This window comes from Anastrepha ludens, chromosome 4 (genome assembly GCF_028408465.1).
Source record: "Anastrepha ludens isolate Willacy chromosome 4, idAnaLude1.1, whole genome shotgun sequence".
NCBI lineage: Eukaryota > Metazoa > Arthropoda > Insecta > Diptera > Tephritidae > Anastrepha > Anastrepha ludens.
The window spans coordinates 59849641-59993819 of NC_071500.1; the positions used below are offsets into that span (position 1 = coordinate 59849641).

The 144179-nt window shown below is 36.1% G+C and overlaps 6 protein-coding genes and 1 non-coding gene across 12 annotated transcripts in view; 2 read left to right on the forward strand and 5 right to left on the reverse strand.

Annotated features, from left to right (window-relative positions):
• The first annotated feature begins 9100 nt into the window (after nt 1-9100).
• On the forward strand, nt 9101-23716 carry LOC128861536 (uncharacterized). The gene is made up of 3 exons (XM_054099736.1): nt 9101-9303; nt 18913-19035; nt 22442-23716. Exons 1-3 carry the CDS (start codon nt 9292-9294, stop codon nt 23531-23533), a joined length of 1227 nt encoding a protein of 408 aa, XP_053955711.1. The 5' UTR covers nt 9101-9291; the 3' UTR covers nt 23534-23716.
• Nucleotides 23717-43504: 19788 nt separating this feature from the next.
• LOC128862559 (mucin-17) lies at nt 43505-56298 on the forward strand. Of its 3 annotated transcripts, none has more exons than XR_008454495.1 (5): nt 43505-43740; nt 47617-52603; nt 55211-55605; nt 55676-56081; nt 56146-56298. XR_008454495.1 is itself a non-coding variant. In XM_054101259.1 (5 exons), the coding sequence occupies exons 1-5, from the start codon at nt 43735-43737 to the stop codon at nt 55916-55918; spliced, it is 5535 nt and encodes a 1844-aa protein (XP_053957234.1). In that variant the 5' UTR covers nt 43505-43734; the 3' UTR covers nt 55919-56298. The 3 variants fall into 3 exon arrangements, 2 of the variants coding, with proteins under 2 accessions (XP_053957234.1, XP_053957233.1); XM_054101259.1 differs by having other exon boundaries at nt 47617-47929; nt 48026-52603; nt 55676-56298; XM_054101258.1 differs by having other exon boundaries at nt 55676-56298.
• Nucleotides 56299-67879: 11581 nt separating this feature from the next.
• On the reverse strand, nt 67880-69497 carry LOC128862560 (40S ribosomal protein S4). Its single transcript, XM_054101260.1, has 5 exons — nt 69418-69497; nt 68872-69130; nt 68712-68809; nt 68269-68440; nt 67880-68210 (listed from the first exon to the last, which is right to left on the reverse strand). The coding sequence occupies exons 1-5, from the start codon at nt 69418-69420 to the stop codon at nt 67957-67959; spliced, it is 786 nt and encodes a 261-aa protein (XP_053957235.1). The 5' UTR covers nt 69421-69497; the 3' UTR covers nt 67880-67956.
• Nucleotides 68525-68666, reverse strand: LOC128862605 (small nucleolar RNA psi28S-3327). The gene has a single exon (XR_008454506.1). It is a non-coding gene; the product is annotated as a small nucleolar RNA psi28S-3327 (small nucleolar RNA).
• A 6126-nt stretch (nt 69498-75623) lies between the features above and the next one.
• LOC128862561 (serine/arginine repetitive matrix protein 1) lies at nt 75624-83336 on the reverse strand. The gene is made up of 5 exons (XM_054101261.1): nt 82845-83336; nt 79599-80980; nt 78465-78938; nt 77449-78101; nt 75624-77388 (listed from the first exon to the last, which is right to left on the reverse strand). Exons 1-5 carry the CDS (start codon nt 82854-82856, stop codon nt 76157-76159), a joined length of 3753 nt encoding a protein of 1250 aa, XP_053957236.1. The 5' UTR covers nt 82857-83336; the 3' UTR covers nt 75624-76156.
• A 9692-nt stretch (nt 83337-93028) lies between these two features.
• LOC128862562 (uncharacterized) lies at nt 93029-120697 on the reverse strand. The gene is made up of 5 exons (XM_054101263.1): nt 120310-120697; nt 98578-98759; nt 96964-97121; nt 96726-96903; nt 93029-95359 (listed from the first exon to the last, which is right to left on the reverse strand). The coding sequence occupies exons 1-5, from the start codon at nt 120343-120345 to the stop codon at nt 95176-95178; spliced, it is 738 nt and encodes a 245-aa protein (XP_053957238.1). The 5' UTR covers nt 120346-120697; the 3' UTR covers nt 93029-95175.
• A 15991-nt stretch (nt 120698-136688) lies between these two features.
• LOC128862563 (arginine kinase 1) overlaps nt 136689-144179 on the reverse strand; it is an 86923-nt gene continuing 79432 nt past the window's right edge. For 3 of the 4 annotated variants that reach the window (XM_054101264.1, XM_054101265.1, XM_054101266.1), the window contains one exon: nt 143337-144179. This exon is cut by the window's right edge and continues 573 nt beyond it. In XM_054101264.1, the coding sequence (XP_053957239.1) occupies nt 143669-144179 (511 nt within the window). In that variant the 3' untranslated portion in view covers nt 143337-143668. Of the gene's footprint in view, nt 137346-138202; nt 139280-139341; nt 139421-143336 lie in introns of those variants that run through there. The other variant, XM_054101267.1, reaches the window with a different exon arrangement.

Below are 144179 nucleotides of genomic sequence, written 5' to 3' on the forward strand. Positions count from 1 at the left end.
GGCAGTGTCATCCGCAAATGTTGCAGTTACTTGGTGATATGCCGACGGTAGGACGTGGGTACATATGGGATAAAGCAGGGGACCCAAAATACTTCTCTGTCGAACGCCTGCCTTTATATTTTTTAGAGACATATATGCATTCCCCTGTTTGACGCAAAAATATCTATCATTAAAATAGGACAAGCGCACCTGGCGGTATTTTGTTGGCGGCATGGACTTGAACTTTTGGAGGAGCCCTTAATGACATACTTTGGCAAAAGCTTGCAATACATCAAGAAAAACGGCTGAACACAATTTTTTCTTTCCCATAGCGCTTTCTATAGTGCTTAAGACTCTATTTGATGGAGCGTTGAATGAAGTGTTTTTGGTGAATGAGAATCATACGCATATTTTCAATGAGTGACTGAAGACGTTTTAAAAGTATTTTTTCAAAAAGCTTCGGCATAACTGCTAACAAATATTGACCTGTAAGAGAATACTTGGTTGAGTGATTTACCAGGCTTAGGTATCATGGTAACTTCGGCGAATTTCCAATACATAGATACGTACCTAAAGCACGTGTACAAGAGGCATTTGTTAAATAAACTAGTCAAATAGGTAATGCAATTTTTTGTCAGATTACGAAGGACTTGAGCTAAAATCAAGTCCAGGGGACTTTTTACGCTTCATTTTGTTTATTTCCTTACCAACTTCTTCTGGTGTAACTGCAATAATATATTCATCGTATTCAAAGCAGTTTCCAATAGATTCTACTTCAGTAAAGCCTTCATTAGGGCTACAGGTTTTTTCCAAATGCTCAGCAAATAAATTCGCTTTATACTCGCTTGTCTTAGCTCAGTTTCTCTCGAAAAATTTTAACAGGTCTATTGAACAAGTAAGTTAGTAACAGAAGTAAGTATACACCGGACACGGTTTTCAATTTTCCCCAAACGATTCCTTCAAACAACCTAAGTTATAACAAAATTGTGTTTTATTCACATGAATGAAATACAAAAATCATATTTAATCCAAATAATGACAAAATTTTAAAAAGCAACAAAATTATAGCTTTTTATATTAAACTTTATAAAAATGGATGTCTCAAAAGTAAGTATACAGTTCATCATATTATTAATTTGTGAAATCAAAAACATAATTAAAATCAAATCCTAGTATTTGATAGGTTAACTATTAGACTTTACAATCGCTTTAAGTCGTGATGGCATTGAATTCACCAAGCTTTCAGTTACAGCTGGTGGTATTTTATTCCATTCCTCTTGAAGGACGTTTTTCATTTGTTCCTTATTTCTAATCGGATGTTTACATATTTGCCGCTTTAAATATTCCTATAAATGTTCGATTGGGTTGGTATCCGGAGACTGCGGCGGTGTTTTCAGCTGTTTTCGCACATTGTATAACAGCCACTCTCGTACAACGTTGGATGTGTGCTTGCGGTCATATTATCCTGCTGGAAGATAAACGTTGCTCCGAGGCCCAATTTCGTAGCGCTTTCTTTTAAAATATTTAAGTAACCATATCGGTCCATAATATTTTCGATAAAGACCAAGTTTTCAACCTCGTTCGCAGCCATACATCTCCAAACCATCACAGAGTCCCCTCCATGCTTCACAGTGCCGGTCATATTGTTTGGATCCAATTCCGCGTTAACTTTTCTCCAAACTTTTTCACGGCCATCACATCCACATATACTGAACTTACACTCATCAGAAAATATGACTTGGTTCCAAAACGTTCGGCCATATTTTTTATGATCTTTTGCGAATGAAATCCGTTTACTCCGATTGACACTACTCACGAAGGGCTTTTTCCTAACACTGCGCCCATGATAACCAGCACTATGTAAAACCCGGCGAATAGTTTGGGTGCTAAATTGTTTTCCAGTCTCATTTTCAACTTCAGATTTCAATTTGGGGGCACTTATTTTGGGGTTTGCCCTGATTTTCCTTACGACTAAGCTTTTTTCTCTGGGACTTAAGAGCGGCGCACGCCCACAACTCTCTTTATTAGTGGTGCTTCCCGCACTTTTATATTCATTCACAATCTTTTGAACTGTAGCAAAACTCCTATCTATCAAACGACCGACTTCTCGCAATGATTAATGTTCCTTTTGATATATTATAATCATTTTTTTTAAATCATCAGAAAGCTCTTTTCCTTTTGGTGCCATTACTAAAAATGTCGCAAAACTTAATACAAAACGTACTTCCCTAAATTTTTATACTCACTTTAATTATTTTCTGTTATTAGCTTTGACTTTTTTAATCAATACGTAAAAATATGTATGTAAATGTTATGCTAACTGAACAATCGTTTGCTGTACCTATACTAACTTTCGTGACATAAATTTCGCTGGCCTCAAAAGCAATGCAAAGCGTGGATAACGGTACCTAAAATTTACAGCTAAATTAAGGCGCATATGAAAGCTTATCCCAGCACTCAATTACCATGTGAAAAATATTTTGATTACATATTAAGGAAAGCGTTAGCGTCAAACAATTCCATAAATCAGGCCCCTCTATTTTATTTATGTTACTAACTGTATCTGTTTATTTTTAGGCTCAATTTCGTTTTATTCTCTATGGATCTGGTGCGCTGTCAGCGTTTCCCTCTGAGTCTCCGTCTTTCTGCTACTAAGATAATGATAATGGGTGGATAAATTTTCTCATCCTGTTTCGGAGACAATTGGTACCTAACAATGGGCTCTTTGATCTTTTAGTAAACAAAAACGTCAATTAAATCCGGGATTTTCTTTGATGGCAAGTAAGCCAGTTGAAATTAAATTACAGCCTGAACGCTGCATAACGGTGGCTTATGGAATGTTTCTTATTTTTCGTTCAAGAACACCCCATAAATTCTCAATAACATTGTGAACGAGCGATTGCGCTGGCTTTCAAACCACATGGGGGCAGTTCCAGGTAAGCCATAATTGATGTTAAGCCAATATATGGGGTCATTGTTTTGATAGAGTCGAAATATATACCCTAATACCCTCAGCAATTTTAAATAAGTTGTTTTATTCATAATTCCCCTACTGTTGACAACCTCAAGCCGTAATATGACCTCCACCGTGTTCGCAGTTTCTCGCAGGTTTTTGAGCTGCACCTCAAAATTAGATTTGCGCAAGACAAACGATTTTCCATCGCAACCAAAAAAAAATTAAATTTGCTTTCATCAGCAAAAATTACGTCACTCCAAAAGATGTCGTCCCCATTAGCTTGGCTTTAACAAGCTGCACTTTGGACTGTATATTTCACGCACTAATAAATGGTATGTTTTGAGTTGTTCTTCCATGAAATCGCCATTACGGAGAGCTGAACTTCTTTTATCAATGCTGATGCACTTATAATTGGAACATTCTTAATTATCTTTAATATCCATCTTTCTGTGGAAATGCTTAAAATCACATTTTCAGTCAATTTTTTTGCGCATTACTAGTTTTAAAGAACTCAATTATGTTACTAATGCGCGTGTGTCTACAGACGTACGGCGTCCGCGTCCGTAATCATATAGATAAAGAAAAAAATTCCCTAAAACTTAGTAAAGGAAGGAAATAATATCGCGGAAAGGACTGCAGCTAAAATAAAAAAAATATTAAAAAATTAGTGAAGGTTATATGTTAACCCATACGTTTTATAAAATCACAACACTTTCCAGTTCTGCTAAAACTAATTACCGCACTAGTTGCAAAATGTAATCGCCTTAATTAATTTCAGGTTTCTACGCATTGTAAATAGAAAATCCTTAAGAAAAAGTTGCTATAACTACAGCTCCGATCACTTTGATCGCACCCAATTTACCGAAACACGTTTTCTTAGCTTGGTAATGAGGTTGATTGTACGTTTGTGGCACAACTAACATTCATCGCCAAAGTTGCTATTTTCATGATCACATCAGAAGAATCGAATGCAATAACCGCAGTGCTCCATTCCACAGGCAAGTTGGTACATACATTACATATGTGCATATGTATGTGTACATGCAGTTTTTCATTAAAAAAGTGCACGAGTACATTGGAATTCATTGTTACAGCAATCTCTTTTGTAATGACCTTTTCACAAGCATTGGCATTGCACTTCTTCTTCTTCTTTGTGTCCTTGGTTTTATTACATGCCCATAGGTCATCAACAATTTCTTAGCAACATCCTATTAAAAGGTTGGAAATTGAGTTAAAAGTGATTATCCGCTTATATTTGTTGCAATTTGCCACTCGTCAAATTTATTGAGTTTGGAAGCAGTCAAATAATCATAAGTGTCTCTAATAATTTGTTTAGGTATTTTGTATCATTCATATAATACAATATTTATAGACAAAAGATTTTTCTTGTATTAGCCACCATGGAGAAAATCTGTATGTATCTTTACCTATAAACTTATAGGTATATAGTACATATATATGTAGACCAGGGCGGGCAAACTTTTCTTCAATATTATACCCAGCGGATTCGGGTTCTACATATGATAAGAAAAGTAGGGCACTGGAATATATCTCTAAACTCGTTTTGGAGTGGACCAATTATTAACACATATTTATACTTGCGTGTTTTTTGGTACGAATAATTTATTTTTGATTTCCATTTTTATGCGACAAAAAGCAATCACAAACCTCTGAGTGTAGTTCTGCCATGAAAAAGCTCCTCCACTTGTGGGTTTTGAAACTCTAAGTCTCCAGTGCAAAAATGTAAAATATTCCGACAGTGTGATTAATTTGCAGACACTTTTGTCCACCCAAGAGAGGTATCCGCTCTAGGGGAGGGTGGCTGATTTCAGAACTTTTTAATTTTTAATTAATTTAATACTATTTCTTATTTGAATAAAAGATATTGATAATATATCATTCGAACAAAAATTTGTATGTATTTTTTTAAATGTGCATATTTCATTTATGTGCATAAGTGCAAATACCTGTAATATAAAGTACTAACGAAAATAAAAATAAATATTTTATAACATTTCAGTCAATAAACTACATAAAACTAGATTATTAGATTCATTATACATATAAAATCTTAGAAATTGTCGATTGACGTAAGTTTTTTTTTCAAAAGGAAAGTGGTAGAATTCCCACACATTCATTTTGACCGAATAATTTCTTTATTTGAGACGATGAGCTCAGTCAGTGTTTTTCCAATTTTTAATCTAATGAGGAAAATCGGATTTGTTTCTTTTAAAATTTCAGAGAGAAACTCGGGGGTGAAATTATACTAAATTTACTAAATTATTTATATTATATCTGGAAAAACTTGTTATGAAAACAAACAATAATGTCCTTTAATAAAAGGTTTGCATGCGCTCAAAGCTGAAATACATAAGCAACCCTTGGATAAATATTACCAAAAAATTTAAAATTTTCTGCCCTGTCCTACACGCATATTTTACGGTGCTCAGATATGGGGTGTTGATAGATATGAGCCATTAGAGCAAATACTTTCTAAAAAAGTTAAACTTTCTACCTCTAAACGCGCCAAACTATATGCTTCACCCAGAAACAAGATTGTTACAACAACTATGCTCTCTGTACCCATATGGCTTTTATTGTACGTTGCCTTAGTCTACCGGCAAAAAGACTCCCTCGCATCTTGGCTCAAGAAGCAGTAAGGCATTGGGTTAAGAAGTGGGCTACAATGTACAATAGAGTAGATATGGATCCCCCTAAATTTTAGCCCATAGTCTATTAAGATTATCTTGCCCTTATTAATAGATAAATTGATTTTGAAGGAACTGCTAGCTTTTGCTGAAACCCAAAAGACTTAACACATGGTCTTTATCAACATCTGGCTCCGCTAAGATCAATTTATTTTAATGATGAACTTTCGGCGTATGCTACAAGCTTGATTTTTAGAGGTAGAGGCGGCTTACTAAAGCTTAATGCTGCAGCCTTTACTAATGCTACATCGTCAACTTGTACTGTTTTCAATTTAAATGTTGTTAAAAAATCACTCCATTTTATCGATGTGTGTCCTATTTATTCAAATAATCGTGTAAAGTGTTTTTGTGAGAAAGTTTGGATCGACATGAGTAATTGTTTAAAGTATAGAGAATTAATTCTGAATGAATTTACTTAGTTTTAAATTTAAGTGCTATGCAGACATACAATACTAAATATGATATTATAATATTTAATAAAAAAATAATAATATTTCGTTCCAAACAAAAAAGTGAATACCATATTTTTTATTCGTGATTTTAAAGAGGTGCCAATGATACGAATTTCATAATCCCATATATATGGCAGAGGTTTACTTTGAAGGCAATAGATTTTGAAGAAATATTTAATATAATAGACTTATATATATATTATTATATAAATGGGGATACTTGTAAGTGCACCGCCTATCCCAAAAAACCAAACTTTCTATGAAGAAAAGAACTTATGGCACCACCTTTTGTAATTTTTTTGAATACTATTTACTAATCCAGTCTTGCCGTACTGTGAAATGAATAAGTCATTTGGATGTAAATAACTTTAGTTATTACGTCATTTTTGTTAATCTATTTTATATGCAGTAGTGTGGTCGGTAAATGAGTTTCAAACAAAGAGCTGTCATTGACCTTTGTATTAGAATTACTAAATATAAACACTTAGTGTGTGTGCCTCAAAAAGTGAGGATATGATAATGACTGCTGATGCTTTCCATTTCAATTCAACCGGGCTATTCGGGTCATGTTCTTCGATTTCGATGTAACTTAAATATGTTGCTCTCTGGTCGAAATAATGAGACACGTATTTTTTTGTTCGCCCGAAAAAAACTTTTTTCAAGAGTTATCGGCAATTTTGTTTTTCGCCTCAAACTCGATTTTTTTTAATTATATAAGAAAAAAGTTTTTTTAAATGCCCATAACTTAGTCAAAAATGAACCGATTTTAATAATTTTGGGTTCAAAATGATCGTAATTACTTACACAAGCGACTTCATGTAGAAACAATTGCAAAAAAGTAGTTGAAAATTTTTTATTTAGCAAAAAAGAAAAAAAATTTAAATTTTTTCAAAATTCAATATTTCAAAAAGTGTATTTTTTTTTTTTTTATAACTTTTTCCAAATCAAGAAAACACCTCAAACTTTAATTGAGCTGCATGCCTAGTAGCTAAAATGAGTTGTTTTTGAGTAATGAATTTTTGAGTAAACACCCTGTTTCGCACTTTTTGTTTTTTGCAAAATAAAAAATGTTCAACTACTTTTTTGCAACTATTTCTACATTAAATCACTCGTGTAAGTAATTACGATCATTTTGAACCCAAAATTATTAAAATCGGTTCATTTTTGACTAAGTTATGGGCATTTAAAAAAACTTTTTTCTTATATAATTAAAAAAAATCGAGTTTGAGGCGAAAAACAAAATTGCCGATAACTCTTGAAAAAAGTTTTTTTCGGGCGAACAAAAAAATACGTGTCTCATTATTTCGACCAGAGAGCAACATATTTAAGTTACATCGAAATCGAAGAACATGACCCGAATAGCCCGGTTGAATTGAAATGGAAAGCATCTGCTTACTTATTATATGAGACAAGTGGATGATTGCCAGCGGAGCTGAGATGATCATCAGAAAACATAAGGAAGAGTGCTACTTCATTAAAAATTATAACAAATCGGCTATAAAAATCATTGAAGGAAATTGAGGACAAGGCGGGCAACTGTGTACCGCGTTTTACCAAGTCCTTAGGTATTCGCTCAATTCAAGAGTCGTACCACACAAGCTAACAGATTACCGAAAAATCAATAATACGATGGGAGTTGTGAGTGAATTTCATTGCATTTAATTTAAGTCTATGATTACAAGAACTTTATAGACTAAATACATATTTACTTGTGATATTCCCGACAAAACGGCGAGTTATCTCGTTGCACCATTCACCGTATTCATCTCATTTGGCATCCTTGAAGTATTATCTACTCCCGATGAAAAGATAAGTGCATGTGATCACCATCTTCAACACAATGCTTAACAACGTTATATGTAGACATCATCTTTGAAAAAAGCATGCGAACTTGTGGTTAGAAGAGCAAGGCGAATATATTGATTAATGAAAATTATAATAATGAAAATTATAAGTGAAAATTAGTCAAAAAATGTACACTGGCTGTTAGGTTAGCTTAGGGTAAGTGGCTACTCATGTAAGAGCCTACTTGGACAAAGAATCAAATTCGACACCATAGAGAGGAAATATAGGGAGAAAAAAAAATGATGAAATGATTCCACCTTATCCTCCAAACAGCTTCTGCAGAAAGGACTTGAAGCAACCACAAGCCTCACTTCATGGAAACCTTACGGAAAATGCCCGGTAAGGATACCCACCAAATTCGAAAGCTGCCGTTTTGTTAGGCTTAGAAGTTCTCTCGAGCGCCTCTAATCTACACGTGGCTATTTGTAAAAATTTGGGTTCTTTAGAATAGAAATCGTATTTTAAGACATCGCACCTTTAAGCCTATTTTAATTAGGCTAGCAATTATTCTGCATTTTTAAGACTAAGATAAGTTAGTTTGTAGCGGTTGTACGAGTACACTACGGGCTCAGTCAGATACATAGACGATTGTAATGCTGCATGTGGAAACTTTTTCTGACCTGGAGACGAAACGTCGGACTAATGAGATAAGGGAATTGTAAAGTATTTTAACTATGAATAATTAAAAAAATGCCTATATCCACACATACATATAATACATGCATACATATTTGTATTATACTATGTTTTTATTAACAACAAAAAATATTATTAGTTTATCTTAAGAGTATCAATATTATACAGGCATCTAAAATCATTGTGCCATAAAACATACAAATAAATTAAACTTTTCATCAAGAAAATCAGTAAATTGATCCAGTGTGTGCTATGCACGAGAAATTCCGGAAAATCCAGTGAAAATTAGTAGCAAAACAAACCGTACGAAAGTTGTTGAGCCGGCTGGAAAGATGAAACTGATGCGTTAGAAAACCTGCCCACACAACGACGTCATCATAGCGGTTACATACATACATATGTATATATTTATAGATGTATGGCATGCATGTGCAGATGCGCCTAATATATACAGTTACATGTAGGTATGTGCATATAAATAGCGATTGCATCGCAGACAGCAACTTTATTGCAAGTCTGTCCTTGACTTACGCACATGTTGCACAAAATACTCGCAATACAATTGGATTAATAAACTACATATTATATAAATATACGTGACTACATACATATATTGGGGATTTAGAAAAGCGCTAAATAAACACACTAAGTTAATGGTGATAATCCAATCGAAAATTAAAGTGTTTCACCAGAATTTGCCCATTGAATAACCGCTATGAAATTTGCTGTGAGTGCTTTTGCTTGTATTGGTGTCTTATATCAAATAAATTTTATAATAGAAAGTGAAATTTAGTTGTCAAAGCAAAAACTTTCTCCACTGAAAGTGAAAGTTCAAACGAGTTATTTAAGTTATTTAAGAAAAGTCGAAGGCAATCGCTTGATATCCTTTTGTATGACATATGAAGAGATGTGTAATGTAAAAAGTACTGGTTACGCAAAAATGTTGCATTAAATTGAAAATACATTTTGTGATATATTGTAATCGTGAAATTGATCTTAGCTGACTGCTTGATAGCTGAGTGTATTTGTGTTACTAAATCCAAATGTCGTGGATTCGATCACAAACTCGGAGGCAAGGAATAATATTAACATCACAGATAAATTTCGTATCGGCGAACTCAATTCTCCTGAAAAAGGGGAATTAGTTCTAAGTGGCAGTGTTATTTTTAAAACTGCTGATTGCCCGCCGACTGGGTACTGAACGCGTTCCAGTGCGTGAAAATATTAATAGAAGCATGGGCAACTCTTACATTCTTAGTAACCTCAGCGTGACCTTGCTTGGTAAAGTGGCTTGGCTGGGCTTAATAGTGTCAGAGCAAGGCAAGAGCCAAGAAAACTCAACAAAGTCCAAGATGATAGTTATTCTTTTTCAAACACTACCCATCACTGCTGTAACCAATATCGTACAACCGGGACTATTTCGAACGTATTCGAATATAACTCGAAAAGTTATGGAATATTACAATGGAACTTTCAGGGATTTCTGAGCTTAGGATCAGCTATGAATGACAAAAATTAGAAAAAAATCTGAAGAGACTGTTTTTTGAAAATTAAAAAAAAATGTAAACCCTATTACAAAATTTTCATCGTTGAATAAATTACAAAATAATTAAATTTTTTCAGTTTACTTCTTATTGTACTCAAGCTTACGAATAAACCAATTAAAAAAAAAAAATATCACTATATCAATAATATTGTTTTATAACAGCGTAAAAAATGTACTATAAAAAATTTATATTTGTCCTGGCGGAAATTTTTTAATGACTATATATGTATCTTCTTTGGTTTGATATCTCTATTATATCCATGCCTCAGCTGGTGCCACTTCTACCAGTTACGAGTACCATACGTAATTTAAGCTCACTCGTGATCTGTCACTCAGTATGTTGACAGCAGCTGTTATTGGTTATCATTACACCTGAGTACTTTACGATTTTGGCAATGGGAAAATTAGTTGAACAAAGAGTTTGTCTTAGATTTGTGTTTCAAATGAAATTTCGTGTGACACAAAATTCAATTTCAAAGAGAGCGAAAAGCCGAATAGTTTATTTGCCTCATTCTTTTCGCTCTTCGACGTCTACGAACGAAGAAATCATCAATAAAATCAAAAGGCTAGTTCTCGAAAATCGTCGTATGAGTCTGAGAGAATTGTCTTAATAGGTCAGCATACCTCTTAAGTCCATTCATAACAATATGACAGGTATTTTGGTCTTAAGGAGCGTCGGCGCACGGCTAGTTCAAAAAGTACTTAATTGTGTCTAAAAATGGCATCTAAAGTAAGTGGCGGAGACGTAATTTCCCGAGCCTTTTCTAAATTCCGCTTTCTGAATTGAATACAACCAGCGACGCTGGTGGCATACGCTTACGAGTATGACATGCCAAAAACCAGCAGCTTCGAAATGGTGTCCCGAAAATGAGCTGAAACCCAAACAAAGAAAATTCACAGACGGAAGTGAAGGTCATAGCTCAATTAGCGTAGCACTGTATGGAGGCTTGGAACAAGCTCTGCTATACTCATAGGTGGACACTACTGTGAGGGCGAAAAAAAAATTTGGTGTATAAATTAATCCTTTATGTTTTACTTAATAATTCCATGTACTTTTTACGCAGATGTAAAATCTATTGATTCACGTGCGTATACAAATTTTTCTTTTCTGTGAATTATTGCAGCAAACGTAAAAATAAATAACACATAATTCAATAGAGGACTATAATTTAAAAGAATCATTTTTGTAAGTAAGGAAATAAGATTTAATTTTTTAATAGCGGAGATAGGGTTAAGACATACAGCAATGCGTTAAGCAAGAAAAAGTTTACATACACAACTAGAGAAGGCCATTAAGGATTCCATTATAAAGGGTGATTTTTTAAGAGCTATAGGAAAGTTTTTCAAAAAAACATACGTAAAATTCAGAAAAATGCATTAAATTTTTATTTAAATCGATAGGACAGTCCATATAATTTAATGTTTGAAGATTATTTCATGCAAATTTTGACCGCGACTGCGCTTCAAATGGTCCATCCGCTTAGTCCAATTTTGGCATACTCTTTCCTTTCTTGGCAATGTTTCGGCCGGTATCTCACATATAAATGCTTTAATGTTGTCTTCCAATGCGTTAATTGAAGTAGCTTGTCTGAATAGACATGAGCTTTAACATAGCCCCACAAAAAATAATCTAAATGCGTTATATCGCACGATCTGGGTGGCCAATTGACAGGTCCCGAACGTGAAATAAAATGTTCACCGAACTCGCCTCTCAACAAGTCGATTGTTACGCGTGCTGTGTGGCATGTGGCACCGTTTTGCTGAAACCACATGTCATGCAAGTCAAGCTCTTGCATTTAGGGCAAAAAAAAGTTGGATATCATTTCACGGTAGCGCTCACCATTCACAGTTACCGCACCAAACTGTGACCTTTTCTGGATACATTGGTAGCTCTTGCAATTCTTCTGGCTGATCTTCACTCCAAAATCGACAACTCTGCTTATTTACGTACCCATTGATCCAAAAATGAGCTTCGTCGCTAAACACAATTTTTCGATAAAAAAGTGGATCTTCTGCCAACTTTCCAAGAGCCCATTCACCAAAAATTCTGCGTTGCGGTAGGTCGTTCGACTTCAATTCTTGCACCAGCTGTATTTTAAAGGACTTCACACCTAAATCCTTTCGCAAAATATTCCACGTTGTTGAGTAACAGAGGCCCAATTGCTGGGAACGGTGACGAATCGATAATTGATGGTCATCATTAAACTGGCCGATACAGCTGCGATATTTTCTTCAGGTCGCACTCTACGTAAGCATGTTGGTGGTTTGATGTCCAATAATGTAAATTTGGCTCTAAATTTAGTCACAATAGCTAGAATAGCCGCTTCAGTGGGTCGATTGAACTGACCATAAAATGGAAGAAGCGCGCGATAAACTTTCTTAACAGAACACGCGTTTTTATAATAAAATTCAATGATTTGGAAGCGTTGTGCGTTTGTAAGACGGTTCGTGGTTAAATTATAGACCAAACTGAAGATGTTTGACAGTAAAACAAAACACGAAACGTGCGTCAGCTGTTTAAACCAACTGTTTAAAAAGATAATAGCTAAAAAATCACACGTGAGTTTTTTAGTGTTATTTGACTTTGTTGGACAAAATTCAAAAACTGTTTAAAAATTCTATAATACAGTCCGGCTTTCGGTAAAACAAATCTATTTTTCCTACTAACAAATTTTTCATTCATTCGGTTTCTAAACATGCGGTTTCTAAACAAATGTGTGTTTGATATAACTGGTTTGAGGTAATTTATTTTGTGAAGCAATAACTTAAAAAATTGGCGAGAGGCGAAGATAGGTTGCATAAAAATTTCGGCAAGAGCTGTAAACTGGAATGTACCATATTTTTTAATGTCGTATGATGAAAAATCTATTTGGAATGAAACCCTAGTTATTCTTACTCTAAAAACATTCACATTTTTCAAATTCCTGACAGTTTCGTTCAATGTTTGCAAACTGGGAAGGGCGTTTACCTCGAATGTTAGAACATACAATATTTATGCATCAAATACTCAAATGTTTCCCTGATTTTCATTAAAATTATTTAAAGTGAAGAAGTCAATATATTTTTTTTTCAAAATTGGCATACAGTTTATTTGTACATTAAAATAGTACAATGCACTCGCGATAATATGAACTAATTAAAACCAGGCCTGCTCTGCTTTGAGAGATTGTTCATATTTATGAAAGGAAACTAAATTGAAAGACATTCTTTTTAGTTATTTTTCAGAGATTTTTGTTTTATTTAAAAATGCAAAAGAAACGTTGTTTATTAATTTTCCCCCATTTAACAAATAAAAAATTAGTTACGGTCAAAAAGCTGTTCATACTTAAATTCATGCTTTGTTTAATTTTTAAAAAAATTGAGTTCATGTCGGAAAAAATCAGTAATCCGCTTTTGTTGTTTCTTTTGTTCAAGCATCTTAACAACTGTCTTTTCCCTCCGCTTCTTCAACACATTTAAATCCCATTTATCAACCATTTCCATCTCAGCCCTTTCCAAAGTTTTAGTAAGCATGTCAATAGCTTCCTTTGATGTAATCGAGTTTTCCGGCTTCACAGAACAGTCATCACATCGAATTTCTTGTATTTCATTGTCGTTGCATTCAATAGCATCATCGTTCCATTCTCTAACGTTGAGAGCAATGAATTCAACCTAAAGTGAAATTTAAAAAAATATTGTAAAAACAAACTTCTTTGACGAACGGTTCTAAAACTCCAACCTCAGGTCTCAATTCATTCATAATTAAGTTGCTTCGAAGAACACTCAAAGGAACGTCATCTTCACCTCTTGATTTTCTACTATACTAAAGACATTGCTCCAGCATTTGAATGGCACAACAGCATCTACGTTACTCCATGCAGATTCTAAGGTAACAATCGCTTCCTTAAGCGTAAATTGCTTTAGAGCCTCAAGCAAATCAAACCCCTTTGCAGCAACAGAAGCCAAAAGACTGTTTCTATAGTAAAGTTTCTTAATCCTGATGGCATTTTGATCCATAAATTTTAAAGGGTGGTTACATTTTAGGGGCCGATGTTGAATATGAACCACACCAAAACTTCAAGTTTTTTTCTACATTTTATTTGACATTTTTCAATTTCAGATTAATTCAATTTGAACCATGGAAAAATACATAATGGAGCAATGCGTTAAAGTTATTCAGGCTTATTATGAAAACGGGCGTTCAAATCAAAATGCATATCGCGCACTTCGTGATTTTTTCGCTCAATTTAATCGTCCAAATGTGCGTACAATCGGAAAAATTGTGCAAAAGTTTGAGCAAACCGGGTCTGTAGGAGATGTGGAAACACCAGTGCACGCTCGTACAGCTCGTACTGCAGAAAATGTTGCTGCTGTTCGCGATAGTGTGGTTAAACAGCCATCCACCTCAACTCGTCGACGTGCCCAACAATTGCACCTCTCACGCTCGTCGTTGATGAACATTATGCATAAAGACTTGGACTTACACGCTTACAAGGTGCAATTGACTCAAGAACTAAAGCCTCTTGACCATTTCAAGCGATGTCAATGGTCAGAATTGTGGCAGGAAATGGCAACAGTGAATAAGCAATTTTCGAAGAAAATCATCTTCAGTGATGAGGCACATTTTCACCTCAGTGGATTCGTCAATAAGCAAAATTGCCACATTTGGGCGAATGATAATCCAAGAGTGATTGCCGAAAAACCTATGCACCCACAAAGAGTGACTGTTTGGTGCGGTTTATGGGCCGGCGGCATCATTGGGCCGTATTTTTTCCAAAATGAGTCCGGTCAGGCAGTTACTGTGAATAGTGTTCGCTATCGTGAGATGATAACGAACTTTTTATGGCCCGAATTGGAAGATATGGATGTGGACGGTATGTGGTTTCAACAGGACGGTGCCACTTGTCACACAGCTAACGAAACAATGGCTATTTTGCGCGAAAAATGATGACCGAATAATCTCACGTCGCGGCGATGTCAATTGGCCGCCAAGAACATGTGATTTGACACCGTTGGACTTCTTTCTTTGGGGTTATTTGAAAGAAAAGGTGTACGTCGATAAGCCAGCAACAATTCAAGAGCTAAAGGATGAGATAATTCGGCACATTAACGGCATAGAACCTCAAGTATGCCTCAGCGTCATCGAAAATTTGGACCATCGGATGGAGGTGTGCCGCCGAGGTCGCGGCGGCCATTTGGCCGACATTTTGTTCCATACGTAATTGAGCCATACCAATATTATCATAATAAAGAGAAATGAGAATAATTTCCTAAAAAATAATTTCCCTTGAAACTTAACCACCCTTTATAAGAGGGGTGACATTTGGTGGCATAAACATTGTTAATATGCAGCCGTCTTCAGTTATAAGTTCATCCTCGGGTGGATGCGATGGAGCGTTATCAATTAAAAGGAGAGCTTTTATTGGTAATCCCCTAAAATATGAAAGCTTACCCCAGGTATGAATGAACGGTGGAACCAATCTTTAAGCTTTTTAGCCTTTCTGACTACAAGAAGCTTGAGTTGATGAGATCCTGACGCATTTGAACAGCACAAGAAAGTTACTCTTTGCTTTTCCATCTTTGCACCTGGGGCAGTTTTTTCTAACGATGACACATACTGTGGCAAAAGTTTCCAGTATAAACCGGATTCATCGGCGTTGTAGAGTTGCTCACGACTTAATCCGAGCTCCTCCATTTTCATCTTTAACTCAGTTTTGAAAGGGTCAACTAACTGGGGATGTGAAGATAGTTTTTCTCCAGAAACTTGGAGCAACCGAACGCCATATCTCTTTTTTAAATTTTGAAGCCATCCATCAGTGGCATTGAATTCAAGGCAATTTTCTTTAATTTTAAAATGAAGGTATTTTGCTTTTTTTTCGAAATAAGCCCGCTAACCGGGAGCTTTTTGTCTCTCATATTCAGAAACCAGCGATACAGAGATTTTTCCATCTTTGGGTACTCTGAATGACGTAAAGAATTCCCCTTTCCAGAAGCCATAAAAGTATTGTTGACCCATTTAGAGATAGCATTTTTATTTTTATTAATTCCGCATATTGTAGACTTTGTCACTCCATATTTACGCTATAAATTAGTAACACTTTGGCCCTTTCGTAAATACTCTACAATATTTGATTTTTCTCTTAAGGTCAAAAACTTATGCTTTTTAGTGTGAATTTTTTAAACTGATTAATATTAAACTTTTTTGCAAGAAAATAAAGTACCAATTATGCTCGCATGAAATGACCAACTTACGTGGGGTGTTCATATATATTAGGGTGTTAATATTATCGCGAGTGCAGTATATAAATTTTTTTTTTATTTTAATCACTTAAAATAGCGGATGTACACTCAATTCTTCCAAGAAAGTCGCAGCGGGGCTTTTCAATCGGGGGGCATTGTAGCATCGGCGTCAGTGACCTGAATACAAAAAACCAACAATTTTTTGGAGTATTAATGTCATAATTTCTATATTTCTATGAATTAAACAAAAATGGAAAAAAAAATTCGCGTAATATTCTTAAACAAAATTCATTTTGGGGCGGTTTTCCTAATATACTATTTTCGCTTCGAAAAATTTTCGAAAACTTAAAACATATAGAGAGTAATATCATAAAAAAGATGTGCGCAAAATTTCAGGGAGATCGGTCAATAACCATTCGAGTTATCGTGTACGCCAATTCGAAAAATATAGTTTTGGGAAAAACGCGTCTAAAGTTTGAATACATGAAAATTCAACCTCTCCCAGCGCTCGAACGCAAGGAATAGAGTCGTCAAGGTTGACGATCTATAATATAAGAAATACTTAAAATTACATTCTTAAAAATTTTTTTTACATACTCTTAAAGGATTATATTAAGATTTTATGAAAACAAAAAAAAAAAAATTCGAAATTTTACAGGTATCTGCGCCCTTAAGAAAGTTTTTAACCGGTTTTTTTGTTGTTGCTTTTTTGTTTCATTTTCATATTTTGTTTTTTTATTTATTTTTATTTTTTTTCTTCACATTTTTTTAATATTATAAATGTTTATTTTTTGTTTTTGTAATTCTTTGGTTAACGATACATTTAGTAGCACATTTAAATATGCACGGCTTTGCTGAATATAATATTTTTAAATATGCTGAGATGAATAAAGCACTACAAATTTCTTTTAGTGGCTGGTAAAAGTTGGTTCAACGATTTCATGTATTTCAAACATATCCCATTATCCCATGACAGTAATGGCTGACTCTATTATGGTTTATCATTATCATTAGACATTTTATAAAAACTCTTCAATCCAATTAATGTAACAAAACAAAAAGGGCAAGGATAAGCTCTCCATGAGTCAGCTGATTGCTTCAAAATTACTGAAAGTAGGTTAACGGTCTAATGTAAGTCACACCTCTGCTTTCTTAACCTCTTGGGCATACACGAATGGTCTTTTCTAAATTTCTTCTTCCTCGAATACATAGATACTTTCTTTAAAAATTTGTAACAACTGAGTTTCATCCTGCAGAACTGCGAATGATATAATTTTTAAGTGCTACAGTTATAGCTAAGAAGTTGTCTAAACTTTGAGCAGAAAGGATAATTATATTTTTCTTATTAAAAGGTATGCATGTCTTAGAAACCGTTGCATTAAACAAAATTTTATTTCTTTACTGCTCGAAATTTTTCTTCTCAAGAGGTTAGTTACTATTGGTTCTGTTGCTTCCCACGTAATTATTTCGCTATATTAAACACATTATCACGTGCTTTAGGGGAAGAGCAGCCTCTGCAAGATTGTGGAATGTCTTTGCCAATTTCTTGAAAACAGCTGCTACAGACTTAAAAAGAAGTTCAAGTTATTTTTGGTGGAGAATGTTCGAACATGACCACCACCTCGTGTGTTTTCGAATGCTTAATAAATAGCGCTGTTAGACAAACATAACAGTTGCAAATCCTAGTTCTTGTATCTTTTGCCAAATTAAAATCTCCGATACCCGAGATTAGGCATAGTTGGCATTGGGCACAGTAAGTCAACAGGAGCTGCATATATTTTTTAGAAACTTCTTATTAGGAATATCGAAATCGTTAATATGATATTGCATTAATTTAATATTTTTTGAAGTCTATATTTTCGTCCGATTTGTTTCATAATCGCATCTGTGTTTTGTATGTGAAAAGGGGATAATGGCAGAAAAACACTTTATATTTTATTTGTTTAATGCCAAACTTTTCCAAAGATGAAATGCAAAAAAAAAAATATACCGTTAAGGAACACTGTTTCGGGCCTAAGTTTATTTAAGTTTGGGTGAGTTTATTTCATTCACAAACGCTGTGCGACTTACTCTTACCTTTGGTAAAAAGTTACTGTAGCACTGGTTAGCGGAAAGCGTTTTTGAAACTACCAATAGTTTTACACATCGATCTGATTTGTTGTGTGAATCTTTTCCAAAGAGCAGACGATTATCCTTCTTCGAACCTAGCAAGAATATGTACAATATGAATATCATTGAGGCAGTAGCAGCTGAGATTTTATTAGAAACGAATATTTTATCTTGATGCATCAACGAAGATGATTTATTTACAGTTTTTCCACATTTTTATGCAACCTATTGCCGACTTCTGACCACCGGAAAGCGTAAAAACATATTTAAATGCAGTCGTAGCTCATTTCATTTACTCCATAAAGAGAGTGGCTACTCAAGGTCAAAACGGCAACAGTCAGAACATATTGTTTTATAAAAATTTATTAGTTCTAGTGATTAAATTTAATTCACTACAATTAATAATTATGTGATTAAAATATTCCTTTCAACAACTTTTATATAAAAATATTTCTTTTTTAGGTAAAAATATTATGTATAACTCTGATACAGTTAAGTTGTTTATCCACAATTAAGGCTGATTCTGCTACTGACGCCGAGAATAATAACACAGACGATGGGATGATGAAATATGCGCCAGAATACGTAAGTTGGAATAAAACTAATTTTTATAACAAATAAAATATAATAAGACTACGTTAAAAATAAATACTCATAATAATATGGCATTTTCCTTATTTTTCTGCTCTTACTTTTTTCTCTTTACTTGCATAAGATCACCTACACTGCGTTAAATAACCACAGTTAACAAGTTTTAACAATTTATTTGTTTCTTAGTTAATTTTAATATTTTTTGTATAAAAATATAGTTCATTTTTTTACAAAATCCATATAAATCCAAGTTTCCAACTTTGTGCAAGTTAAAAGAATTCAACGAGTTTTCATCAAAATTGAGCACTTTTTAATTAGACTTTTTAGAAAAATTTCGAGTATGCAGTTTTATAGCTAATTGAATTTTGGTATATTATAGTGTAAGTTTAAAAATTTTTTACCACGGTGTTGGGTATTTTCTTCCATATTTTACATCGGCTATTTAAAAAAACATCTTCTACAAAGTATTTGGTGGCAACCATATTCAAATATATTTCTTAAATCAAGCAATGCCTTTCATTTGACACCCCACATTTGCAACACTTCAATTTATATATTTTAAAATAAGTGGTAACCGTATGCAAACATTCACAGAAGCAAAGTCTATCTAGGCAAAGCCACTTTATAGCTGCTACAGATAGATATTTTAATAATTAAAAAAACCTTCGTTTATCCAACTAGTCTCAGAAATAAGGCCTCTGTATACAGATAAACTTAGAAAATCGTTTCATTTTGATATATACGTATGTATGAATAATATAGAGTAGAATCGCTCGTTTAAGTTAATAATATTATAATACAGTAGAAGCCCGATAAGTGCAAAACCGATAACTGCAATTTCGCGGAAAGTACAATTCGATTTTGAGTCCATAGAAAACTCGAAAAGAGCAATAAAAAATTGCAATTTTCGGGCACAAAAGAATTCTTGTTCGAAGAAATTTTTTACTTAATACGGCAATGTATTTGCGTCCATCACGCGCGAAGACACAGCTTTATAGCTATGCACAGTTATGGTTCTCGGAATTATTGCGACCGAAAACACTGTTCTCACGCTTTGTGATTTTTGATTTTACAAGATACTACTCAAGAAGAAACAACCGAAAAAGTCCAGCATGAATCGATTTTTGGCTGTGTCAATACAATTTTGAAATGGGGTGAACAGAACGATGTACTGTCACTCAATCAGATCGCTTGTTTGCATGATATCCGATCAAAAGCTCTTGAAAAGTGTTACGAGAAAACGCAATCGAAAATAACAAAGTTTTTCCAAAAAAAATAATTGAATTTTGGAGCACACACTCATATGTCCTTCCGCATTGATCTCTTTGTAATAATTTCAATAAATATGTGTTCATTTTTCTTGAATATCGACCTTTTGAGCTCATTAATTGCATTGAATAGAGTTAAAATATTTTTCCCTAGGTATTTTCAACAGTCAGCCATCATAAATTATGCGCATATGCAAACACTTGTAAAATGCTCCAATTCATATCGTTGCTTGTCATAAGCGAGTTACCTACAAAATGGGTGTAGGAAAGCTGTCAGAAATCTGTGACAATAACTCTGGGATGTCAATCTTTTATGAAAAAGAAATAATTTTATTTCATATTTTTAAATGATTTATGACTTTAAATGTCAGCTAAATCATGTAAAGCTTGGCGACAGCTGACAACTTCCCATGTAATAACAAAACTAATTGATAGAAAATATGGCAGCATGATTGCTTATATACTCGTACTAATAAATATATAAGGAAAGATGTAAGATTCTACTACTAAATGGCTAATTTTGGCAACATATGTATGTACTCGTACATGTATTATATTTTTTTTCCACTATTTAGGATTGGTAGCGGCAGGTTAATCACCTACCCTGCCAGAAAGCATAACAGATTAACAAAACCAGCGCAAGATTGAGTCTTGTCGAGGTCCTATGCTCCCAAGTGGAGTGAACAAGGAAAAAAAATGTACATGTATTTAATTTTTTATACTAACAACAGAGCAGCTTTAGCAAATTATAAATGTATCCAAATTGAATTGCTTGCTCAAAATGCAGTTAGTTTATATGATAAATATAAATTTCAAGAAGAAGTATCGAAAAATTTTAAAGAACTACTTTTTTTGATCTACGATATCACGATACTAATTCTGAAGAGAGTAAATGGTTAAAACAGCTATCAGAATTACTAATTGTTTCCGACCCCAAATTGAGATAATAAGGTACATATTATTCCCCATACAAAGGAGTGACCCAAAAGTGACGTGTGAATCAATAAAACAAATAGGAGAAGAAACTCGACCAATCACCCAATAAAGAATGTACCCGACAATTATATAAATGAATGAATAAAAATGAGGTTTGCACTTCGGCCTCACAGTCTTTTGTACCCTCTTTTGTTCAGCTCAATAAACCTTCGATGAAGCTGGATTGGTCTGAGTATATATCCCTTTTTTCGCATCCGGCCGATATATCTAATATTTTTTGTCGCTATAGCATTACATTCGAGAAAAGGTGTGTTGGAGTTTCTGGGTATTGCTCGCAAAAACGGGGGGAGTCAGTAGACCAGTCTGTGCAGATGACTGCGCAATCTGCAGTGGCCTGTGAGAATGCCCATGCCCATTCTCAGTTAGTCCTTAGGGAGGGTTATGAGCTGTCTGAGCTTATTTTGGTGACTGGTAGACCGATGACATAGACACACAGATACACAGACATATAGACAGATGGCATACACTTCCGCCTGGAAGAAGCATGAGACAAAACCCCATGTTACAGGCCGCTTTTTTTTTTTGGCCATGTAATCCAGCGCCTATGCCCTCCGGGGTCTTGGAGTAGGGTGCACTCTTGGAGTTGCGTTATCATCCAGTTCAATCATAAATTTTTTTTCAAATTTAATAACCTTAGCGAAATCATCCCTTGATAGGATGAGATCACTTTTTTTACCAAAATCTTCTCTAGTCATATTAAACAGGGTGCGCTCGGCTGATTGCTTACGTAACTACGTGAGTCGGTGTGAACTCGTGCTTCACCTACCATCACTAGAGCGGCTATAGGGCAGACGCATGCTAAGCGCTGAAACTTAGTCAGTGCTGCCCGTAACTTGGAAAAGGCGGTCTTCGATACCCACGCGACCGCTCCATATTTTATCATTAGTCTAATTATCAGGATGTACATCCATGTCATGATTATTGAACTACAAATCCAAGATTTTCCTGCTAAATGTTTGCATGGTATGAGAGCCTTAGTTGCTTTGGATGAGGCGAAAGTACTTAACTTCTCCGACTATTCCAATAGCAACCCCGTGCATATTTATTTGCCTTATTCCTAAAACGTATACAACTTTACTAATATTATAATAATATTATAAACTTCGTGTGTATATTTTTTTATTTTCATTTTTCAGGAACATCCAGAATATGCTTTTAGTTATGGTGTTAAGGATCTTCACACAGGCGACGTAAAATCACAGTGGGAATCACGTGACGGCGATTCGATTAAAGGTCACTATAGTATTCTCGAGCCAGACGGTTCAATACGTACAGTCCATTACACTGCAGATGCAAAACATGGATTCAATGCCGTGGTAAAAACCGTTGGTGCAAACTCCCACCCAGTCACCGAATCGCCACACAGTGACAATGGCATCAATGATAACACTTCCCAATCCAAAATTAATCACTATAGCAAAGATCAAGAACACATAGTGCTAAGTTCAGATATTAAACCCTTAAAACAGCCAATCGAAGACCTCACACATTCACACCCGAAAATACCCAGCCTAATTGAATTCAAGCCACATGCACGCATCAAGCAAGTACCGATGGAACTGGAGCCGGGGATGCGTGAAAGATTACAAATAGCAAGAGACGAGTATTATCAAAAACAAAATTCACTGAAAACACCTCATCCTGCACCAGATTCATACAGTAATCAGGAGAGTGAGTGGAAAGCTCTCGTACTAGATCAAAATTCCGAGTATCAACCGATATATAGTGCCAACAAAAATGGTTATCAAAGCGCAGAGAATTACATTTCAACAAAACAATCAAACATAGCGAATATAGAACAAAACGCCCTGAACGCCAATGGTGGTGGACAGCGTACTGATTTTATTGCATCAGTGCCATTGCATCAACGCCATCATGCTTCTTATGTCGATAACATACCGCCAGGTAAAAAATTCGCCTTCACAACCCCTAATTACAAACATTACTCGGCACCAGCACAATACAAATATCAGACGAACTTCAAAGCGCCTTCACCACAAAATCGTCCCGACTATATCAACTACTTTCAGCGGAAAACAAAGAAATTCAATCATAAGGACTCAGCAGGTCCTGTAGTTTTTCCTAATCATGGCGGTGATGAGCAAAATGCTGCTTCAGCGCAAATGGTACAGTCGATGGTGAAGCTCGATCGAAAGCACATAATGCCCATGTACGCCAAACACTATAGCGCAGACAGCTATCGCCATCAACGCTATCGCACTACCTAAACAATATTTTCACTACATTGATCAGATAGTTGATCATTTAACGCGGATATGCGAACAAATATTTATATGTATGTATAAGGACTAAAATTGCATTATAAGTAAAATTCTGATATTATTTAATATGGCCCCATACTTGTATATTTATTTTAGCAAATAGTTTGAAAACTAATATGATTGTTTATTTAGTTGCATATTTAAAAGTTTTTTTTCGAAATGAATAAAAAAATAAAAATTCAAAGAATAGATCTGTTCATTTCTAATTATTTTTAGCTTTACTTTTTTCTATAATAGTTAGAAAAAAATCATGATCATAGGTCACTAGTCGGCGCGCTCCTGCCGTGAAGCAAGTAATTGTGGAAATGTTCTTTGAAATAAAATTTCATAACGTAGTTTGTAATAAAAGCTGATTTTGGCGGCCACTCCTTAACGAAAAAAAGTCAAAAATTTACAATTTTAGCCGCTTCCTATTCATTACTGAGTTATTTGCAGTAGACAATATTTTTTGTTTTTTCGTCCACACCCAGTGATACCGTCGGTGCGAAGCGGTTTATAGGATCTGAAACTATTAATCGCCTATCGAATCTTGGTTTGTACTCTTCGTTATGATGTAATGCTGCGGTGGCAAATCCAGTAAGGACGCCTGAACAGGAACACGAGTATCAAATAAGATATCCAGAGAGTCCCTAATAGACATGGTCCACGAACCGTTCGGCCTTTTACAAAGCCTGGGGGCATAGATGTCGATAATTTCTTAAGATTAGAAATTTCCATACACGCATCAACTCAGGTACAAAAATTCCAGCGCGAACTAGGTTTTTCTCTATTCAGAGCATTTTTGTATATTCTGAGACTTTCCTTATGACGTTCCCAATCGTCTACCTGAGCAGTTGCTTTATTCCAATTAAACAATCTGTTTTAGTCTTCGGCATGGATTGCAACTACGCCGATAGCTCAAAAATGGGAAGAGTTCTTTTCTTGGGAATCTGCAAGCTTTACAGTCAAACCATTTACAAAGTATCTGCGAAATCTTTCACGCTGGAATCTTTAATTTAGAGAAGACGTCTAGTGTTCAACAAAGTAACCACGAGTTTAAAATATGAATATCCTTTTTGATAGTCAGGCTACACCGAAGCCTAAATAATATTATAGATACAAAGTATTAAAACAAAAAATGGCAAAGAAGTAGTAAAAGCACTCAATACCCTGAAACGTTTAGGAACATGCTGCTGAAATTAAAAATAGGCCTTGCCTGAATATAAATCTGGGCTGTCCTGGCAGCGTATACCGGACTGCTGTTAAGGTCGTTGTGTTATAAAAGCATAAAATGCTTAAACATTTCATACAGACCATAAAAGTCTGCTGTGTTCCCAAACATAACGCTTTGAAGATAATGAAGTTGCAGATGAGTTCCCCAGGCATGTCACGAAATTGCAAACTGCTACTCAAGCACCCTTTTGTGGAGAAAAAATTACCCGTGTATAAGCCAAACTTAGTTTCCGCAGATAAATAAACTTACAGACTGCCCGATAACTGGCCATGGTTTAAAATGCAAATACTCTAGATTCTACTGGTGTAATTTTACTTCGCAATGTTTTCTTAAATACTTTCGATGCTGAAACAGATTAAAATAATTTTAATAATTTGTAACATTTTATTTCGATTACCACAACAACAACATTTGATCTTTTGCATTTACACTTAGCAGCAACAGTCGAGGCTTTTTACTTCAAACTAAGTGGTACAATTTTTTGCACTACTTTTGTGTATTAAAAATATATATATATAAAAACACGAAAGCCTCTATTTTACCGACAACATTCCGGTCTTCGTTCACATGCACCTACATACATACATATGTATGTGTGCACATGCGTGCATACAAGTGAGTGGAACCAAGCCAAAATCAGTTTATAACACGTAAATATCCACATCTGTACGTGTATGCAAGTCTGCGGAGTGAAATAACAATTACGTATAGATAAATGAAATGCATTAGTTTTGTGCGTTGTTTTTAAATTTCAAGGTCACTTTAATAGATCACCAACCCCTGGCTAATTGCACGCGGCGCAATCGTTGCTGTGTAATTTTTTAAAATAATAATACAAAAATTCTCAAATCGGCTTTTGTCAAACGTCGAAGTGGTGTGGGAAAAAGTCTTTATAAATATAATATTACAAAAATATGAAAAGCCATAAGATTTGCTAATTGCTTTTCAATGGTGCAAAAAAAATTACCTACTGCATTAGCTATATTTTAAATTTTTTTTTAATTGCAAATTCTATAACTATACTGAGGAATATACTTGTACACTCTTACTCTTTCGATAGCAAAATACAAGTTTTCCTAATTAAAATATGTACAAAATCACAAAAACACATATTGGACACAACATTACTTACTTGCATACATATTTATATGTATGTATATTGACTATTTAGTATATATATTAAGGTATGTTATTACGTGTACATGCGTGTATACATACACATACACATTCATTTAAACTGATTTTATCTAATTAACTTCAATCATTCATGGTACTGTCTTTTGCTACTTGTTTGATTCGACCAACTATTTATCAATCATGAAATTGTGCAAATGTACAAACAAGCATACACATATCAGCAGCTAATTTAGGTAAGCCGCTCAACTCCTTTTAAAATAAATGCAAATAAGTTTCGCAAATGAACAAATAGGCACACAATCTTACATATTTTCGTGCATATACAAACGTATGTGAGTGTCATATATCAGTTTGCGTGAATGTGCACTCCATTCTAGCCAAGAAATTGGCAACCAGATATGCAACTTTTGAAGCGTGAATTGCAGCAAATTATCGCATATATTCATGCATGCAGCAATCGCACTTCGACATGAAAAAAAAAATGAAATAAATATTTGTGTTTTAGGTGGCACATTATACGCACATACTCCTTTTTTTTATTTATTGAAGCCCACAAGCTGTGTAATGTGCTCCCACGTTCAATAATGCGGGCAAAGAGAAAAAAAAACAGAGTTCTAAGCCTAGATATTCAAAAGCTGTCATACACTCCTTTTCATATATATTCATAGTTATATTTGTACATATGTATGTATGCATGTTTATATATTTTTTTTTGTTTTTGCAATACTATATAAATAAATATAACGCACGCACAACCAAACGAAGCCTCAACCGAAAGCAACCAAATAAAATCTATTAAATGATTTGCACTGAGTCTGAGCGTTGATGAAAATTTTTGTTATTGTATTTGCAGACTGGTCGTATGGGTTTCACGCTGTGCACAGTATTTCAATGTAGTCAAATTACTTTTTAAACTTGTTCATGAACGCTAAAATAGCTCTAATTGATTTGTTAACAAATGTGTTGCAAATAATTATATAGTTTCATGTAAATGTTGCTCATACGACGTGTTGCTAGTTTCGGACTTCCTTTAAGGTAGTATGCATAATTGACCGTATCACAAATTGTAAAAGCTGTCAAAATGTTCCAATCAATTTTGAACACTTATTATGAGAGTATTTCGACCACCACAGCCGAATGGGTTGCTACGTGGCTCGGGGGTACACAGATTCGAAATTTCGGGTACGAAACACTAATTGATAGAAAAAGTTGTTTCTAAAGCGGTCGTCCCTCGGCAGGCAATCGCAAACCCCCGAGTATATTTATAGTATGTCATGAAAGAGTTCATCATAAAAACCATCTACCATTCCGAGTCGGCTTAAATCTGTAGGCCCCTCCATTTGTGGAACAACATCGAGACGCACGCTACAAAGAGGAGGAGGGGTTCGGCCAAACACCAAACAAGGATGTCAGCGCCAATTATAATACAATATAATAAATAAAATGGTAAGAAAATTGCTCAAAACAGCTCCACTGTAAGGCAGTTAGAAATAACTACTTATAAATTTAGCATTAAACCAATAAAAGTAAATATAAGCCAGTAAAATGAAATAGTTTCACTTGATTGCTGGTTACCATTGAATGAAATGGCTAAATACGCCTAAAATTTCAGGTCCGGTTCTAAAAGCTTACGATATTCAGATGTTTTGAAGGATTCCGAATTGATTATATATACAAATAATTATATTTAATAGGTCTATTTATAAGTTCGTGCGGTTTTACAACAGATGGCGTAACTTGATTATTATTCCATCGATCCACATTTCCAAACATTCATTGGAGAGCTACTGTCGTAAGGCACAAACGTCAGTATAAGTTTTTTATTTGAAGCGTAAACAACAATATTTTTACCACACTTGAAAATGTCGAATTTCGTGCCAAATAATGTGTTTTTGCGGGGAATTCTTCTTCATTATTTTAATATGAAGAAAAAAGCAACCGAAAGTCATCGTATCTTGGTGGAAGTTTATGGTAAGCATGCTCTATCTGAGCGAACGTGCCAGAAGTGGTTTGCACGCTTTAAAAGTGGTGATTTTGGCTTGGAAGACGAAGAACGCGAGGGTGCGCCGCCAAAGTTCATGGATACCGAATTGGAGGAATTGCTCGATCAAGATCCGGCTCAAACGCAAGAAGAGGTTGCAAAAACTTTGGGAGTTGATCAATCAACCATTTCCAAACGTTTAAAAGCCATGGGAATGATCCGAAAGGTAGGCCATTGGGTGCCGTATGAATTGAAGCCAAGAGACGTTGAACGCCGTTTTATGGCATGCGAACAACTGCTTCAACGGCACAAAAGAAAGGGTTTTTTGCATCGAATTGTGACTGGCGATGAAAAGTGGGTCCATTACGACAATCCAAAACGTCGGGCAACGTATGGATACCCTGGCCATGCTTCAACATCGACGTCGGCGCAGAATATTCATGGCCTGAAGGTTATGCTGTGTATCTGGTGGGACCAGCTGGGTGTTGTGTATTATGAGCTACTGAAACCGAATGAAACGATTACGGGGGATGTCTACCGACGACAATTGATGCGTTTGAGCCGAGCACTGCGAGAAAAACGGCCGCAATACGCCGATAGACACGACAAAGTTATTTTGCAACATGACAATGCTCGGCCACATGTTGCACAAGTGGTCAAAACATACTTAGAAACGCTCAAATGGGATGTCCTACCCCACCCGCTGTATAGTCCAGACCTTGCGCCATCCGATTACTATCTCTTCCGATCGATGCAACATGGCCGGGCTGACCAGCACTTCCGTAATTACGATGAAGTCAAAAAATGGATCGATTCGTGGATTGCGGCAAAACCGACCGAATTTTTCACAAAGGGAATCCGTGAATTGCCAGAAAGATGGGAAAAAGTAGTAGTAAGCGATGGACAATATTTTGAATATTAAATTTGTAACCATTTTACGTCAATAAAGTTTCAAATTTCGAAAAAAAACCGCACGAACTTATTCATAGTCCTATTAGATATAGTCAAATGGATGTGTATGCACTGATTTACTTACATATTTAGTTATTAGCTGACAAATTAAAAAATTAATCACAGATGAAGTTCTAAATGTTTGAATATATTTTTTCGCTATTAATTTTATTTGAGTGCGCAAACAGCATAAGCGATTTTCTTATTATTTCTATTTCATAGAGAAGAACCAAAGTCATATATTGTGTAGTATAATATTTTTTGAAATTTCATATAGTTTCTGATACATTTTTGTCAAATATACCTATGTATATAAGCACAAGTGTGCTTACATATAGCCGTACACATACATACATTATATGTGTGTATAAGTACATAAATGTGTTCGTAGACACCAATATCTGTGGCTAAAAATGCATATTGTCTATTTTAATGAGCGTGGGCGGAACATCTATATACAATATTTTCGAAAACCATATTTTCATATTCATCATATTTTTCACGAGCTTTTCTCTCAGTCAGCCATATCGACAACTTAAGCTGTTATTTGTTGAGATGTGTAATGAATCAGAATGATTCTAAAAGAAAAAAAATTGCCATAGACTATGTATGTATCCGCAGCTAAATTTTAGCAAAAATGTAAACGTGAAATTGCCGCTCAATATAAATCAGCCAATGTAATCACTAATCACAATAATCTCTAATTAAGCCAAAAACGTATGCAAGTACATATATGCAAGTACGTACATACATACAAGTGCATTCGTCAAATCAATGGAACAGATACGAACATTCGTGCACATGACAATCGAGTCGTCGTTGTCGGAACTATCCGGATTCATATCAGACTGCTCATTGGAAAGGAGGGCACACTTAGACAATTGGACACAGAAATCGCCTCTTGTGATACCGTTAATAAAAATGCCAATTTAGAAAAGAAAAGAAGGATAACGTATGACGGACGGTGACTAGTTGAAAATTTCAGAGAGGAAAACGCTAGTTATAAACTGAGAGTCAAAGGGCCTAAATCTTCACTTGGCGAAAGCTCGAATTCCCGTTGAAATCATGAATTCCCGTTGGCCATCATTCGATTAAGACTCCCACATCTAGGATAAGTTGAAGGAAATAAAGACTTTGCATACCTGCAAGCCAATGTTTTCGAAATCCACCTGCCCCCGAGTAAGCCGCAGGTAATCAGAGATACAATGAAATGTAACCTGTCTTCTAACCATTCTGTCATCAGTCATGCCAATACATTTTGGCCTAATACTCATACAATTTTTATAGCGAAATATTCAGAAACGAGCTATGAGCTTAAAGGCCTGCCTACATAGAACTTTCGCGCTGTTTTCGCTTTCACTTCGCTTTGATGCAAACGTGATAAACTCGCTTTGTTTTGACGTTGGCATCTTCATATAAATGCAGGAATGTTAGAATACAAGAGGGCGCCTTCTCCAAGTACCGTGATATCAGTACAGAAAATATACAAACAAAAATAAGAGGAAAAGGTAGCGGAAGTGAAAGTGAGTTGGACGCCAATAATATAAAATAAATTGATCTCACATACTATACATCTGCACGTGGCTACATTTGCACACAAAGATATGTTGTCAAATTCGCCAAAAATACTCGTATATTGTAGTAAAAGTTTTCGGAAGCCGCTACCTTTTATATTCTTTACATCGAGAATTGTTTGTATTCTTAATCAGTTGTCAAAGCGAAGCGGACGCCAAAGGGGTTAAAAGTTGTATCAAACGGACCGCAAGGCTTTAATTGCCGATTGGCGGTGAGAATAAATGTCACTTTGTACTTTATAATGTTGCAACAACAACCAAAACTTATGTGGACCAATAAGTATAAGAAAAGAATTTTTGCAAATATACGAGTATGTTTAGCCGCGGTGAATTGCATTAGGTTCTCTGTATGTTTGAATATGTATTGGATCAAAACCTCTGTACGTCGCAATCGTCCAGAAATATGGGCAAACGATTCTTGGATTTTGCATGATGATAACGCGTTTCGGTAAAAACTCGCACTGATCGTACTGATGGCGCAAAACACGGCTACCTCAGAAGCAATGTCTTTTATATTTTCCGCCCTATTTAAGAAAAGACAATAAAGTATTAATGGAAAGAATATTGGAAATGGTTTTTCATAATATTCTTCTTGGAAATCAATCCACTTCACCATTCGCTTGAACCAATTTTCAATGCACTTTTGCCACTCAGAAGTGGATATCTCTAAAACCAGTTGCGTAAAGCCTTCAACAGCTTCTCCAACAGTTTTTTATGTTCATAACGAGAACAAAATTAAACAATTAGGTAACAAATCATACTTGTAAGGCGAATTTACTATTAATTCGATCTTTTGAGTGCCCAAAAACTTTCTTGTGAGAGCTCGCATTGTATTGGGAAGGATGATTCGTCTTCGGCGGCTGGTTTTTCTTAATTCTCCAAAAACTTTCAGCAAAGAAATGGTTGTGTACCACTCAGAATTGCACCTTCTAAGTTTTCTAGTGATACAGTTGCGTCATGACCAGAGTTATCGAAAAAGCAGGAGACCATTTCCTTTGAGGTGATTTTTCCGCGAACAACTTCTGTTATTGCTGTTTTGTTTTCGGGTCACATGTATGGAACCAAGATTCCTCACCTGTTATGATGTCTTAGAGGTGCTTTAAACCACCGCGGTGGAATTTCTGCAACATTTCTTTACTCTAATGGACACAAATCCTTTTTTGGGCAACTGTTAAATTATGCGGTATCCAACGAGAACAAATCTTCCTGACGACCAAATGTTCATGTCCTAATAGTGCTTTTCTTTACATTTGTGTTTTGTCTGTAAGGTAATTTGTACTGTAGATTAATAAAATAATAGGACTATGAATAAGTTCGTGCGGTTTTACAACAGATGGCGTAACTTGATTATTATTCCATCGATCCACATTTCCAAACATTCATTGGAGAGCTACTGTCGTAAGGCACAAACGTCAGTATAAGTTTTTTATTTGAAGCGTAAACAACAATATTTTTACCACACTTGAAAATGTCGAATTTCGTGCCAAATAATGTGTTTTTGCGGGGAATTCTTCTTCATTATTTTAATATGAAGAAAAAAGCAGCCGAAAGTCATCGTATCTTGGTGGAAGTTTATGGTGAGCATGCTCTATCTGAGCGAACGTGCCAGAAGTGGTTTGCACGCTTTAAAAGTGGTGATTTTGGCTTGGAAGACGAAGAACGCGAGGGTGCGCCGCCAAAGTTCATGGATACCGAATTGGAGGAATTGCTCGATCAAGATCCGGCTCAAACGCAAGAAGAGGTTGCAAAAACTTTGGGAGTTGATCAATCAACCATTTCCAAACGTTTAAAAGCCATGGGAATGATCCGAAAGGTAGGCCATTGGGTGCCGTATGAATTGAAGCCAAGAGACGTTGAACGCCGTTTTATGGCATGCGAACAACTGCTTCAACGGCACAAAAGAAAGGGTTTTTTGCATCGAATTGTGACTGGCGATGAAAAGTGGGTCCATTACGACAATCCAAAACGTCGGGCAACGTATGGATACCCTGGCCATGCTTCAACATCGACGTCGGCGCAGAATATTCATGGCCTGAAGGTTATGCTGTGTATCTGGTGGGACCAGCTGGGTGTTGTGTATTATGAGCTACTGAAACCGAATGAAACGATTACGGGGGATGTCTACCGACGACAATTGATGCGTTTGAGCCGAGCACTGCGAGAAAAACGGCCGCAATACGCCGATAGACACGACAAAGTTATTTTGCAACATGACAATGCTCGGCCACATGTTGCACAAGTGGTCAAAACATACTTAGAAACGCTCAAATGGGATGTCCTACCCCACCCGCCGTATAGTCCAGACCTTGCGCCATCCGATTACTATCTCTTCCGATCGATGCAACATGGCCTGGCTGACCAGCACTTCCGTAATTACGATGAAGTCAAAAAATGGATCGATTCGTGGATTGCGGCAAAACCGACCGAATTTTTCACAAAGGGAATCCGTGAATTGCCAGAAAGATGGGAAAAAGTAGTAGTAAGCGATGGACAATATTTTGAATATTAAATTTGTAACCATTTTACGTCAATAAAGTTTCAAATTTCGAAAAAAACCGCACGAACTTATTCATAGTCCTATTAAATAAATAAATGTTCAATGTAAGCTGGTCCCACTAATGTCCAAAGATGCTTCTATCTCACGATTATTTACATCGATTATTTCTAGTACACCAGCCGTGTGTTTGGACGGCCTTCAAGAAATTGAGCTTTCAAGGATCGACGGCGAAGCTGGCATTCTACCACCACTTCATGGTGGCTAAGTGTGGTGCTTCAGACTCCTGACTCGATAATCCACGTCGAAAATCGTAATAAGTCACCGCACCAAAATTTTTTTATATAATTTTGAGGAAAATTACTGGACAAGTAAAACATTATAAATCAACAACATTGAAGACATCGTATACTACCCAGAGGCATTTTTAAATACCCTTTAGGAAATTTAGGCCCATCTGTATGTACATCCTTTGCGCGTTCAACCTTTATTAGATGTTTGGTCGTGCTCCTCCTCCACAAATGGAAGAATATACAGTTTTATGCCGACTCCGTACGGCAGATGGGTTTTTATGAGAAGCTTCTTAATGCAAGAAATGCGGAGGTTTGCCATTGCCTGCCGAGTGACAACAGCTTTTAGAGAAAACCATTTCTATTGGTGATTCATGCCCATGGGGGATTTCAAACCAGAGCTCTACAGAATGGTAGTCATACAAACCCCATTTAGATACAGCAACTTTTTTATATTTTTGTTTTATTTCCAGTAAAATTTCAGAAACTCGCAGTTAAAATTAGCCTAGTACTTCCGCACATTGGCTTAGCAAGTATACGAAGAATTGGCACTTTAATTCTGTGTTCTAGAGGAATGATTTGAAGCGATACTTTATATAAAATGCACTTTTCTTAGCTTTGAAGTATTATATTTCTAGAGAAACAACGACAAAAGTAGTAAAACTTCACTGAGACTTACTTGCGTTTAGGATAAATAACTAACGTAGCCGAAGTTTCTAGGATTCTGTGTTCACTCGGCGCACAGAAACCTATCTAATTAAATACTTTCCTTCGCGTTATATTATAGAAAGAAATTTGCTTTAATGAATTTTGTATTTTGTGAACGGTGTAAGTGAATTCACAGTCGACTTCTGGGCTTCACAAACGACAACATCGAATTTGATCTGTCAGAAGTCATTCGGGCCAAGTCAGGACTATACGGCGGGTGACCCATTAATTCGATGCTTTGGGTGCTCAAAAATGCAGTTGTTTGAGCCGATGTGTGAGAGCTCGCATTGTCCTGGTGAGGAGTGATCCGTCTTTGGCGATTGGTTTTCCTAATTTCTTGGAAGACAACTGGCAAACAAATGGTTGTGTACCACTCAGAATTTACTGTTCTGCGTTCTTCTAGTGGTACGGTTGCGACATTTGCTTGGAAGTGCTTCGTGCGCGAACAACTTTTGTTGGATTTGGCTCATCTTGAAACGCCCATACAGTCAACTGCTGCTTACTTTCGGACTCATACGCGTAAAGCCATGATTCATCACCTGTCACGATGTCATAGACGTGTTTCGTACCCCGCGATCGTATTTTTTGAGCATTTCCTTCGACCAATCGACACGAGCCTTTTTTTAAGCGATTGACAAATTGTGTGGGATCCAACGCGAACAAATTTTTTTGGCAGTCAAATGTTTATGCAATATTGAATGTATGCTGGTCCCACTAATGCCTAAGATTGTCTCAATCTCACGATAGGTCACATTACGATCTTGCAATATCATTTCGCGCACAGCATCAATGGTTTTCGGAACAACAACTGATTTTGGACGACCTTCACGAAAATCGACTTGAAGTGAACTACGACCACGATTGAATTCTCCATACCATCGATAAACACTGGTCCTTGATGGAGCTTCATCGCCAAAAAATGAATTAAGTTCATCCATGCAATGTTGCTGAGTTAATCCACGTCGAAAGCTGTAAAAAATAATCGCACGAAAATGTTCACGATTTAATTCCATTTTTGGACCGAGATGAATGAGTGCTTCCACATTGAACTAAGTTTACATTTTTAAAATCGACCAAACTCGCTTAGCTGTTATCGTATCATTTAAGAAGAAGTAGGGGTACATTCATATGCAATAGTCTCTTGCTCGATTACGTTAGGCATTGTTACTATACTCCTATAACCGACCTTGGCATCGTGGCATCGGTTGGTTACTAACTGGCATCATTAGTGGCACATAGAACAAAGAAAAAAACAAAAAACAATTCGAAGTGATGAAAACAACTGCCTCATTCATACTACAGGATTTTCCAATAAGAGGTGTTATTTTGATATGCAAAGATAAATGCTATTTTTGAATATATGTGATCGGATGTTTATTTCATTATAAAGAGGAAGGTATGCCGTTAATAGTGGAAAATAACGTCAGGCAAATGACCAGCACGACCACGCTTACAGGACAATATCTTTTTCAAGAAATTTCCCATAACCGAATTGCAAATTGGCTACCCTATGTTCTCGATAGCCTCACGAATTCCATCTTTGAAGCCTTCAATCGACCCTGGGCTGTTGGCGTAGAACTTCTCATTCACGTGGCCCCAAAGAAAAAAGTCACAAGGTGTTAAATCGCAAGATCTCGGTGGACAATTGTGATCACATCTTCGAGATATAACACGGTCCGGAAACTTTTCCCGTAAAAGATCAATGGTTTCGTTGCTTGTGTGGCACGTAGCGCCGTCTTGTTGAAAATAAACGTTGTCCAGATCAATACCATTCCGGCCATAAAAAATCGTTAATCACCTCTCGATAGCGCAATCCATTCACCAATAACATCTGTTATTGGAAAACCCTTTATTTATAACTTATTAGTAGTCAGCGATGCCACGATACCAAATGTACCGTAATGTAGCATACTCGTGTACTCGCCGCCAGCAGCATCGTCGGTAACTAACATGCTGCGTTTTTAATTACTCGTTCAGGGCTCCAATAGATATATATGTATGTTTGTATGATATGTAGAATAAGTGAAAGGAAAGACAAAATGGAATCTGCGGCACGTCGTGGCCAAGTAAATAAGTTGCCCTAAATGCACATGCAAATGCGTGTTGGTTTGTAGAACATAGCATAAAACAGATAAACGAGCATGCGTACATATGGCATTTACTTAGAGGCAGATCTAGCATTTGAATGCTAGACGGAATGCTGATACACATATTAAGATATTGTCTAAAGAAAAATTAGCTTTTCGTTTGTATTACGAATTGAATATCGATTTCATTTGCTCATTCATTTTAGACGTTAATTGAATATAAACACGTTTTATAATTTACCGCTGCGGCTCCAGTTGACCAATGCGATCAGCTCCTTCAGATTAGAGACGTATACGCTACGTAACGAAACACATGCATCCACATGTGCATACACATCTGCATATTTTTGCTTAAGTACATATATGCATGTGTATGTGTTTAGGTAGCACCTAGCAGCTTGAACTATTCGGCCATGCAGATACACAAGATTCGTCGAACTATTTTTCCCGGCAAACATTTGTGCGTACCTACGTTCAACAAAATGCATGCGTGTACGTTGGCTTGGGAGTGCAGTTCAGTGTCCTGCAACGCGTTGTTTTGCAATTTGATTGAATTTTAATTTCTGCATTCGAAACTAAATAAACTACAATAAGCGTAACCTACTTTTGAACAAGTTTAGTTCAGTTCAGTTCAGTTCATTTCAACTCAATTCGATTTACATGCTATTTGGCTTAGTGCTGACTTTAGCACGCAGCAGTCGAACATGCCTTGGCGTGGTTTATGAAGTTGACACACGCACGCATGCGCGCCTGCGTTTGCGCCTTAGCCTGCAACTGTGATGCGAATGTGAATGCGCCATAGGAGAAAAACTGCATCTCTCATTATGTAAGACTATGAACAGCCTGTCGTACTTTACAACAACACTACCTCACACTCTCGGCATATTCACCAACGTGCAATCATACACACATACACACATATGAATGTCCATAGTTACCTACGAAAACAGACCAACGCCAAATTACATATTCATATCGATTTGCATGACGAAATTTCGGATTAGTTTAAAGTTTTTTTTATTGAAATTTATAGCAGTAAATTCGCAACATAAAGACACATACACACAATCGTGAAAATGTGGCCATAGAATACCAATAAAATGGAACTATGAGATCATAAGTTCATATGTTTGTAACAACATTTAAACTTGCATGCACAAAAATTTTGCTATCCCAAAAAGATAACACCACAAAGTATGATTAAAAACTATGCGCCTATTTGCACTTAAGTGTATATTGGCTAGCTCTGTAAGTTTTTGATTACGAGTACTAAAGAGTGGCAAGCTTATAAGTAATTATATACATACTTATACATACTCGTGCAAATATATGTATATGTGGGTATATGTACTTGTAAAGGCAATTAATTAATGCATTTTTTCAATTGTTAATAATAAGATTTTTATTGCTTAAAGGCCTATAACACCATACGGCATCTTGGTTTGGGAGATAAAAAGACGTATGCCAGCAAATTGGAAGGCGTGCATAGACTGCGCGGGGCTTCATATAACTGAAACACTATGAGCACTAGAGAGGGTATTAAACATGTCCGGTTAGATTTAGTTGCAAAGAACTGAGCAGAGATAGTCAGCCCTTAACTAATGGTGACAGGATTATTATCACAACGGCCAACCGACTGTACTAATGTACGAGACTCAAGGCCTGTTCAAACTATATTTCTTATCAGGGCAATTTCAAGAAAAGATAATGAGTATCTGAGTGATCTATCTGAGCCAATCGAGTCAGTAGCGGGAGTCAAGCAAGGTTGCATATTATCGTCTCTATTATTCTTACTGGTATTCTTAATGGCGACCGCCGTAGCCGAATGGAATGGTATGTGACTACCATTCGAAATTCGGAGAGAACGTAGGTTCGAATCTGCGAGAAACACCAAAATGAAGAAAAAATTGTGCTAATAGTGTCGCCCCTCGGCAGGCAATGGCAAATCTCCGAGTGTATTTCTGCATGAAAACAACATAAAGACGCACGCCGCAAATACGAGGAGGAGCTCGCCCAAACACTCTAAAAAAAAGTGTAAACGCCACCCTCGATACAATCCGATTAATACGGAATACTTGGACTTCGAGCAAAACGAAGTTCAAATCCAATCTAAATCAAAACCTCACAGACAAACACTTTTATGGTATACCGCGAGCAAATCACGGTACTTCTCTTACTGAGAAGTAAGATTGCGCCAGATGGTGGACCATGACTAATATAAGTGCAAAAAGCCAAAACGGCATGTGGCAGCCTAAATAAGAAACAACTGACAAAACGCCGAAGCTAAGAATTTTTGCTTCTTGATGTTGTTCCACAAATGGAGGGACCTACAGTTTCAAGCCGACTCCGAGCGGCAGATATTTTTATGAGGACCTTTTTTCATAGCAGAAATACACTCGGAGGTTTGCCATTGCCTGCCGAAGTGCGACCACTATTAGAAAAATGTTTCTCTTAATTTTGGTGTTTCACTGAGACTCGAACCTACGTTCCCTCTGTTCCAAATAGTATTCACGCACCAACCCAATTCTCTATAGTTGCGAAACTTCTAGCATCTACCACACAAAGCTTGGAATCATTTGTTAACTGATGCGTCAGAACAACCCTCCACTTATTGTGGTCTGACAATTAGATATCGAACGATCAACTCCTTGCAAGAAGTGAACAAAAATCAATTGCTCGTGAAATACAGGATCGTAAGTGGAGATGGGTTGGAACACCAAGCGCAATACAACGAACGAAATAAGTAGAATAGCATTGGCGGCATAGCCTTTTTGACGAATTTCTAGGAGTCAATGAAGACCTAACAGGTCCCAGATCAAGACTAAAGCGAAAAATCAACAACATTGACAATCTTTTGTTTCGGTAACATACGCCTCCGGCGCGACCGAAACAAATAATAATAATTGTAATCAATGGCTTTGGTTGTATCGCCATACCAGTGTTTTCTTCACGGACGGGTCTAAAATTATGGAAGGTTCTGTTCAGAATACCGCAACATTTTCTAAGACGAGATCTCCGCTGCTGAACTGGTAGTCGAACCAACCACTCACATTGATAACCAGGTAGCCATGAATGCAGTAATAGCCACTATCTACTAAGTGGCCAGGAATGGGAACCCTTAGAGGCTCTCAGAAGCGTCACACATAGAAGTAACTCGCGTATAAACAGTAAATTTTTGGCGAAGAAAGCTATGTAGATATGATGTTGATGAGTGGGGCCTCTAGGAAGTATTCACCAGAAACCACTCGGATGCCGCTTTTCCTGGCAAGGATGTATATGAGCAGTGAGAAGCACATGCAATTAAGATGGAGTAAAGAATTTCTACAAAAGGATATATTGCATCATCGAATCAGTGAACTAGGCGAACTACTCCTCTCTCTATCTAATTTCATTTCGCATTTTTGATTATCCTCTACCGAATCAATTGTTGGTGAATAGATTTCTTCTCTAGTATCATATTCGAATTAATTATTTAAGCTCTGATTTAATTTTTCATATTGAACTAAGGTGACCACACAGATAAAATGAAATCTAAACACCGTTTTAGAGGATAAATAAATTCTAGACTGCTATTGTAAAGCGTTTTTCAGTAAGAGCGCTTCAACTTTTTTTTTAATAAAACACAAACAGTTTGACTTTTTTAACTAATTTTTTTTTTATTATCGAGTTTGAACATATACATTTAAGTATGAAATTCGATTTCTTTTGCATGACCACCGCGTGCACGTTTTACGAAGTCCAATCGTTGAACCCAATTTTCGACCACTCTTTTGCATAAATCGGCCGAAATTCCAGCAGTTTCGCGTTCAATATTGGCTCTGAGCTCACAAATCGTCGCCGGCTTGTTACTGTAGACCAATGACTTCACATAACCCCAAAGAAAATAGTCTAGAGGCGTCAAATCACACGAGCGCGGCGGCCATTCGATCGGTCCATTTCTGGAAATAATGCGCTCATCGAACTTACTCTTCAACAAATCAATTGTAGCGTATGCTGTGTGGCTTGTGGCCCCGTCCTGTTGAAACCACATGTCGTCTAAGTCCATACCATTCAATTGCGGCCAAAAATAATCGTTTATCATGTCGCGGTATCGATTTCCATTCACAGTAACGTGGCGATCGTTCTCGTCAACGAAAAAATATGGGCCAATTACGCCGCCGGCATGTAAACCGCACCAAACAGTGATTTTTTCGGGATGCAACGGTGCCTCATGAATCACGTGTGGATTGCTTTCTGCCCAGTAACGCATATTTTGCTTGTTGACAAAGCCATTGAGCCAAAAGCGAGCTTCATCACTGAAGATGATTTTTTGGAACAGAACGATATTTTCATAAAAACAACAGAACGATTATTTTCATAAAAAATTTGTACGATTTGCAATCGTTGCTCAAGTGTGTAGCGTTCCATGATGAAATGTATACTAATGAAGTTTACAAATGACAAGCGAAAAATAAAAAATATTGCGTTGTTCGCCCTCCCTATCGGAAAAAAGTTGAAGCGCACCTATTAAAAAACGCTTTATAAAAAGGTTACACCTTTCGGAGTTTTTTGCAAGGACAGTTTTTTAAATACCTTTTGTTTGATACCCATTCTCTAATATATCAGTCCCTTCCTGTGAAAAGGCATGCACTTTTTCACTAACTATATCTTCAACATTTTTTCCTCTTTATATAATAGTGCAGACAAAAAATATTATTATTCTTAAATTGTGAGATTTTATGAATTATATCTTGTAAAATTTGCTATTGATCGACCGACTGAACGTATCTTTACCCTTGAAAAAATGGCTGAACTTGAGTAGGCCGGAAAAATAATAGTGGTTTCCTATGCATTTAAGGATAACTGTCGATTATAGTTATTACCTACGATTGGGCATAGAAACAAAGAAGTGGGTAGGATGAAGGTTCTCTTTAGTAGCTTACCATCACACTTCAAAGCCTCCTTAATAAAATTGTGAAATCTGAGGCATAAAAAGTGTAATTTCTCAGCTCAGCAAAAGCATTACAAACATAGAAAAACTGATCTGAAAGAGAAACAGACGTACATATATATAAGTATATCTACAATCCATAGCGATGGGGACTATCGAGCAATCCCAACTATCGACAGTTAATAACTGAAAGATTTTGATCACCGAATGAATTTTTACCTTTATGTACTCATTTATTTATTTATTCAAATTTGGGCATCAATATTAAAATAACACTAAAAAATGTAGCACAATAAATGTATTCAATATAATATTATTGTAAAATAAATATTAGAAATATCCTGAAGAAGCTATTAAAGCATTTAAATAGCTAGTTTTGGAGGTATCCACTTCTGAGTGGCAAAGGTGCTTCCAAAATTGGGTCAAGCGAATACAGAAGTGTATTGAATTTTGAGAAACAATGAAGCCATTTGCGTTTGTATGGCGCTCAACTCTGCCATAGTCGGTACTATCACGCATATTCTGGGCTTGTTGGCCTATGCTTTAGTACGTTTCTTCCGCAACAGCTGTCTCAATAGAAGCGTGCATCTCCATTCAGCGCTTACTCAGAAGTTCCAAAAAAATTATATTAAAATGTGAACATAAAATTAGAATTTCGATGTTTATTTCATATTTTATTTAATTTGCAGCCACCGTAGCCGAATGGGCTGGTGCGTGAGAAAACGTAGGTTCGAATCTCGGTGAAAGACCAAAAAGAAGAGAAAGTGTTTTCCAATGGTCGCCCCTCGGCAGGCAATGGCAAATCTCCGAGTGTATTTCTGCTATGAAAAAGCTCCTCATAAAAAAATCTGCCGTTCGAAGTCGATTTGAAACTGTAGGTTCCTCCATTTGTGGAACAATGTCAACAAGACGCACACCACAAATAGAAGAAGCAGCTCTGGCAAATACCCAAAAGGCAACCTTCGTATAAGTAGAAAAATTGGGCGTAGAATGTCCTTTCTATACTCGTAATAAGTATCTAAACCTGGCTGAACAAATAGGCACTCAGCTTCTCTAATGAATGTTGAAAAGACTTTGCTAGATAAATCATACCGCCTAGGGGTTCGAGTTGTATGTTTCAATTTCCGTTTGTCTGTATGCTCGGACTTATCGTCGCCCTAACCGGTGCTTTGCAAAGCACAGTCGATGTTCACGGGCTAAGTAACCAGTAAGCAACCTAGTGCTAGCCCTCCCTAATAATCTAATGTCCTTTCTACAGAACGGATAATCGAACAGATTTAGCAGTTTACGGTTTCACAGCGCTAATGCCCGTTGACAAAATGTGATTTTTCGATTATTTTCTCATTAACTCATTGTCAACCTCATTGTCTTCGATTTCGCATTAGCCTCGTACCCGGAATAACTGTATTTTTTGCTGCCAGAAATTGGGGGATGTAACAGGGCTCCTTAATGAGATTAGATGTAAATAACAGTTAGAGGATAGCCTTAAAAACCGATATATATATATCATACAAATAATTAGCATTTATACCTTTTTTGGGTGTCTGGTCGAGCTCCGATCTTAAAATGAACCTACAAATGCGGCTTTAAGAGCTTTATCGAGATCTGTGCGGCGCAGTTCGAGATTGCTAGCACTTCAATTAGAAGTTAAGGTCATAGTTGATATTTATGTATATGCCCACTGTGACATTTTTTTGCATATATATATGATACGTAAATTGGACACATACACACACTGTTATATATAATCATATAAATTATGCATTCTTTGTTTTATCAATTTTCTAATTAGCTTTTTGCAAGACAACGCTCCTTACAAATATTTAAATATGTACATCTGTGTGGAAATAGTTTCTTATAGATGTCCGTATGTATATGTATATTTATATCTACATACACATATACATACATATGTGCGTTTGCATATTTGTATATATATATATATATATATATATATATATAAGTATTTATTCATATACAAAAAGTGCTTCAGTAGATACATCAGCGTTCGTAAAGGTGGGGCATATGCTCAAACACGAAAACTCAAACATGCCAACACAAACAACAACTTAAAAAGCTACGCAACTAAACGCACCCGTATCGGCGCAGCAGATACGCATGTTCGGTTGCCGAAAAATCGTGCACTCGTTTTTTACATGTAGTTGGCATACGCAGAGAACGCAAGCCAAACTATAGCAAGAGGTAACTCCAATAAACAAACCAAAAGCTGCAAAGTGCACTACGCCGGCGCAACCAATAGTCGTTAGACGCACCAATTGTAGTTGTAGTTCACCAAGCGTTTTGGCGCATGCTTCGCCTTTTTGCGAATTCATAATTTTGATTCATGCCATTATATATATATGTACAATCTAGCACTAGTTGTCACAGCCTTTTTGGATATACTGCCAATTTTTGTTGCCACTGTCGCCACCACCACCGCTGCTGCCACTGTCACTATCGCTGCTACTGCTGATGCTGTGATCGGTTGGGGACCACATTGACCGTATATAAACGACAATAGGGCTTGGCTAGCTGGTAGTGTTTCGCGACGCTCCAGTTCGTTGGAGCGCAAATCAAATCGTTAACGCCCATTGAAAAGGATACGCGCGCGCGACAAACCATCAACAATTACCTTGGATATGTGTATATGTATACAGGATTAAAATTACATAAGTGCTAATAAATGTCCAATGTGATAAGGACCTTAATATGTAGTTGAATCGAAGACTTCGAAATATATTTTATTAACAATTTTTAATTAAGAATTATCAAAAAAGAGAGTATGAAGGTGAGTGTTGCTAAAAACATACTGCATAAGTGCTCATAGTATATATGTATGTATAGTATGTGCATGCGGTGCAAATTAGTGAGAATAAAATTGTGTAAGCTAGTTACAGCCATAAATGGAGGTGTTTATTGTGCATACATCTGTATGTGTGCATGTGCGTAGGTAAAAGTGATGAAAATGTGCCTATAAAATGTCTTTTTAGGGACTGAAAAATTATGACGAAAAATTACAAAATATAGGAATATTGGGCCAAACTGGGATTATTCGAAAAGTGTGAACATAATTGTGTTAAAAAATTATTAGCAGGTGACAAAAAGCCGGGAATTATTTAAATATATATAAAAGGTTCATTGGACTTGAAACTGTGAAATAATCAAAGGTATAAGTTTGTTAAAGTCAACTTGAGAAAGATAGAACTGAATTATTTTAATTTCATTTACCCTCCCATAAATTTGTAAAGGTTATTGGTAAGTACAAGTCAGATCTTTTAAATAACTGTTATTAAATACTTCCAGTGGTTTTTAAATTATGTTCCTTTAAGTACGCATTATTGATTACATACCGTTATTTGTTTTTTTTTTCATGATTAGTAATCGATTATAAATGGAAGTAGTCAAAAAATAATCATTATTATTTACCATTAAAAATAGTTTAAAAAAATCAAAATTAATTAAAATTTTAGCAATCATATTTTTAGTTATTTTACCTTAAACTAGATTTAATCGCTAAATATATATAATATATATATGTACATATTATTGCCCTGGAATGGAATATTATATAAATGCAATGGTCTTTTTAACCTGCTTGTTTTAGGAGCCACCAAATCTCTTGGTGCTCCTTGGCTCGACCAATTCAAATTTAAATATATATATATATTATTGGTGCTTACACCCGTTTTGGATGTTCGGCTAAACTCCTCCTATTTGTGGCGAGCGTCTTGATGTTGTTCCAAAAATGCAGGGACCTACAGTTTTAAGCTGACTCCGAACAGCAGACCGTTTTTATTTTATAAGGAGTTTTTTTCATCGCAGAAATCACTAATTAGGCGGAATTATCTACTAATTTAAAAATTCGTAAATTTGCAAAAACTGCCTAAAAACGATCATATTTAAATTGCATATTTGAACTATTTTTGATTATATTTCGATTTTTCATAAATTTTGTGCGCCAGCATGTTTTCTTTGCCAACAATAACTTCAATAACTCTTGTGACTGTACAAGAACAAGTTAGTTATAATTGTTAGAGCTCTAGAGTAAGCTTAGCGAAGTCAAGCCCTTTTCCATTTGTACTTTGAAATGTGCCCAGCGGTGCCGCAAGGCTAAAATTCCCTATTAATTTGGATTCTATTTAAAAATTAATCGAACGCTTCAAAATCCATTTCTCGGGATATTGTCACCAAGTATCAAAACGATGAGTGTTGCAAAAACCCTATAAGGCTTGCTCTGCCCAATTTCTGACTCAGTTCAAAGCAGTTCGAATATAAAAATTCTAGCAAAAGGTTCTATACCATGGACAGTTATCAATTACCAATTTACCATTTTTTCTACAGCTCGGTTTCTTAAATGGGAATAAATGCCAGGCTAGATTGAGGGCTTCTAAGAAAAAATATTTATCCACTTTCGTATTCACCGACATATTTCAATAACCCAGTGAGGCTAATGCTGCTGTTTGGCCCGATTACCCAAGCAAAGGTTGTATGAAAAATAGAGGCAGATGTAGCAATAATCAAGGACAGTGCAGGTATTATAGAATAAACGGTTATCCAAAAGTTGCCAACCCGTTAAAGCTTCTTTCAAAATCTTTCATTTGAAAAAAACTTTGTAATTTATATCTTAATGCTTAAACTAAAAAAATAATTGAAACTCCATTGAAAAAATTTTCAGCATCAAAGAATTCCTAAGCATCTTTCGTTTGACATTTATATTCTAATATGCATAGAACAAATATGATAATATTATATTAATATTTTTTAACTAGATGGCAACCTTACCCTAAAAAATCGTTTTCAAGTTCTCTTAAAGGGCTTTTGTTGATACCTATATTGTAAAATATTGTTTAATTAGTTCTCATTTTTTACTTTTATGGCAACCCTGATGCTCTCTTAAATATACCCATATTGTGCTATTTTAATTATTTATTATAAGTATATTATTATTGACATGTTCAAGAAATATTATATAAACATATAAATATTTGGGAAATTAGTCCAGTCACAAAGGATTTCCACCTATTTCTCCACGTGCTAAAGCTGTTAGTTCGGTATATGATTTGCTCGTCTCTCTGTTGATTCTTCTTCGCCATGTTGTTTTCGGTCGACCCCTATTTCTTCTTCCTTGCGGATTCCATTCCAAAGCGACATGTGCTACTTCGCTCACAGGTTTGCGTAGAGTGTGGCCGATATTTATTTAACTTAGATATTTAATTTACTTAAAAATTTAATAGATGGCAGTTCTATACGAAAGTTTTTACTGTACTAAAATTGTACCAACATTGTAATACACAGGTTTTTCCAAAAAAGCTGTTATTTTGATATTAAAATAAAAATACTATTTTTTAATATAAATAATCGGATGTTTATTTCATTATAAAGAGGAAGGTATGCCATTAATAGTGGAAAATAACATCAGACAAATGACCACCACGACCACGCTTACAGGGCAATATCCTTTTCATGCAATTTTCCATAACCGAATTGCAAAGTGGCTGCCCTATGTCCTCGATAGCCTCACAAATTGATGGCTGATGGCGTAGACCTCACAAAAAAAGTCACAAGGTTTTAAATCACAAGATCTCGGTGGCCAATTGTGATCACCTCTTCGAGAGATAACACGGTCCGGAAACTTTTCCCGTAAAAGATCAATGGTTTCTCTGCTTGTGTGGCACATAGCGCCGTCTTGTTGGAAATAAATGTTGTCCAGACCAATACCATTCAATTCCGGCCATAAACAAGCGTTAATCATCTCTCGATAGCGCAATCCATTCATTCATAACACCTGTTATTGGAAAACCTTTTATTTTACTACATATTTTGTTGTATGTATGTGTATATATGATGTAAGCTTACTAGGGAACCGCCCACTAAATACTCAATGGCGGTGTGGAAACTGAATATTCCCAATTTTTGTTTGAATTAAACCCAATCCATGTTCCTTCCGGTTTAATATTACTGGCGAATGTTATAAAAAATGCACATGTTGACAACGCTCGCACGAGAAAAAGAGTTTCGCATCTAGCATCTAGGTTAGCTATGGCTTTTTAACGATGACTTAATCGAAGTCCAATAATTTTACCATTTTGTAACAAATTTTGTATAAGTCTTAAAATTATAATGAAATAATTATTTTCGCTCCCAAATTTTCTTCTATAATTTTTACGAACATTTTTAAATGATCAAGTTTTAAACCACATTATTGAGACCTAGTAAGTTTTTGGGGCATCAAAAGGCTGATTCAATGGTAGTTGGAGTAATCTGCCGGACCCATAATTTTGATAATTGAGCAAAGCAGGCCTTGTCTCGAAATTCCCTTTTTCCTAATACCTCGCTGTGGTATTTCTGTATTCTATTGACATTTACAACACGATTTCGATAAGAGCAGTATGCTCGTATCAAACCTACTTTTTAGGGATCTGCAAATCAGCAAACATTAGGCCGTTCATTACGAGTACTAAAATTTCCTACCATTGTCTACATTGAAGGTGAATTGAGCAGGTAGTTAAAGCTTGTTCAGAGCACCATCTCACTAAGTTTCGATGCGAATGAGTTTAGGACAATGAATTCAGAAAAAAATATTAAAATATAAAAAGTAAAAAATTGTAATGCAATGAAAGACTCCATTTAGCATTAATTAATTTATTTCATTTTTTAATTTCAGATTCAATTAGCGCTATTGTGCTTTTGTAGCACAGTGTGGGCGAGTACAAAACCAATCGTTATACCAGACTGCGTACTCGCAGCGTCAGCTGGTTATGCTTACCCTCCGCCAAACGTGCAACTATCAGTGACTCCCGCAAGAGCTAAATATAAAATTCCTTTGTCATTGGGAAGTCAGTCGGATAGTGGATATCTAAATGTTGATACAGTGAAATCATCCGAATCATATTATGAAAGCGAAGTTGGAGTATCTCGGGTTGGACTGGGTGATAAGTTATTGCAAATATCAACCAATGCTGCGCCAAAGAATGGAGGTATTACATATGCAGATCAGCCTCTTAAAACTTCTGGGCTCATCCAGCAAGACATTGAATTAAAAAATTTGCTTACACCTTCCATTTCTAAAACAGTGCTCATACCACCCAAAGTGGAGGGAATATCAAACGCATACCTACCGCCTGTCGCAACCGTCGAATCAAAAGTAACCAAAATTGGAGCTCTTACTTCGCCTGGATTATCAAAGACTTATACTACAATACCGAATCTCAAATTCCAAAGCTTCACATCACCTGCTGGGTCGAAAAGTTCTGAATATGAATCATCGGAATACTCATACTATCAATCTAGCCCAACGATCTCGAAAGCTTCCACATATGTCACACCATTCCAAGCAGGACAACTAAACTCATACGCGCCTGCAATATCCTATAACACTCCATACACTCAAAAGTTAACAAATCCCTTAATATCCACATCTCTCACTAAATTGGATGGAAATCTGCTAACCGAGAAAGCGTTCTCGTCGCTTGGATCTTACTCGTACGCACCGCATATATCAAGCACTTACCTTTCAAGTACACCCGTTTCGCAATATACTCCACTGTCAGTGGGATATTCGTCAGGCTTGAAAGCGGGAGCATATCAATCGCAATACGTAACATCTGGTGTAGATTTATCTAAATATGGTGCTGGTGGACCAACATCAAGCCAATACATTTCGAAACCAATACAACAAATTAGTTATGCCGCTCCAGCTATTCAAAAGATTGCAATAACTAATGTACCTGCGCCAGTCATTACAAAATACTCTGGCCCCGTATCAAATATCGTTAGCTACGCAGCTCCAAGCGCTAAATCTGTTATTTCAAGTGGGGCATATTCCCATCAACAAGTATCAAAACCAGTATCTTCAACAGCATATGTTTCAGGAGTTGTAACTCCAGCAGTTACACCAGCAATTGCTCACTACCCAGTGGCTGCAGCCGAGGAATCTGGTTATAGTAGTGAAAAGTATAGTACGAATGGAGCTATATCTCACCAATTTGTTTCCAAGCCAACACAATCAGTGAGTTTCGTTAGTCCAAGCGTATCTAAAGTGGCTGCCATAACAACACCACTTGTAGCACCAGCGGTTGCTCAGTACTCTTCCGGTCTTACCTTGAATAAAGAGGTAGGTTATGCTGTTCCCTCTCTTTCATCTCTCTCTACCGGATCTCCGTCTCTTAAGTATGCAAGTGGTGGAGCAGTTTCTCATCAGTATGTCTCGAAACCTTTGCAGACTGTGGGCTATGCAACTACACCGGTAGCTAAGGTACCTGCCATTGCTATTCCAGCCGTATCTACAGTAACAGCTGCCGCTGCTCCCACGGTTACGCAATATTCTACAGGTCTTGGAGTTTCTCAACATGGCAGTTATACTGCTCCCTCAGTTACAGTGTATTCTTCAGGCCACGGAATTTCGAGTAGCGGCGTTTCTCTTCAACATATTTCAAAGCCTATACAACCACTTGTCCAAACATATACAGCTCCTGTGATAAGTAAGGTCGCAGCTACGGCTCCAATAATAACGTCCGGCATAACACAATATTCTTCAGGTTCTGGCTTATCGTCTATCCACTCAGGCTCTCAATCTGTTAAATATTCAGGCGGTGGCGCAGTTTCTCATCAGTATGTTTCGAAACCCTTGCAGGCAGTAAGCTATGCCCCTGCACCGGTAGGTAAAGTACCAGTAGCCAGCATTCCAGTAGTTAGCAAAGTTGCAACTTACGCTGTACCGTCAATTACACAATTTTCTTCTGGGCTCGGAGTTTCACAACATGGCCACTACGCCGGTTCAGGTCAAGGAATTTCTGCTGGCGCAGTTTCTCATCAAGAGATCTCCAAACCTATACAGACATTAACTTATTCAGCTCCCACGATATCCAAGGTTTCAGCAATTTCACCAGTTATAAAACCAGCTGTAACAGCTATCCAGTTGGAAACACAATCCGCCAAATATACAAGCAGCGGAGCAGTCTCGCATCAATATGTTTCGAAACCCGTACAGACTTCAAGTTATGCCGCAGTCCCCTTAACTAAAGTTGCTCCCGTCACTTCGCCTACGCTTTCACAATATAATTCTGGTCTCGGAGTATCTAAAATTGTCAACTATGCTGCACCAGCCGTATCGTCTATCACTAGCAGCAACTATGCGTCATACGGCTCCTCGGGAGGAATTTCACATCAGCCTTTGACATATTCGGCCCCTGCAATAACTAAAGTCGCTGCCGCGGTACCTGTAATAAATCCCGTAGTAACACAATACACTTCAGGCTCTGGGTTATCGTCTATTCATTCGGGATCTCAATCTGTCAAGTATGAAGGTGGCGGCGCAATTTCACATCAATACGTTTCGAAACCTATACAACCTTTAGCTTATTCAACTCCAGTGATTGGCAAATCTATACAGACAGTGAGCTATGAAGCTGCACCAGTTGCGAAGATACCAACCGTTGCAGTCCCTGCTATTGCTAAAGTGGGAACTTATGCCGCACCTGCTATTACCCAGTATTCTGCTGGTCTCGGAGTTTCCCAACATGGTGGTGCAGTTTCACATCAATATGTTTCAAAACCTATACAACCTTTGACGTATTCAACTCCAGCAATAGGCAAATCTATACAAACAGTGAGCTATGAAGCTGCACCAGTTGCGAAGATACCAACAGTTGCAGTCCCTGCTATTGCGAAAGTGGGAACTTATGCCGCACCTGCGATTACCCAGTATTCTTCTGGTCTCGGAGTTTCCCAACATGGTGGTGCAGTTTCACATCAATATGTTTCAAAACCTATACAACCTTTGACGTATTCAACTCCAGCAATAGGCAAATCTATACAAACAGTGAGCTATGAAGCTGCACCAGTTGCGAAGATACCAACAGTTGCAGTCCCTGCTATTGCTAAAGTGGGAACTTATGCCGCACCTGCGATTACCCAGTATTCTTCTGGTCTCGGAGTTTCCCAACATGGTGGTGCAGTTTCACATCAATATGTTTCAAAACCTATACAACCTTTGACGTATTCAACTCCAGCAATAGGCAAATCTATACAAACAGTGAGCTATGAAGCTGCACCAGTTGCGAAGATACCAACAGTTGCAGTCCCTGCTATTGCTAAAGTGGGAACTTATGCCGCACCTGCGATTACCCAGTATTCTTCTGGTCTCGGAGTTTCCCAACATGGTGGTGCAGTTTCACATCAATACGTTTCGAAACCTATACAACCTTTGACGTATTCAACTCCAGCGATTGGCAAATCTATACAAACAGTGAGCTATGAGGCTGCACCAATAGCAAAAGTACCAACCGTTGCACTCCCGGCTATTGCGAAAGTGGGAACTTACGCCGCACCTGCAATTACACAGTATTCTTCTGGTCTCGGAGTTTCCCAACATGGTGGTGCAGTTTCACATCAATACGTTTCCAAACCTATACAACCTTTGACGTATTCAACTCCAGCAGTTGGCAAGATCGCTGCTGTATCCCCAGTGTTAACACCAGTTGTAACTCAATACCCTTCGGGCTCTTCATCTATCCATGCGGGTGCTCAATCCGTGAAATACGGAAGTAGTGGAGCGATTTCTCATCAGTATGTTTCGAAGCCTTTACAAACCATTAGCTATGCAGCGTCACCGCTGGTAAAAACCCCTGCCGTTGCTATCCCAGCAGTTGCAAAAGTAGAAGCATATCCCGCACCCACTGTGACAAAATATTCCTCTGGCCTTGGAATTTCACAACATAGCAGTTATGCTACTGCTCCCGCCGTTTCAGCCATACGTACAGGTGTACAACCAGTTATATACTCGGCCCCTGCTATAACCAAAGTCGCTGCACCAGTCGTAGCGCCAATTGTAACGTCTGGTCTCACCCAATACTCTTCAGGCTCTGACTTAACTGCCACACATTTAGGATCTCAATCAGTAAAATATGCAAGTGGTGGTGCAGTTTCCCATCAATACGTTTCCAAACCTTTGCAAACCGTAACCTATGCGACGGCACCAGACGTTTCAGCTTTAAATTATGCCAACCCGTCGATTAAGTCGGTTAATTTGGGAGCGCAGTCTGTAAAATATGCCGGTGGCGGTGCTATATCCCATCAGCTCGTTTCGAAGCCGTCGCAACCACTTCTATTTGCAACTCAAGCAGCTACATTGACAACTTCTGCTAAAGATTACCTTGCGCCAACACTTGATATAACAAAATCGTCATCCTATCCACTACCAGGCGTAATATCCATACATTCCAGCACTGGGTCAGCAAAATACGGTTCCAGTGGATCTGTTTCTCATCAATACATCTCCAAGCAGCCCGCCATTGCAGTAAGCAAAATAAATCCTTACTCAGTGCCAGCCATCACGCCAGTTATATCTACTCCTGCGTTAGCAAAAGTAGCAACATATGCCTCGCCAGCCTTATCAGCAATCCATTCAAGTACAGGTTTAGCTAAGCTGTCAAGCAGTGGTGCTATATCTCAACAATACTCCAGTATATCTACTAAAGCAGGTATCGGTGGATATGCAGTTCAGAGTTCACTTGGCAGTTTAGGTTTGGGTAAAGATCTGACCAATGCAGCGCTCCTACACCAACAGAAAATTCCTATTGTAGCAAACTTGGCGCAACCCGTTTATGGCAAATCTGGCTTGAGTTATTCCGCTTCAACACCGCTAACATCAAGTAATATATGAATTGCTAATTTTAACAAATATACTTATTTAAATTAATAAGCCGGTGACCGTGACCTAGATTTGCTTACACATACCTTACACCACCACTCCTTGTCCTGCATTGCCTTAGACAAACCCATGACTAATCATAACTTTAGGAATATAGTCCTCCCCCTCCCCAATTGAAATAATTATTTTAAAATATAATGATTTAATTTGGGCACCTAAGAAATGAGCTATGAATGAACAAACAAAACAACACCTATGGTAGTCATACCGAGGGTCCATAGAGGTCAAAGGTGAAATGAGTTAAATATGCAAATATGAACAGATACGTTTATGGAATTTTCGACTACTTTTACTATTGCATAAAAAGAAATTAGTCAAACTGTTATACACTGCATGGCATATATAATGCATACTCGTAAAATGTATATGTTTTTATCGACATTTAAAAAATTTTTTAAACCATATAGAAGTATGATATTTCAAACTTTGATTGGCTTGGAAATCGCCTTAACCTTAAACGCTGGTAATGTTGGATGGCGAATTTGGATGCCACAACCAAATTACGGTAGCCGCTCCCTAGCTATGGTATGGTCATCAAGATCTTACTGAAATTCTATCGGGTTTTGAAACTAGGGGCATCAGATTTATATTAGGCAACTTTTAGATCCTTTTCGTGTTCCGCTAACAACTGATACCTGCATTTGGGATCGAACTCCCAATTTTTACAAGAAGAAACCTTTCGAAACATCGCGTTGAAATTTCTAGAAACGTGCTTAATATATCGGTCAGTTCATAAGTTCGTGCGTTTTTTAAAGATGGTTTTAAAATTAATAAAAAAGATGTTTAAAGTATTTATTAATCAATAATATATTTTCCTTCATTATTTACATTGTTTTCTTAACGGAAAATTCTTAACTCCCTGCTCAAAAACTTGTTTGTCCTTGGAACCAAAATACGCTTCGATATCCCTTTTTATAGCTTCTTTTGAGGAGTAGTTCTTGTTACTCATATGGGATTGAAGTCCAAGGAAAAAGTGATAATCACAAGGTGCAATATCCGTAGAGTATGGTGGATGCGGCATTAGCTCCCATCCGAGCTCGTTCAACTTGCCTAATGTTTACCTTGCGGTATGAGGTCTTGCGTTTTCGTGGTGAAACAAAACTTTGCGTCTATTCACTAAAGACGGTCGATTTTTTAAGTGCCTCATTCAGGTTTGCTAGCTGATGGGAATAATAAGCAGCAGTTATCGTCTGGTTTGGTTTCAGAAGTTCATAATAAAGAATACCGGCCATATCCCACCAAATAGACAGGAGAATCTTCTTGGGGTGAACGCCATCTCTAGGGGTCGGTTCTGGTGTTTCATCTTTATCTAACCATTGGCGTTTGCGAACAGGATTATTGTAAAGGACCCATTTTTCATCACCAGTAACGATACGGTTCAAAAACTTTCATTTTCAAGCCGTTGCAGCAGCTGAGAACACACATTCACTCTCTGCTGTAGGTTGGCGACGGAAAGTCTATGCGGAACCCATTTTCCCAGCTTTGAAACCTTTCCCAACTGAACCAGGTGCCTGTGAACTGTTCCGTGCGATAAATTTTGAAAACTACTTTTGCGCACTCCTTACACTCAGGGTATCCTATCCGTGAACAGTGTTTATTTCTACAGCAACAGTTGTTGCATTTTTACCACTTTTATAAAAAAAATACAAAATATGCTTCTTATACGCGTTCGAAGATTCCATTTTTTTTTTTACCAACACGTGCTTCTATCCGCGATTAAAATCACTTGTTGTATGCACAATATATCAAAGAAAATATAAATAGTTCCGTTATATTCCGCAACTAATTTTTTTTTTGCAAAAATCGTACAAAAGTGAAGTTATGGGTAAAATACGCACGAACTTATGGACTGACGAACGTTTCTCTTTCTTTTCTATCATTTGGTATTTGGATTTCATATCCGGACCCGGAGCCACTATGATTCTATGAGTCTTCACACATGTTTCTTGGTGGCTGGTTACTTAAGCTCTTGGCTCTCTCTTTCCGGCTTTCTTTCCTGATAAGAGACCTACACAGCTCGCAGGTTTCGTATGGTTTTGCTGCAAACCAATTGTTTTTTAAATGCACTGAAGACTGGAAATGCAATCCTATTGCTCTCAAACTTGGAGTCCATTTTCAAATTTACTTCAGTTGGTATTCCAGCATGCTGTGTTGCGCCATACAGTACACATGCCCCGTTTTTCTGTAATCTCTAAGCCGGTTAGATATCCTAGACTGCACTCGATTAGTAGACGAAGGACCTACCTTGTTACATGCTTTTATTGCAACAGGAATTAGTTACGTTGAAAATCTAAAGCTCACTTCCTGGACAAAGACGCTCAAAAAATGTCCCCTCGCATAAAAAAAAACGGTTTTCTAAAAAAACGGTAAAAAAATCTATCGAATTATTATAAATATAATGTGCTATTTTAGAACTAACACTTCAGTAAATATCGCAAAGCCTGAAAATCCTATATTTGCGAATTTTAAAATCCTTACAATGTGTGTGCGGTATTAGAGGAAATTCCTTTTTCAAATAACGTAAATATGGAATGTATTCATTTTATAGCTGGGTATTCAACAATACCTTCGGCGCACGGCGGTCCATATTATGGAGCAATAGCATTGGGACACACCGGGTTGTCACCGATCTTGAAACTTGGTGGAACTGGGCCATCATCTCTACACGGAGTCGGCGGCAGTTTAAGTTTATCGCCATTAAAATACAGTACAGTCCAAGGGAGTTTGCCTATTTTAAAGGACCAGAGGGATCTACTTAGTGGCTATGCGCACGGAGTTGGAGGTATTGGTCCGCTTGGCGCTGGACTCTATCGATATGCACCATCAATCTCACCTTTACTAGCGCATAGTACTAGCCCCGCAACTTATCTGAAGACACAACCTGCACTCAAAATACAACCAGCTGTTATCAAAACGATTCCAGAAAAACACTATGAACATTATGTGAGTATTTTATCAATACTTCTAAATTTCTCCTATAAAATATTTTGATTTTTGTTTTTAATTATTTCAGAGTGACCATGCTAGATATGCCTTCGAGTATGGCGTAAATGACCCATATACAGGAGATATAAAGCATCAGAAGGAAGAACGGGATGGAGATGTTGTAAAAGGCGAATACTCTCTGGTGGAGCCCGATGGTAATGTTCGCACCGTTAAATACTATGCCGATTGGGAGACAGGATTCCATGCTGAAGTCATTAATAGTCGAGATTCCGGCAAATTAGTCACAAAACGGAGTTCAAAAAAATCGTGAATATTGTTAAGATTATGAAAGAAATTTTAGTTAAATACACTCATCATCATTTTGTATCATCTCTTACGTATTTGTAGTTAGTTTAAAAAATGTCATCAATGTACAGAGAAATGTACATTTGTGAAAAACCATTACAGCGCAATGTTATTCCATACACTCGTATGTATGTACATATGTAAACCTAGACCTTCGGATAAATATGTATATTATTTCTTCTTGTTTTGTAGCGGCTCCGTTAAAGCATTTTTCAAAAAAATCGAGTCTAGATCACAATAAGTATGTGTACAACAATATTTTCCCAAGCATGTCTTCTTCATGATTTTCCAGTTTTCAACCGATAAAGGCCATTGTAAATAAAAAATAAATAAAATACGCGCATAAGTGTCTAAACTAAAACATTTGTTTTGTATTGCTTTCATCGAAATAGTCATTTCATTGCAAACAGGCATTTTAAATAATTTTTGTTTGAAAATATGTTTATTTGATTAATAAGAATACATTTTACGAGAGGAAAAGAGAGAAGAAAGCCTTTCATTACCATGGCAAGAGACATTGTTTCCCAAAAAATTCCAGCAGTTCATGGCTTCAGTTGTGTTTCTATGAAGTAACCTCTAGGCAGGAACGGAACGCCCGCTTATGATGCCGCTTATATGAGAAAGTAAGCTCAAAACAAATTTGACTTAAGGATTGACCAAGGTTCATCCTTCAGGAAGTGAAGCTGCAAGCGAGTAAACGACTACTATAAAAATATTTATATTATATATATATATATACATGGACATGTGTATACAATTAGCTCGTATGTACATTCTTTACTGGGTGTTTAGTCGAGCACCTCCTTCCGGTATGCCTCCCACAAATGAAGGGACCTACAGTAAACGTCTCCGGAAAGCAAATACACCATACCGAAAACTTTTCAGCCCAATTAACATTAGCCCTGTCTAACGCGTTATGTACTCATACAAATGATTCTTTTTAAAGGAAAGAAATATGGGCATTTTGAAATCAAACTAGGAACATTTTAAGTAAAAAGCTTATGCATATGTAACTAAAAACAGTTAATTCCAAATAAATTACATAATTCCAAAATGAATTTTATTACTTGTTTTATTTTTAAAACAGAATGTTCAAAGATTTCACCATTTGAAATTTACGTTATTTTCTTTTTTTCTTTTTTTTTCAAGAGCATATCTTCTGGTTCGTCTGTTATAATTAAATGTTCACTATTTAATAATTCTTCGTATTCTATTATATGTTTTTTTTCTGCATTTTTACTTATGGTGCCAGGCAGTGCTGAATTTTTATTTTAAATTCAGTAGATCGTACCGCATAAGAATCACAATTCCAAGATTTAGCGGGCGCCGTAGCCGAATAGGTTGGTGCGTGACTAACATTTGGAATTCGGAGAGAACGTAGGTTCGAATCTCCATGAAACACCAAAATTGAGAAAAAATTGTTTCTAATAGCTGTCGCCCCTCGGCAGGCAATGCCAAATCTCCGAGTGTATTTCTGCCATGGAAAAGCTCCTCATCAGCTTAAAACTGTAGGTCCCTCCAACGTCAAGACGCACGCCACAAATAGGAGGAGCAGCTCGGCCAAACACCCAACAAGGGTGTAAGCGCCAATTATATACATATATATATTAAGATTTTCTATATGTAAATTTTCGTCTACTTCGTCAATATCAGGTCAGGTGTATCAGCTAATTGTAAAAGCTCTTCCTCATCAAAATCTTCAGCGTCATTTATTAATTCATAAATATCTCCTTCATCCATGTCATTAAATCCTTCTCTACCTACTGATCTAGCAATATTTACTATAGGTTCGATATTTATATTTGTAGAACCTGAAATATTTTCGTGCAAAACGATTTCAGGCCAATTATTTTTCGAACAGACCTTTAATGTCTAGCACTTTAACTCCTCAACAGAGCCCTTTAATTCCTCAACAGATAAAAAATATAATATTAACTACACACATTTTAAAATTGAGAAATATATCCACATCTCTGGTGATTTCATATGTGGATTGCATTCAAATTTTTCCAATATACATATTCCAATTCCAATGTACATAAGTTCAAGTGTTGGAATAAAATTCAAGTGGTTTTATAATACACTAGTTAAACAGTTGGAGTATTGATGTAGACATGGTCTGAAAAGTTACGGGCCTAACATATAGATGGCACTAGTTTTATTGCATTCACATCTTTTCCAGTTAGTACTAACATTAAAAAGACAGATGTTAAAATTTCATGGTATTCTATTCATTAGTTCGTGAGTAATTGTGCTAAGAGTAACTTTCCTTTCGTTATTTTCAAAATAAAGGCTAAAAAAAAATTTCATATTTTAATTTTACACTGCATTTTGATGAGAAGGAATCCGTTCAAGTGAAACAATGGCTTGAAAAGTGTTATGAAGACACCGTTCCATCAGGAACAACAATAAACCGATGCTTTGCTGAATTCAAACGTGGTCTTAGAGACACCGATAATGTACAACGCAGTGGTCGTCCAAAACACCAGGAAACATAAAAAATTCACAAAATCGTTTTGAATGATCGAAAAGCTAAGTTGCGTGAGTTGCTGACATCGTAATGATAGAAAAGGAATGTGTTGGCTTTACATTGCATGGGCATTTGACTCTGTCCGTGTCACAAGTCAACAAAAACAATGGCAAAACTACATGAATTGAACTTCGAATTGCTCCCACATCTACCGTATTCGCCAGATTTGGCTTCCAGCGAAAAAAATGCTCACCGGTAAGAAATTTCGCTCAAATGAAGAGGTTATCGCTGAAACTGAGGCCTATTTTAAGGCAAAAGATAAATCGTTCTACAAAAGTGGTATTAAAATGTTAGAGCGGCGCTGAAATGATTACGTATTTCTTGATGGAAATTACGATGATTAATAAAGCTACTTTTGAGCAAAAAAAACGTGTTTTCTTTGTTAGGCTCGGAACTTTTCAGCCTATGTATTATTGAAAAGTAAAAAAAGAGGTTGTCTGTAAAGTCGGTTTACTGACGATAGTTTAACGTGACAACGTCATAAGAAAATATTGATGGAATGGTTGCAATTTTCAAAACAAAATTTTAATTTTATTTGTTTGATAGATATTTTGTATGAATATAGAGGAGCAGTTAAATAGAATCGCATTGGAATAGGTCAAGTTACATTTACACAAACGTGAAAAATGACGAAACATTTATCAAATTCATGAAAGATATCTTCAATTTCGATTGTGCATCAGACGTTAATAAGTCAACAACACTAAGAGGCACCATCATCGATTTGCCTTTTTCAAGACACTTTACACTCGAAACACTCCCTTTCATTTCCTACTTTTTCTATCATCGTCCTATTCTCAACAGAGAAATGGTTAATTACCATGCACACAGGAAGAAGGCATATGCAAATACAAGTATGTGAATTTATATACCTACATATGCGCATATACATACATATATATGCTCACTCAAGTAGGACAGAGCAAGATGTCGAACGTTGCCGAACGCGGGGGCCGATTGTGCTCTTTGTCGTTCGTTCCGCGCTCTCGCTTGCAGTTCAAGCACATTAGCTTACATTTGCTTGCGTACGGAATAGATTCGTATATTTGATATGTCCATATGATTTGTATGCATCTTTACATATAGATTTATTCTTTTTGAAAATTGCGCGAAATTGTGTATGTATATGCATGTTTATATACATATATTAGAATACAACATATCTTATAAGGTATATGGAAAATATTACCATACATTTTTTCCTTCATATACAATAAAAAGGCATATGCAAATACAAATACGTGAATTTATATATGTACATATGCGCATGTACATACATATATACGCTCACTTAAGTAGGAGAGAGCAAGATGTCGAACGTTGCCGTTCGTTTGCTTTGTTTGCTTTGTCGTTCGTTCCGCGCTTTCGCTTGCAGTTCATTCAATGCAATGAGCAAGGTAACGACAAATGAGAAAGGTAACGGCAATGAGCAAGGTAACGACAAATGAGAAAGGTAACGGCAATGAGCAAGGTAACGACATATGAGCAAGGTAACACTAATGAGCAAGGTAACACTAATGAGCAAGGTAACGACACATTTTTTCGTGCGTGCAGCCTGTTAAATCGAATTATAAGACGTTATCACGTCAAAAAAAGTAATTTTACGTTTAGATGAACTAAGTAAAAAATAAAAATACACGTGTATCGGCGATTTTCATGTACACGTCACATCACAGGGTTACCACCTGTTCGAAATTAAAAAAAAAATGGCATGAGATATGCCGATGTGGTATCAAAAGAAAGGTATTTCACTCCGCATTACAGTAGAGATATAAAACCCCGAATTTTTTTATTAATTTTATTATATTAAAATTGAAAATTATTACATTAAAAATGTGAATGCTTTTAAAGAAACTTAGGCCTTTTTTTTTGCGTTTGTAAGCTTTTGTGTCAGTATCGCGACAAATAGACCAACAGTATTCGCCAAGCATATGCGTAATGTCTTGTCCTTTAAAGCGCTTTTCAATAGCCGCAATGTCCTGATGGAACCTTTCACCATGTTCATCGCTACAAGCTCCTAAATCACCAGGGAAGCAATCTAAATGATTGTGAAGGAAATGGATCTTTAGCGACATTAATATGCCCATTTCGCCATATGTCGAAATCATTTCTGCAACAATATTTTTATAATTGTTGCGGCGAAAGTATTGGTACCCTTTAGTTTGAGTAAAAGTTACGCAAAAGTAGCACAGTTCACTGCAGTGCTCCGTACGTGGTAGCCAAATTGTTGGTACAGAGTACTTTATTGTTGACCTTCCATCAGTAAACTTGCATAAATGACTATAGCAATAGTCGCACACGACTTCCGGAATATACCACAAGTAAGGAACATAAGCAGTCTTGAATATTTTCTGAAACGAATTAACCACTGTTTTCGTAATATTTTTCAAATTTTTACTTGGTGCGAATAAGCCACAAACGTAACAAAAGTTATTTCGAGGCGGGCACTGCATTTTTCGTAAGATGAAATATACAGAAAGTTGTTTAAAATTTTGGAGTCCCTTCAAGTTATGCCGAAAATTTAGAAAAAAAAACTTTTTTTTAGAAAAAAAAAATTCAAGAAAATCTGAGAATTGAAAATTTTTTTTATTTAATTTTACATAATAAAAACATTTCCAGAAATTCAGCGCGATTGGATCACGGAAAAAGGGTTAAAAATTGATCCAAAGTTTTTCACACAGGCGGACTACGAGCTCTATATTTTATACATAAAAAAAATTCTGACGTGTACATGAAAATCGCCGATACACGTGTATTTTTATTTTTTCTCCCCTTTAGGAAAAAGTATATTTGGTTCATAGGACAGAAAAAAAGTTCGTTTTTGTAACGCAGTGTAATTGGCGCAGACACCCTTTCTGGGGGTTTGGCCGAGCTCTTCCTCCTATTTGTGGTGTGCGTCTTGATGTTGTTCCACAAATGGTGGGACCTACAATTTCAAGCCGACTCCGAACGGCAGATATTTTTTATGAGGAGCTTTTTCATGGCAGAAATACACTCGGGGGTTTGCCATTGCCTGCCGAGGGGTGACCGCTGTTAGAAAAAACTTTTTCTTCATTTTGATGTTTCACCGAGATTCGAACCTAAGCTCTCTCTGAACTCCGAATGGTAGGCTTTTTTAATTGCTCTCCAGCAAGTATAAATTTTGTCAGCTGTATGTATATCCACCTTAATCAGTTATATTTAGAAGTTCCTTAAATTTCCGAGCACTTTCATAATCAACTGGAGCGCGCTCTCCTTAAATTTGGAATTGTGTAAGGAAAACCTTTTTCGAAACCTTTTAAATCAGCCATTTCTACTGACAAATTTTGATTTTGGCTTGTCGAATGAAACAGTTTACAATTTCTTTAAATGAGTATACATTTTTTGGACTTTTGCTTTTATTAAACAATGTTTTATAGGAACATTGCAATCTTCTGTCCAAACCATCACATATTTTTCTGTTTTTGGTATTAACGAATCTTTTACACGTGAAGATTTACTTAAGGTCTGCAACGATCTAAGCATTACAGCACTTCTAATTTTACTTCAGTTTTGTTTAATTAATCGTATAGTTTTTGAATTGAGGGTATATACTCACAGGTAGACAGCACCACTCTAATTTCCCAAAAAATTAAAACAATTGATTACACTTCAATATGGTTATAAATCGGGACCAAATAAACAAAATCGCTAAAGCAAATATATCAAATAAATTCAAATTACATCTAGGAAGATTCATGAGTTATACATAATTTGTAAAGTAACAAAAATTACTTTAAGGGGTTAGGTAGTCAGAATTTTCAAAAAAATGGGTTTTTTTGCATTTTCTTAAAGTATAATATCTTAAAAATAAAATACTTTTCGAGTTATTCAACTATTCACAAAGAGCGCTCGAGAGCTCCGGAGCTCGATAGCAAAACTTTAAATGCGTTTTCCTCAAAACCATGTTTTTTGAACTAATGATCACTGTAACTTAAAAACCGCTTGATAGATTTCAAAAAATGTATACTGCTTTTGAAAACCCTAAAAAGCTCGCGACTGATTGAAGGATTTTTTTTTTAATTTTGATTTTTTTTAACAATTAATTGTCGGTTTTTTCTCGAAAATTTAAAAAATGTTTCCTGAGGCTGCCAAATTGTTAATTTTGCAAAAAAAAGTTTCGATCAGGCACAAAATTATCGATTAATGAAACTAACTTCTCTTGTCTGATTGATTTTAGATGAATGGAATGGGCTTCTAGCGTAAGTGCATTAGCCTTCCAGAGGTTGTGGGTTCGAGTCCTACGTAACGCACGGTCCTTGCACTATTCCAAATGTACCTACTTTCCCTGTTTTTAAAAACAAAAACCAAAAAATCCTCTAATTTCATTTCTCAACCCCAACAATTTATCCTTTCCATCCTTACTCCTGCACAATATGTAGTATCCGCATTATTTGCACTGCGGCTGCTAAAACAAGCAAAAAACAAAAGAAAAACACACATACAACATCAGTGGCGCCACCAAAAGGAAGCGGGCGACTGCGGTAATAGCGTAGGCACACGAAATTTAGCGAAGTCCTCAACTATCTGTGCGATCCTTCTGCCAGAAAAATGTGAAACAGAGATGGCGCTCCAAACAGTAAGAAAGCGTTGTTCCTAAGCAACGGCAGGTGGGCATTCCCACCACTTAGGACTGCTAGCGGCAGGCTAATCACCTACCCTGTTAGAAATCAAAACAGATTAACGAAACCAACGCAAGACACTGGCCCCTACAGTGCTACATATTCGTTTAAACGCATTGCATTTTTTTCGTTTACTTTAGAACTGTTTTAAGATTACAACAATAACAACAACAAATATTCTTCCAAACTATTCGTTTAGGTAACAGTAAACCATCGTTGCATTTGTTTCTTATCTATTGCTTTTTGTTGTAACATAACGGGTCTCTATTTAAAATTATGCTTAAAAATGCTACATATTCGTATAAACGCATAGTTTGTTAAAGACTGCAGTAGTGAAGTTAAAAGTGATTAACTTGTGAATATTGTTTGTAACTGAATATTTTGGTAAATTCTTACAATGTTTTTACACATTCATTCAAATTTCTTAGTTAAATTAAATTTTTTAACCTAATTTTTTCAGATTTTCTAAAATGCCTAAGGCAAAATACTTAAATGATGAGGAACGGGTATTGGTCAGTGTTTACCACGAGGAGGGCTATTCCAATCGTGAAATTGGACGAAAAATTGGAAGATCGGAAGGAGTTGTGCGTGCTTTCTTAAAGAATTGCTCCTTAAGCCAATTTCGAGACTCTCTTGGCACATGGATGGAAGCGTTGTCTTGCTGAAAAATGCTGTCTTCGTCCATTTTTTCATCTAAAAATGTGATGAGGGCATCTTCTAACATATCGGTGTACGTTTTTGAGTTCATTTTTGACGGCACAAAGCACAGTTGAGCCTTGCCAGCTGACGAAAATGCTGCCCACACCACAACACTGCCACCACCAAAGTCACACTTCGACATGCGTACATTATTTTTTTGTAGATCATACCAATAACATGAGTGTGAGTCAGGGCCATCTAAATTGAACTTCTTCTCGTCCGAAAACACAACTTTCATCCATTCCGTAGTCCAATGAATGTGTTTACGGGCAAATTCCAAACGAGCTTTTTTTGATGTTCCTTTAACATTGGCTTAGACTTTGGTTTTTTCCATTTTATATTTTCATCACTTCGTAAAATGTGTAAAGTGTGTTTTGCCGTTACAGGAAGACCCAATTTATTTATTATTTGTGTGCAATTCAAAAAATTTTTCGTAGCCTCATACTTTATTTTGTTTTTGTCACGCTGTGACAATTTTGTGTTGCCTCTTGTTGCTTTCTTTATTCCATAATTGCCTGCTTTCTTTAAGAAAGCACGCACAACTCCTTCCGATCTTCCAATTTTTCGTCCAATTTCACGATTGGAATAGCCCTCCTCATGGTAAACACTGACCAATACCCGTTCCTCATCATTTAAGTATTTTGCCTTAGGCATTTTAGAAAATCTGAAAAAATTAGGTTAAAAAATTTAATTTAACTAAGAAATTTGAATGAATGTGTAAAAACATTGTAAGAATTTACCAAAATATTCAGTTACAAACAATATTCACAAGTTAATCACTTTTAACTTCACTACTGCAGTCTTTAACAAACTATGCGTTTATACGAATATGTAGCATTTTTAAGCATAATTTTAAATAGAGACCCGTTATGTTACAACAAAAAGCAATAGATAAGAAACAAATGCAACGATGGTTTACTGTTACCTAAACGAATAGTTTGGAAGAATATTTGTTGTTGTTATTGTTGTAATCTTAAAACAGTTCTAAAGTAAACGAAAAAAATGCAATGCGTTTAAACGAATATGTAGCACTGTATTATGAGTTGCATTCGATCTTCGATATTCGTTGGTTGTCGAAGATCGAAAATCGAATGTCAATTTGGTATTATGAGCGGTGCAACGCTGTCGAAATTTTCGTTGTATACCGAATTTAGAGTCGAATGCAATTTTGCTTTCGATTGTGTAGCGTATTGTGGGAAAACTTGTTAAAATGTAAGTTGTTTGCGATTATTTATTGTTTTATAGTAACCAAATAATAAATATATACTAATTTTGTTAATATTATGCAGGAATATGTTAATATATGTTAATATTTTGCGAGGAATTTACAACGGAGCTGAATTGCTTGGGACCACCAGTTAGAGCGGCAGCAAAATGGATTAAGGTTAATAATGTTTTTTTTTTGTGATGTTTATAGAAATACATTTTTATTTTTTTATTATTTTCCCTTGGCAGGTATGGGCTGAAATACGTAGAGGAACTGAAATACATATTTTTTTCGAATGACGAATAATTGAATAAAGAAAATTTATAACAAAAATAAAACAGAAACTGTGGCGTAAAGGTTTCTATTTAATACTTTTTAGATTTTTCTATAATATTCTAAGAATTTCATTTCTTATGTTTTCTGCTTCTCCGTTATTTGGCTCCACTTCAATATCTTCAGCATCATCGTTGAGGGTCTCATCGGATAACTCTTCATCCGGAAGTCGAACATTATAAAACAAGCAAATGTTGTGCAAAGCTGCACACACATTAATAATTTGTGTTGCTTTTTTTGGAGAATAGTGAAGAGCTCTTGGCTCGGGTGCACTGCTGCAACTGGTTTTTTGTACTGGACAGTAGGTTCATAAACGGCTCTTTAGATAATCTAAAGTTCTTTAAAAAACTGTAAGGAAATTTCTGTAATATTATGTACGTCAACACATTTTGAAAATACTAAACTTACTCAGTGGAAGCCATTTCAAGGGGGTTGGATGCGCCCCTCAGCTGTTTTCTACATCTAGCTAGTTCCACTAATCTTTCATCGAGCGTTGAATCGTCGAACCACAACTCCGTTGTACTCATTTTCACAAAAAATACTTTTTTTTTACTTTTAAAATTGTTGTTAGCAAAGAATTTCAACACAATCGGTTTTTCTTTTATTTTGATTTGCTGTATCAGCTGAGAAAAATTATCTATTGTAAATGCGTCGAGCGATCGAAATTCACAATAGTCCTATTCTTCAACGAATGAGCACCATAATACCAAATGAAAATTCGTTCGATCAGCACTTTCGACTATAGTCGAAGAGCGAATGTTGCTCATAATAAGGGCCACTGAGTCTTGTCGAGGCCCGAGAGGAGTGAACAAGAAAAAAAATTTGACTGTCAAAAAGTTTCAACGTTGGTTTTTCACCAGATTTTCTATCAACTTTAACTTTTCTATCTGATCTGAAATTATTAGAATTTAAATTTTTAAACTCAAAGATTTTAGCTAACTTTTTTCTAAATTAATTGAATCAACCTGAACCCCGAGGGCATGTGGGTTACTGCAGTATCAGGATTATAGGTGATGGTGATGAACGACAGTGTGAAAATTAACAACATAGTTATATAAGTTTATTATTATTTTAAATTATTTTATTAAAGAAATTTAGTTTTCATAAAATTTTATAAAAAAGATTAAGAAATGAAAAAGGAAAATTAATTCATTCAGAACACTAGAAATTTTACATTTAGTTACAGTTGATCCTTTATTTTCTTTCACTTGGATAACCAGTAGTTTGACGTTTCGTTTTAGTTCATACAAGGTGAGAGCAGTGGGCAAAACCCAAGTTTGTATGTTTTTGCAGGTATTTTGTTTTTGTAATTTGTTGGTTTGGGCATCAAAATTCCAATTGAATTGTAAACAAAGGAGCGAAGGGACAACAAAATGCAGATCACTTTGACATTGAAATCACCAAATAGGAAGAAAACAAAAAACATCTGCTATTCCACTGCTATCACCTGTTTTGGATGTGCCTCAATTTTATGTGTGTATCCATCAATTTGACGTTTAGCTCGAATTTGCAGGAGCGGCACCTCTTCGACCGGTAATCCAGAAACCTTAAATCACTTGCAACTCTGCTTTGCTTTCTGAAATTGATAAGCCTCGTTGTAACCACTCTTTCTTAAGTTCCGTAACCTTAAGTTCAGTCACTGACTTTATTCAACAATCCTACTTCTGACACCAATTGTTACGTTTTTCTCAAATAAATCTGCTCTCTATAATTCCTACGATTTGGTACATTTCAATTCTCTATATCCGTGTTATAAGAATTGTTGGTCGTTTTTCGCAAAAGAAGAAAACAATAGTTGTGTTCATCATCAGCCATAAAACCAAATCAAGAACGTCAGCAGAAATTCTGCCAAAGAATTTCCAAAGAGAAAAATAAGCAAAAAAAACGAACGGAAAATTTGGCATTACTTGCAAAAACCGGTAGACATATCAAACGAGTTTGTGTTGTTCAAAAAAAATTACCAAAAATATACTGTAATATATTTACCGACCTTTTTTTGAAAATGATTTCCCAAACAAATTTCAAGCCGTCGCAAGAGCGAAAGTGTACATAACTCCAGATTTCACAAAAAATTAATTTGTTTGTTTACAAAAAGTTCAATCATGCGCTTTAAGATAATGTTTTCATATTGGGTCATTTTTTTAGCTAAAATTTCTCTAGCACAAAAATTGCATCCCTCTAACATCACTTTGCTCTCTCCATTTTTGGAAAATGTATCATTTTTTAATGTTGACGAACGCCTACTTGCCTTTTTTGGCATAGAACTTTGGTACACATAGCTTCCTTAAATTTAACATAAGAATCTGTCAATAAGAAAGTTTTTCCCCGCCTTTAAAATTAATAACATTAAATTCATATGTAAACTTGCAATTTGGAGACACCAGTATACTTCTTTTTGCTTCCCCCTACCAGAATTCGTTATCCTATCGTATGGATTTCTATGCCGATCTAAGATGTGAACGTGCAGGCACAAAATTTGGCAGATAAAGATGTTATACAGTAATATAACAATTGTCGTTGGTTATTCTAGTGATTTCTCTTTATTGTGAACGATCCATTCTTCGCAAAAATAGAAACCGGTCTTAAATAACTATTTAATGAGTTTTGGCCGCCAAGCGCTTGTCGCGTTCCTCAGCAATGCTCAGTTTGACGCCCTTGCCCTTAGGTAGAGAAATGTAGGGTTTGTTACCCTTGCCAATAATAAAAACGTTTGTCAATCTGGTTGCAAACACATGTCCTTGTGAGTCCTTTACGTGGACGATATCGAAGGAACCAGGATGTCTTTCACGGTTAACAACGGTACCAACACGACCCAAATTTCTACCTCCAGTGATCATACACAAGTTTCCTAGATTTACAAACGTCTTTATAAAAAATGTATAATAATTGTAAATCACAATTTTTACCTGAATCGAATTTGATATAATCCGTAATCTTTCCGCTGGCAATATCTACTTGAACGGTATCGTTGGCCTTGATAAGTGGGTCGGGATAACGAATGGTACGGCCGTCGTGAGTGACAACGAAGGGTACTCCCTTAACACCGAGTTGTGTTTTCCTGACCTTGCACAGTTTGTACTATAGAATATAAAAAATACAATTATTCACGATATTATAAAAAACCTATACGTAAAACAGAACGTAAACATTTAAAATTTGAACATTTGTAATTGCACGTATGTGTTACCAAAGAGTCGAAATCAAGACCTTCAGTGACCGTCGTAACAAAAATTGCTTTGGGCTTACTTTTGAACCACACATATGTTTCGAATCATAATTATGTGGTCTTCGATCAAGCCCGGTACGTATTAGCAAATTAGTAATTTTAAATGGATTGTATCACACATACCTTAGCCTCTTCGGCGGAAATGCGGTGAATGGTGAAACGGCCCTTAACGTCGTACACCAAACGGAAGAATTCACCAGTTTTCTCAATGGTAATAACATCTGAAATAAAAAGCATTGAATAACAACGAATATATCTTTCATTATAATTTCCATATAATTACCCATGAATCCAGCGGGATAAGTGGGGTCGGTGCGTACTTTTCCATCAACCTTGATCAGACGCTGCATAACAATCTTGGTCACTTCAGCACCGTTCAATGCGTACTTTAGGCGGTTTCTCAAGAAAATCATCAGGGGCAATGACTCCCGCAATTTGTGGGGGCCACTGGAGGGACGAGGAGCGAATACTCCTCCCAATTTGTCCAACATCCATGCCTTGGGGGCTGCTAAACGCTTCAAATGCTTTTTGGGACCTCGCGCCTGCAATCAAAACACTGATACATTGTCATGTCTCACTATTATTTATCCTTGAATAATTGTTAGCCGTAAATTTCACCACCAAACACGAATTCATTTGCAGTAGTCATAACTGAACCGCGTAGCAATACCGACAACAAACTTTATCTAAACTACAATTTAGCTCGAAAATAACGACATAGACATCAACGTAAAATATTTAAGAATACTTTTCAAACAACTTAAAAGAATTCGCACACCAAAAATAAACGATGGTAGTGAATTTATTCAGCAACTTTAACACCACCTACCATCTTGGTAAAATACGTAAAAAGGAAAGGAAGACGGGACCGCAGCCGGATGCTAATCGACTTTTTGACAGTTCGCTTTGTTCTGTTGTGCTTAATTACAATTCAGTGGAATGTAGAGTTTTTTCTCCATACAGAACGCCACCTGGCTGTCAATTCGAAAAAATTCTTAGCGCAGCGGTAAATATGAGGGGTATTCACGACAAGTTGGTTGCTTTGTTGTTAATAATACGTTCACATATGCATTAATCACCTACTAATCCACAAAATTAATCTACTCATCCACATATGGCAGATTACCTGCAAAATTTACAATCAGCTGTCAGTACTGGTTTGAGAGGTTTTTCTGCATAGAAATTGTTTTGGAGGAATATTTCGGTGTTTTTGGTTTCTTTAATTATTACTAACGATATAAAGCAAATACAAGGAGAAGGAATAGCTAATTTAATTGCGCAATTCGCTACTAGTAATAAACAGTTTGCGGAAATCCGTAAACGACGTTTACTGAGCTTTCAAAAACTTATGGAAGCAATGCATTCGAAATTCGATATTACATTTTGTGATTCGATATTACAAAGCCTTTATGGACATAGACTTTTTTCTGTTACATGAATGCATAGTTAATAATACCTAACAAACACTTTATTAAATTTATGTCTACGAACCTGTTTTCTTTGCCTTCATGCATTTTATTAAGCTTTTAAAATAATAATTTTTACACAGAAAACACATGGTTCTATGTAAAAAAGTATGGTAATAATCTAGGTTTATTTTATAATGTCAGATTTCGGGAGAGAAATCTTGTACCGCTCTTTAATTAGGGATTAGGAGTTAAGCACGAAAAAGTAGATAATCTACTTATATGTGAACGTATACGGGTTTTTAATAAGAGGTGTTATTTTGATATTCAAAGAAAAATGCAATTTTTTAATATAAATGATCGGATGTTCATTTCATTATAAAGAGGATGGTATGCCGTTATTAGTGGAAAATAAGATCAGGCAAATGACCGCCACGACCACGCTTACAGGACAATATCCTTTCATGCAATTTTCCATAACTGTATTGCAAAGTGGCTGCCCTATGCCCTCGATAGCGTCACGAATTCCATCTTGAGGTCTTAGATCGACCCTGGGCTGTTGGCGTAGACCTTCTCTTTCAGGTGGCCCCAGAGAAAAACGTCTCAAGGTGTTAAATCACAAGATCTCGGTGGCCAATTGTGATCACCTCTTCGAGAGATAACAGTCCGGAAACTTTTCCCGTAAAAGATCAGTGGCTTCGTTGCTTATGTGGCACGTAGCGTCGTCTTGTTGAAAATAAACGTTGTCCAGATCAATAAGATCCAATTCCGGCCATAAAAAATCGTTAATCATCTCTCGATAGCGCAATCCATTCAGCTGTAACTCCTGCTATTGGAAAACCTTTTATTATTAGCTCACATATCTTCACGGTTTTTAATTTTGCTTGATATCAAAGTGCGTCCAGTCTGTTGATATTTCGTTTAATATTTCCGGTCGATAAAGCAGATTGCAAAAACCGATAAATATGCCTTTATATAAATTTTAAGTGCAGACACATATGCACGAAAAAAACACAGCTATTATATCTATTTTCCTCTCATAAGAATTGCATCTAAGTTAATTCCATTGATCTACAAAGACAAAGCAACTAACAACTTGCATGCTTACGATGCAATGACTGCTGCAAACACTGCAGTGTCTTGTAGGCTATATTTTCTAAATGCTCTAGAGTCGCAGCGAATGGTAAAGGGTATTTCGAAACACCCGCCTAGACGTTGTTTTCAAATAAAACATGTAAAAATTTAGATTATTTTAGGTTACATTACTTTTTTCAAGACACAGCTCTTCACAATAATATGTGATGAAATGGACGTCCCAATTCTTGAGAAACGTCGAGATATCGACGCTAAAGGTTGTTCAGCAACACTTTGCGCTACAGCAGCAACATTTTCAACAGAACGTCCAGTTTTTGGCCCCTTTTTATCCTCGACGGAATCAGTTTCTAGAATTTTTTTCACCAATCATTGAATTATCGATTCGTTGAAATGCTGTTCTTAAATATCTACCAAATTTCAATAATTTTAACGCGCTATTCTATGGTGTAAAATTGTTTATCTGTCAAAGATTACACAAAAAAGGTACCGTCTAGAAATTGTTCACTACTAACTTCTAGGCGTAACTTTTATATTGTAATACCCTATAGTTGTTTTAGCTGCTATTTGGAGGAAAAGTGCCAAATGGTTTTGGAATGGAAATGGAAATTTTGAGGATAAGTGGCTAGTAACGGTTGGCAGGGCATGTATGCTGATATAACGTAGAATGTGATATAGCGCCAAATTCCAAATACATACATATGCAAATAAATAAAGTAAAGTAAAGTCGGTTTACTCACGATAGTTTAACGTGACAACGTCATAAGAAAATACTGATGTAATGGTTGCAATTTTCAAAACAAAATTTTTATTTTATTTGTTTGATAGATATTTTGTATGGATATAGAGAAGGAGTTAAATAGAATCGCAATGGAATAGGTCAAGTTACATTTACACAAACGTGAAAAATGACGAAACATTTATCAAATTCATGAACGATATGTTCAATTTCGATTGGGCATCAGACGTTAATAAGTCAACAACACTAAGAGGCAACATCATCGATTTGCCTTTTTCAAGACACATTACACTCGGGTGTTTCGACAGACAATTTTAGCATCTAAGAGAAATACTCCAATGCCATCTCACATTTGCATACGCACATGTGTTTTTTGGTCAGATAAAACTAGTTTTAGAACAGCAAATGTTAAACTTTATACGCATGGACAGACATGTTTAAATCGACTACTCTCATCAGTCTGAACATTTCAGTATATAGAGGCTTATATGTCTATATTTATTTCTTTACTCTGTAAAATACAACCGTTATGTGAACTAAATCATGACACCCTTAATAACTCGTCGTTATTAATTCTTTGAAAAATCTGCGAAATGGGTCTACAAATGAAATCAGATGTGCCTTGAAACGTGATGTGTGTTTACGAACTCAGTGAGAGCCTACTAAAGTCGTACTACAATGGATTCAGTGATAGAAGCGAATATCTAACCCAAACCCAATTTTCCCATTAAATTATTAAGGTTGTACTACAATGGATTCAGTGAGAGGGCTGAATATCTAAGCCAACCCCAGTGTCCTCAATACACTTAGGATGGAGCGTATCCCATCTAAACCAGTGTGGCTTATACATACCTAGCACTAAGAATAGTATCCCTTATGAATTTGAAAACCTTCCATTATGTAGTAAAGGCCAAATGGAGAAGCATAAGGGATAAGTTCATATATGTGTGAGATGTGGAGAGAGCTCCATTATATAAGTTTCTAGTATTTAACATACTATAGCCCTCTCACTCGAACACCTTATATAGTCCCTCATATAATTGCTCAGACTATTCCTCATATATATAGCTAAGGGATATATGAGGAGTAGTCTGAGCGATTATATGAGGGACTATATAAGTAAGTATGTAAAGGTAATTATCTAATTTACAAACACTCAAAATATATACTTAAGCAAATTTGATAGGATAAACCGTGATATTTTTATTTATTATTAAATATATTGAACAAAATGTTAATGACATTTTTGTCTAACTTTTATTTATTAACTTGTATTTACATTTTTACAAAAATAATTTATTCACCAACATACACCATATAAATTCTCAAATATTTGTTTTTGTTTTGTGTATTTCTTTAATTAAATCTAGACTACTGAAGTTATTCATCCAATTTGGCCCGATTGGAAACAATAATATTGATTTTTCAAAATTCCTTGCAGAAAGGATGTTGAATCTAAAAAATATAATGCAAGTAAATCCACAATGGTTGTTGTTGTTGTTGTAGCCGCATAAACATTCCCCATACTTACATACGGGGAATCCTGCAGGAGTGGCAATCCTTGGCCGGATATAAATCCGGGTCGTTTCGGTAAAAAAACCATAATAGTCGGTAACTTTACTTACAATTGCACCACCAAAATACACGTTTGGATATAATAGTGTGCATAAGACCAATACCTGAGGGAGAGTTGCAGCACAGTTTCGCCAATTTTGATGTAGTTGGGCCACTGTTTAAGCGACCGCTGACTGGTAGAAGGTCTGGATTGCTGCAAACTTTTTCGTAATTTCAAGTGCTGCTATAATTTATAAAAAAATCAGTATTAAAGATACTAATAAAAAATCAGTAAAACAAAGATAAACCCTTGTTTGTCTGTGGTACAGTGGGTACTTTTTGGGCCTCAGATATTCCAGCCATCAGCTCGGTACTGCTATAAAATACATTCTCCATTGTCTTCGAAACAACAAATATTTTTAAATTAGTGTGATTTCTTAATATTTATATACAAAATATATGCTTAAAAAATGCTTTAATGGGGAAAAGTCATGAATGTGTGCGTCTGAATTCCATAATATAAAAATTCTCGGTTCCGAATGGACTGCACTCCAACTTTTCCTTTTTCTCTTTTTCTTTATATAATAAATCCAAATGCAACTCTTCATTACTCAAAGCATTCCTAAAATGTTTATTAATATGGTACTTGCAGTTTTATTGTTTAAATTGCGTTTTGTAACTTTTCTTTATTATTATTATTATTTCTTTATTAGTTATATATAACTTTTTACATTTATAATTCATTTTACATTATTATTTTACATGATATAAAATTCCAAATTCATTTAATTTATATTTAATTTTATAAAATCCACTACAAGTTGTCTAAAGTGAATTTATTACATATTTTACTTCTGACCGGCACAAGGCCCTTTTACTTTTTGACAAATAATTCCGACGTACTTGGTTTGTACACTTTTTAAAAGGAAAAATCAGTACTATGTCAACCAACATTAGAAGCCATCTCGCTTTTACATTCATAAGCAAATAGCAATCTTATTGCATTTGTATACGTAAATTCGCTACTTTTTGCTTATGAGTTTGTGAGTCCTTTAGTACGGTCTTGCTGGGATGTCTCTATCCCATGGCCGTACTAGACCTAGATGTTTACTCCTTCTTGCTATGGCATCGCATTCGAGAAGAAAGTATTTTTAAGGGATTAGGTATAGTCAGAATATTCAAAAAATTGTTTTTTTTTTGTTTTTTTTAAGTATAATACCTTAAAAATATTGTGTGAAACTTTGAAGTGAATCCGACAAACACTTTTAGAGTTTTTCACCTGTTCGCTGGCGCTCCGGAGGTTTCGAGAGCAATTAGCTAGCAGCAGCAAAACTTTAAATGCGTTTTTCTCAAAACTATGTTTTTTGAACTGGTGATTACTGTAACTAATTTCTCTTGTCCGATTGACTTTAGATGAATCTCCAAGGGCTTGTGATGATCACCGCAAGGGACTTCTGGAGAAACGGGCTCCACACAAACAGCGATAACTTTTATAATTATAAATTATTTTTTGGAAATTTTGCTAAAGTCAAGACGGAACATGATGTATTAATGCTGTTTTAATTTTTTTTTGAAAAATAAGCAATTGTAGCAAAAAAATTAACGAAAATCATCATTTTTTCGGGCCTCTGACTACCCCTAACCCCTTAAATAAAAACTGACCCTTCTTCTTCCATTTCAACTCCGCACTGAAAACTTTTTATATTGGGATTGATTAGCTAATGATGAGCACAAGATTATAACATTTTACTAACAGAATGCGTGACGCTGATTGCTGCCTAACGTGTTCCCATAAAAAATAACGCTGCCGCAATTATTACAGTCGAATACATTTTAGGTAGAAAAACGACAGGAGTATTGGACCATATCCGTAATCTGTGCAGATATGGTAGCTAAGCAGTATATATACAGTATAGTACATTGAGCTGTTACAATGTTCGTCCTTAGCAATGTTATTACTACATAAAACTGACTATAGTGGAAACTAAAGGGTCTGTTCGCTTTATGTGTCGCATTTCCCCGTAAATAGTGTTTGCCAAGCGAGCAGAAAAGTATCGAATCGAAAAGTGCAGGCAATTGCTTTAGTTTCACCGCAATCCTTAACATTTGGTGGCAGCAGTTTCCTTTAGGTCGTCGTAAGCAAATTTAAATGCCCTTAGTGGTTTGGTTTCGCGCATATCCTATACACCCGGGAATATTTATTATTCGTTGCATGTTGCAGTTGTTAAATATAACATAAGAACGAGTTTTTCGTAGTAATCTTTATTTGTTTGTTTCTTTAAGTTGACAAACATGAATGCATTACATAATATCTACTTAAATAATAGAACCTAAACTTCAAATCAAGAAAATGTCGATAACTCTCAACAGAAAGGGATTTTAATTAATTATATCAATCAATATTATATTGTTATGTATGTATTTATATGCATCTGCTCACAATCGACTTTCAAATCGTGTTGGAATTGCTCCTTGTTGCTTCAGTAAAAGTAGGTAATGTATGCATTGTATGTATGTTACAAATTTCTTAGCATGCGATGATAAATATATTTTATGGACAGCTTCTAGGCCGTATCATTTGGATGGCGATTGATTTCAAATGTAGACCAATATATTAAAGGTTTTCGCCAATACTATTAATCACTCTCAGTATTAATAAATGTATGGGTGTTAAACTAAAGTATTATCGAGTACATAAAAAATTAATCATGCAAACTAATGAAGTGTGGAGCTTCATACTTCCAGTGCTTGCTGCACACGTATGTGACCGTGATTTTTCATTCATTCTTTTTCATGGATTTTAAAGCCCTTTCACGCAATTGTTTCTCTAAATCTTCATTAACTCCTCCAAGTAACAAACCTGCTGATGTTGTTGATTTGCCTGTACGTTCACGAATTCTATCATCATCATTGTCGCTACTCGAGGAGCTGTCAGCCTTTTTATTCTTCTTCTTATGTTTTTTGTGTTTCTTACTCTTCTTTCCATGTTTTTTATGCTTCTTATGCTTTTTCTTTTTTGACGAAGCCTCAGCTTCAGAATCCGAAGAACTATCTTCTTCAGAATTTTTCTTTGATGATTTTTTTGCCTTTTTGCGTTTCTTTTTTAGAACATGCTCATCATCATCAGAGTCAGAAGAAGCTGCGCGCTTGGACTTTTTCAAACCCGAAACTGACACTGTGCGTTTTCGTGAAGCCAATTGTTTTGGTTTTGCCTCGACCATTTTGCTATCAGTAAGTTCATTTTCGGAGTCATCGCTTGAATTGGATGACACAATATCTTTTGAATGATTTTTCTCGGACAACTTTCTGTGCCCTTTTGAAGTACTTTGAACAGTAACTTCGGGCACGTCATTATGCTGTTTCCCTTTTCCACGGCTAATTTGCAGTTCTACTGCATTTCGTTCTTCTCTATTTTCTTCAACGGAAGAGTTTTTGTCTTTACGTCCAGCCTTGGCACTTGAAGACAACTCCACTAATGATCCTTTACTTGATCCTTTAGTATTTGACTTTCTCTTAGACTTTTCATCCTCGCTATCATTGTCCGATTCGTCTTCACTTGATACTGATTTTCGTCGTTTGGATTGAGAACGCGATTCTGAATTCTTCTTTTTCGATTCCTTTGCCTTTTCAATCACATTGCGATCTTCGTCATCTTCACTTTCATCGGTATCGCCAGAGCTATCTGACGAGGATGAGTAACTTTCCTTATGGCTTTTTTGCGGTTTCTTGTCTTCCGTTTTCTTTAGCGCATTTGATTGAAGCTTTTCACGCTCATGAGGTTTCAAAAATGGTGATGGCGTACGTGATAAGCTTGAACTATACCTTTCACGTAATTTTTCATTGCGTAATATAAGAGCAGACGTAGCAATAGCAGGAGCTTGTTTCTTTACTTGAGGTACTTCTACTTGAGCTGCTTCTGCTTTTGCTTTGCGATTTTCACCTCGTTCATCTTTGGATAAATCAATCGTTTTGACTGAAGGACCTGCATACTCAACAGAAGATCGGCGACCTGAAATCAGAATTAATTTATAAACACTTGAGCAAATGTGTAAATTGTTTAAACAGTTACCTGAGCTTTCACGAGCTTTCGGAATTTTTTCAGAAGATTGGCTAGAGTCACGATCGCTTCTATCTCGCGAACGTCTAGCACTTCTTGGTCGGTCACCATTGTTTTTAATTGGACTAGTTTGTTTGGTTGCGCTGGGTTGGCGAGCAGTTGGTTGTTGAGCAGGTTCGTCATCCAATTCCCAATTTGAACTTTCTGAGGACGTTCTTTCTTTTGGTTTTTGAACATTGCGATTATTTTGATCCCAGCGGCCGAAACTTTTAGCGCCTGTGCGATCTCTAGAATTATCTCGTTTTGGGGAGGAAGGTCGACGATCACGTGGACCTGGACTAAATCTCCGTTCCCTAGATCGTCTTTGGTACTGCACATTTTGTGGAGGAGAAAATCGTCGTTGTGGTGAAAATTTCCGAAATTGATTTTGCATCGGAGACATACGGCGATCACGATCGCGTTCCCGAGAATATCTTCGCTGGGGTGAGAAGCGACGATCAAAACGTCCTCCTCCTCCTCCACCACCACCACCACTGCCACCACCAACACCACCACCTCCACCACGACCCCTGCTAGGACTTCGACGCCAAAAGTTCATCCGACCACGATTGTTTCCTCCTCGTCCTCCACGAAAGTGCATCATTGGTGAACGACGCCGATTAAAACTGTAAAAACATATTTTATATTCTTATCATATTGTTTTGAGATTTATTAACTAGGATTTTCAGCGGAAGGTGTCATTTGTGGTCAGAAATATACATTTTGAGGGATGAGCACTTGTAGATATCAAAAGTTAGTTTGAATTTGATCTATAAGATTTAATAAATAAATTTGAATATCGGAAAATACAATAAATACTCCATAGCCAAACATAGTTTTTGACCGGACGTGCCGTGCCTAATGTTCACACTTAAACTTTAATTGGACGTCGATAGCTTAACTTTTAACAAAATAGAAAACATATACTGTGAAGGTTCAAAAAACACCAACCTTTAAAAAATATTCTATTATCTAAGTAACAAACTCACCGTCGTGGTGAACGCGAACGTCTGATGGGAGAACGTGATCGATTGCGGGATCTTGATCGATTACGGGATTTCGAACGACGACGAGACCGTGAACGTTGAATTCGTCCTCCTCCACCGTCGTTTCGTGGACTACGATTATGTGGTGAGAAGCGTCGGCCAGGCATGTCACCTCGTCTACCTCTATTGTCTCCCACCATCCTGCGCCCAACATCCCGATCGCGTTCTCTCTCCATGGAGCTTGCAGAGGAATCGCGATTATGACGATAATGCCGCTTCTTCTGAACACTATTCTTATTGCGACGAATCTCAAAATCATCTTTACGTTCAGGCGACGGCGAAAGACTTGTGTTACGTGAACTCGAACGTCGTGTTGCCTTTTTCTTTGAATGTACAGATGCTCTTGATGATCGGGATGATGACCTTGAACGCGACCGTGAGGAAGCAGCACGCCTTGTGGACCTTTTACTAACTGATCTGTTAAAATTTTAAGGCATTATTAATAACAATTAAATTTTATTTTGGATTTTGAAAATCTTTCAATATTTATTTACATAATTTATTCCGTGTATGATTCAGTAACAGTTGGATTGCTCCGAAGTGCATAATATAAGCGATTTAATAATTTAACAACAAAAAATATTGCACTCCATGAATAATTAATTTCTCTCCCATGCTCTCAAGAATACTTACACTTTTTTTTAATAAAAACACAACATTAACCAATGTTATATTTCTAATAATACCAAAACGTAGTTGAATCTATTTCAAGTTGCCACTTACGAGTGCCTCAATAATTCATAAAAAAACTTTACGTTTAGTTCTAAAATATACTTCACCACAGTACTATTTTTCACATACCCTGTCAATCACAGTTTCCTCGCAAATTGTTTTTTTTTTTTTTAATATATTAAATTTCTTAGCTTAAAAGCTGTTTAATTATTTCTCCCAGTAAAATCTTGCAGAAAAACGGAGTAATATTAAATTCTTGAATTCGAAGAAAATTTAGCTGAAGATGGTTTCCATGATATTTTTAGTGTTCAATTATCATTTATCACAGTACAATACGAAACTGACAGTGGAATTTAAAAGTCTAATATTCAAAAATAAGAGAAATTCTACAATTTTGTATTTTACCTTGAACGAGAACGGCCTTTAGAAATTTTGCGCGCTGGTCTCTTATCGTCGATTGATAAACGTGAGTTCTCACTAGGATTTGCAGACGGTGATCGTTTCCTTCCATCGCGATTCTTAGCATTAGTACCATCTTCATGACCATTTACTGGTGTGTGGGGGTTAGAGTTACGTGAGTTTGAACGCTTCCGATAAGGTGGTGAAGGTGCGGTTTTTGAATTTCTTGTTGTCGCTGGTGATGTGTTTCGTTTCACGGGTGATTTCGATCTTGATCTTGACCTTGATCGCCTCTCTTTTGAACGACGACTTTTTGATTTCGGACTTTGACGTTTCTGAGGTGACGGCGAACGTGATAGCTGCCTTTTCTTGCTTTGTGGCCGCCTACCGCTACGATCTCTGGATCGACTACGAGTACGACTGCGGTGTCGACGACGATCTCCACCAGATGATCTTCTCCTTGGCGAACGAGATATTCGTCGTCTATCTCGCGATGAATTGCGACGTCTTTGCGGTGATGAGTTGCGATCCCGCGAAGATTTCCGCGTTGCTGATCTCTCCCGGGAGCGTTTGCGTGGTGATCGATTGCGTATTTTGGATGCCGCCGCTTCTGCAGCTGCCGATCTAGCACTAGCATTTGGTGACCTGGAACGATCCCGTAGAATAGCTGCAGCTGCAGCTGCTGCTGCAGCATTCACACTGGCTGCATTACCCCCATCAAATTGCTTGCTTTGGGAAACGCTACCTAAATTAGTTTCTTCAGCCGAATTCGATCTAGATTTAGCTGATAATTGTGACCTAACCTGCTCGATCGCGCTCAAGGTGTTTGGCGGTAGCTGCTGCTCACGCTGACTCAACTCATCACGTTGTCCATCATGGGATCTATCCCTACCGCTGCGTCTATCGCGATCACGGTCACGTTCGTTATCTCTATCCCGATCTCTCTCTCTATCCCTATCCCTATCGCGTGAACGTGAACGATCATTTTGACGTTGCTGCTCTTCCCGCTTAAGTATTTCATCTTTCTTTTGCTGAATAAACTCGGCTGGAATACCACTTTCACTTTCTTGTGCCGATAGTAATAAAGACCATAATTCACCCATAAATTGTCGTGCATTTTTTCCATTTAAGAATCCCGTCATATTAATTTGCATTTTCTTTGGACATGGAAACTTTTCTTCCTCCAATTGGTTGTAAACGAATTCAACGACGACATCGTCTTCGATATGCAAAATATCAGTAATTTTTTTGCTGATCCATGGACGCAACACGTCAAGTTTAACCTTTGACATGTCAACGCGTTTATTTAAGCAGTCTCCGAATTTCATTTGTTTCATTAGTTTCTTTTCCTTATCACTGAAACGCGTGTCCTGCTGCTGCGTTGTGCCCTGAAAATATTTGTGATTACAAAATAAATTAATTTCTTTGATGCAAATAACGTTGTAATAACAAATGTCGACAAGGGCGAAACACTCTAACGAGAATATACCAGGTGCTATAATACTTAAGTTTAAAAACGGTTTCATGAAAAGAACTATGTTTTTGCGCCCCAATACATTTTTTATATGTATATCATTTGATAAATCTTATTTCATGTAGAAATCCCCTTAATATGCATAGCTGCCATCATCAACATGAAGTGTGCTGCGTCTATGGGGTTCTAAAAGGTCGGTAACAAATTAAATATGATTGAAGTTTTTCGTCATATTTGATTATAAGCCGTAAAAATGAGAAATTTTTTAGTTTTCTATACCCAGTAAAGTATGAAAATGGCTTTTGTTGTTGTAGTCCTATCTCTGTCGGTGTTCCTTTAAGTACCGTCATCGAAATCATATAAAAAATTTCTAACTTGTTTTCTATGGTGGTATTAAAACATCATTAATAAACCATTTCAAGTAAAGCAACTGTAGCCATTTCAATGTATCAAACAAAGCGACAGCGGGTTCCATCGTTCCCACCACAGCCGCTTCTACTTTACCGGAACGATCTGGTCAAGTATTGTCACTTCAGTATCATTCCCCAAACATTTATGGGAATGTTTATGCTGTTAACACAACAACAGCGGGATTTACCTTCACAATCAAGTCCCGGATATTGTAGCAGATTAAACTTCTACTTATCCAGATTCAACCAAGATATACATACTCAATATATGTGCTGCATTAAAGGTACCCCGTACGACACTTATAACTTGTTCACATACACCCTTAAACTTAAAAAAACAAAAAAAAATCATTTCTCCCTGTTGAAATAATTGCTCTACCCGAAAAAGACAAAACACAATCAAAATTGAATTTGGTTTTATATTAATGAAGGTCATAAAAGTTTCAGATTCTGTATTCGACTCCTACTATTAAACACCAAAAAGAAATATTAACGGTCGTTACCCTTCAATGGGCAAGGGAAGATACAGAATGTATTTCTCGATGAAAAAGCTTCAAATAAAACCATCCGCCGTTTGAAGGTTGCATACAACTTTCTCTGTTCATCAATTTGAGAAAAAATTTACTTAAACCCTTTTATTTTTTATAAAATATCCAAATTTGTGACTATTATTCATTGACATTAATCGTGAATTTAGAATTAATGTGTTGTGTTAATGACATAAAGATTCCCCATAAATATTTGAAGAATGCTGTTGGATTAAAAATTTGAGCCGTTCTGATAATGTAGAACAACGAAAATTTTCGACTAAGATCGTTAACTATCCTTGTTTTCGTAATAGTTTACAAAAGGTTACTTGAATTAAATTAAATTGAATTTTTATATTTAATAGCCCCTTCGATTTTTCAGATCAAACAACGTATTTGAAATATTATATCTTGTTAAAACGACTGTATTGAAAGTAATATTAATAATGAAACAAATATTAAGTATTAGTTATGGAGTGCTGTTTTAATTCTTTAAGAGAATACAAGAGCTGTGAGCAATATACCGACTGATAAGTAGTGTTGAACCTCAGAATGAAATATTTATATCGTTTACAACATGCCACGTGCCACAATAACTTGCCAAAGGCGTAAATCTCTGTTTTAACTTTTACATTGCCTCACCAATGAAAGTATAAGGCATAAGGTATCTTTGACTTATTGAGTACGCTCTGTAAATTCGCAACCAAGTAGATGAACTATCATCGTGACAACTTTTATTTTTTGCATAAACTGTAAATTGAAAATAATTCTTTAATAAATAAGTGATGTAATATTAAGACGAATCCATTTTATCTACTTGAAAGTAAAGACGAAGACTTACCGTGAACATCATTTTCCAGCAGTTTCTTTATCAGTAGTAGCAAGTATATCCAAATTTTTTTTTTCGACTTCCACAAATAAGCACCCTCACGTCATGACAGTGTTTAAAAACTTTTCTTTAATAGATTAAGTTCACTTATTGCAGTTATATACCTTGTTCTTAATTAGATTCTCAATTAGTTTAGTTTCAGCTTCACGGAAGTAGCGCCCGGCAACTGGGGCTTCAAATACGCACACGGCGGCAGGCGTAGAATTTAGCGTTGAGCAAAAAGGCAGGAGGCGGGGTTAATTAAAACCCAATCGTTTTCCTTGCACTAAATTTAACCTCAAACGATACAAATTCTGCATAATAAACTATTTCAAGGTTTTTTATCTACATTAATGCTGGTTTTTTACATATTTTTATTTCACTATATCTGCAATAATCTTTTTTCGCACATTAAAAATTTTCCAATGCGGCCTGCTTCACTGCAAAATGGAGACGACGCAACGAAAAATTCGACGAAATGAGAGTTGCCGTACTTTCCGAAGAAAGTGAATACAAACGATACAGTGAATAAAGAACTTTTTACAGTGGACTCGGAAGTAATTGGGCTATCACAATGAGCGCGTTGTGTCAGCACATTTGATATCGTGTCTGCCATAACGTATGAAAGTATTGCCCCATACAAACAACAATATATAATCAAATTAGCTGGCAGCTGACGACTGTTATGATAACTGGGAGTCTTCGCTTGTGTTCTAATTTTCGCTTTAATTCTGCTGTGCAATTTATGTGAAACAATTATCGTAGGCGTATCGCATAACTTCTTTGCATTTTCGAGCAAAGTAATAAAGTAGTCTATTAAAAAAATTTCAGTAAATTACTAACTTTTCTAAATTTTGAAGTGCTGTAAATATTAAATAAATAGTTTTTAAACTTATCTTTTGATTTTATAATATTGCTACAACAAAGATTTCGTATAAAGGAAAATACAGCTGTCAAAGCGCAAAAATGGTAGCTAATTGCATTCGATAAACTTCATACCATAAAACTGGCGATTTATTATATGAGGTCTACGATGAGCCATCTATATTTAATTCGTTGTCTTGCATGCGATCAGGGTCCGCATGTGAAAACGGGGGGATTTTTCACATACAATACTTCCAATAATTAAATACAATGTAACAGAAAGTAGCATTTATGTACATATGTATATAAATAAACAGACGGTTTGGAAAATCTGGCAGAATATATGAGAAATACTTTCAGATTCTTTACATCAGGGAAAAAGTAACATGTGAGATGGAGAAATTTTGATAGGTAGATCACCTAATCGAAAGTGGTTTATCAATACCCATTCAAGCAATTATAAGAGTCTTCGACGATTTGCAACTGCAAGCAACGCATATAAGCGAACTTAATTTAATTGAAATAAAAAACATTGAAATACATAATTTCAACAAGTTTTACTAATTGCCCTGATTTATGGGATGTAGATCAAATCTCGTAGTGCATCCTGGGAAGCGTTAAATTATCTGCTTTGATGGTCTTTTAAATCTGAAATGTGATATTTCCCTTCATTTTTCTCCTTTGGATTGATCGCTTCTACAAACTTACTTTGATCTTTTATACTGACCTGCTGATTGTGGTATTCTGCCACCTGAGTATATTAAGGTGAAACTCAACAGAATTGGCTGGTGGGCTAATGCCGTGACTGTCCCTGACCCGGCCTAAGAGTACTTTCCAACCCCGTCGCTATTGGGTCCGCAATATAAGTAGGTGCTCCGTTTTTTCTTCCGGTCTGGCTCTGAACGCATGCCCTGACAACCGAGACATCTTTGGAACCATTAAGGGACGACTACACTAATCGCCGATTTAAATAGTGGTCTCGAATAGGGGCATGCAAAAAATTACAACAAAACCTACGAAAAACTTTCAGGTAGTAGCTTAAATTTGGAGACGACCCCAAATCACATCTCACACGTCACACGATCCCGGAAGGTAGTCCTAAGAGTATAAGTCTTTAGGGGCTGTAAATTGTCTGAGTCGACGAAGAAAGCAACGTTCGAAGGGGATCAGTAGGCAATTCGGAACCGGTTTCCAACTTAAATCTGGGGGGTGCAAGCGGGAATCCACTTTTGATAGGTAGTAGATCGTAGGTGAAACCGTGTGCGATTCCTAGATTATTTCCTCTGGATGGGATAGCCAGCACCAGTAAGGGTTTCCTATAGTTTTCCAGGGACTTTGGGCGCGTCCCTTCGAGGACTCTCTGTTAGACCTTACCGACAGAAAGAAAGTCCTTTTATTAGTCCTTTCTGACCAACGAGTAGCTCCAAAATCCTGGACGTTATCTGGTCATCTGGTATCAGTGACGTTACGAGGCGGATGAGCTGGCTAGACAGGGGACCAATAAAGTAGTAGTCTCTTGAAATTACGAGGATTGGCATACTGATTATGGTCTGCTCCTTGAAGGGTGGGTTTCGCGTCAACTCAGCGAGTGCTGGGCAAGTGCATAAACTTGAAATATGTGAATCCTTTCCGATAAACCTCTGGACGACTTTGTTAAAGGGTTAAAATAGAACTTCATTGGGTTTACGTGAGCTAATTCGTGCTATTCGCTATTTCGATTTCGGAAAGAAATCGAGAGATTTCCAGCAAATTCTAAAAACTAAAATTTGTAAATGGATATGTGTGTATGTATGCGACTATTTGGCCGACAAAAATGTCTCCAGTATAGACGGCTTGCTGATCAAGCAGTCAACCGATAATTGGCAGACTTTTCATTCCTCTTCATGCGATTCAAAAAAGACCGATTAAATAGCCGTTCAATAATATTTGCAGTGGGGCTGTAAATCGACGTTTTCCGCTTTACTCGTTCTACTTCGAGAGCAATCAGGCTTAGCCTTAAATGCAAGGATGATAGATAACAGATTGGCTCGTTATGGTGAAAAAAATTTTTTTTTTTGATGGAACTTTGGATTCTACGTCATTCGTTTCGTATTTCACAAAATTTAACTTTAGCTTAATGAAACACAAATCGAATGACGTCGGCATATCTATCAAATTCGCTCAGAGCCGAATATTGGTCTGCATATTTACATGTTTTTTCTTGTTGTAAAATATTACATATTCATTTATAGGTGTATTACAATGGGCCTCTTTTTTCGGCAGCGCGGGAAGAGAGCTGCCTTAAATTACATGTGTTGGCAAGGCAGTGCGGCCTAATGAGCTATAGCCGTACTCTCTAGCGGCGAATCTTACTCGATAACTTTGTTGTTGCTTTCGCATGCAAATTTTTCGTTAAACGAGAATAGAGATAGCGAGCGGGGAAATGGCGAATAGAAGAGGCCTTATATTTCAATGCTTACTTTCAAATAGGAAGCTTTTTGAAAAAAAATGGAATTATATAACATTTTGAGCGATATGGGAGGAAGAGCCAGGCTCTTGTCTTTTATGTGTATCAACGGCTGCCGTAGCCGAATGATTGGTGCGTGACTAGCATTCGGAAGTGCACCGGCTGTAGAGGATGTAACTTCCTTTTGAAATCAGACGGAAATGCGTCAAATAAAGTTTATCTTATATATGCAAAAGTTATATATGTCTGTAGTTCTCTATTTTAATTATAATTGAGGAAATAATCACTCGATTTGCGAAGTTAACAAAATTCGTGTACAAATTTTTGAAGCCGTGAATTGTCACCACGTTCTCAAAATATTTGAATTAACCAATTTTTCGAAAATTACATAGCTGCTTTCGGCATTTAGGTTCTAATATAAACAGTTTTTAGCATTTAGTTACACTTAGGTGTGGATAAATGTACATTTAGAGTTGCATTAAAAGCTTATTACTGTTCAACATCAATAGCCTACCGCTGTTGAGTGTTTGAGTGAAATACAATATAATTTAAAAATCTTTTTGAAAACAAGGGGGAAAAGTAAATAAAATTATTAAACAGTGTATAAATATTTACTATTTTCCAAATACATCTACATCTCGTAGTTGAGACTTTTGAAACTTAACTATGTACAAAGCGGATAAATGTATATAAACATAATAAAGGAGAAATATTTTGCGAAGGAGTAGCCACACAAAGCGTAGAAGTAACTTCTTTGGCCTCCCCAATTCTTAGTAGCGGTTCAATGCATAAGGAACAGAATAAGAATCACTTTATAAAATCATAAAACTTGAAATAATTTTAATAAAAAACAAATAAATTAGGTTCGGACCGAATTTCATTTAGCCACGCACATTTTAGAAAAATTTAATTTTTGCAGGCTGTTCATTTTGGAATTCAATCAGTCAGCCAAGTCAATGAGAGTTTTGCATATACTTAATATATTAAAAAGGGAACATTTCTCCAATCTCTTCTCGGTCCTAAATGACGTGGGAAGCAATATGAGTATCATGTTTGTGTAAGTTTTATTAAGTCGTTGGGTAGATACACCCATTTCTTCAAAGTATTTCGCATTTTAGGTTTATCATTTTTACCAAACCTGAATAATTTCGCTTTATTGAGAACAGTTTTCTTGCCATTACTTGGGAAATGGGCGTGGTGTTGACCGATTTCCTCCATTTTCAAGCCTAACCTACCTTGGACAAAGCGTACCCGAGCTTCATTGAAATATGGTATATTAATTTCTACTTGCGTACATGACTGACTTTTCTGACCATTTTAAGCATTTTGGCTTATATGTATGTACTCTATATGTTCATATCTATCTCGATTCTTTTAAGGTGTTACATAAATCTTTATGTAAAAAATTGTGCATAAGCGTGCAGGTATAATAACAAAAAAGTTATTAAGCAAAACTTATTATTTTTCATTACTGCGTTTTTTCAATACTAGATGTTAAAAATAATAAAACTCTTTCACAAATAACAGAAGAATGTTCCTAACTTCTTTTAGTAGGTACACGATTCAGAAATCGAATCCAAAACTTTTCATAAAAATATAAAAGTACATTTGAGGTACTAACCTCATATTTTTTTGAGAATATATCGCCAAACTAATTTTAATGTTAATGCAAAAGTTATAATTTGATACTTATTGATAATTATTTTCCATTTTAATCTAGCGTTGAAAGTCGAAGCAAAACCCAAGCTCCGTGCTCAGAAACTTCACAAAAAGCGATAATCTACTTTTATGAGAAAAACATAGCGCGTTATGGAAAATAAAAGCATGGACGGAGCGAGCCTTAAACAGAATTTGAAAACATGAATAGAGGTGATAAAAGAGTATAATTGTATAACAATGGGACATTATAGAGCATGCAACAAAATTACCATATAAAAATTAAAAAAACAAAAATGTACTAAAACAGACTCCCAGCGCCAAAATGTGGATTCTATGTATGTAAGTGAAATATTTGAGAATAAGTATTGTCATTTTTTTCTAATACTTACAATTAGACTTATATACAGTTAAATTTCTTATAACAGGACACTCACTATCCGATAATCCGAGATGCCCGATTCTTCTCTTCTTAATTGGCGCGATAACCGTTTACGCGATTTTGGCCGAGTTTAACAAAGCGCGCCAGTAGTTTTTTTCTCATGCTAACCGGCACCAGTTGGACACACCAAGTGAAGCCAAGTCCTTCTCCTTCTAATCTTTCTAACGCAGAGGAGATCTTCCTCTTCCGTAGTGGTGGTAGCACACCTGGTACCGCATCGAATACTTTCAGAGCCGTAGCGTTTGTACCCATTCGGACGACATGAGATGCCCGATTATGGGGGGTTAAAAAATTTGGTTTATATTGATCAGAAAGTTTTTAAGTTTAAGTACTTATATATATCAATTTTTAAGATTATTTAAATCCCCTTATCCCCTTTCTGCAAAGGTAGTCAAATATTTAATAATGGTAAGATATATATATTAGGGGGCGTCCATAAATTACGTGAGATGTTTAGGGGGGGGGAGACGGTCGAGTCAAATCTCATCTAATCTTACGTTGGAGAGAGGGGGGGTCTCGGCAAATATCACGCAATTTTTTTTCTGATTGAAACAAAAAAATTGTACATGCTTAAGATTTAATCTCAAGCGTAATCGTAGTATGATTAAGATCATTCACTAATTCGTTCGAAAGAAAATAATTTCATTCATACTTCGACGTTATACATTACTACTGTCAAACCACCATATTTGTTTTATACCAAATAGCTCAATTTAATCTGAATTTGCGATACAGTGTAGCCCGTCGGTTGTTTTCGCGCCACTATGAGCCGAACGCCCTATCACTCAGGTTGACGTTTGACAATTCCGGACTTTAAAGAACATGACGGAAAATCATTTGCTCCATTTCTAATACGCGTACCGATTGAACCGCTGAATGCCTTCATCAGCACGCCTATTGATCTCTATTGCCCAAGTATACGTGATGATTTAGAGAAAATATGCTACAGTACATGTGGTATTTACTTCGCATCTATCACAAGAGCTGCGGAGCACAGGAGAGCAGCTCACATTGCACCAGCTAAGCAAGCGCGTATGTTCCGCAAAGTGCGACCCTCACGGATTGTCACAAGACGAGCTAATGAGTTACTGTGCGCAAGCGTCAACGGCTTAGAGTGGCTAGATTAGAACGAAGTTGAAGGAGCACATGATTTTACTGAAAATCATATGGACATGTTGGTCCCAATAGTCTCTCTTGAAACCGCGCATGATTCTCTATGGACCGAATTAGAGTAGATATTCTTTTTTTAATCGCAGTAGTTACGATTTAAGTCTTCTATTGTTAAATTTTTATTACACTTATAACTCTCAGCAATATTGATTAACTAGTCGTAAATAAAAGCACGAAGCAACTTTTTTTTCTTTTTACAATAACAATCCAACGCGTTTACATAAGAAACCCACATTTTGAAAAATCTCACGTGAGATTGGGGGATGGGGGAGGGGGTTGAATAAAATCTCACGACATCTCACCAGGGGGGGGGAGGGAGGTTCAGAAAATTGAAAAAAACACCTCACGTAATTTATGGACGCCCCCTTATATGTAAAAACTGCAAAGCTCCCTATGCAAATTGAATTATACTCAAGCAGACAAACAATAAAATAGGCGCTCAGTTAGTCGAAACTTATTTTACGTAACTTAACTTAACTTAATATTCTCCCAAACACTTTGCATGGAAAGTTATGTTTTCGGTTAGTTAAAGCATAACTTAACTTAAGAAACTTAAGAACTTATTTATTTTTTACATAATTTATTTTATGTGGCATTATAGGAGGCGAACTGTTAAACAGTGTTATAGAATATACCAAAGCAAAACAGAGCCGATAAGTAAAGTTAAGTCTACACGAAATGAGATTTATTGCACAATTTCATTGTAGTCTTTATGGTGGGCGCCATAGCTTCATGGGTTGGTGCGTGACTACCATTCGAAAGTGCCCAGGTTCGAATCTCCGTGCACGAAACACCAAATGATAGAACAAGTTTTTTCTAATAGCGCCGTGAAAAAGCTCTTCATAAAAAACTATTTCCCGTTCGGAGTCGACTTAAAACTGCAGGTCTATTTGTGGAACAACATCAAGACGCACACCACACATAGGAGAAGGAGCTTGGCCAAACGCCCAATAACGGGTGTAAGAGCCAATTATACAAGATGAAGTCAAAAATAAACAAGACTGAGCTAAAATAGAAACGACAGCAGCTTTTTTCTTATTTATTCAAAATAGTCCCCTCTGGCGTCAAAACACTTTTTTGTGCGATCTAAAAGCTTTTCGAAAGAGTGTTTCAGGTCATTGACCGGAATGTCTTTCAGGATGTCGGTATAAGCCTTTTGGATGACCTCTACGGACGCAAAACGTTTTTATTTCATGGCCAATTGCAATTTTCTGAATAGGAACAAGGGAGCTGTATCAGGTGAATACGGTGAGTAATTCTTGGTTAAAATGCGATTTCTAGTCAAAAAATCAGTCACAAGAGTGGAAATAGTGGATCGATGAAATATTATCTCGCAATAAGCGCCAGCTTCTTCTTTCAGTATCCAAGGCGAATTCGAAGAATGCGATGCAACAAACGCTCAAAACTCAGAAGATACAAGAAAGAAAATCGCATTGACGGCTTGGCCCGTTGGCACGAACTCCTTGTGGACAATCTCCTTGAAATCGTAAAAACAAATGAGCATCGACTTGATTTTTGACTTCTCCAAACGCGATTTTTTGTGTGGTGGCTCGTGTGGGGCCTTCCATTCGACACTTTGACGCTTAGTTTAACGTTCATGTTGGAAACACCAAGTTTCATCACCATTTACAATGTTGTAAAAGAAGTTCCCGTCTTTTCTCGCCTCTTTAATGAGGTCTTTCGAATGTTGAATTCTAAGCAATTTTTGGTTCTCAGTTAACTTGTGCGGAATGAAACATGAAACGTGCACAGACCTTTCGTAAGCCCAAATGATCAGTTAAAATGCAATAAATCGAGATAATAACTCCGATTTTATGAATTTCAACGATGATTTCGTTTCATTTTTGATAAATTTACAAACAATTTTGATGGAGTTTTCGGTGATTACTGATTTTGGGCGGCTGTATGTTCATTGTCATTTATGTTCTCACAACCATCTCTGAAACGTGTAAACCACTCATGAACTCTGGCACGAGATAGATAATCATTGCCATAAACTTTTTTCATCAATTCACATGTTTCGGTAAACGTTTTACCGATTTTAAAACAAAATTTGATATTAGCTCTTTGTTCGAAACTCATTTTTGTACCGATGACACAAACATACTGACACTTTCGACGCAATAACTTCGCTTCCACTGAACCGTATGTGACCAATCTTTCACTGAAAGGCAACTAGGGGTGTAACTTCCAACGCACTAACTTATTAAAAAGATGGCGCCACCAAAAGCATTTTTATAACGCCAGTCTTGTTTATTTTGGTCTTCACCTTGTATACTTTACATGTATGTTCTCGGTAGATGGCTGTAGTGATCGATATCTCGTAAAGTATCGGAAAAACAATTTAGAGTTTATTCTCGTTGTTAAGGGGGCCACACTAAAAATTATTTTGCTGTTTTTTTTCATTCAGTTACGAGTTACAGGGTGTTAGCAATGGAAGTCAACAAAGATAAAATTCGTTTTTTCTTTGATAAAGACAAAAATGCAAGTCAGACCGCTGAAATTGTGAATCGCGTTTATTTTGCCGATACTGTAACAGCAAATTAAGTGCAATTTCGGTTTAGTCGATTCCGTTCAGGCATTTTTGATGTTAAAGCAAATGCCGTTAAAATCACAGAAATAATCGAAGTTGACCGGCCCGGCAGCTAAATACCTACCTTAAAACAGTTTTAAACCAGTTGCGCAAAAAATTTACGCATAAATACTGGATTTCATTTCCCCTAACTGATATAACTACATATATATTTTTCTCGGCCAAACACCTAACAGAAGTGTACGCGCCAATTATTTATTTTTTTTTTTTTATATTTTTCATATTTTGTTTACAACAAGTGGATTCTCGATTTCGCCATTCTCTATATGTCAGATCTAAATGCATTCACTCACATCATTTTTGTTTTGCAAATGAAAGACCAAATATATATGTATACATATATATATATAATACAAATACAACATATAATATATATATATAATATATATGGGGCATTCTTCGCCAACCGGACACCCCCATCTGCCCAGAACAGTTTTTATAAAAAAAATTTTTCCCTATGCCGAAATAAAAGCTTATGTCATGTACTTTAATTTGTCATGTGGCACTTTTTAAATATTCAAGATGGACGACGAATATTGACAAATATGTTGGAAGCTTAACAAAAGATTCGAGTCTGCAGCACCAGTACCAGAAATACTAAAAAGCCATTCCTTCCAAATCTCAAACAAAAAGGAAGTGATTATTAAAAGATTTTCCAATTCTCCAGAAGAAAAAAAAGTTTTACTGTGAAAAAAATCCTGTATTATGAAAAAAAAATTCCAATTTCAGCAATTTCCTTCAATATTTATATTCAGCAGCGAGCCCAGAAACCCCCGAGCATCATGTCAATATTCGTCGTCCATCTTGAATATTTAAAAAGTGCCACATGACATAAGCTTTTATTTCGGCATAGGGAAAAATTTTTTTTATAAAAACTGTTCTGGGCAGATGGGGGTGTCCGGTTGGCGAAGAATGCCCCATATATATATATATATATATACGTATACATATATGCTGTGATATTTATTTCATAATTACTAATGAGAAACCCTTTTCAGTGCTTAAGCTTGAATTTTCATTTATTAAATAATTTATTATTACACGTGTTCAGATACATAAATGCAGCAACTTCAGTTTTCCTACTTAATTCTTAAGCTACATACTCCTACATTCATAGTTGTTTTTGTTTGTCTGTAAAAATAAACACTCGCATACATATCTATTTATGTATTATGCATATACCCAAAATAAGAGTGCTTATCCAAAAATATGTAAGCGAATTAACATTAGTTTAAGTAATTAGTATTCTTAATTGTTTCTATAGAGAATTGCTAGTTTGATATGGAGCTACAAAAGCTAAAGCATATATGTTTGTAAGTACCTAGTGAATACGTTATTAACTTAAGAATAATTAAATTAGGAGATAAGTAGTCAATAAATAGTCAATTCTAAAAATATTAATTTGTGGGTATATATTTTTTCACTGATATACTGTTACATGAAGACATAACCACTTTTCTTAATTAATAAAAATAATGTCTATATACAGGCTGGTCCATCGAGCGATAGGAATTTGAGCTTTCGATTTTTGGCTTTGACAGCTGAAATAACACCCATGATGTATCCGAAATTTATTACTTTATGACATTTATAAAATGAGTCGATTTTCGCTTGAACAACGTTGGAGAATATTAAAATTTAGCAATCAACCGAAACGGAGATGTCAATTGGTCGCCTAGAAACGATGACGAACACGATTTGACTTCATCAGACTACTTTCTTGTTGATAGGAAGGGCTTTGCAAAGCCAGCCGTGAAAGCCTCTTGAATAATATTGTCTTCTTCCAATAAAAAAATGCCATGATAAACATTTATACGTTTTTTATTTATAACCGAATTAAATTAAATTCCAAACGCTAGAGGGGCCAACCTGTAGGTAAGTATGCATATATATATATATGTATGTAGTAGGTTATTATAACTCTTAATTCTTTTTATTTGAAGTTTTCCAAATATAATTAGTAGTACAACTTCAATCAAAGCAAATTTTGTTAAGAAAATTTAGGAATAAAAAAATATGTCAAATGAAACTTTAGATCAAATTGACAAATTATAAATCAGTTGCATGTACATGCTCTGCTAAAAAAATATCCGATTTATTTTTTTTAACTGAGCATATTTTCTACCAACATAAATACGCAAATTGAAGAATTTTTAATAAAAAATATGAATTCAAACAATATAATAAATAAGAATACAATACTTTTTAAATATTTGTTTTAATTCAATAGATTGACCGAAGAACTAAAAAGTTTTAAGAGCTGGCATATGCCTTTGTAGCCATATTTCACTTGGAATGCTTTAAATAATTATAAATTTGAAATCTCAAATCCATAAAAATTTATATTAGCTGTTTGAAAAGTTTTGTAGTATAAAATGAATCAAAATGAATGGCAAAAAGGCGACGAATCACCACTGCCATATGTCAAAAGCAAAGCGCCTTTCGTAGGGTGACAATACCAAAAAATGTCTACTAAAATATAGACAGTTTCAAGAAAAATCAAGGTGTTCACCTGGTATTTTTTTTTTTTTTTAGTTTTTTTAAAACGTAAAAAAATATCGCTGTGTGATTTTCGCCACGCACTTCGATATTGCATACAATAATATAATATGTCTACATATGTACGTATGTATGAACACATCTGCATGAACAGCTCTGTATATCATTATTTCAAACCCACTTTATAATTAATTAAATTTGTGGTTATGTCTATATGTAAACATAAATATCGCACACATCTAAATATGTTTGTATATTTATAACTATTTTACATCTAAATACATTAATAACTGTAAAATTCCAACAGAGAAAACTTGTTGAATTCGATGCATAATAATTTAATAGCAAAAATGGGCATTCGTAGCAAAAACATATGTATGTAAACATATGCAAATAGTAAATGTTATTTTCTTTGACGCACTCATCCATTTATATCCGAGACAATTTTAAATAAAAACTACATAGAAAATTCAAATGCTAATTAAAAAAGCTAATTTTCCTAATGGAGCTAAAGTGACCAAATAACTCTTATTTATGCATACAAATGTCCATTTTAAATAATTTAGTGTATATGTATGTACCAGTATATCAGATTTTAACATAATTTATGGATGTATTTGGTTCCGGCATTAAACTATGGTATCATATTTGGCTCCTGCGCTGCCCCCGTTGAGTATTTCGGTTTGCAAACACATCCGCTCTCAACCAGCACGTAGTCCTGACCAGTCAATGTGACTGGACCCAGTGGTATTACCAGAAACAGGTAGGGTACATAAGTTTGAGTGCATTCGCCGCGTACAACATCACATTCGCCCGATCTAAAGACGCAGAGTAAATTAGAAATTATTTGTATATATATAAGTATGCATGTATATACGTATAATTATGTGTGAACATATATATGTATAAAGGACGTTGTGTTACCGACCGCCGATACTTAAATATTAAATTATGTAGATAATTTCGTCACGAAAGGAAATGAAAAGGTGGGGCTTAACCCTAACCCCTACGAATACAGCAATTTTTTATTTTACTTTGTAAATAAAATTATCAGTCAGAAAACAATTTCTGTATTACTTTTTTGTAATCACACAGTTAAAAAAAACTCAAAACAAAATGTAAAAACTTCCAAAAAAAAACTTTTGTTTATAAAAAAAACGCTTAAAGTCTTAAATTGGGGAAACATATGTTTTCCTATGTGCAATTTATTGCAAAAATCAAAGTGTTAGAATATAACTGTTTTCACAACTGTTTGATTAATTGTACTTGTATAGGGCGCTTTAGACAATTTCATGGTATTTATTTTTTGAATCTGTCAGCCGTGGAGACGAGTTACATGGTCCATTCGATCAGTAAATTTTTGACTACTTTTTCCAATGACTGTGTGGCATCAATGGTGGCTTGAATATAGCAATAAATCGATTGTTAAGTGCGCTCTACGGCAACTTGCACCATCCATTGGTAGAACTAAATGTTGTCGATGTTTAGCTGATGAATTTTCGGAAACAAAGCTCGGGAGCCAATATTTCTGGAGTTTCTTAGTGGACGTCATTTAGAGTTTGCTAAGGGATATATCAGAATGCGGGAATTCAAAATAACCCCACATAATTACATACGTGTACGAAAAGCAAAAATACGGTGTGCCGATCTTCATCGAATGTGGCTCTAGTCTGAAGTTAAACTTTTCCCTATTTCTCCTCTTGATTTATGAAAAGTTAATATCCATATAAAATTACATGTTAAAATATCTTTGGGATGATAAAGGTAGCACCAAGCTCACAGAAAAAATTCTTTAGACGAATAACGAATCAACTTTCTAATACTGCATGGTACTAATTAAAAAATGCCAAACAAGCAATAAATGTTGAAAATAATAAATTAAAATTACAAAATTAAGCAATTTGGCATCGAAATGCATAATACTTATTATTGCTCTGCTCATATGTGAAGAATTTTTTCTATTCTGCAAGCTCAAAAGCGACATGCATAGGCCAGTGCTACGAAGTATAAGTAGGGTCTTTTTTTTATTATATTTTACATGCTTTCAGATTGGATGTTTTAAAAACAACAGAATAGAACATAACAGTATATAAAAATGAAAATATGTAGTACTGCCACGTTCTCTGCAACGTTGAATTGCTCAAAAAAAGAGTTAAAGTGATTGTTAATAATATCAATACTTACTCGCAAACCTCGAATACTACTTGTTGTAACAGATCAGGGAATTTTTGAACAATAGTAACTGGCTGTCCAGATGTCAAACTAACTCCATACATTGGTGCTGTTGTATTGTATCGTGTTTTACACAGGCGAGATGGTGTTTCTCTGCATTGACTGATCGGCCCATTTGTTAATGAACGTCCTGCATTAATCGAGGATTTGTTAAAAAATGTGTCCAGTTCGCTGACGTAAAACTACTCACCAAAACGACTACTGGCAGGGAAGTCATTGTTTACTTCATCGTAGGCTCGTAGTAAAGCACTCTTCGTTATCGTAGGATCCAGAGTTGTCGGAAATTTGCTTTGACGGCCCCGTCTTGCACTGCCGTTCCAATTCGAAAAAGTGCGTGCTACAGCCGCACTGTGAGAAGAAATACATGGAATACAAAACATAATGCGTTATCAAAATTTAAAGAGATTTATCATTTATAATAGGACTATGAATAAGTTCGTGCGGTTTTACAACAGATGGCGTAACTTGATTATTATTCCATCGATCCACATTTCCAAACATTCATTGGAGAGCTACTGTCGTAAGGCACAAACGTCAGTATAAGTTTTTTATTTGAAGCGTAAACAACAATATTTTTACCACGCTTGAAAATGTCGAATTTCGTGCCAAATAATGTGTTTTTGCGGGGAATTCTTCTTCATTATTTTAATATGAAGAAAAAAGCAGCCGAAAGTCATCGTATCTTGGTGGAAGTTTATGGTGAGCATGCTCTATCTGAGCGAACGTGCCAGAAGTGGTTTGCACGCTTTAAAAGTGGTGATTTTGGCTTGGAAGACGAAGAACGCGAGGGTGCGCCGCCAAAGTTCATGGATACCGAATTGGAGGAATTGCTCGATCAAGATCCGGCTCAAACGCAAGAAGAGGTTGCAAAAACTTTGGGAGTTGATCAATCAACCATTTCCAAACGTTTAAAAGCCATGGGAATGATCCGAAAGGTAGGCCATTGGGTGCCGTATGAATTGAAGCCAAGAGACGTTGAACGCCGTTTTATGGCATGCGAACAACTGCTTCAACGGCACAAAAGAAAGGGTTTTTTGCATCGAATTGTGACTGGCGATGAAAAGTGGGTCCATTACGACAATCCAAAACGTCGGGCAACGTATGGATACCCTGGCCATGCTTCAACATCGACGTCGGCGCAGAATATTCATGGCCTGAAGGTTATGCTGTGTATCTGGTGGGACCAGCTGGGTGTTGTGTATTATGAGCTACTGAAACCGAATGAAACGATTACGGGGGATGTCTACCGACGACAATTGATGCGTTTGAGCCGAGCACTGCGAGAAAAACGGCCGCAATACGCCGATAGACACGACAAAGTTATTTTGCAACATGACAATGCTCGGCCACATGTTGCACAAGTGGTCAAAACATACTTAGAAACGCTCAAATGGGATGTCCTACCCCACCCGCCGTATAGTCCAGACCTTGCGCCATCCGATTACTATCTCTTCCGATCGATGCAACATGGCCTGGCTGACCAGCACTTCCGTAATTACGATGAAGTCAAAAAATGGATCGATTCGTGGATTGCGGCAAAACCGACCGAATTTTTCACAAAGGGAATCCGTGAATTGCCAGAAAGATGGGAAAAAGTAGTAGTAAGCGATGGACAATATTTTGAATATTAAATTTGTAACCATTTTACGTCAATAAAGTTTCAAATTTCGAAAAAAACCGCACGAACTTATTCATAGTCCTATTATATTAAGAACAATACTATTAATTGAATTTGGACTAAAGAAAAATTTATGAATACTAAAATACCAGGCGTAAGAATTACAAATTTGTTTGTGTTTTTTACCTCGGATAGGGTGTATTGTTCGGCCCGAGACAGTCGGGTGAATCCGTGAGTGCATCGCCGGATAAATACTTCAATCCCGTACTTCCACTACATTTTTCAGCCTTTTCACTACTAAAAGCAGGCCAAAGAGCAGCTGCCGAAATCTGCATATTTAAAGTGATGATAACAATGGCCAATGTTAACTGGAAGAAAATAATATATAATATTATATTAAAAAATAAAAAAATATTGGCGTTTTAGTTAATTAGCAATTGAAAACTTGGCAAAATCACTTTTAATCATTTCCTCTTCGCCTATCTAATCGGCCTTGGCTACTATGAAGAAGATAGATGTACTTCTGTGTTCTTTTAACTCGTTTTAAATATAAGAAAATAATTTTAACACCAAAAACTTATTTGAAAATAGGAATAGGTTTTATAAGTTCCGTTACAGTAAATCCCAGAAATACTAGTATTCATTCTTTGCGTAAAATTTTTGCGCAAATGGTTTAAAATTATTTTATGGTCGATCTTTAGCTTCTAGGCGATGCTACGATTACCAACATGCCGGTCAACTTCGATTATTTCTGTGATTTATTGACATTTTCGGCATTACCGCCATCTTCTTTAACATCAAAAATACCTCAACGGAAAGGACGAAACCAAAATTGCAGGTAATTAGTTTTTACAGTATACGCAACATAAACACCATTCACAATTTCAGCGGCTTTGCATTCTGGCTTGCATTTTCGCCTTTAACAAAGAAAAATTGTAAAATCTACCGAATTTTATCTTTGTTGACTTCCATGCTTAACACCCTGTAATTCACAACTGGATGGTACAAACAAAAAACAGCAAAATAATTTTTTTAGTGTGAAATGCCACCTTGACAAGGAACAGCAACAGCAGTAAATTGTTTGGTCGATACATACTTCACGAGATATCGATCACTACAGACATCTACCGAGAAAATGTTTTCCCAATCTAATATATCGTAGTGCCCGGTTTTGTGCCACTTGAATATTGAGTAGTAAAGTTCGATAGAGTTAAATTGGTTCTGATAAAGTCATTTCGACGAGAGGTAAAGTCAGCCGGGGGGGAACCACCAAAGGCTCCTAGGCTTCCAACACTAATCAATCATCAAAACCATGTTCTACGAGCTAAAATTGCAACACTGGATGTCGATACAAAGATCATAAAAAGCTTGATTGATGATTTGAAAATATTGAAGGAGAAAATATCAAAAATCCTTCAAGATTGAAAAAATGTAATTGAAAATGGAGGCATTAAAGACGCAATTGCAAGGAAGAGCCGTAAAACTAAAACCCACAGTTTGACAAATCGCCAGTAAAAGTAACAACTTGGTAATTCTTTAATATCCGCAAAGAAAGAAAATAGCTTCTCAATCTTCAACAGAACACAGTCAAATTCACAAATTTATTGTATATAAATACATACACAATTTGTCGTAACCTTATCCCTTCCCCATGGATTGCATTCTTCTCATTAGGTTTAAGTGAGCGAGTGTATCCGTTAGAAAAATTGCAACTGTTTAAATTCATTGAAAATTAGTTATTTATTTACATGAAATATTATTAGAAATGATTACGTTATACAATTAAGGTAACTAGTAGCGCAGACTAACGGCCTTAATTAACCTTTATGGATGTGTTGAAATTGTTAAAATTAGGGCAAAGTTACTTTTCATGGGATATCATCATATTCTGTCACATAATTTCTGTTAGAAGTTATTGACCCATATTTTCAAACATGTTCGAGATGAAATATTTTCTGCAATATTGTGGCAGCTTTTAAGCTGAGTAACAACAAAAAGCCATCAATAAAGTAGCAGGGTCACAATATTGCTATAATTATTGAGCGCTAAATCGTCGCTCTTAAGAAAAATTTAAAGTAAAAGTTGCCAACTGAAATTTAATTCAGTTTTTTGTGGAAGAGTTGGCAGAAGAAGCCGTAAATGTTATGCCATTCAGCTTTATTGACACTTTTTGCAATAAGTTGGCAACTCTGTAATAATATCGAGCTCGAAATAATAAGTTTGTAGTCCAAGGGAAGTGTCCGCCTAATGGAGGTATTTGTTAAGGGAGGTTACACTGTATATATGTATGTATACTTATGTCGTATGTACATGATGGAAAGAATAATGAGACGGCGCCTATCGTGGTGCGGTTACTTTGCGCTCAGCGAATTTGACAATGAGTTACGTGGTTTTAGCTCCAATATGGCCAGATTACCATTTTCGTAACTTGATTTAGCATTTTTTGTTATTTAGTTTCGGAGTTTTAGTTTTTCTTCATGACATTTTTCTAGCCTGTTCTAATTAAAAGTAATGTTGTTGTTTGTAAAATATAATTTCTTTTAAAATTAGTTCAATAATTTACTCAGTTTTATTTAGCTTTACTTTTTTTAATATCTGGTAGCATTGCCCCCGATTGCAGTTGTTGTTGGTATTCTTCTGCTTTCAGCAGTCAAATCTCTCTCTCGCTATTGCAGTGTTGCCTAGCTTTAGATATAAAAACGCACTAAATGCCCATTTAAAGAAAATAAAATACCAAATTTTTATTGAATTACTTAAAGAACTTTGTATGCGTGACAAATTGTCCTTAGAATCTGCGTTTTTTTTTAAATAAATGTGTTATGCTTATGTACAATTAAATTTATGAGTTTTTTTTTGTTAAGCGAGACTCTTTTTGCAAAAATGGCAGTATGGTGTCTTTAGCATTTTCTGGTATTTTGTGGCTTATTTTTACAACGAATACACCTCTTGATGCCCTATGTCCCACTATTTGATGGCCGGAAGAAACGATTACACCTCTATGGTTTTAATTCGCATTAAGTAAGTTCAAACGCTTTTTAAAATGTGAAAAAAGGTTTTCAATCTTACGAAAAGTTGAGAGAAGAAGATTTAATATTCTTGCATAATCTTAAATGGAGCCAAAAATTAAATTTGCACTTTCAAATTATCAAATTTTATAAAAGCCAAAAAAATTTCATTAGCACTAAAATCTTCTCAGAGTGACCTTTTTTAACGTTTTTTGTTTAATAATATAGTTTTTTTTAACTTAAAGTTTCGGTAGCTTTAAATTGAAAAAAAAGAAACAAACACGCAACTTCAAAATTTTCGCATTTTGGGTATAAAAAAGCACTAAATTTATTGTGAAGAGCAAATGGTTGGCAGTACTGCACAACTCGGAAAAACGTGACGTCACGCTATCTTGATGGGCGCAATCTTCTTTCTATCATTCTTGTCGTATGAATACTTACACTTTACATTACTTTTACTTAAAATGTTTATACATTGACTAGTGCAAAAATATTGAATTTTGATTCTTTAACTGTTTAACTTAGTAAAAGAGGTGGCAGAAAATTATGTAGGTTCATGTATAAGTTATATGTGCTTATAAATATATAGTCATATTCTTCGTTTACTCCAAAGAGAAACTTTAACGTCCCATAAATTCACATCTTCAACTACCTTTGTATACCCTCCTTGGGATTTATAGAATATAAAAAATATTTTATTAACTTATCGTATTGTTTTTTTATAACAGCAACAACATTCCCCCTAAAAGTATGCGGAATACTGCTGGAGTGGCAGTCCTTGGATATAAATCTGGTTCATTATGGTAGATGCGACTGCTATGGAGCGATTAACGATTAAATTATCGTATAAGTTGGGCCTGTTGCTACGATTGTTACCAAATCAATCTCAAATACCTATTGATTATGAATTTAGTCTGAAATGCAAAGAAAACCAACCAAGCAACGATTTAAAAATGGTTTATTTCACCTACCATTAGCGTGCATAATATACGTATACATATACACATACATTTGTTAATATTGTAAAATAAATGACAAAGAAAAGGCTTGTCGACAAAGTATCGAAAATTACAAAAATGTCTAAATCTTATGTATATCTTGTTTACTGAAATATTAATTAGCTTTAAAAAAAATCGAGTGATTTTTAAATTCACTTTCATTTGCCACATTTTTATGTTCTTGTAGAGTTGTTATTGTGTTTTACGACAGCTAGTTTCATTATATTTTATATTATTTTGTTTTGTTTTTTTCGTTTATGATTTCATCGTCTTAGAAATAGTTGGTGTGAAAGTTTAACTGCGAAGTATATTTTTATATATGCAACCACACTTACATATCTATAACACATACACATACATATGCATACTTTTAAGTACTTTAATGTAAAGCACTATGTGAACTTGTTTGCGATTTTTCGATTATTTATGGCAATCAATTTAAAACTTATTTAACTCCAAGTTAGCGAGTGTATAGGCTCATTCACTTTCACTACATACTTCCTATTTTAGAAGTTGTTAATTACGAATTTATGCGATTATATGTATCTATGTACTTATGTGTGTTGAGTGTATAATTCAATTTGATTGAGGTGAAACCAGTTCATTAACATCCCTACATTCCCTTTTAAGAATAAACACGGAGAAATCAAAATTTTGGAAATTGGGAACACGATAGATATGTACATATGAGTATCGAGTAATGATAATCAAAATAAATTTACTGTCAGCGGCAATTCGATCATTGGCACGACACTAGTAAACATATACGAGTATTTGTCGTATGTCGTTCCACTAACCTCTATAGACTTGAAATGTCGATAGAATGCAAATGATACGATAATAATCTATATGTAGAAAATTGTACACACAAACACACATACATATATGATACAGTGGCATGTAATTGGTATGTAGTATGCCTGGGCATTCCAATACAACGAAAGACTCAAGTGACAAACTTTCTTTTCTTCTCAAAACGTACGCAGCTACATAGTAACCGTCATTCATTACATTTGATTTTTGTTTTTTTTTGGTGTTCCATTTTCTCTCACCTGTGCTATGCATATTCATTAAAATAATAAAGGGAAAATCTCATTAATTGCCAAATTTGCTTGAATAGTTTGTAATTTCGAGTTTCATTTGTTATGGGAAAACGAAAGTGAAATTCTGTTATTCAATTCTTTACATGGCAGTGTTAATGCTGAAGACAATCAGGTTTGCTGCCTATTACATTTGTCCATAAAACTGCCCATTTATATTGCAGTAAAAATGCTATATAGCATAGCCTGTTCGAGAGTCTGTCCGTGTCTATATGATTTATTGTAGTCCACTAATGTATGTATGTATATATGACTTAATGGCATGGCGTGTGAATCACTCTCGCCAACACCCGGCACTTTCATCTCAATGGCTACTGCGCGACTCATAACTGGCTGCTTTTTCGATACCTCTATTTTATCATATTTTTTTTTTGCTATTGTACAAGTACATACATACTGGTATGTTTTTTAGCTCGATTAAAATGTGAACGGTATTTTATGCAATGTTTTTCATATTTTACATGAAAATACGGAATTTGTTTGTATGTATGTAGGTATTTATTATGTACGTATGTATTAGCGTTATGATTGAAATATATGTAAGAATATGCATGTGTAAATCATACGTCTGCATGTAGCCATGCATTTGCGCATACTCATGCATAAACATACGTAGGCACAATTAATGACTTGGCATGTAAAGACCCTACAGAGAAGGGCAATGACATTTGTTGCCATTGAATTAACGTGTCAAGAAAAAATTGTTATTCTTTATTTTGTTTTGATAAACGTTTTCAACCAAGTTTTTAAGTATTGGTTTTTTTATACCTTTACGTATGTACGTGTGTATGTATGTGCTATATGGAGTTTTCGTTGCTGCTGAAGCCCTCTGATGACTTTCTACTGCAGTAGTGTAATTATATATTATGAATTTACGTATTACTATTGTATATAAATGGTTAAAATTTATTAAAATTATGCAATTCTAACTGTTAATGATAATCACTAGCAGCAAAGATGAAAAAAGAAAAATACACCTGGATACTTAATAAAATAAGAAGCAATACGAAACCTAAAATAACTGCTATATGCGTGAAAACAAAACCTTTTGTTTATGGTAAAATGATACAACTATTGAACAACTTTCCAAAGTTAGTGTATAGTTGCAAAAACTATACTCTAAACGAGAAAGTGTATGAAACTAACGTGGCAGGTTGTTCAGGATCGTCGCTGTATTTATACCCACGCATCCACGGCGGCACCCGTAGCCGAATGGGTTGGCGCGTGACTACCATTCGGTAATCACAGAGAGAACGTAGGTACGAATCTCGGTGAAACACCAAAATTACCAGGCAATGGCAAGCCTCCGAGTGTATTTCTGCCATGAAAAAGTTCCTCGTAAAAATATCTGCCGTTCGGAGTCGGCTTGAAACTGTAGGTCCCTCCATTTGAGGAACAGCATCAAGACGCACACCACAAATAGGAGGAGGAGCTCGGCCAAACACCCAAAAAGGGTGTACGCGCCAATTATATATATATATATATTTTAGTAATATATTGCTAAGATTCTTGTAGTAATTCTTTGATTTATGTAACAATATATTGTATTAAATAGGTATTTAAAACTTTAGTGCTAGAACAGTGCTCTAAATATGTTCCAGTTTTTGAGACTGTAAATTATAAGATTCCTTGGCACTCGAAAGAACTCAAACACCAGAAAAATTTGAGAAATAAGTTCGATAAGAAGTTCAAATCAACAAAGGAAGACCGCTTTTATGTATTATAATCTTGCTTAAAAATTGTAGCACTTTAGTGCAACCTTTAAAACAAATTTTTAATAAATCTTTGGATTAGTACATCTTATCATTTTAATAATACTTGCTTCACTTGATGTGATTAAAGGTTTTCTTTTTTTATTCAATTTCATGACGCACTTAATATATGCAGTTTCCAATTCACTTGCTATGCTCGTGTTTGTAAGACGCCATTCTTCACACTTCAGTGACCCATAACACACGGGCTGAAAAGTCCCGAGCCTAAAAAAGAAAACACGTTTTTTTGTTCCAAACTAACTTTATTCGTCAAGGTAATTTCCATCAAGAACAACGCAATTTTTCCAGCGTCACTCTAACATTTCAATACCACTTTTTTAGAACGATTTATCTTTTGCCTCAAAATGGGCCTCAGTTTCTGCGATAACCTCTTCATTCGAGCGCAATTTTTTACCGGCGAGCATTTTTTAGGTCTTCGAACAGCCAGTAGCCGCTGGGAGCCAAGTTCAATTCATGTAATTTTGCCATTGTTTTGATTGACTTGTGACACGGTGCGTTGTTTTGTTTTTGGTCAACAATGAGCAAACGCGGGACGCACTTTGAACAGAGCTTTCTCATAGTCAAATGCTTATGCAAATTAAAGCCAAGACGTTCTTTTGATATCCTTATAATGTCAGCTAACTGATGCATCTTCACTTTTTGATCCTTCAAAACTATTTTATGGATTTTTTTAATATTTTCTGGTGTTACCGCCTCATTTGGCCGTCCACTGTGTTGTGCATCATCGGAGTCTCTACGACCACGTTTGAAGTCAGCAAACCCTCATTTTATTGTTGTTTTATCGCTTGAGCGGTATTTTTTCCACCCAGAAACACGAAATTGTTTTGAAAATAACAAAAGCAGTGTCACTCTTAGTACGATAACTTACGAACTAATGAATAGAATATCATAAAATTTGATTATCATAAATTTGAATAATAACTTAAAAAGAGGTGAATGCAATAAAACTAGTGCCATCTATGCTTTAGACCCTGGACTTTTCCATCCATGTGATACATTCTTAAGTTATTATATTCTGAGTCTGTTCGGTCCAAATTAAATTACGCTGCTTGTATTTGGAGACCTTTTCATGCAGTTGAGAGGTTAAAAAAATTGTTGTGTGATTCGCACTCTATTCACTCAATTTCTCAGACCATACCACCATATCAAAAACCAAAAACGAAGAAAGAGTTTTTTCTAATAGCAGTCGCCCCTCGGCAGTCTATGTCATGTAGCAAGTATTTTAATCAATTAATATGGAATTCGCGGTACCGGACGACGAGTACCCAAAGATTCATATGTGTGCATGCTTTCATTGCCAAACTCTCTCCCAATCTAAACTTTTGTTGTAAATTTTTTTACAAATCTTTTGCTTCAACGTTATTTAAATTACAATGCCACTCGTATTTAAGAGAAAATATTAAAAAACGAGTTTTTGTAACAACTTACGTAATGAAAATAATGGAACGACCACTTTCGATTTTACATATTGGTATAGTAGCATGCAAAAATTGGCAAACACGAGATCTGAATTAATTCTTCTTTTTATATAATCATATATTTGGGTAAGTACAATAGAACTGAGTTGATTCATTAATTTACTTACCCTTTCCGTTATTCCTTTGTTCCCTTTTCCATATGAACCCATTAATGTATTTTTTAAATTGTTATTTTCTTTGCTATTTTTCATTTGAATTTTTAAAGTATTTATGTATTCTTTATCCACATATTAGTAAAATTCGTTAGTGCATAAATATTCGATTTCATACGTACATATATATGTTTGTAAAAGCCACATACGCGTGAGCATCAATTATCGCTTTATTCTATTCTTACAACTTATTATATTCTTAGAAAATGTGAGACTATATAGAATTACTAAGCTCTTTCTTGGTCACACTTAAAACTCAGAAGAATACTTCATCTTTTTCATAGAAAACTCAACACATTCAAGACTTCAGAATACAATAGTACAAATACAAAGCGCTAAAGCAGAAGCTGAAAGCTAAAAGTGTGTAGCCCAATTCGGGATTTACTTGGAGCTCGGGATTCCATCTGATGTTCGAGAGACAATGCGGTACTTCACTTAAAGTTTCAAAACAGGAGGGTTGTAGGTATATATGTACAAATATATATGCAGCTCGCAACTTGATATTCATAAAACTCAATCAATTTTATTTATCTAGCAAATGGTGTTTACAAATTGTTCCCATCAGGAGGAGGCACCGATAAAGGCGCATCCACAAATATACTTGTCCTTCATATAACAATAACTTGCCTATCTAACACATTCAACATAATTAGGCATTTTTTTATACTAATTTTTACTGATATCAGTTATTATTATTAAGAATATCTTATACAAATGTTTATATTTGCAACAGTTAATTTTAGTTAAATAGTAAGTTTCAAAACAAATGCATCGTATTATTCTCTACCACTAAAGCTTTTGCCAAGTTCTATATTTTTAGTAAGTCTTGAATACTAAATTTCAGTCGAACCAGCATCAGTCATTAAGAAATTGCTGAATAAACAAGTCAATCGAAAGACAAACTTAGTAGATGTAATTGATGAATCCACTGCGGCTTATTATGTAAGACTTGTAATCTGTTTATGGGGGCTATTTTCAAGGAAAAAAATTGTTTAAATGACATATTTTATTCAAGCAATGTACTTGGCGGCTGCCGTAGCCGAATGGTTTGAAATGTGACTACCATTCGGAATTCAGAAAGAACGTAGGTTCGAATCTCGGTGAAACACCAAAATTATAAAAAAACATTTCTAATAGTGGTCACCGCTCGACAGGCAATGTTTGCATTTCTTCCGAGTACATTTCTGCAAAGAAGAAGCTTCTCATAAAAACAAAAAAATATCTGCCGTTCGAAGTCGACTTGAAACTCTAGATCCCTCCATTTATGGAACAACATCGAGACGCATGCTGCACATAGGAGGAGAAGCTCGGCCAAACACCCAAAAAGGGTGTACGCGCCAAATATATGTATATATATGCACTTATAAGTATAAAAAAATAAATAAATAAATAATTGGCGCGTACACTTCTGTTAGGTGTTTGGCCGAGCTCCTCCTCCTATTTGTGGTGTGCGTCTTGATGTTGTTCCACAAATGGAGGGACCTACAGTTTCAAGCCGACTCCGAACGGCAGATATTTTTATGAGGAGCTTTTTCATGGCAGAAATACACTCGGAGGTTTGCCATTGCCTGCCGAGGGGCGACCGCTATTAGAAAAATGTTTTTATTAATTTTGCTTTCACCGAGATTCGAACCAACGACCTCTCGGTGAATTCCGAATGGTAATCACGCACCAACCCATTCGGCTACGGCGGCCGCCACTTATAAGTATAGAGAGATAAAATCAGCGTTAAGCATCGAGAATGCTCACACCGCTGCAGAAGCAACACCACATCGACTGGTGATATACAAATCTTTGAATCTTTATAGCAGACTAAGTCGGATTTTTACTGGAGACGATATTATGGTAATTCACTATAATCATCCTATCGGAAGATTTCTAATTTTTGCAAATGGCGTTGAACGTCACTGACACTTGTGAACTAGACAGCTGCTGCATACAGACAGCCAAGCAAAGGAATGTGTAAAGGTCAAAATAAAGATTTCCGTCACACATAATAGTTTTTTTTTTATTTAGTAAAAAATTTATTAAAAACTAAAATGGGATGATTAATTTTGCGAATATGTGTATGTGTTAAAATGTTTCAAAGCAGGAGTTTACTCAGCGGCACAAAATCGGTGCATTAGCACTTCAAAAGTTCAAGTTGCCACAATCGGCTGGAAAGCTGTTGGCTACTATTTCGTAATCAAAAGGCATGCGATTAGTATATTAGATTTAATATTACGGAAGAATACTACGAGTCAGAGTCTAGAGTAAGCCTACTAAGATTAATATTTGATTCAACAACTGAAAAATAGCTTCGAAGAAAACAAATAATGATTTTGGCGAAGGTAAGTTGGCTGTTTGTGTGTTTTTTGAAAGCCTAATTAAATTTTGGTATAACTTTATTTACAATCAAAGAAATGTATTATACACAAACGAGAATGTATCGAAAATTAAAAGTGGCTTCTTATTTATTTAAATTCACGAGCATTCCCAAAATTTGCTGCACCTCCCTCGTATATACCATATGTTTCTATTCAGTCATTCTGTTATGGCACTGTTATAACAGCAGAGCGCAAATGGTAACTTTTAATAAAAATTGCTTGTCTATTGATCAATACTGCACAAATTTCGGGATTGAAAGCAGCGGAGACTTTAAGTCCACTTGTATGTATGAGTAAGTCAATATGTTTACGTTCGTATACACGTGTGAAAGCTACCAACGACCGACCATACGCACCAAAGATACTCGTACAATGCATATAGAAAATGTAAAATACCGTTAGATTGAGGTCGATGGCCCATATATGGTCAAGTGGAAGTAAAAATTGTATTGCCAATCAAAATTAAATGCTCACTGCTACTGTTCAGTTACAAATAAATACTAGAAACAACAATGATATAGATTTAGACGGTGTTAGCTACAGGCGATTGCAGATCTTTCTATTTCTTGGTCTACATATACATACAATACAGGTATCTATGTGTAAGTTAACGTATACCTGCTCACATAGTACGTGCTCATGTCAGTGTTTATTTTGCAATTAAATACATTAAGAGCTGTTGGTAATTTATTAAAGGTGAAAATTGACACGGAGCAAACCCATTATGGATCTACTTAATATGGACATAAGGACAAAACATTTTATTTAAAAATAAGCGAGTATAAACATACACTTCCAGGGTACACTCTTGTATCAATAATCAATAATGAATTCGCTTTGAAAGCAGGTAAGTGATAATAAAAACTTGTCTCTCCATTATGAAGCAAAAATACTTGGTAGCGCTTCTCCAACTATGGTTATTGCAAGATACTTATTTGCTTAAAATAGTGTAAAATATGTTATATGAACCACGATAACTAGATATGCAATGCATTTTTAGTTTTGTTTTTAATTTCTCGTGTATGATCAATTTAGCCCTATCAATATTTCTATTCCACCTTCCTTCCATATAACAGTAATTTTCAAACAGGCAAGAAATACAATATTTCAGTAAATACTAAAGCAAATTTATTAATGATATTTGTACCTGTTTTTTCATTTGCCAACTTTCTTTTGTATGCCAATGATTTGAAAATATTTTCGGCTATTCGAAAAAATGAGGATGTTCCTATGTTGCAAACGGAAACTAATGCGCTCGTTCGCTGGTGCAGTAACTCTGGCTTCTCTCTAAATATTAAGAAATGTTTTCATGTCACCTTCGCTAAAAGTCAAAAGGTTTTCCAGTCATCTTACTGCATTGATAATACTTTACTTCAATCTGTTCATGAATTCAAAGATATAGGGGTGATATTTGACTCACATTTTTCTTTCAACGGTCACATTATGTCCACTTCTTACTCAGTCTTAGGTTTTATACGGCGTAATAGCTCGATGTTCTCTGACCCTTACACTCACAAATTACAAAATATGCAACTCTTATCTGGAGGCCTTGCCACCAATTTTCTATTGAGAGAATTGAACGTGTACAGAAGGTGTTCCTTAAATATGCTCTCAGGTCGTTAAAATTCTCAAATAGGCAGGGATAGGGCCTATCATTCCCGTTTGATTTTAATTAACTTAAAGTCTCTAGAGAGTAGAAGGTCTATACTCTCACTGTCTTTTGTTTTTAGTATAATTAAAGGAGAAGTGGACTATTCATCCCTATTACGTTGCATTTACTTTCATATTCCTACTAGATCGTTACGCAATACTTATCCATTTCATCTTAAATTTCTTAGCACGAATTATGCGCGTAATGCTCCTATTGCGCGCGCTTTAAGAGAATTCAATGAGATCTCGAGTTCTATTCCGCTTGACTTTTCGGTTTCAAAGAATGAATTTTATAAATTTCTAGACTCTTTTTGCAAATTTATTTAATAATTACAATTAATTATTAGTAATTTAAGCTCATTTTGTAAATTGGCATACTAGAGAAAAAAAAGTTTATTCCAAAAAGTAGCAAAATCCCATGTTATGTAAATGGGAAATACATCGTGTTTGGGGCAAGGTTTATTCTGAATATTAAGAGCTGATTTTGATCTGATAATTTTTCTTAGACGGAAAACTCGCAAGAAAAATAATCAAATTGGTAAATAACGGACACCCTAATTTTGAAGTACTATTATATTAAAAGGCCTAAGTCTTACTCTGTACTACTGATGAATAAAATGAAATGAAAATCAATTAAAGAATTTTGGAATAGTTAAAATTTGCAATTCAATTTCGACATGTAGCCTGCTGTATTTTCCTCATTTTACGAACGACGGACTTTCTTGAGTACATTAATATATAGTATATAAATATATATTTGGCCCGTACACCCTTTTTGGGTGTTTGGCCGAGCTCCGCCTCCTATATGTGGTGTGCATCTTGATGTTGTTCCACAAATGGGGAGACCTACAGTTTTAAGCCAACTTCGAACAGCAGATGGTTTTTTATGAGGGGGTTTGCCAGTTATCTCTCATCTGTTGTTTCATGAATGGAGATTCGAACTTACATTCTTCCGAACGGTAGTCACACACCAATCGCCGTACATCAATACCTTACTTTTCAGTGCTACCTTTCACAAGTAAAATGTCATATGCAAAAAATTAAAATGGCGATTAGTGTTTTGATATTGATTTGGTAAGGTCAAATGGCATTTGAGTAAGTTATGATAAGTGCAAGATACGTTACTTATTTTGTTGTTGGAAAGGCACTTCAGATGACATGTTTTCGGTTTGCTAAAAAAAATTGTTACTTATAATGGATATTGGTTCTTCTTTGGAGTCCAATAGCAGCAATCCGATCCATTAAAGCCAAGCAGCAGAGGTCGCGGCAAAATTAGTGAAGTCAATTTATTTCATCAGAGAATAAATTGTTACTGTATTTCATCGTTTGTGGAATAACATGTACTTCATCCAAAGTGCAGCAGATATAACTAAATGATATACTGTTAGTCTGCTTACGGCGAAATTTCGAAAACTTAGTAAGAAACCAAAAAAAAGATGAACCACGCCGTTACTTTTGGTTCACATTCTTAAGAAATCGAACACATTTTGTGATTTCTAATTTTTCCAAAAGATATATTTTGAAAGCAAGGCCATTTACAATAATAAAAAGATAATTTATATAAAAGTTTCAAACCAAAAATTGCCAATTTTGAGTGGTGTTTTTCCAAGTGGGTCTACCGGCTTTAAAATGGAAATAATGCGAATTATTTAAAAACAGTGGCGACGCTACCATGAAATACAACTATTTAGGCTGTTTTTCCTTGTAATAAACGAACCGAACTATTTTTAGCCTCCTCGCAGATAAAGCACAATAAGCATTATAATTCACTGTCATCAATCAAACTTTTCACACGATACATGCTTTAGTAAGCGAATTCAGCAGAATGCAGAATAACTTTATATTTACAACGAAAAGGGCATAAATTACTGTTCAAATTACTTATTGAGCGATGTCTCCAGCTATTTCGTTGGCTTCGTTGCCTTACCTTCTGAAATATATTCGTGCAATTTGTCTGCCAACAATATAAACCTTTTTGCATTCAAGTATTGCTGTCAGTGATTTCTGTTTCTTAAAGTCTCCTCTCCTTTTAAACTTAATATTTATTACAATACCGGTTTGAGTTATTTAGACTTCGAAATGATTGAACCGAAAATGACAACAAAAGCACTTTAGAATATCTTGAAAACCCAAGATATGAAATATTAAAATACCGCCACTAACACTTTGCATGTTTTATTGTACATATGTACGTGTGTATGCAGGCAGGCAAAGGCAAACCACTGAGCATATTTCTGTCCTCATAATAACCATCTGCTGTTCGGAGGTGGTGTAAAACCAAACTTGAGGAAATACCTACATCAAGACGAATGCCAAAAATTGGAAGATTTATAATTTTTGCAAATGGCGTTGTACGCCAACAATATTCAACACTTGTGAACTGAACAGCAGAAGTATACAAACAGATAAGCAATGGAGCGCATAAAGATTAAAATAAAAGTTTCCTTTGCTCAAAATCAATTATTTATTTATTAAAACAGCTATTCAAAAACAAAATTTGATAACTAATTTTGGGCCATCTTGTATATATACTAAGTTATTCAATAAGTTTTACGGTTCGATAAGGAAGCGTGTTGCCACTAGCCTATGTCATGTTAGTACACACTTCATATGAACGTATGTATGTGAAGTTTCATTATAATCTGTCAATTCATTCTTTGTTTACAAGCGATTTAGTATCGACGTGTCACAGTATTTTCTACAATGGAAAAAATAAAGTATCGTAAATTTTATAGGAAATTTGTGAAGGAATGTTGAATGTGTATCAGGACTTTTCGTCATCGATTAGTACAGTAGAAAGATGGAATGGGATGGATGGGAATTGAAACGTCGTACAATCCTTGAAAACGATCCACATCAAGGACATCCAAAAAGACTAACAACACCAGAAATCGTAGAAAAAATTCAGAATATCGTATTGCAAAATCGACGGGTAACTGATAGAGGCTTAGTAGAAGCTGTCGACATCTCATTGGGCAGTGTAAGGAATGTTTTGACGGAAATATTGGGCTTCAGAAAACTGTGTACACAATGGGTGCCGCATTCGCTTACAATGACATTCGAATGCGTCTTTCTTAGCAGCATTTAGAGCGTTTTCGAAAGAATAAAGTGGATTTTGTGCGTGGATTCAACACTATGGACGAGGCTTGGGTATATTATCGTGACCCTAAATCAAAATAAGAAGTTAAAGTGTGATGTGACCCTTTTTGTTCGGCTCCGATAGGAGTTCGTATTCAAAAATCGGCCAAGAAGGTGTTGGTATCAACAGGTAAAACAATAAACTCTAAATATTATTGTAACCTTTTAGACCAGCTAAAGGAAAAAATTCGCGAAAAAAGATCCGGTTTGCAAAAGAAAAAAATATTTTCCACTAGGACAATGCATCGCGTAACAAGAGCATTTTGGCAATGGCTAAAACACATGAATTGAAATTCGAATTGCTGCGGCAACCCTTTTATTCACCAGACTTAGTTCCTAACGACTTCCATCTGTTACCAGACCTAAAAAAAATCATGCGTGGGAAAGCGTTTTTCATAATAGTTGTGGAAACGTATTTTGCAGTTCTTACAAATTCTCACTTCAGGAATGGAATTCATAAATTGGAATCTCGTTGTAACAAGTGTATTGATGTTCATAAAGTCTATTTCAAACCATAAAATTGTGTCTTTGTTATTGAACTGCAAAGTTTATTGAACAACCTAGTATAAATATATATGCTAATACTTGTAACCTGTAGTAAAATCTTGAATGGCATCATAAAAGGCCTAAAAGTTAACAAATTCTTTGTCCCTATTCCTGTTGCTTATAAAAATGCAGTGGAGTCGGGATAGATATGGCATGAAAGAACAAATAATAGAAAGGGTATTTTCTATAGCAATCACGCCTCTCCGGGCAATGGCATCCTTCGAGTATATTTCTGCCATTGAAAAGCTCTTATTGAAACGCCATCTGCTGTTCAGGGCGGAATTAAACTATAGGTACCTCCATTTGCAAAACACATCAATACGCACACTTCGTATCTAAGAAGAGATCTACGCGCCAATCATATCGTCCCCTTAGTATTACAATAGCCTATGTGCTCATAGGCTATTATTTTTTTATTGAATTTTTGGATTCTCCATCGTCGATTTTATATGTGGTCAAAATTTTGTCAAATTCTAGTTCCACAAAGTGGGTGAAAACGTCAGTCAAAAAATAATAAATATTTACAAACATAACGAGATTTGAGTGAGAGCTACTTTCGACAAAAAGTTTGAAATTCATTTTCTCAAAACATCAAAAAATTTATAGGCTATTTTAATACTAAGGGGACGATATATACTTGTATGTATACGAGTATGTGTATATACAAATTTTCAGAATAACGGGAGGAATTTGTTCATCCATTCGTCCATGCCCACGTATATATAAAAATTTAGGCGAAAACTTTTTCTATCACTTGGTGTTTCAGTCCCACCCATTCGTCTAATTCGGCTTCAAACTTCTTTACTTGCCGATAAAATGCACATAATATTAAAATAATTTACCACACAAAAATGTTACCATTAACATCGCCACATTAATCGCACATGGGAAAGCACTTGCTGGAAATTAAGCGTGGACCAGTATTACCCCTAACCTAACATAGTATTACCTCGAATTGAGTTAATTCGGCAGTAATCGCTACTTAGTCCGGTTTACACAAGGTTTTGACAGTAAACCATATACCATATGCCCATATTACCGTTAGCAAACCGACCGATCAGATATTTCAATTTTTTCAGTTACGGTTGACACGACCGTGGGAATTCTCCAACCAGTAACCAGTTACTTTTGCAAAAGTCTTAGCGGGAATTTCACTTCGCACATAATTTTCATAGAAAGCCGCATTCAAACATACTCGTATATACATATACATGTCGTTACGTACATTCGTGTATATTGCATTCAACATCTAAGATTGATGGTGAAGTCTTATTATGATGTGATGACGAACGAAGAAGCCAATCCTAATTTTCCGCCACTTTTTCCTAACAAATTCACTAACTGAGAGTGTTTGTAGCATCAAAACGAAAGTTCCCAAATGCAATCTGCCTGACATTGGCATTACGCCAGTAATTACTGCCATTTGACACCAACTTCACTGAAATCTCTTCAAACGTTTATGCGACGAGAAGTGTTTGACCTAAAATTATGCTTTTTTCACAATGATAATGGGCTGGGCTTCACGCCTATATGTATGTGCGTTTAAACATTTGTATTTGCTTTAAATTTATACTATATACGCAGAGTATGATTGTGTGTGTGTGTATGAATATAGGCATGTAAAATTTTTATTCTGTATGCCGGTTCCCATTGTTCTTTCTCCATGAATATACTTAACCTACTTTTGCACTTTCGTCTTTGATAATATTCAATCGAAGCGAATGGTTCGAATAAATATCTGACGGATAAATGTTTGCGTACATATGTATGTATATAAATATGTGTATTTAAAACACAGACGATTAATGTATGTATGTAAGTAGGTACAGGTGCGATTGTATTACATATATATTCATCCGAAGATGTTGTCATGAAGACAAATATTTTCAAGTGTTTGCATATTTAATTGAAAATTGTAATGAAGAACTATATAATTGGATACTGAATTGCGAAGGCTAACTAAGAAGTTTGTGCAATCGGCTAATATTGATGGGAATTAAAACTTTATGATATTTCATTTGCCCCCCTATTCTAATAAACTGAACTTTTTATAAATAAAAATAACTTATGACGCCATCTTTTGGAGATTTTTTTATTCGATATATCTACTAGTTCAGCGAATATAGTTCGATATACTAGTACCGTGAAATAGGTAAGGTAAGTTATGATGTAAATAACTTGTTTTTTACTGCGGTAGGAAAATTAGATTCAAATAAAGAACTGCAACTTGACCAACATTTTACCGAAATGGGTTAAATGCTTCAAACAGCATATGGTGCTGATTGTTTACACAACCCTCTTTACAGGCGATTTCAATCGGGTAAAAAAACGATAATAGTAGATCGTTCATAGAAAGAATTCTACTCAAAACACATTGAGAAAGTGCATGATTTCTCTAATAATAATATAAAAAATCGTACGAAGAAATCATTGACTTAAATGTGGGAATTCCTTAGACAACGGACTCAGTCTTTTGGTCAAACTGCATTTAGCAATGAAATGGAATTTGTGTATCTAAGCAGATATATGCACTTTGCACTATTTGGAAATTTTGTTTTTTAATAGATCGTACAACTTTTGTAGGGCCCCCGTTGTGTTGTTGTCTATCTAATGGCCGAAAAATTGGTGGGGCAGTTTTATTATATCGTTTTGTAATTTCCAAAAGTTACTAGTTCATGAACTTTACCATTTGACATTGCTAGATCATATAAAATTAAGGTTGCGTTTGTTTAAAAAAAGTACCTGCAGATATGCATTGAAGACATTAAAGCGTTTAAATTTGTCTGGGCCTATTTTTTTTCGACATGGTTTCATAGTGTAGGAAAAAGTCCATTAATTCATAGCTCTAAGATTAATTTCGAACGACCCAAATTTTAAATTTTAATTTCTTCTCACATAATTAAAATACTTCATCTTTTTACAATATTCGCAATTCTCTACAAGCCAAATTCTGTTTTTGCATACGATGTTGAAAATTCAATTAAAAATTGCTTTTTTAATTTGTGGGGCTTGAAATCGACTTTAGTGCTATACTCCAGTTGACTTTTTTTCCTTATAACTTTATGTAGAATGCGAATCTGCTGGGAAGGCCGAAAAAAAATTACCCTCCTAATGTGCATTCATACATATGTATAATAAGGTTGAAATATTTATTTAAATAATAATTCTAATTTTTTGTTTTCGTATATCGAGGTTGATTTCATGTCCCGAACCGATTTCGCTCACATCTTATGTGTATCTGGTAGGCTAATTTACCAACACTTTAACAAAACAGAAACTACACCGACTTAGCCCATCTAGGTTAGTTTGGGTTACTGTCACTCTCCATGAGGCTGTAGGCCCTTTGTGGTACCACTAGCTTGGGCTCAAGTTCTCTGGTAATTCCCTATGTGGTGAAACCACTTCTCCCTAATAAATTATGAGATATTGCGAATGGATGCGGATTCAAAGTCTAAGACATCCAAAGAAGTATGAAGCTATGTCGCGTTCAGGTGAGAGCGTGTCATTAGAGGAAAACACACATACGTTTCCTATGTGTTCACTTTATTAATGGAAGGCCGGTCTAGATTGATGAGAGGCCTGGTTCTGTGCTCATTATTTCTTGGCCAGGCCTGTCTCGTTATCTTACAAGTGGGCTCCGTGTCCATCCACTTTTGCCCTGTGTGATGTAGACCAACCTGATCCAAGCACTGAAGAGATTTTATGACAGCTTAACTATTGGAGCAGATAGTGATCGGTTTCCCTGCATCGGACGCGTACCTCACCCATAATGCATACTCTTTTATAGCTATTAACTCAGCCTGAAAAACGCTGCAGTTGTCGAATCCCCGTAAGCTTAGATTCAATTGCAGCACTTCCGAATGGATGCCACTTTTAACACTATAATTTTGTCTTGGGCTGTAAATGAAGATAGCCACTGCCTGGGTCAAGGTCTTAACGTTATACCACTAACATCTTTCTGTGATTCGTGAGGAACAAAACAGAATTGTGGAGCATTGTAATCTAGCTCCCTATGTGTTCACGGAAGAGTTACGAGATTTTTGAGTGCCCAAATCTGAAAAAATATTCCAGAGTAGACATGCATGCATTCAGTCTAATTGCGTTGCAATTAGCCCATAATTTGTTATAGATATCAATGAGACGGAGATGTAATAGAGTCTCAGGAACCTTGGAAGGGGTAGTAATTCCTCGATACCTGTATACGCAAGTACCTGTGCCTTTTTCGGGTTTGTTACTTGGCATAGATATTTTTTACAGTATGGCAACGCCATAACTATCATTCATCATAAATTTTTTCCATCATGTCAAAGTAAGTCATGTACATTTTTAGATTTTCAGTAATTTTTAGTATTTTCTTATTTTGTTTTTGCAATGAATGAAAAATATTTAATAAAGGGGTGCCCGCCCCTGGCTTTTCTCGGAACCAAGAAGTATTATTACACAGAAAAGAAAGCTCCTTTCAGCAAATATGTAGAGAAATGGATTTTTTGTACCTCAGCTAATTACACAAATTTTAATTTTTGTGCATTTCCCTTTGTAAAATTCAAACTTAACTTAAAAAAAATCCGTTCAAAATTAAAAAACAAATTTTCTGATTTGATATAAAAGGTGGTGCTGCCCTTTGTAACCTTTCATTTTGCTCTTGAATACCTTATTTTCCAATTTTGACCACTAAACACTGACGCCATAGTACGGGATAGCCAGTGTACTACGCGGTGTTTAAAGCCCCATCTTTTACATATAGCCATTTTGAATGCACACAAGGAAGTGACCACTTTTCTAGGGCTGCCTGCGATGTTTCGGTAAGTCTCACGCCATTTTGTGAGGGACCTTGAAGGCACCATTTCTGTTTTTTTATCAGTCCACTCTCTCTGCTATGCACGATGTAACGGTTCGTTCAGAATTTGGCGATGTTTTGCTGATGTTGTTAATGCAACCACGTCCGCATAAGCTATGACATTACAGCCAATACTTTACAATTTTAAAAGTAGAGTATTTATAGTGAGATTTCAGAGTACATATCATTTTTGCTATAATTGTTAGCTCCTTTTGTAGTGTGACAAAGTGGAAAACCACTTATTTTCTATAGCTGTGTCTTGATTTATTTCTCTATGTGCAAACCGCGAATTGTTCAGAAACTTGATGGAAAAGTTAAATGTGCACGTTGTCGCAGTAATTAAAAAACCGCTATAATGAACTTTGTCTGCATTCAAGGAAAGTCTTAAAAGCATACACTCGCCCATACATCGCTGTATACATGTATGTATGAGCACGTGTGTATAAAATATGACTTTTAAATTATGTATCTATACAAGTAAGTTTTCATATACACTTCTCCCATGCAACTCTATAAAAATTTCAAATATTCACGCACGTAAACCTGGATATTACCTAGACTCATATTTTTCACAGAATTTTGTTTTGTGTATTTTCAAGGCGAACACACCATATAGTTTCCTGAATATGTATGCAAGAATACATACATACTAGAAATTGACATATCTATAAGTACAATACATAAATAAAACATTAAGCGAATAATATTTTCCAAGCTGATACTGGTTTGACACTGGAAGAGACCAAGAACAGCAGAAGAACACAAGATGCTTATAGCCATAATATGTAAGCAGCCATGCACCAATACAACACCAAGTTGCATCGAACAGAGAATCATCCATTTTCTCCCTGTTCGTTTTTGAATGAGGTCACTTACATTGGTAATACTTCTCCAAAAGCACCGGTAAGCCATTTTGGGTATGATATGTTTTCTTTTTTTGTTTTTGTACAGCAGATAGTTCCAAGAAAATGCACAATCAACTCCACGATTTAATCTCAAAATGGTTTAATATGAATTAATACAAAATGTGCACATTAGCATAAAAAAAATTTGAATTCACTTTCCACTATCGATCACAACATATACCATATGTATATAGCTCTTTCTATATTTGTATGTTTAGCGTTTCTCTTTTGAGTCAAGGTGGGTTAATGGCTAATGGCTTAAATTTCAGTCATTTCGAATACGCGTAAGGAACGACGGAAACGATCAAAATGACCAGAAACGAAGCGTTTGTTTATTATACACGAACCGAACAAGTCGAGAGCTCACCTTAGACTGGCGGTTAAAATATCTTTTACGATTTCTTAAGCATTCAACTGTGATTTGGTGGAGACAGTTCTTATGTCCAACAGCTGCTTGTCGTTGGTAGCAGTACCAACTTAATGATTTGGCTGTTTGCCTTAGCAGGTTTTCGTGGTTTCTCTCTTTCTCTACCACAGGAACTATGTTTTCTTCTTTTGCTACTGTATCTACATACTTAGATATCTATATATCATTCACACTCAATATAAATTTCTTCGTCGCGGACGTTTACATCTACATATGTACACATGCATGAATATATAATATGTATGATATGTAGTTAAAAATTTCTCGCGCCTCATTTTCCTGTTCTGTTTGCGCTGATAGTAGCTTTGCCTCTAAATAAAAATTGTTTATTTCAAACAAGCCTTCACCAAACTTGCCAAAGAAAAAACTTGCATACGTAACCGTTACTAATAAAAAAACTACACATTTTTAAGTAATTGAATAATGCGACGACGTATAGTATTTAAGTATCCAAGTAAAAGTTGCAAACAATTACTTTACGAAATGGCAAAGCATTTTCATTGAAAATATGTACGTTTTGAAACCTCCTTTTTTACAGTCGCCCATTTACAGTCGCCGTTTTACGAACAAAAAAAAAATAAGTACAATTGAAACGGTGTCCGAAGATGCACCGTAGTAATATCTGGCATGTGCCCACTAGACATACCAGCAATGGAAGCTGCCCAAATAGCGACAACACAGAGGCCTATAAGCTCGTCTTCCCGTGCGGCGTTACAAGAAATCTGCATCGATGAGTGGCAAACAAGGGAGGTAACTCTACAAAAACGCGTTGGCGCACAAATGCATTCCATGCACAATGAGGCGACTTGGCGAAGTGGAATTTACCTGACCCAGTTCTTGAGTGGACGTGGCATACTTACACAGGTTCTGTAAATGAAAAACTCCATAGAGCCTTTGGAGAACCTCCTTCGCCGGAATCATTCGTGCAACTAATGCTGCGCTCGAAATAAAAGTGGAATGCAGCCGGGACTATGAAAGAGATGAGGCGTTTGGAAAGACTGAGGCACAGCAGCGACGGCTAATCACATTCCCTCTCCGCGATGTAATAAATGACGGTAGTCCCACGGCGAGAGGTGATGGAAATAAACAGGGTTATCCTGGCTTCAGAAGGCCACTTGAGGGTAGCGCGCTATTACAATGGCTATAAAATAAAAAAAACAACTACTTACTTCTTCGGCTGATCTGTCATAAGTGTCACTCACATGCCTTAAACAGGGTGAAAACAATCGGCGTATAATATTCAGAGATGTTAGATAGATACGACGCCTATTGTAACGAAAAGCTACATAATTTCGCCAAGAAAAAGTTTTCTTCCACGAGGACAGCGCATCCAACCAACGCACCTCTCAATGATCCTACCACACACTCAGAGCTAAGCAAAGGTCTCTAGGGGCCAAATCTGGTGAATGCTTTAACAATTCGAACTTTAAATCATTGATTTAAATGGGCACAAAAAAATTCCTTTCGCATTCCAAAAACTGATGCTAACACCTTCTTGGCCGATTTCTGGATACGAACTGGTTTCGGAGCCGAACAACCAGGTTCACACTCTTTAGCATTTTATTTTGGTTCAAGGTCACGATAATATATCTAAGCCTCATCCATAGTGATGAATCGACGCGCAAAATCTACTTTATTCCTTCGAAAACGCTCTAAATGCTGCGGAGAAAGTCGCATTCAAATGTGTTTTTGTACCATTGTAAGCGAATACGGCACCCATTGTGCGCACAGTTTTCTGAAGCCCAATATTTCGGTCAAAATATTGCTTACACTAAATCTCTTTCAGTCACTCGACGATTTTCTCTAATCGAAAACTAACCTGTCCTACATTCATTATCGAAGATGAAATCTGATAACCAGATTATTTTCCAATAATTTTCTTAATTAAACTTAGTTTATCCATATTTTAACAATGTTTCAGTAGAATTGTTTTTTATTTTAGGCGTTTTTATAAGTTCTAGAAAGTGAAAGGAAGTTTTAAAATAAAAGAGTAAAAAAAAAACAAAAATCTGTGGCCCGCTTTAGTTGAAAAATGAAAAACGCGAAATACCCAAAACATTAAAGCACGACACTTTCTTTCTTGTGACATGGGTCGATGAACACTAGAAAACTAAGGTTGTTGAGGATGTTGGCCATAGCGTTCGTGGAGTATTTGCTTATTTATTTTAGTGTAAACGTGGTCGTGCTTTTTTAAGGCAGACTTTCTCAGTTTGGGTCTACGCATCGAATGCAGACTTCATCACCACAGACGCCTCAGGGACGTTAGAGTCTTCACGAATTGAGAAATCGCATGGTAAAGGTACGACAGCTGGGAGCTAACGCGTCCTTTTAAAAATACTTGGCTGCGACGGGCAACGAATAAAATCACTGCCACTAAAATTATTTTTGCGCACACGGGAAAAGTCTCCAACATTGTCGTTTGACTTGGCAATTAGGAGGCTTAAAATTACGTACAAATTTATGTTTCCTGATCTTACCGCACACAATACAACTCCGGTGAAATTTGTGCCGTTAAAGTCAATGCTTTTGCTTCTAGATTCTAGAAATGAATTCTGGCAAAAATTCTAGTTACTGTAAATAAATAAATAAACTGAGACTTCATTTGTGTTGGGCCCCTAAGGAATAATGTTTTTGCAAGAAACGAGCCCACTAAATTTAATTAAGAAATGAGTCTTTTAAGCCTTTTATAATAAATCGCTGTTGAAAGTTAGAAAATTTGAAATCCATTATTTTTATACACTGCAAACTCAAAACTAACAATTTAGAAAATGATATTATTTAATTTTAATCGTAAATGAAATATAACTGAAATTAAAATAAACTTAGGAAAAAATATGAAAATAGTCAGGAATATACAAAATGAGGTATAGTAGAAATTAGATAGGCAGAGAGATGGTAATAGTTTAATCACAACCACATTCAATATACAGAATTAAAATAGTAGTGTATTTATCCTTTGTAGTTACTCCTACAGTCCATAGAATCAAAAATTTAGTTCCAGAGCCTTTCAAGTAAGAATATTTGGGGATAATAAGACTATGATGCCAACTTGCAAGAGAAGGTACCTATGCGCCAAACATAATTAATTTTATGGGGGTACCTCTCGCAACTTGTAAGCTTCTTATTAAGGACATACTAATCAGTTCTGTAAATCAATTGAGTAGACTTCAAATTAAGACCTTAGTAAGGGCTCTCATAGGACATTGTCTCATAGGAAATCATGCAAGGAAATTAGGCGTTTACATGCATGATTTCTGCCATAGCTGCTAGAATGAGGAGGAGTTGGAAAAAATTCAACATCTTTTTTGCACACGCCCGGCTCTAGCCAGAAGCAGGAAAAATTTAAGATCGTACTTCTTAATGAATATAGATAATCAATGAATCAATTAATGAATATAGGTATCAACAACCTTTTACGCTTGGTGAAAAGCTCAATATGGAAAGGTAAATGTAGCCCAGCCCCTGCGGCTCTCAACGGATCCATTTCGTGGTCTAAGTGGCATCGCTGTCTCTATGTGCGATGCGACTGTCAAACCTACCTACGTACCTAAGAATATGATGCATGTCAGGTCTCATCATTCTTAATTTCTCTCCATTAACTTATACGAGGTGTGTTCAAAAAGTATCGCGAATTTTGTGTTTTTTCAAAAATTATTTATTTATTCATTAATATCTATTTTGCCCCTTTCAACGAAATCCCCTTGAGATATTATGCACTTGGGCCAACGTTTTTTCCAATCTTCGAAGCACTTCAAAAAATCAGTTCATTTATCTTCGTCAGCTCCTCCTTCGGTGCCGTCTTTATCTCGTCAATCGTAGCGTAGCGTCGTCCTTTCATGAGCCTCTTCACTTTTGGGAACAAGAAAATGTCATAGAGGGCCAGATCTGGGGAATACGGTGGCTGTGGCCAAAAAGTCGCGCACAAGCAACAACGTGTGAGCAGGGGCGTTATCGTGATGCAAGAGCCAATTTTTGTTCTTCCACAAATCCAGGCGTTTCTTGCGGATTGCTTCGCGCAAATTGCGCATAACTTGCAGGTTATATTCCTTATTAATCGTTTTATCCTGTGATAAGAACTCATGATGCACAGCGCCCCTGCAATCGAAGAAAACGGTAAGCAAAACTTTTAGATTCGACCGAATTTGGCGCGCTTTTTTCGGTCTTGGTTCGTGCGGCAGCTTCTATTGAGATGATTGAGCTTTGTTTTCCACATCATAACCATAAACCCACGACCATGACCCTCTGGAGCAAATTTGGGGCGTCGCGGATAGAGTCCTACATCTCATTAGCAATTTCATGCGATGCTGCTTTTGGTCGAAATTGAGCAGTTTTGGTACGAATTTTGCGGCGACCCGTCTCATGCCTTAATCATTGAAAAAAATCGAATGGCACGAGCCAATCGATATGTCTAGGACCTCAGCAACTTCTCTAACGGTGATTCGACGGTTGGCAAATACAATTTTCTTCACTTCATCAATTTTTTCGTCTGTTGTTGAAATGCTCGGGCGTCCGTCACGTTTTTAGTCGTTCACATCTTCTCGGTCTTCTGAGAACATTTTGTACCACCGATAAACGTTGCTTTGGTCTTCTCCGTATGGCACAGTCAAATTCGAAATGCAGATTGTTTTTTTTTTGTTTTCAAAGTAAAATTACACAATTTGGAAGCGTTGTTCAGGCATTAAACGATTCATGATGTCGTTCCAAACCTTACTTAGCAGAAATGTCAACACAGTTTGCCATTCTCAGCTGTCCAGTCCTAGTTATCGGTATCGATAATTCGCATATAGGTAAAAAAATGCTCTGAATGGTGAGGACTCAATTTAACCCTCTGTATCCGTACGACAGGTCGGGAGTTTGGCCGAGCTCGTCTTCCTATTTGTGGCGTGCGTCTTTATGTTGTTCCACAAATAGGGGGGCCTACAGTTTCAAGCCGACTCCAAACGGCAGATATTTCTTATGAGAAACTTTTTTATGGCAGAAATTCACTCGAAGGCTTGCCATTGCCTGCCGAGGGGCAACCGCTATTAGAAAATTTGTTTTCTTCATTTTGGTGTTTCACCGAGATTCGAACCTACGTTCTCTCTGAATTCCGAATGGTAGTCATCACAAACGCATTCAGCTACGGCGGCCGCCCAAATTAGCGTATCGCAATAAAACTTGGCGCACCCTTTATGTCATCAAAAATGGGCACATCCGGTCAATAACTACGCTCACTTTTCATGTAACGTTAAAACGAAGCAAGATTACTCAAATTCGGTACAAACAATGAGTTCAAGAAACGATCCGACCCACCTTAGTTAGATGCGGCATAATTAGTGACTTTCCAAAGAGAAAATAAAAGCCTGCTATTTTAGTGCAATTTCTGAAATAATGCGTTTTTTTTCAAATGCATAAAATAACTTTCTCACTAACAAGTATGATTAAAATGTTTGAAGCTCTATTCATATTTATATTGAAGAGTTCGTAAGCATAAAAATGTATGTGAAAAGTTATTTTTTCCAATATTATTACTGCAAATCGTTTCTAAACCCAATGGTTGTTGTGAATTTTTCTGAATGAATGTTGAAGTCGAACCGAATCCGTACTGAACCTGTGTGCCCGAACACGCCGAAACCGAATATGGTATCTCATGAGAAATATTTTTTTTAGTTTCTTTTTAATATTATATTTAATAAAATTCAAATTTTACTGAAAAAATTAAACATTAGTCAAAAGTTAACTATGATAGGTGTTTTCAACAAAACTTGACTCATTATTTTCTTATGAGGCGCTTTGTTTTGTGTTATTATACATTCTTTTCCTTACTTATATATTATATATATTTGATCCTTTTATTCTTTTATGAAGCATAAGGCCTCAACAAATTGTTTCCACTGGTCCCGATTTCGCACCAGTAATTCAATTTCGTTCCATCCTTTATTCGCCTTCTCCATCTCTATCTCTATCATGCGTCTCCATGTGTTTGACGGTTTTCCTCTGCGGCGGCTGCCCTGCGGGTTCCACTCAACTGCATTTCTGATTATATCGTTGTTTGATCTGCGTAAGGAGTTCCCAAGCCAATTCCACTTACGTTTAGTGATTTCAATTCCAATCGGTTTTTGCTTTGTGGCTTACCAACGCGCGGTGTTTTGAATTGTATTTAGCCAGAATACGTTCAGGATTTTGCGCAAACTGCGGTTTACAAAACTTTGAAGTGCTTGCGCATCTTTTTGGAACAAGTTCCAGGTTTCGCAGGCATCGACTTTACGCTGGCCTCTAATATCCGTTGTTTGCTATTTCTACTTATCTGTTGCGAGCGCCATATGGGCCTACTTTACTGAACGCTGTTTGTGCTTTCCTTGTTCGCTCTTTAATATCTGCACTGGATCCTCCGTTCGCCACGATAACACTGCCGAGGTAAGTGAAAGAATTAACTTGCTCTATCGCATGTCCGTTTGTAATATTGAAGTTTGCAATGTTATGTACCATCTGCCAATAGATGGCAGCTACCGCATTTGCTACAACAATGAAATCGAAGAAATCGTTCAAAGACAAAATGTAATACGTTTTATCAAAGCCCAACGAATTAGATGGATTGGGCCCGTACTGCGCATGCCGAAAGAGCGAAATGCTTGGAAAGCTTTTATTTTAACACCCATTGGAGGAAGAAAAAGAGGACGCCCAAGAAAGCGATGGTTAGATGACGTTGAATCAGAACTTAAGCAAATGAACGTACACAACTGGAGAGATGTAGTCATAGATAGAATAAAGTGGAGAAAAATTGTTGATGAAGCTATGGTCCTCCACGGATTGTGAAGCTAAGAAGAAGAAGAAGAATGTTATGTACAATAACTTTCATAGCCTTGGTTTTTGCGATATTTATTTTCAAAACCTTTTCCTTATTTAATGCAGTAATATTTCCCTTTTTAATATTTTACTTTTTTATTTATTAATTACCACTCAAAGATTCTTCGCCGCTACTCCCTATTCAAATTCGAAATTAATAAATAAACGAAGTGTCATTCAACGTTTGCCCCGATTCGCAAAATCTCCAATTTTGTTGGATGTATTTTTATATTTGCAGTTTTTTGTTTCGAACTGAAAGCACTCAAATTGTTTGGAGGAATAAGCATACGCCTTCGTTTATATTTTTACGCGCTTCCTCCCAAAGGTAAGAAAAAATCAAAATGTAAATATCATGAGAAATTTTCGGGAAACTTAAAGCTATCTTATTCTAAAATCAGGTAAAACTCACGCCTATGCTTTCAGAGCTATTTAGATCTGATATCACATCTGATTTCAGCAGGTATTGCAATCGTCCACCACTGGGCAATAATATGCATATTCATATGTACTTACACTTGTACAAATGTTTTTTTCGTCGTAGAAAACCGCTTACTGGGTAGTAGAGTGTGTTGTTCGTAACTTCTTATTCAAAAATTTCACCTTGTACGCGACATTTTTAGCAATTTTTTTTATTTAGTCCAAACACAATGAGACGGAGCGTTGAAACGGAAAGCGTTTCTTATTTGATAAATTGGAAATGGGCAGGTGTGAGGTAAAATCAACTGCGAAGCGCTCCTCTATGAGACAATAATAAAATGACGAAATTGTTCATATTAACTATACAAATTATTAATAATTGAATTAATTATGAAAAACGAAAAAAGAGATTTCTTACATACATGCATATGTAGATGTGTAATGCTGATGCGCAGCTCACAGGAAAGCAATGTGAAAGGCACGTAAATAAAATGCATAGCGAAATAATTCATATCGATTTCGAATCAGATGTACATAATTTGTGAGTTTAATACTATTCAATGGGTTACTCAGAAAGGAAAGTGATGAAGATGATTAACAATGGGGCGGGTGTTACATAACTATCGACTAATTTAATATGTTTTTGCATAAGCTTGTGCACAATATATGTATGTGAATGTACAATGGGCATGAAAATGCTTATAAGCACGTGTGTCCATGTACGTATGAAGGTATATGCATGGCTATTAATATAAATTATTTAAAACTTTTAAGCTGTTAGATATGAATTTAAAATATTTATGCTCGAGTATATCATAAGTGCATATACATAGATATCTGAAGGAATGAACGGTATAAACATATCTTTATCGACATCAGCATAGATATGCAAGTACAAGCAGATGTACATACACATGCAAACATTAATTGCATATGAAATTGTTTGTATTTCTATTGTCAACTTGTTGAATGATGAGAAAGTTGCTGCTGCTCAAACATAATTGCACTCCAGATTTTTTTTATTTGCAAACATATTGAATGAAATTACTTACATATTAGTACAACAAATTAACACAAGCGATCCAATGTTATGTATGTGTGTACATATGTACATATTTGATATGTAAACGGTGATTTTCAACACGTCTTACAACTTTTCTTTTGTTTATATACTCGTGCAGGTATGTTTTTGCTTTTCTGATAGCATTATGAGCATTTAGTTTCCCTCGCTACAAGTTAATGGCTAAAATCACTGTTACAAATTTGGCTTAGACATACACAGACACATATACTCGAACACATATGTGCATACATTTTCACATTGCACATACCTGCTCGTACTTTGATGGATGCGACAGCAATTGGCGTCATTAAACACTGACCAATTTTCATCAAAAAATATATATTGAAATTATTACGATTTACGAATGCAGAAGAGAGAAAAAGGTTTATAAATAAAAACTTAACAAAAGACTTAAAGCAGCTACAGCAATGTCCAAAACTGTCCATTTGCTCGCAAGCATCGAAATTGGCATATTTCAGCAAAAAATACAATGCACATGCGTCGTCAAGACGTTCAGCGAAAGTAACTGAACAAGTTTCATTGGCTTTGTGTTTTGGCAAATGACCAAAAACGACCTCTCCACTGTTACATTTTTTTGTTTATCGACAGTGAATATTTGTTTTAGGGAAGTCAACCATAAAAGGGTGAACAAATGAGTTTCAATTTGGAAATGTTGCTGTGCGTTGTAATAGAATATGTATGAAAATTGATTCCAAAATTATTACTTCTGCACTTTGGACAACAGCTCTGCCTAATATGCCCATATACTTCAAAATATTTACCACGTTGTTGTTGTTGTTATAGTACATTGTCCATACATTTTTAGGCAATGCTGCTGGAGTGACAGTCCTTGCCGGGTTGCTTCGGTAACATAGAACCAACTGTCGTGGGAACGAGAACTTTCCTCACTAATTCTAAAGCATTTGTTACTGATTGAGATGGTTAGTTCCATGAAATGTGATATGAGATATCCTCAAATATTAACTTTGAGAAATATTAAGTTCCTCACTAAGCAAAGAAATGATTTAAATCAGGGTCTGTAGGGACAGCCAAGCTAATCTAAGCAACCCTAGCAACCACTCGCATCTTTTCAAAAATTGAGATGAGACAAAATTTAAGATGAGACTAAACTCCTTTGCAAGGTGGAATACGCTTGACTTTAAGTGGATTCCGGGACAATATGGTGTTCATGGCAATCAACTGGCTGAGGAATTGGCGATCTGTGTTTCGTGTGAGAGTCCAATTGAACTGGAACCAATTTTATGGCCAAGCATAGTGGAAACAATGAGTACATCAGTAATAAATCTCATGCGAACAGTTGGTACAGCACTGATACCTGCAAAACAGTTAAATGATTCTTGAAAAGGCCTGCCAGCGTGGCAACAAAATTCCATCTCAGCTAGAGGAGGAATAAGCTACGAGCCCTGACAGGGCTAATTGCGAGGCACAATTCATGGGAACAAGATATGGTCGCCATAGGCAGCATCGACGATCTACTGTGTACATATTGTTTAGAGGATGAGGATAACACAGAGCATGTGTTCTGCCGCTACCAGGCTTTCGCCAGACTTAGGTGGTGCACCTTTGTGCAGAATGAATTCAGAATAGACAAGCTACATTCCCTTGCTCTCGACAAACTGACATTCATACAATATAAATAAGTGACATATTTTATTCATCCGTAAATTATAGAAAAGCATTTTCTACTAACAGTCTCTCCTCGGCAGGCAATGGCAAATCTCCGAGTGGATTTTTAGCAAGGAAAAGCATGGCATAAAAATATTCTGCTAGTCGGAGTCCACACCCAAAATCGGAGCAGAAGTTCGGTCAAATTATATTCATAAATATATGTATACGCTTGTTCTTTTGGCTAATTTAGTCTATGAATTAGTGTTACAGATTAATAAAGCCCTTGTGATAGGGGCATTTAAAGAATACACCATTTTTACGGAGTCAATAAGAAAAGATTCAAAGCGACGTAAAACCCTTAAAGGTGTATTAAAATAAATATGTTAGGGGATTCTTGATCATATCAAAAACAAATAAAGTGACGGTATTTGTGTCCTTATCTCCAGGGATTTTAAATTTATTAGCATACACTTTGCATGGTATGGGAGGATCGAACCACAACAGTGCAGCGATTGAAAGGTAGATCCGAATAAAGGCCTTTCGAGTTTTTTCTATACGATTAATTTAACACACGTAAGAAAATCTCCAGATAAATGAAGCATTCTCTAACCGAGATCTAGAAGTCCAGAATAGAACTGAACAATAAACTAAACTGGAGGAGACTTGGATTTGAAAAGAAACTCTAAGAGTGTTGTACCCTGCATTGGTACACAGATAGGTCGAAGACCGCAGAAGGCATAGGCGATGGAATTTACGGCCCCAGAACCAAGCGCTCTGTGCCGATGGGCAGTTTTCCAAGCATCTTCCAGCGGAGATGTATGTCATTGTGCGGAGATAAACATGGACAGAAATGTCAAGAATGAGCGATTTGCTCACTCGTCATTGAGTGTATCAAGAAACTTAATCTGCAAGGAACGCACAATTACATCCGGCTAATTTGGATCCCAAGACATAGGGGTATACCTAGGACAATAACACATGGGGCAACACACATGGCGCTACGCCAGACGAAAACCTTACTGGGAGGATACAACCAAAAGAGGTTTAAAAAACTCATAACCTTCCCCAAAGATAAGCTGAGGCTATGATCGGGATTTGGTCTACGGACTCTTGTCGTTTCTGCAACGAATCTCAGGAAATTTCAACGCACCTTCTCCTGGAATGCAGCACTATAGCGCAGAGATGGTTAAGACATCTTGACCAATTGTAGCCAGAGGTAGGTTTAATAAGGGAACTGGGTCCGGATGAGGTACTGTGATAAATAGAGGGCACAAAAGACCATGATGTCTAGGTGCAAACCTTTTATAAAATCTATGTATATAACCTAGACTTAACATGAATAGTGAAAAATAAATTTAAAGTATACGGGTCTGCAAGTTCAGAACTGTTCCGACGAATAATAGCCAACATTGTATACGACTTAGAAATAATAAAGTTAATGTGTTAATAAAATAAAAACAAATACATATATACCTATATAAAAGTATATAAATATAATTAAAAAACTCCTTTCCTGGTCCTCACTTTTGCAAATGAATCGATTAACTCACGTAAATCCATATTTGAGGCTGATTTGTGTTCAATCGCTAATAGAGCAAGTTTATTTAATTTCGTTTGACTAGGTGCACTTTGTTTTAAGCCCTTGGCGGAAGGGTTTTGTTATTGGAAAGTCCATAGTGTCTAACCTTGCAATTTTTTCTGAGGACTGTATCGATAACTTTAAGGCTGGCTATCAAGTAGATGCCATCGACACGGCCTATTCGAAGGTTTTCTCTTATAAAATATTGCTAAGTAAATTACCTTATTTAGCATTCTAGTTCACTTTCATAAATTGAATATCATTATATTTATCCAGCAGGACTATGCTGAGGATCTTACTTCTCTTGGTGACAGAAACAAAGTTTATTCTTGGTGCGAAAGAAATCGTTTATATTTTTCAAGAAAAGTAATTCCTATATATCATTTTTCGGGATCTATTAAAGGCCTAAGAGTATTTTTCGACTGTAATCTCACATTCACTAACCAGAAAGATTATTGAAGTTTGAATGCATACACTATATTGGCTTTTATTCGGCGTAATTGTAGGCATTTATCAGCATTTATAAGGACCCGTTTAGCTGACGGCTTTTCCATGCCGCTCACATAAAAAGAATTGAGCGTATGCTAAAAATTTTTATAAAATTTAGTTTACGGCCGCTGAACTTTTCAGAACCATTACCTTCATATGATTCCCGATATCAGCTATTGAATTTAACATCACTACACGGCATCATCACAAACGCGCACTCGAAAAAATTTGATTGGATTGACATCTGTACTCATCACAATACCTCATCCTACCTTATCCTAAGTAAACTTGAGATGGAGCAGGATTGGGCTGTCACATACTTTCTTCTGGTCATACCAAGCCGAGATCTCTACCCCTTCTTCTCGCTATAGTATCGCATTCGAGAAGAGGGTGTATTGGAGTTTCCGGGAATTGATCACAAAAACGGCTGGAGGCGGTGGGCCATATACCGTGCCTATGCAGATGGCTGCAATGACTTGTGAGAATGAAACTTAGCGTTCTCATTTTGAGATACCTGAGATGCATGAGAATTCTAATAAATTGAGTTTCTCTATGCAGTCAAGGACTAGTGAGGATTTTACCTCGAAGGAAGATAAAGCATTGAGGAAGTCGTAATGTCGTTCAGAATATTCGCTATTTCGCTCATTCCGGCGTTTACTTTTTAAAACTACCCGTCGGTATAGCTTTGGGACCATAGATCCCAGCGCCTATGCCATCTGTATGACAGTGCAGGGCGCACCCCTTAAAAGTTTCCTTCCAAAGATCGGGTTTATCCACTTTGCTTTAATATTCAGTTCCATTCTGAACCTCTTCTTAAAAACAATAAATTTTGTGATATCATCTCTGGGAAGTTGGGGAAGCGGAAGCTGCAGGCTCAATAATTTCATGTTCTTGGATGAGGTCACTTACTCTTTAACTAGGGAATGCTTGACTGGCTGCTGGAAAGTTAGCTAGCTCGAGAACCATCGTCAATGCAGGTGCTGGACAGGTTCGCATCGCCCCCGTGATGTAGTCCACCTCGAGTCCATTTTTCCCTTCCTTTTTCTTTAAGACCGACTCATCAGCCGATTGTGACAACTTAGAATTCTTAAACGAAGGTGCACTAATTTTGTACCACTAACTGTTAGACAGCTTCCATTAAAGGAAAATTCATTTCCCAATATAATCCGGTTCATAAATTCAGCTCTGTTCCCACTAAAGAAATTCAACGCTTAGTGTGCCCATGATGAAGTTTTGGCGAGCTTTAATTTACTGACAATAGGTAAGAAATATGCTTATCAATTTTTTCCCCTTGTTTATTCCTCTCAGGAGCATAGGACCTCGAGAAGACTTGTCTTGCGTTGGTTTCTTTAATCTATTTGATTCCTGGGAGGGTACGTCATTAGCCTGCCGCTACCAGTCCTAAGGGATGGAAATGCCCACCTGTCATTGCTTAGGAACAACGCCTTCTTTACTGCTTGGAGCGCCATCTGTATTTCACATTTTGCAGAAGGATCGCACAGATGGTCGAGGACTTCGCTAAGTATAGTGTGTCTGTGCTAATCAATTTAATTGCCTGGAAAAATTTTGTGTAACGCAAATTTTGTTTTAAGCTACGAATCCAATATAAAATCGAGTCCCAAGACTTTTTGAAGATTGAGGTTCATTTCAAAGACATCTTACTCTAGTACTCCGTCGAGGTTTTATCTGAACAAAAAATCGACTAACTCCCCTTTAGAAGCAGCTAATCTCTTTGCTGATTTTTTCCGTCCCAGTTTTATTTCAGATAGAGATCCTCAATTGTATTTTTCTACTTGTAGTATATACGACCATCTTTCAACCCTCAATTCAAATGACATTCATTATGTATATATAATATATACATATATATTTAGCGATTGCAACCTTTATTTTGTGTTTGGCCAAGCTCCTCTAATTTGTAGTGTGTGACCTGATGATGTTCCATATCATTGCTCTGCTTAAATCTTCAAATCAAATAGCCGTCGACCTACTCTCCGCAGCTTTATTAAAGAACTGCAATTATCTCATTTATCGATTAAAACTAGACTAGGTAGAAGTACCAACCTCTAATTATTCTATTCCATTCCGTTGGCTCATCATCAATAGCCATGGCATCACCGTCATTCGACCTTAATAAATTTTATAACTTTTAACTGTAACAATTAAACTGAGTTTTAAGTACATCTATTACTCTTTCAACGATGTCATGGATTTGTCGACATTGTTGCTTTGGTACCGCTTAGTTGCTGCTAAGTAATGAATCCGGAGTAAACTTGCCTGGTGGACGAGGGTGGCGAATGAATAGCAGAAATATTTTTTCAGGCACACATTGACATAAATGATGATGATATCCATTACTTTCCCCAAGTACACAACAATCCATTAATAACACAGGCCTGCGAAATTTAACTTTTTTCAGTTTCTAGAATGGCTGTACTTGTTTCTTGTAGTTTTTTATGCGCTGAAAACGAATCTGACCTTCAAAATGCTCCATCACGTCAGGATTTTTGGTAAATGAAGCCTAAAAGGTCAAAAAATGGTCATTTTAGCCATTTTTGATAATTTTTTTTGGGATAGAAATTTTTTTTTTTCAATTTTTGACGAAAAGGTTGCATAGTACAACTCTTTAGCTCTAAAACCCATTTTTTTAAATTATTGTACGATTTTTAAAAAAAAAGTTATGACATTTTCAAATTAACAGTTTCAGTTACGCCAATAGACGTTATACCCAACCCATAAAAAACTACAAGAAACAAGTACAGCCATTCTAGAAACTCACCCTCGCAGGACTGTGTAATTGTTATTAAATAAAAACTTACTTTTCCTCTTCCATTTCAAGTCCGCAGTGAAGGGTTTTATATTGCGCTTGATTAGTCCTTTTGAAATCGCATCAATTAAAAGAATTTATCTTTTAAGTCCACTTCTGCACATATATATATTTGTATAATATGCATTCAGAATTAAAATGCTACTTACAGTTATTCTAATAAATTATTTTGACTCAAGAAAGCGCCAAAACTAACTTACAAATTATTGATCAAATATGAGCTCTGTTCACTTTCTTTTCCAGCGAAAATTAGCCAGTAACTACCTTTTTGAGGACTCAACAGAATTCGCTTTTTATTTGTTGCAACTCAGGAATGATATGGCCTCTGGTAACGATCCAGCATGCTGTCCAGCAGGTTTATATGTGTGCGTGTCGGGTGCTTGACGCTAATATCTAAAATTTTTGATTTTTACCGACAACAAGTATGTGTGACACGACGCCACCCGACTGCACTAACACATACAAAGCGCAGTCAAGCATGCTGTATCGTCACCAGAGGCCATTTGATTTTCATCAAGCAAAAGCCGACAACAAGTATGTGTGACACGAAGCAAGTACGAGTGTCACCCGACACGCACACATATAAGCCTGGTGGACAAGCATGCTGGATCGTCACCAGAGGCCAATAGAATAATCTCTACTCACCTTGGTTGCAAGCCAATATTTATCCCGTAAAAACTTGCGAATTCGCCTCAAAATAAAATTTCACTTTGCGCTCTAATTTCTTCTTCCTTGAAAGTTCTATGGGTACAAAACATCAAGATGTGAACAGAACTATAGATTATAAATATGTACTCGTATATATTGGGTGCACTTTTGTACATTTTTTAAATTTGTGAACCTAAGACATTTTGATTTTTTCAAGAATATTCACTTGTCTCGTCGATAACATACATATACATACATGAATATTGTATAATTATGTACAATGCAGATGTATTCAGTTTACTTACACTACTTTATACTTAAATCTCTTAAAAGTTTATATTAACTAGCATTTATATCAACTCAAAGTATGAAGCGAGTTTAAAATTGGTTATTCAAATTTTATAGAATTAATCCTCATGTCAATTTGACCCCCACGATAACTTCCACGTTTCTTCTTAGTTTTTTCGTGTTTAAACGACTTTCCGCGTGTATGTTTTAAATCTTTGTTAGCTCGGTCACCCCATGAACCAGATGCATTTTTCTGTAAAGCAATAAAATTAAGATTTTCGTAACGTTTGTAACAAATACAAGACATGCGTATTCAAAATTGTCGGTGAAATGTAAACGAAATTGTTGTTGTGTTCTTAAAAAATAAGTTGCACTAATCTTGTCTAATCATCAAATGTGATTTTCTTATTTTGTGTGGATGATGAATCGAATGACTTATTGAAGGGTTTATTGGCACCACCAAAGTTTCCACGTCCCGAGCCACGGCCGCGCCCACCCCGACCTCGATCACCTCCGCCAAATCCACCCCGACCTCGATCTCCTCCACCAAATCCACCCCGGCCGCGGTCTCCTCCACCTCCACGACCTCCACGACCACCACGGTCGCCACGATCGCCACCAAAACCGCCGCGGCCACCACGGCCACCACCTCGTCCGCCGCCATTTTCAAAGCCTCCAAATGATTTTCTATCTCCAAACTTATGGAAGCCGCTGTTACCATCTCCGCCACCACCGCCGCCTCTACCTCCTTTGCCGCCGCGACCGCGTCCGCCACCGCCACCGCCTCTATTGTTTTTAAAGTCTCCACCTTCACTCTATAATCGGACAAATTTGTTTTTTGCGAAATAGCCGACGATAGAGGAACAGCACATGAAAAAGGAAACACAAATTATTTTATTGTTGAATAATTCAGTGCTAAAATCTCCAAACATAAACAATATTATACAAAATTATAATTATATTGAGATTTTATGTCAAAGGCATAAATCCATCGAAATGAAATAAGTAAGTGCCTCAAGCATGAATTTATACCGATTTTGATAATTTGTGAATTCCATTTTCAGTGGCTTACGGTAACTGCAGACTACAACAAGAACAACTTCGTCGTACATTTCACCCACTTTATAATCACCATTTGAGGCACTTACCTTTGCTTCGAAGGACATATCTTTTATACGTTCATCTATTTCTACTTCCTCCTCACGAACTCTCCTAAATGGTGTATTCTTCTTTACTTCACTATTTGGCTGTTTCTGCTTGTTAATTTTACCATTAAAATGAGGTGTAGATGAAACCAAATTTTGTTGCTTTAAAATGTTAAATAATGCATTACAAATTAAAAAGAAATCACTCGAAATCAGAGATTTATTTGAAATATTTAACTAATGAAAATATTATAAAATCTGGTTTAGCAATTTCTGTTATTAAGCTCAAGATATATTCTGTACTCGTACATGGGAAAAATTCTATGCAACTTAAAAAATTTACCAAACTCTAAATTTCCTTTTTGTAAGATCTTGTCGCATTGGTTATTCCTATTTTTTACACTACAATTAATTAGGCTGTTTAAGTAACGAGCATATCATACAAAATTGTAGGTCATACTATCATTTTTTTTTTAATTTTGGTAGCTATTTGACATAGTAAAGTAACCCATAGTATTTCTACGTACCTTGCCTTCACCGCTCTTCACAAAATTGCTATACTTTTTATTAGGCTGATTTTGTCCAGTCGCAACTTCATCAAATTTTCTCTTTTCACCAACCTTTGGCTTCTTTTTTTGCTCAACTTCGTCCTCGTCATCATCATCATCAGAGCTGCTTTCGTCTTTCTTTGCTGGAGCTAAAACCTTTGGTTTAGGCTTCGCTTTCTCATCTTCGCTATCTTCAGAATCGCTATCATCACTTGACGACTCGTCCTTCTTAGGTACAGCAACTGCCTTCGTAGCACCTACTGCCTGCTTTTTAGCTGGCGGTTCTTCCTCTGAGGACGAATCTTCAGAGCTCGACTCTTTTTTTTTAAGTGGCGCAACAGTTTTAGCTGGTGCTGGTTTTTTCTGTGGCGGAGCTTCATCCTCCGATGAACTCTCTTCAGAACTGCTAGATTTGGCTGTTTTAGCGGGAGCTACATTTTTTTTAACGGTGGGTAAAACAGCAGGTGTGTCTTCGTCACTGGAACTGTCTTCCGAACTAGATTTATTCTTCGCTGCTGCTACCTTTTTCACTACCGGTTTGGATGGCTCATCGGAACTATCATCTTCACTAGATGCTTCTTGTTTTTTGGCAACAGCGGCAGCTTTTACTATTGGTTTCTTTGTATTTTTAACCGTTGCCTTTTCGTCTTCACTGTCAGAATCAGAGTCAGAATCTGAAGAATTTGCAGCTTTTACAGGAGCAGTTTTAGTTGGGGCCACCTTCGTTGGTTTTTTATCTTCCTCACTGTCTTCAGATGAACTATCTGAGTCTTCTTTTTCCTTGGCGCCACCTTTTGCAGGTGCAATTTTTTTAACGTTTTTCGCCTCTTCTGCTTCACTATCGCTGTCTTCAGAGCTATCTTCCGATTCATCTTTCTTAGCAACCTGCTTCACCAAAGGTGTTTTGGCGGCTACTTTTTTATTTTCCTCTTCGCTATCAGACTCTTCTTCACTACTTGAATTTTGATTTTTCTTTTCTGTCACTTTTACATTAGCAGGTTTCGCTGGTGTTTTGGCCTTTGGTTCGTCGTCGGAACTATCGTCGCTTGAAGAGCTCTGGAAGGAAAGATCGGGTGGTTGGACATAAACACATCAAAACGAATAAAAATGCATTTTACCTTTTTAGAATTTTTTTGTGGTAAAGTTTTGTTAGCAGTATTTTTAGCAGCGGGCTTCTCGTCTTCAGAACTCTCTTCACTTGACGACTCGTCTTTCTTAGCTTTTGCTTCTGGTTTTTTGCTTACTGGTGGTGAGCTTTCCTCTTCGGAAGTACTGTCGTCGGAACTCGACTCTTTTGCATTCGATTGTTTTACATTACTTTTACCATTTGTTAAAGCGACTGTTGGTTTTTTGCCCTGTTGTGCTGGAGCCTGCTCTTCATCCGAAGAACTATCATCACCACTCGAGCTCTCACCACCTGGTTTAATTATAGGTAGCTTCTTCTTATTATTTTGTTGGTAACTCTCGATTATTTGTTCCAATTTAGGAAAACCTTTGCCGACAATACCCTGGAAAACCAATTATTCATGTACAAACCTACATATACATCGGATTATAAGTTTTCTTTCAAATACATACGGCATTTGTTTTCTGTTGAAAGACTTTAGCCAAATTCTTGTCCCTTTTCTTTAAATACTCGAGCACAAGTGCTGGTATTAACTGCTCGTTTGTAGCCATTACTTGAATCCCTAATAAATCAACTAATATCTTATAAAATTCACGAAAATAAACGTGGAACACTAACCAACACGTGGTAACGCCGCCTAAATAGTAAAGATCGTGTAAAACAATTCTATCAACAGAGTTGTATTTAGCAAAAAATGTGGTCGACAATGGTGCCATTATTAAGAATATGAAGCAAAGAGACTACGATTAGTTAAGGTGTCCTCAAACATATGTAAAAATATATACCGGCTGGACAGCAAAAAAAAAAAGTTTCAGACCATTCTGTGCAACTTTTTTGTTGGGACTAAGAAGAAGATTTTCAATCAACTGTAGTCAAGGAAAAGACGAAAAGTATTTCCCAGCTATAAAAAAAAATGTAAATCTCCTAAATGATAATTACACACAAAGAAAAAAAAAATTTAACAAAAAATTACAGCTTAGACAAATTTAAACACAATTTTTGATAAAAGCTACACTTCTGTGTGTTTTGATACAAGTTGATCAACTTGCAGAAATAGGAATGTGATTGTAAAAGAGTGTGAGTGTGTTGGAAATTGATAGTTACATTGTCTAAAACTTTCCCGTAGATCAAAATACAAGGTAGCTTGTTCTTAATAAGGGCTTAGCAGCACTGAATGAGTGGTTTATGTCCAAACCTAATTTTTGTATGTACATATCATTTTGTTCACGTTATACCATCATAAATTCGAAATTAAGGTTTTGTGTTTATGAACAACTAACCCTTTCGTAATCAGATACTGAGCGGGATAACCCAAAGAAGCACGCAAAGTCTGGCCAAACTTAGCCAAAGTGCGATTTACAACAAAATAGAATTGTTTTGGGTTTTAGAAGGTAAATTATTTGTATGGTACTCTGAGGAAAATTTAACGTAAAACTTCAAAATGAACCATAAGCATGAGTTTATGGTGCAATGTGAACTTAACACCTGTGTCCACAAGGACCAAGAACTAAACTTGATTTAGTTAAGGCCGAGCATAATATATATAAATTGAAGCATAAATACAAAATTGAGGAATAAATAAACATGTTTTGGCAGCACTGGGAACGACCTACCATAAATTACAGCACTTACTGAGTATTAATAAGACCGTGTTCATACAGGGCAACTTTTGCTGCTTCTCTTTGATGCTCTAACAACACCCTTTGTGTTATCGTTCTTATCAATGCTATTATTAACTTTATATTAAAAACTATGGTGTTAAGACACGCCGGGAACATCAAAAGAAATTCGAAAGTTGAAACAATAAAAGTTAACCTATAAGAACTCAGAGAGTTGGCGGCATTGCAAATAGTAGGTTATACCAGTTTTCTGAGGCTCACTCCAAATTGTATTATTAGCCCTCTGTGGTTCACCAAGTGTTAGCAATTGGCGGAAAGATGAAAATAGTGTAAATTAACATATTGGTACGCATTTTCTTACTTTAAAATCCAAATAAATCTCTCACAATAATTCTTCTGAGTTCGATCACTGCACCGTCAAATAAAAGTTATTAATTAACGGCGGCCGCCGTAGCCGAATGGGTTGGTGCGTGATTACCATTCGGAATTCACAGAGAGGTCGTTGGTTCGAATCTCGGTGAAAGCAAAATTAATAAAAACATTTTTCTAATAGCGGTCGCCCCTCGGCAGGCAATGGCAAACCTCCGAGTGTATTTCTGCCATGAAAAAGCTCCTCATAAAAATATCTGCCGTTCGGAGTCGGCTTGAAACTGTAGGTCCCTCCATTTGTGGAACAACATCAAGATGCACACCACAAATAGGAGGAGGAGCTCGACCAAACACCTAACAGAAGTGTACGCGCCAATTATTTTTTAATTAACGTCAACATCACTTGCTTTACTTTATTTCTAACACTTAACTGCTTTACTTTATATGTACACGTTCCCCTTAAAACTGAATACCAAGGCGAAAAATAGCTACTTTATTTTTCGCAATTTTAATAAGTCTGACGCCAGTTCCCTTTCCAATATAAAACAAACAAAACTAATTGTGAAAATTCAGTGGATGGCTTGGCAATATTTTGATACTTATGCTAAACAAACTAATGAAACCGCAGTGCCAAGTGTTAAATTGTGAAAGCACAAATTTATACTCGTATATGGTAATGCCACCAAATGCATTTTTTTAGCGGTTTCATGGGGAAGACGTCGTAGCAAGAAAGAGTGTATTTGCGTATAACTTTTTGTTTTTTGTGGTTTCTATTGCTCTCTTATTCTTCTTATGTTTTGACAGGCACACTTGGTGAGAGTTTGACCGACAGTCAAGTGATGGTGTGAGAGCTTGATATTTTTGTTTGAGCGTAATGGCGGGGTTTCTATGCACAATTAGAATTATGTTAATACTAAAAGGAATAGAATATCGGCAAAAAAAAATAAATAAATAGAAAATAATACCTTTGATTGGAAAATCGACAACAACAAATATTTTAAATATATTTCTTAGTTATAATACTTTTTATTGCGAAATAGCCGCATTTTTACGTTATGTTTTAGACTTTTGGTACGAGTACAAAGAGCGTTTTGGAATCAGGTGATCTCAGCTGCAGTCATTTTTTGACAATCATTTGAGTCTTTTTACTTTTGCATCTGCACAATGCACGGAACGTTAGCATTTTTGCAGAAATTTTGTGACAGAACGTAAGAAGTTGCCAAGTGGTTTTAAGCAAATTACCACACATATATAAATGTATGTATGTATTTTTGCACAAAAAATATAAGGAACATTTAAATCTTACACTCTTTGTGAAGACGTTATACCTATATATTCCATATATTCGGAGCATTCGAACTCAGGCAATTCACTCCCAAATGAGCTGTCAGTTTCGCTCAATTTTAAATGACATGCACATTTTAAGTAGGTGGTATCGCTAAAACAGCTGATTTGTTTTTTTTTCTTTCACCGTGTCCATGCGGCTGTTAGTCCAGAATGAAAAAAGGCGGATTAATTTTTTCTTTTTTACTTTGCCAATACTTTTCTTTGACAATCAAACGTACAAAACATTGTTGCTGCTCTAGTGCAGCCACATTTAATGAATGAGCCTTGAATAGGCGTGAAAAAATGTTGCTGGCATGTTGCGCGGTTGTTTTCACGGAGTGAACTGAGTGCTTCTTTGCTGCCAGATACATATGAAATTTCACGGTAATGCAATTTGTCGGATTTTATCAGACATTTCACGTAAAACGTGAATTTAATATTATGCTTAACATCAGAATTGTATAAAACCTTGTATCACTTAACTTTGGAACTTTTCTTTTAACAATTTAGGATCTTCTCCCTCTTCCTTAATCCCTTGTATTTTAGTCTATACCTTCCGTACACACACATACAAACCTCCCTTGAGTTTAGAGTTTTATTTTAAGTTTTATTTTTTAATGTTTATTCTTTTTATAAACTTAAGACTTAAAATTATAAATATTTGTGTTTTATTTCCAGTTTCACAAAAAAGTCCAAACATTTGACGTCTTGTTCCGTTTTTTTTTTGCTTTTTTTTTATAAGGATAAGATTGTTTTCATGTGTTGTTGTCGATGTTGTGGTTCTTCTTCTCCAGGAAGGCATTACGCACGCAGGGAATTTACAGGCAGCAAGGGCAGCTTCTCAATCAGTATTCTTTCAAAATGCCAGGACCTGTCATTGCCGCACCACCCATTTTCACTTAACACACACTAAACTACACAACATCTGTTTGACTACAAATGAACTTTCCGACACACATACTAAACTAGTGAGTCGAAATAACGCTACATTGCTATTGTAGCAATTTACATGCTCTTTTCGATCTTGATGAGTTCAGTGATGCCATCGTACATCTCTTTGACGGCCTGGTATTCAGTGAGACCCATGCGGCGCTTGTTGGAGATATCATAGATACCACCTTCGGCTTCAGTGTGTTCACCACGAGTACCGCGCACTTGCAAGTTATATTTGCCAGCAACTTCCTCCAATTTGGCAAGGTTGGCGGCCAATTTTGGCAGCTTAATGTGCACGGAGGCACGGATGGTGGTACCCAAATTGGTGGGGCAGAAGGTCAAGAAGCCCAAACGGTCATCGTGACTGAAAGGAATACGCTTCTCAATTTCATTTACAGCGTTTGTCAAACGACGGAACACTTCACCCAAATCACCACCCATTTGCATGGAGATGATGCGCAAGTGATCTTCCTCATTGCACCACACCAGGAAAGTCTTGTTGTCGTTATGGTAGATACCACGTCCAGATGGCCAGTAACGGCAAGCGTTGGCAGCTTGCAAGAAGCGATCTCCCTCCTTGAAC

Excerpts from the sequence above, each read along its gene's own strand:
- LOC128862561 (XM_054101261.1), bottom strand. Across the intron at positions 78,939-79,598 it reads AAAGGCCGTTCTCGTTCAAG|ATCAGTTAGTAAAAGGTCCA; the intron begins GTAAAATACAAA and ends AAATTTTAACAG. Across the intron at positions 77,389-77,448 it reads GAAAGCTCGTGAAAGCTCAG|GTCGCCGATCTTCTGTTGAG; the intron begins GTAACTGTTTAA and ends TTCTGATTTCAG.
- LOC128862559 (XM_054101258.1), top strand. Across the intron at positions 52,604-55,210 it reads TTCAACACCGCTAACATCAA|CTGGGTATTCAACAATACCT; the intron begins GTAATATATGAA and ends TTCATTTTATAG. Across the intron at positions 55,606-55,675 it reads AAAAACACTATGAACATTAT|AGTGACCATGCTAGATATGC; the intron begins GTGAGTATTTTA and ends TAATTATTTCAG.
- LOC128861536 (XM_054099736.1), top strand. Across the intron at positions 19,036-22,441 it reads TGAAATATGCGCCAGAATAC|GAACATCCAGAATATGCTTT; the intron begins GTAAGTTGGAAT and ends TTCATTTTTCAG.
- LOC128862560 (XM_054101260.1), bottom strand. Across the intron at positions 68,441-68,711 it reads TTTCCGCCGAAGAGGCTAAG|TACAAACTGTGCAAGGTCAG; the intron begins GTATGTGTGATA and ends TATATTCTATAG. Across the intron at positions 68,211-68,268 it reads TTATATCAAATTCGATTCAG|GAAACTTGTGTATGATCACT; the intron begins GTAAAAATTGTG and ends TTGTAAATCTAG.
- LOC128862562 (XM_054101263.1), bottom strand. The coding sequence starts at position 120,345 with ATGGCTTACCGGTGCTTTTGGAGAAGTATTACCAAT. Across the intron at positions 98,760-120,309 it reads TTTGGAGAAGTATTACCAAT|TTAACATTGGCCATTGTTAT; the intron begins GTAAGTGACCTC and ends ATTTTCTTCCAG. Across the intron at positions 95,360-96,725 it reads GTAGTATTCGAGGTTTGCGA|ATCGGGCGAATGTGATGTTG; the intron begins GTAAGTATTGAT and ends CTGCGTCTTTAG.